We start from the raw sequence: 139641 nt of genomic DNA on the forward strand, positions 1-139641 counted from the left end.
GAAGTGAACATTCTGCTTGGAACATATAAAGGTTATTTTTAAATATCAGCAAGGTGATTTCCCCTATCAGGTTCTCCATCTAGCCAAATGACTGTATTGCTGCATTTACAGAAAAAAAATGTCAAAGCTGTTCTTCCAGCCATGTGTCTTCTTTGCCTTGGTGAACCATCCCACAGTACCGAGCGCTGGAGATGTGTCGCCAGGCCCTAAGTGCTGCCGCTGTGAAAATCTCTTGGCTCCTGCTGAGCAGCCGGGCAGTGGAGACAGTGATTTCTAGGACAACGTCAATGTTGCAGAATTCAGAAGCAAGTGTACTCTTCAGTTTTAGGTTTGAGGAGTCCTGTGAGCCCTGTGGGACCGGGAAGTCTCATAAAGCATATGGTTAGCAAATTGTGTGAATTCCAGTCTGAAACAAATGTAAAAAGAGAGGAACTGTTTTTAGCACTGTGTTTTTTTACCGTCGGCGCTTACGTTAGGATTGTGTTAGAAATAGGAACACTAAACTTTTACAGCTGGCAGCAGGTGGAGGATGATGAACAGAAGGGTTGTTCTGGATGTGCAGGGGAAAGGCGAAATGCAGGCAATGGGACTTAGAGGGTCTGCTGTTTGAATAACATAACCCTTTAGGTGCAGCCAGCAGGAACCCCCACGGGCAATCATCATTCATTTCTGCTCCCCTGAGGCTGTCACCGGCTCAGCGTGTGTCCTGCTCCCAGCCCCTCACCCTGCTGCTGTCTTGGGGGGACAGTGAAAGGGGAGGAAGGGTGGCGTTATCTTGGTGAACCAAACATCTGCCACGTCACCCTAGTCCCCCCATCCCTGGGGAGTGCCTTTCACTGAATTTAATTTCTCATCTGTGCCAGCAGGGAACAACCTCTCCACGGTACAAACCTGCACTGGACACCAGCCCTGCAGACATGCCGGCATTTGCTTGAGCCGCTTCCCCTGCCCCATCTGCAGGTTGCTAACGCGTCTCTTCCTGAGACTGGCCAACGCAGAAGTGACCCTGCGGTGCTTCCTCCTTCCTCTGCCTGGTGACGGTGTTCACTGCAGGTGTCCATATCCATGACACAGCTGCAGTCACACACGCCTCTTGATCTCCTCATATGGTATTTCGAGCCAAGTCATGGTTGTTTTTAGGAAAAGATCCCAAACTTGAGCCTTGCTTTAACCCGATGACTTACTCAAAAATGTGCCTGCAGGACGCCCCGTGTGCAGGAATCCTACTGAGCAGGTGCTGCTGTCTGGCCGGTGAGCGCCTTGGGGCACGTGGTGCGTCGGATGGTCTCACGGACTGCTCCTGCCTCAGGGGTGACACTGACACCGCCACCCAGCAGGGCCCCGATCACTTCTGGCACCTCCTGCTAACTGACGTGACCTTCTTGCTCTTAAAAGTTGGGTAAGACAGTAGAGCACTCTTGGCCCGTTTCCCAACACTATATACATAATTGGGACCACGTGGTCATTACCTTCAGCTTCCGCTTATGGGGGACAACTGTGCAAAAAAAGGGTCATTCTGGGAAGATCACGAACCACTGCCTCCCCATGGCCTGATTCAGCAGAGGCTACAAGTCACTTACCAGCATTTTTTTTATAAATGTAAGACCAAAAGTCAAAGCTAATAGAGCAGGAAGGGCCCCACTAGTGTTTATAGATCCCTAGGATAGCATGGAAAAATATCGATACAGTACACGAGATATCTGGGAAAGCATTCTCTGGCCATGGGCTGTACTGGGCACACATCAGCCAGGTGAGGGCAGAGACGCTCGCCTGGGGTTGCTGAACCCCCGTTATGTTGTTTCCCCACAGGTGTGGCCGTGCCAGTGGTGTTGATCTCAGCAGATGGCTCCTCGCTGTGCCCGTAGCTGGGGATGGAGGTTGGCAGAACCGACAGGGCTGAGGTACCGATTTCCCTGATGGTTCTAAGGCTGGAGGTGTTGGTCTACAGAAGGGGCAGGCAGGGCAGGCGAGGGGAGGGCTGGCAGGCGATGTGAGGGAGAGGTGCGATGCTGCAGGCCTGACAGTCAGCGAGGACGTGGTTGGGAGCCTCGGGGTGAGGATGAGGGGGATGGAAAACAAAGCAGATGTCGTGGTGGGTGTCTCCTGCCGCTCGCCCAGCCGGGACGCCAGCACTGCGCAGTTCCTCTGGGGGCACTTGGAGAAATCTCTGGAGCGCTGACCCTGGCCCTTGTGGCAGCTGCCAACTCTTGTTTATGTTTCCCCCCCCGGTCCGGTCTTGTGTCTGCCCGGGGTGCAGCCAGGCCAGGGGAGGAGGGTCCCAGCCTGGCCGGCAGCTCCCTCCCTGGCCGTTCCTGGGGTGATTTGGGGTTCCTTTGCTGCGGCAGTGAGGCTATGCCGGGCTGCGGAGCTGAGCGGGGTGGGAGGCGAGGAAGGGTGTGAATGTCTCGAGGCTGGGAAGGGCTTTGCAGCGAGCCCTGTCCCCGCGGGAGGGGACGCTGGCCGTGTTCAGGACGAAGGCCTTGCGGCCCTGGCTGGGGTGTGTGCCCGTGCCCCGCCCTGGCCCCCCAAGGTCTGTCCTGGTGCCGGGGGCTCCGTGCTGCCTTGGCTGTCTTGTGCCCATTGCTCAGCTTGGCGAGGGCCCCGCACTTCTCGTGGAACAGCAGCGCCTCATTGGACAGCGGCGCCCCTGGACCCGCCCACGCCACTCCTGCATAGACCTCGCCCCCTCTGGGGACACACCGCCCGGGAGGGGCCGCACCCTCCAGAGAACACCCTGTCTGGTCATTATGGCCCAGGAGAGTGGGGAAAGGCCTGCCCCGAGGTGGGACACACCCCCTGGAGAGGCCCCACCCTCCAAGACAAGCCCCACCCCTCGACCCCCCATTTATCCCCTGGTTTGGAAAAGGAAACACAGTGAAGGCTCCGCCCCTGTGCTGTGACACCCCCAGAAGAGGCCCCGCCCCTGGGAAGGGTCCACCCAGGAGGCTTTAACCCATGAGGGGTTAAGGGAGAAATGGGGCAGAAATGGGGGGGGATGGGGGTCCCCACTGCTGGTGTCTGTGTCCCCCCGACAGCGGGGGCTCCAGTGCTGGGGGGCCCTGATCAGGGGAGTCCCAATGCTGGGGGCTGTGTCACCTTGAGGGGGGGTGTATGGGGGACCCAGTTCTGGGGGGCTGCATCACCCCAGTGTTGGGGGACCCCAGTAAGGGGGGTTGGGGGACACCATGCTGGGGGCTGCATTGCCCGGATCTTGGCATTCCCAATGCAGGGGGTCCCCATGCTGGGGGGCTGCAGCACCCCCATACTGGGGCTCCCAATGCAGGGGCGGCGATGCTGGGGATCCATGTTGAGGTGTCCCTGCCCCACTTACACCCATGCACCCAGTTACCTCCTGCCCTTCCCCAGGAACCCCCAGCCCCCTGCTTCCCCAGTCCCCTCTCCAGTCCTCCCTTTCCAGTCTCCCCCAGTTCTCCCAGTTAACCCCAGCCTGCTCTTCCCCAGTCCCCCTGATACCAGGGGACTGGAACCACGGGATCATCTGTAAAACAACTCGCTAATCTATAGATAACAAAATGTACGCCTCTCAGTTTAGACCCCTAACAGTAGATAACAGGATGCTCCAGTGTCCGCAGAGTGAAAATTGTGGCTGTGAACAAGCCCAGGCCAGACTCTATTTCGGCAAAGAGCCTCCAGGAAAAGCGAGCATGCGCGGAGTAAAGGCTCATCAAACGGACACAGTGAGGAAGACTCTAATTAGCCACTAGAGACCACCAGAGGAGCACCGACTCATTTAGATCAACGGAAGTGAGCATGTGCAAAGTACTAATGCATATGTTACCTAGTTCTAGGAAAAGTATGAATATGCTCATGGCTTTGTGGAAATTTAGTGCCTATGACTGAATTGCTTTCACTCTAAGCTGTGCAGCGTTAGGAGTCGGTGCGCTCACCTCTGCGAAATTATTCACGTGTGCGCCCAGCGCTGCAATACAGAATGCCTGCTTTCTGACCCTCCAAAATGAGTCTGAGAGAGTTTCCTCGACCGCTTTTTGGGTATCAGTTGAATAGAGCACAAGTGCTCTGGGGAGGAACAGCCCCACGCACCGGTATATCCTGGGGCTGCCCAGCTGGAAAGCGGCGTTGCAGAAAAGGGGGACCTGGGGGACACCAAGTTGAACGTGAGCCAATAATGTACCGCTGCTGCAAAGAAGGGCAACGGCATCCCGGGCTGCGTCAGGAGGAGAGCTGCCGGCAGGTCAGGGGAGATGCTCCCACCCCTTCGTTCAGCGCTGGTGAGTGCTGCGAGAGCTGGAGTGCTGGGTCCAGTTCTGAGCTCCCCAGTGCGGGAGAGACATGGACAGAGAGTCCAGCAAAGGGCCACAAAGATGATGAAGGGACGGGAGCATCTCACATGAGGAAAGGTGAGAGAGCTGGGCCTGTTCAGCCTGGGGAAGGCTCAGGGGGATCCTGGCAGTGTCTGTAAATACCTACAGGGAGGGTGCAGAGAAGCCCTATTGGCTTCCAGAGTGGAAACAAAAAAGGGGTAACGAGGCATGATTGTCTTCACAGACATCAAACAAATCTGGAGAGTTAGTTTCTAAGGCAAGTCACTGGCATGTAAACAAAACGATGGATCATACCCTGAGCTGCTTCCCACCGAGGCCTGTCCGCTCTGCACTGGCTGCACCAGGTCCTGCCTCTGAAGCTGCCAGGACCATCCATCCCAACCCCCCCTTGCTGCGCTCCTGGCCCCTGGCACGTGATGGTGCTGCAGCTCCCAGCTCGGCTCCCACCCAGGGGTGCCCCGCACGCCTCCAGCTGAGCTGGGATCTCTGGGCACTGGGGCGGGCCCTTTGCTTCTGGACCATGGCTTGAAGGGAGCTGTCCTGGCTCTGGAGATGATGCTGTGTCACGGTCCCACCAAGTCCAGGTTTCTGTCAAGAGGCCTCGGCTTGGACACCCAGCACGGAGCCCAGGCTGCACTGAGCTGCCCTCCGAGCAGGGCTGGTCATCTCCCCAGCCCACAGCTGGCTGCCCCAGCGCCCCGCTAGCCAGAGGGGTCACTGGGACAGAGCTGCGGGGTAGCTCTAGGGCTGAGCTGGGTTAGCTGGGGGCAGGGGGGGTCTGGTGGGTTTGGGACAGGGTTCCAGTGTGGAGCAACCGAAGGGGATGGAGCAGCGAGAGGCTGGGAGCAGTGGCAGCAGGAGGCTGAGGAGTCCATGGGAGTGTGTGTGTGCAGGCAGGGAGTGTCTGTGTCTGTGTGTGTGTGTGTGTGCTGGTGTGCAGTCAGGGAGTGTCTGTGTGTGTGTGTGTGTGTGTGTGCGTGCTGGTGTGCAGTCAGGGAGTGTCTGTGTGTGTGTGTGTGTGTGCTGGTGTGCAGTCGGGGGTGTCTGTGTGTGTGTGTGTGTGTGTGTGTGTGCTGGTGTGCAATCAGGGAGTGTCTGTGTGTGTGTGTGTGCTGGTGTGCAGGCAGGGAGTGTCTGTGTGTGTGTGTGTGTGAGCGCTGGTGTGCAGGCAGGGAGTGTCTGTGTGTGTGTGTGTGTGTGCGCGCTGGTGTGCAGGCAGGGAGTGTCTGTGTGTGTGTGTGTGTGTGCGCGCTGGTGTGCAGTCAGGGGGTGTCTGTGTGTGTGTGTGTGTGTGTGTGTGTGTGTGTGTGTGCTGGTGTGCAGTCAGGGAGTGTCTGTGTGTGTGTGTGTGTGCTGGTGTGCAGTCAGGGGGTGTCTGTGTGTGTATGTGTGCTGGTGTGCAGGCAGGGAGTGTCTGTGTGTGTGTGTGTGCGCGCGCTGGTGTGCAGGCAGGGAGTGTCTGTGTGTGTGTGTGTGCAGTCAGGGGGCTGTGTGTTGTCCCAAAAGCGGGTTCTTTCACCCGGTGCACAATCACCCCATCAACACACTGATTGTTGCTTGCAGACAATTTTCGTTCGTATCAGCTCATGGGGCAGGGGTTGCATTAACCCCCCACCTCCCGCTGCACGAATGACCACTGGCAGAGGCGCTGTGAAACAAACACTGAAACTTTAATGAAATAAGAATGAGTTGGAGACAGGGGAGAGGGCTGGGGCTGGAGCGGGCGGCACGCTGTCCCGTGGTGTCCCTCAGGGTTCTGGCTCGCTTGGCGGGCACGTTGTTGCCATCAGGTGCTCTCCACTTGCTGCTGCCCGCCACCACGCCGTCCCTGTCCGGCTTCACCTCCCGCGAGGTTTTTGAGTGTTTTCCCACCCGTCACACCACCATCTTCCTCCTCTTGGGTGGGATGTTGTCCCGCAGGGAGGTCTCTCGTTTCTTGGCACTCCTGGCCGGGGTGGGGCGCTTGGCCCGCTTGCCCCCCGCCCGGCCCGATCCGGGCACCCCCCGGCCAGAGACAGCGCCCAAGGGCAGCGGCAGGCGGGTCAGAAGCACCCGGGGCTGCCTCCGCAGCACCTCCTCCATCAGCTGGGCTGTGTGGGCTGGGTGATTCCGGGAGGGACGTGAGCGGCTGGGCAGAGGGGTCTCCTGAGGACCCTTCAGCGCATTCTCCAGGGGCAGGCGAGTCAGAAGCACCCGGGGCTGCCTCCGCAGCACCTCCTCCATCAGCCGGGCCGTGCGGGGCGGGTGACGCCGGGAAGGACGCGAGGGGCTGGGCAGGGGACTCAGCAGCGGGATCCCCTGTGGGCTCAGCAGGTGACTGTCCGGAAGAGCCTTCAGGGGACCCTTCTGGGGTCTCTTCGCAGGACTGTCCTCGGAGCTCTCCCCCGAGCTCTCATCCGAGCTCTCCTCCGAGCTCTCCTCAGATGTCTCCGAAGGACTCGGTGGCAGCCAGGTGGGCAGTTCTGCCCCCATCCTGCCCTGCTGCCCTGTGGGGTCCTGCGAGGGGGAGGCTGGCACCCCCCAGAAGGGGTCGGCGTCCCCCAGCATCGCTGCTGACAGGTGGTCCTTGGCCCAGTTGCCCTGCATCCCGTAGCCCAAGAAGTTGGGGGCTTTGTTGGAGGAGACTGTGCTGTCGAGGCTGTCATGGACGTCGGGGAAGATGTTTTCACCGTCCACCAGCATCACCACCGCCACTTGCTCATTGTCGCAGCCGCCCTCTGCCCTGTACTCCGAGAGGTGGGGGAGCTCGTTAAGGGAGGTGCTCAAGTTGGAGACGTGGGGGACACTGGGGACGGTGTCCTTGCCATCCCCCAGCCCTGCCGCCACGGCTCGCTCCTTGGGGCAGCCGCCCTCCGTCACGTACCTGCAGAGGTCAGGGAGCTCCTTGAGGACCTCAGCAGGCAAGCTGGGGACACTGGCGGTCAAGACGGTGTCCCCACTGTCCCCTAGATGTGCCACCATCGCTCGGTCCTGGGGGCAGTCACCGTCCACCACGTACACAGAGAGGTCGGGGAGCTCATCACAGCACATGGTGCTGGTGAGGCTGTTGGGGAAATCAAGGACATCAGGGACAGTGTCCTCACTGTTCCCCACTCCCACCACCACCCGCTTCCACATACCTGGAGAGGTCGGGGAGCTCACCGAGGAGGGCCGTCAGCTCTGGGACATCGGAGAGAGCGTCCTCACTGTCCCCCAGCCTTGCCGCCACTGCCTGCTCCTTGGGGCTGCTGCCCTCCGCCACGTAGGCAGAGACGTCGGGGAGCTGCTGGAGGAAGGCAGTCACGCTGGGGCTGTCGAGGACGTCGGGGATGGTGTCCTCGCCATCCACGGTGTTAAGCCAAGCGAGGATCTGTTGGGCAGTGGTGTCCTCTGCCTCCTCAGGAAAGGCCTCCGCGAAGGCGTCCAGCCCCTGCTCGGGCAGGTCTGCGGGCTTCCCCGGGGCTGCCAGGGTGGTCACTGCTGCTGCAAAAGCAAAGCCAACCCAAGTCCAGGCCATGCAACCTTTCCTCAGCTTGGCTGTCTGCCTGTGGGCTCTGCCAGCCCCTAAACTCACCTTTGGGCTTTATGGTGGCTCTGCCAGTCAGCGGAGCCAGGGCGGGCTGGTGGGCGCTGGCAGCAGGGACGCTGTCCTCGACGGCCACTGCCTCCATGTTGGAGGCCTCCGGCAGCTTCTGGGCGCTGCCGGGCGTGTTGTGGAGCAGAGGGGGGCCCTGCACCCAGCGCTGAGCTGCGGGGTGGCAGGGTGACGGGGGGCTGGGGCGGGCAGGGACGTGCAGCAGGCAGGAGCCCGTGGGGTACAGGGGCTCCTCCTGGACCACGGTCCCCGGCCCCAGCCCCATCGGCTGGGGGGGCACCAGCGTCCTCCCCACCACCTGCTGTCCCCAGCCATGGGCAGGGGGACAGGGAGCAGCCATGGAGCAGAACTGCACCCCTGGGGGGAGCTGCACCATGGGAGGGAGCCACATGCCGGGGTGGAGCTGCACCAGCTGCCCCGGGGCCCCCATGGGCCCTGGCCCCCCCTGCCAGACACTGGCCTGGGGCAGCTGGTAGGTGATGGGGGGCAGCTGGGCAGGCTCAGAGGCCGCCGGCAGACCCGGGACAGAGCGCAGCATGTCTGCTGTGACCGGTGGCGGCGCGGCTGCAGCACTGACGCTCTGACACCCTGTCGTCGGGTGGTTTGGATCTGCCCCATTATGACATCACCCCTAACGACACCCCGTAACCGGGGACCGGCTGTGAGCCGCTCCGCAGGCAATGGGCTCCTGGACACTCCGGCCCCTCGCTCCATGGCTGCCCTCAGCCTTTGCTTACCCACAGCCCAGACGACACTGGGCCCTGTACCTACACCCTGTCGATGGCTGCTCTGAGCAAAACCAGCCTGTGACTCCCCTGCAACTTTTCAGTGTTATTTGGCCTGGTGTAAAGCTCCCCAGATGTGGGCACCAGCTGCCCTGGTACCAGCTCACGCAGGAGGAAGCCGAGGCACAGGCTGGCTAACGGCAGTGATGAAGCCGCAACTACTCTGTCCCTGCCGTATCTGCTGCCAGTTTGGAGGGGTGGAAGGCGCCACCCAGGGCACAGGAGAGGAGAGCGGGGGGACAGGGAGCCCCGTCCTGACTCCTCACTGGCTTCACTCCTGGCCAGCTGCTTTTCCTCTGTGCCAGGATGGAGAGCACAGCGGGGGCTGGGGGGCGTTGGTCCCCCAGGAGCTGTGTGGGATCCCGGGGTGTCGCTGAACAGGGGGTCTCTGCCCGCAGGTGCCTGTGGGAATTAAGAATTGGTAGTTAGCAAAATGTAAACTGGCCTTGAGGTTAGAAGAATGATTGTGGATAACTGAGGCAGCATTATGGAACACCCTGTTGGGTGAAAAACAGCAGGAAAAAGCACCACCTGCAGAGTGTGGTGAGCATGTAAGTTATAAACAGGCAAAACCTGAAGGTCAGTAGGATGTAAAAGTGAAAATGAACCTATGTAAACAGGTGGTCATAAATTGGGAGCGGGCACACAGTGCAGCAGCATTTGCTCTTGGCAATGCCCCCCCTTCAACAAACTGCGCGTCGCCCCGACCCCAGCTGGACCGAGACCAACAAATATTCATGTAATTTCCGAGCAGTGCACACCTATTTCCAGAGGATCTAATGCATCTGTTAATACATTGCACAAGTGTACTAAAATTTGGGGAAGGGTCTCTGAGGGGCTTCCATGGGGGTTTTCGGTGGTCTGTGGTGGTCCCTAGTGGTGGCTGAAGAGGTGTCTTAGTGTCCTTTCCATGAACTCTGAGGTTTTTTTCATATAAGACCTCATCTTGGCTCATTGCTCTGTCTGTAAAGTTTCTCAGCTTTCTTACCTTCAGCTCCCACAGGTGTCTGTTGGCTTCTCTGCCCTCCCCGGGATGGACCCATCACAGTGGCAAAAATTATGTCCTTGGGTGCATTCTTGTCTGAGGCCCCTTACAGCCATTAGCACCAACTGCTTGCAGGCATCAGCTACAGGCATCAACTCCCCCTTTTCTTGAGACTTTGGACTCATAAATCCAAGGTCTCAATACTTAATACCTCATTTTCATGCAGATTTGTCTACAACAACACTGAATCATAATGCAAGCTAAGATATAGATGCAGACCATTACTATTATCATTAGAAACAGATTTCTTAACCATACCCAATTCAGTAGCCATGAGGTAAGTTTGTGCCACAATTCTTCAAAGCCCCAGGACGTATCATCCTTGGTGGCCTGAGGCAGGACTTTGGTCTGTTCCCAAATTTCTGCCAAATCCGTGGAAATTCTGCCATTCTGATCTACGTATACACAACAGCTTGTGTTAATCACGGTGCAGACACCCCCTTGCGAGGCCAAGGGCCATTCGATTTTGTTACACTACCTGAGACAAACTGGACACTTCAATTTGCAACGCTTGTGTGGCGTCCATAGTTCTGTTTTCTATGTTCTCGATTATGGTGGATATATTTACAGTTGTCTTTTCCAATTCACTTACTCCAAGCCGAGAGAGAAACCATCTGACGAAACTGTGGAATGCCTAAGGACACTCTGCTATAGCACTGTGAGTCCTTCTGCTTCGTTTAAGGAGGGTCCTCGCCCATCCACTCTGTTCATGCAGCTTATTAACTGCTGTCGTGCTCGGGACTAGGGCTCCTGGTGCACACTCCTTCCCATCCTAGGGGCAGTATTTTCCGAGCTCGGTTACCGCATAGCCAGTACCATCCTGTTCCTTCTGCTCGGGGTACAGGCCACCTAACTGAGGGTTTAAATCTATGTAACAGGGCTAGATCAAATTGGCTGTCTACAGAATTCATGTAACTGTTACAGCCCTTGGCTAGTCCTACAGCTATAGTATTGTTGTTTGTGCAGTCTGGAGTTGCATCATTCAGATGACATCGCTGTATGCAAGCACAGTTATAGGATACCTGTGGTGGTTCTTCCATTTGGATTTCTTGTTGAGTAGTCATCTTAGCACTGCCCCGCTGAAAGGCTGCGCTCACTGTAATCTGTCCATAGCTCTGGCCTCCAGCAATGGTGATATCGTATAAGGGGGTACCATCAGGCGTTGGAATCCCCATGTACTTTGCTGTTCCAGTTAACAATGTGTCTGGGTTTGCCACTACAGGATGAATATCCTGGGTTATCTGATTTATTGCCCTCAGGTCCTGGACCAACCAGCAATCCTTACCATCGGCCTTTTTAACCAGCAAAATGGGGGGGGGGGGGGTGTGTGTTTTGACTCACACTCCACTAGTAACTTATACTTTAAGAATTTCTCAATTATTGGCACCAACCCCTTTCCAGCTTCTAGCTTTAGAGGACACTGTTTAATTCTTACCGGGGATGATCTTGGTTTAAGGTCAATTCTTACTGGGTCTGCTCTTTTGGATTTTCCCGGGACTCCTCCGGCCCATACAATAGGAATCACAGCACCTTCTACTCCTGCAGGTACCTGCTGTAACTCTGCTTGCCTCTGGAACATAAAGACCTGGGCATCCAAAGCTTTACTTTCAGGAACATGGATTGGGATTTTCCCTGCTGGGCGCACGTGCGCTTTGGGCAGCCGGGCCTGACTGGAGGCTGGGCGCAGGCTGCTCCCTGCAGCGCTGGAGCCTGGGGCAGCCCGGCCACCTGCCAGTCGCTGCCTGAAACCCGGGTGTCCAGGGGAGCCTTTCCCGGGGGGCAGAGGGGGTCGGGTCCCACCAGCCCCGCTCCTCCCGGCTGCGGGCGTGCAGGGGGTCGCAGCACAAGTCCTGGGGGGAGAGAGGTTGCTAAGGCCTGAGGATACAAACTCCGGCTGGAGCCGAGCTGCAGACGGACGGAGGGATGGACAAAAAATACTCTTACCATAAATGACATCTCGCCTTTTTATAAGGTCTTTTGTCTTTTTGCGCAAGACTGTTCCGCTGCAGCACTCCAACACTCTGCTTCAAACTCATGAGCATCTGTTTCTATTTCACTCTGGAGGGATACAGAATATGCATCTAGACCACAAGCACATTCAATTGCAATTCTTATTAAATTGTCTCCCTGGAATTGTGTTGCTTCTGCCGCTGCTTTTTGAATTTGTATTCCCCATGCTCACTCCCGGCTGCCCTCAGACTGGGCACACTGAAGTGGCCCCAGAGATGCACTGTTTATATACTACCTGTGATCCTTCTAGAAATGTAAAGCTGCCACTTCACTTGCCGTATTGGCTAAATCAGCAGGTCTGAAGGGCAGGAAATTGGTCCCTACTGTGCCCATTTAGTGTGGAAATTGCAAAGTAGCTGCTCCTTTAGTACAACACCAGAACCTACACGCAATTATTCACACCCTACCGTACAAGGACATTTCATGGCAAACAAGAAAAATCTGAGATCACATAAAACCCCCAAGTTCTTTGCAATGCTCATTGCTACACAGTGATTGATATCTGCATGCACACACACTGAACATAACAGATACCACGGCTAAGTTTCATTTTAATACAGCAGCTTTAAATGCTTTTTAAATCTAGACAGTCTGTGAACTGGAAAGATATTTAAAACTTTAATCACTATTACACAATACATGGAAGCCTGTAATAGACTTCTGAAAAAGGGATACAATTATTTAGCACTAATGTCTGTAATGAATGATAAGGAGCAGGAGACAAAACACATCCTTTTAAAAAAGGAACTTCAGGGAAGTCAAAGATGAAGAATCAGCCAGACGATCTTTAAAACTTATCACTGACAAGGTCTGCAGCTGCCCCTTTTGCAAAGTGCTTTTAAGGACATGGGAGTGGACAAGATCTCACGGACCCCTGAGCCCAGGACCCTCCACTGCACGCAAGCTTTGTCTTCCACCCCGACCAAACTCCTCTTCCAGCACAGTGTCTGGGAGGCTGCTTCAGGACCACGCTGCTGCAGCAGTTCAAGAGGGTCCCCAGTTCCCAGCCAAGGTTTATGCATCGCTAATTTACAACTTTTCTTGTAAAAGCACTGGTGTCTACTCACCCCCAAAAGTTCCCCTTTCTTAGTCTGTACCTCCACTAACAATTATCTCTCCTTCCACTTCCACCTTGCTCAATGAAACAGCTAAGTGATGAGCTCCAAGCCCATTGTTCTGAAGGAGGACACTAATTAGACAGTAGCAAGATTTGTAAAGGCAGATTTCTTAAACAAAGGCTTAATAACAAATGTCCTCCCATTTCCATTTGGAGAAGTATTGAAATCATCAGCCATGAAGTTCTCCTTCTGTACTCCACAAGCCAAGAACATGAAGTTCCGGTTCTCGTTAGGCCAAATCTAAAACTCTCCAGAGACAAAACGTGGGGAGAGGGATGGAGGGGATGCAAACACCACAGTTTATACCTTTCTTAAAATGTATTTCTCTTACACTGATACGATACCCTTGGCTTTTTTTGCTGGGCACTGCAGCCTGCAGTGTCACGCTGTGGGTAAAGACAACCAGTGCCCATGCTATTAGCTGTTCCCTTCCAGCTTCTGCTTTCGGCTGTGGAAAATAAGTACTGGCTGCCTAGCAGAGTCTGCACCAACCAAAAGCCATCTTCTGAGATCCATTAGCACTGCCCGCACACTGCTGAGAGGCCCTACCTATCGCTGTTAACCCATCACACCAGACCATACCACAGAGCTGTTTCAACAACAAGCCCTACAGCCAACTTTTCCTATTTTCATTTTCCTTCTTGTTTCCTATTTTAGCCTCTGCACATTCCCCTAAACGCACAAAACCACTCTCGATAACACGAACAGCCACTTACCTTCTTATAACAATTACTCCCGTTGCACTGCCTCTTGGTAAGAGCCGTTTCATAAAGAAGTACACCTTGCACTGCAAGTCGAATGGTACCTAACGAAAACGTACAAAATACACACAGCAATACTTGGAGATTCACGTCAGCTTGTTTCTTACAGCCAAAGCAACCAAACGGACCATCTGCAGGGCAGCAGGTAATTCTGCTCTAGTTCCCGTCGGTCACCTGAGAGCCAAGAAGCCTGTTCTGTTAGTGCAGACCTTGCAACGTCTACAAATTAAAATGCCATTTCAATTATACACCTGTGGCCGTGATGGTCTTTTCCAGCAGCAAAAAGCTATTTCAAAGCCTATGCTGCAATAGAGCTGTTCTTTCTTCTTGGTTTTTTTTCTCCCAGGTCTCTTTTCCCACTTTGTTGCAACAAAGATTTACGTCCAGACCATTAGTGCTAGCTTGTCGTAGAGATTTCCAGCAACCACTAGCTGCAGGCAAGTTTTAAATAGACAATTATGAAAATCTGATGTAAAACAAAGTTCACCGTTCTAGTCTTTTCAGAGGCCAGAGAACAGACAATCAGTGAAAAACTAGCTTATTGATCCCTTTTCACCATGATATTTTGAGGTTACACAGCAAGAAGGTATAAGGAAACATAAAAAGACAAAACCACACAGGAGATTGCTAGGAGCCTCTAAGCCATACCCAGTAGAAAAAAGAATGAAGCCATCTTATTAAAAGGGACTTTTTCTGTGCTTCAATAACACACCGTGTATAGCCTTTAAAGCACGTTAAAGAAAAAAATACAATCCAACAGATAAGCCTTGAGCACAGAAATCATTCTTTAGAACAAACCTGGGGAAATGCACTGGGCTGAACTTTGTGGAGATCCAGAAGGTCTGTGCTGCAAATCTTTCTGCTACAGGAACAAACACAATATTCTTACACTTACAGATCAAACTTTCAGTTCAAAATGAATCATGTTTCTCCTATGACACAGCACTAACTGTAAGGGAAGCTGTACACTGAAAATATAACAGATTTCACACAGTAACAGTTTTGATCTTTTCACATTCCAGAATGGCATATAGACATCAACACTCTGTATAAAAATCCTATCAAGTATAAATCAGACTGAAATAGAACCAAAAATGAAGTTACAGCTGAATTAAAGCTATGATAATAAATATTTACTAGATGAAAGCAAACCCTTTAGGTAGTAAAGGTAACTTTGTCACCATTTAGTTTACATCAATACGAACTAAACTAACCCAGCTGGCTAACAAAAAGTTAGACTGCCTATTTAAAATCGCATCCTTGGTAACCTGTACAACTTTCTCGTTCTTACAACACCAGGATATTACAATTCACTGAGATAGAATTTATCAAAGGTGCAAAGAACTTAAGTACTATAGTCTGTAACAAAAGGCTTTTGGGGAGTCCTGCTTCACTCTGAGGATCTCATTTCTGACTTCATCCCTCACACCACTCTGTGCCACCGCTCCCTCTTTGCTCTCCTCGGGAGAGGTCTGTCAGGGCTGATTCAACCACGGAACTTTGGCAGACGGTAACGAATGGAAATGAAAGCATCAGAGCAAGCGGATGTTTTGGGTTACAAGTACATACCAAAAACCCCACAAGAACATTTCTGCCCTCTGAAGAGTTACATTCTAAATCCCCAAGGGCTGAAAGCTCTTCCTCGGACCTCTGAGAGCCCAGCTCTGAGCTGTTCTGCTCGCTCTGCTCCCCCTCACAGCACTCCCTCATCTGCTGCCAGCCTCTGACATCATCAACACTTGCAGGTTAGAACTAACGAGAACTCCCTCAAGTATCATTAGTTATAAGGGGGAGGAAATGATTTTCAAAACCAATACCAGAAAAAAAAAACAACAGATAGAAGCTATCTGAAACCAACCTGTGACCTTACATGCAACCGCAGGCACCACGATGAGACAGATCAAAAATGAACAGCTTAGCAAGACATAAAGTTCATCACAGTTCAAAAATGAAAGAACTTATTCTGCAGTGCTCAGTTTATCAATAATATGCAACTTTATAACCAAATTCCCCTCCAGCCCTCTCACACTTCCATCAGCTTTAAGATGGCACAACCTATTAAAATACAGTGGCGTAAAATTCAGAGGTACCATATAATTCAATTACGCTCCCAAAAAAAAGGGATGGGTTTGAGCATCCTTATAAGGGTTAGTCGCCCTTCTGACAGACACAAGCAGTGGTAAGTAATTTTCAGTACAGCAATAACCATTTCACTTTATTTTCCCTATATATTGTCATAAATTACTATAAGGACAACCTAACAACTATTCAATGTCTTGAAGATGTAGGGCAAGATTCTGTACTGATGTAAACGAAAACACTCACACTAAAGTAAACTTTCTATGTCAAGCACTGTTGTTATAGAAGAAGAACAAATTTTAAAACCCACCTTGGGTCTGATGCTGCTGCATTCAGCCAGTAAACTCTTGCAGTTCTTATGGACATTCACTGCACAGTCTGAAACACACAAAAAAAGTCTTAAATTATTCTTGGGAGTTCCTAGGGAAAGAAAGAGTGACACATTGATTTTGGAAGAGATGCAGAGTAAGCTCAGGTGTTTCAGCGAGCACCCTTGTTGTGCATGTGCTGTTCTTGATTTTACACCAAATACTCAAGCGTTTTGGATAAGACTCAGAATCACTGATAATGCAATTCACACAGACACTCCTGAATGCACTAACAGTGTTCTGCCTCATCCCCGCCCAACCACAGCGCTGCTTTCCTCGTATTTGCAGAGGTTATTTCCATGCCTCACAATTCAAGATTGATACCATTCAAGGCAGCAGCAATCTATTGGGCTCCAGAGGACCAGCTGCCTTTCTGCACAGAGTATTAGTAGGGGCTGAAGGAACTACAGGAAAGTTCAAATCGCACCACAGAAGCGTCAGAGCGTCACCACCAGCAGAGCATGACCGCTTTTCCACCTTCACAAGGGAACTGTTTCCAGATACAGCAACTGCAGCAGCCCTCTCTCACCCAAAATGCATAAAACCATTAATAGCACAGTAAACTCCAGTCTCTTTTTTTCTTTACCCTAACTACTGCTTGAGAAAACAGGATGACAACTGGTAGTGTCAAATATTTTCTAGTCTTTCTGCCCACCTACAAAATAATAAAGGAGTGTCTGCTTATCTACATCCCACTGCTGTCGATAAGTTCTTTTATCCCGTTTTGGCGACAGTTTCTGGTGACCCAGATGGCACCTCGCTGAGAGAGACAGGAGGAGTCGGGGACCTGATTGGTTCCAGCCGGCACTGAGGAACTCTCTGGGATACCCATCGATCCCCGATCCATAAGGCTCTTTGCAGCATCCCCTGGAATTGGTAAGACACTTCTTATCTGGTTGGTTTGGGAAGTGCCTGTCAGACACGGCGAAAGCTGCGCAGGGTTGGACAAAGGGTACCCATTTGGTTTGGGAGCCGAGGCCTCTGCCTGTAAGACATAAGCAAAAGCTATTGCAGGGTTGGAGAAATCTGGGTATTGGAAAAACCTATATGCTATAGGTTTCTATTGACATTTGTATTTTGGTATTTAAGAAAATTGGAAAAAAATATAAAAAAAATGGTGGTGTTTGTGTGAATTGAGACATACAAATAAGTACGAAGCGAGTGCAGAGTTCGGATCCGCGGTTCTGTTACCCCGCGAGGGTGCAGCCAGAGAAGAACGAAGCGAAGACTGAGTGATTGTGTGTGTGTGAATTTTAAAATATTTTGAAATGACATCTAAACTAAACACATTTGTTCAAGAGTAAGAGCGTTAGTAATCTGGCTTTGGATGAAAAGGTACCGAAGGTTTCCCCATTAGGATGTCTGTTAACACACTGGGGAGAAATACATGATGACTTACATAAAAGTCAAATGATAGAGTATTGTAATTATTGGTGGTCTTCATATGTTTTGGAAGATCAGGAAGAGTGGCCTACCACTGGCACTTTGGAGGAGGATTTGTGAATTCTGGGAACCAAGATTTTAATGCACCCCTAGGAATAAATCAGTGTGCTTATTGCAGAAAAGGGCGGCACTGGAAACGAGAATGTCCAAGGATGAGGGGTGGTCAGCAAGAGGCAGCAAGAGTAACGATCCCAGATGAATGAAGGGGACCAGAGGGGAACCCAGCTGAACCTCTGGTTGTAATTAAGCTGGGAGAAAAAGAGGTTAAATTTTTAGTAGATACAGGAATGACATTTTCAGTATTGAATACCTGTAAAAGGAAATTGGGAATGAAAACAGCAAACATACGGGAAGCAACAGGGAAAGAAGAAAACAGCCATTTCTACAACCCCTGTATTTAAAATTTGGGAACAAAATAATTACACGTGAATTCTTGTACGTACCAGAATGTCCAATACCCTTGTTAGGAAGGGATTTGTTGTCCAAATTAAATGCACAGATTGTTTTTGAGGAAGGGGAACTCTTCCTAAGAATACCTGAGTCAAAGCCAGGAGAAATCCTGATGACACAAGAAAGAGTAAAAGAACAAGAAATTCCACAGGAAGTAGATCTAGCTGTAATCCCTACAGTATGGGAAACAGATGAACCTGGCAAATCAAAATTAGCACAACCTGTGAAAATAGAATTGAAAGAGGGTGCAAGACCAGTAAGGATTAAACAGTACCTGATTAAAACAGAAGTTAGACGGGGAATTAAGAAATGATTGACAAATTTTTGGAGTAAAAAAATCCTTGAGGAATATGAATCTAAATATAATACTCCAGTTTTACCAGTTAGGAAACCTTCGGGTGCATATAGGTTAGTACAAGATTTAAGAGCAGTGAATCAGATAGTTAAGGACATTTATTTTAGAGTAGCAAATCCATACATATTGTTGACAGCATTAAAAGACCCATCAGTGGTTTACAGTGCTTGATTCAAGGAATGCTTTCTTTTGCATGCCTCTGGAGAAGGGAAGCAGAAAATTGTTTGCCTTTGAGTAGGAAAATCCACAAACCAGACGAAAAAGAAAAAATGCAATTGACATGGACAAGGACTTAAAAAAAAAAAATAGCCTGACCAATTTTGGAAATCAGCTGACAAAGGAGCTTAAAGAATGGAAACAGGATGATCCACGGCCAAAGCCGGGACACTTCTGCAACATGCGGACGACACACTGATTGCTACAGAAGAAAGATCCACCTGCATAAAGGTAACAATAGAACTTTTAAATTCTTTTTGGACTAAACAAGTACAAGGTATCCAGAAATAGAGCCCAAATAGCCAAGCCATTGTATGAAACTCAAAAGAACTTTTCCTTCATATGGGGCCCACAACAGAAACAGGCCTTTTAAAGACTTAATATGAGCTCTAATGAGTGCACCTGCCCTGGGACTTCCAGATTTAACCAAAGATTGCCAGTTGTTTGTTTATGAAAGACAACATCTTGTACTAGGGGTGCTGACCCAGAGAATGGGAAGTTGGAAAAGACCAGCTGGACACTTTTCCAAACAGCTGGACACTGTGAGTAAAGGATGGCCTACCTGCCTTCCAGCAGTTGCTGCTACAGTGATGCTTATTCAAGAGGCCCAGGAATTGACCTTGGGAAGAACAGTAACAGTCTATGTCCCACGTACAGTGATAACTGGTTTAGAACAAAAGGGGGGACTTCGGTTGTCCCCAGGCAGAATGATGAAGTACCAGGCGGTCCTGACTGAACAAGATGATGTGGTTTTAAAAACAACTAACCTGGTAAACCCTGCAGTTTTTCTAAGTTCTACACAGGAGGAAGGGCAGCTGGAGCAGGACTGCCTGACTACCACTGAGCATGTGTCGAGAGGATCTGAAGGACACACCGCTGGAAGATCCCGACTGGCAGCTACACACAGATGGCGGCAGCTTTGTGGAACAGGGAGTTCGATACTCTGGATGTGCCGTAACAACAGACAACTAAATCATAAAGGCAAATGCATTGTCTGGCACCACTTCAGCTCAAAAGGCAGAACTCTTTGCTTTAACCCGAGCTCTTGAATTAAGTGAAAAGAAGAAAGTAAATATCTGGACTGACTCAAAGTATGCTTTTGGGGTAGTACTTGTCCATGGAGTCTTGTGGAAAGAATGAGGATTATTGTCCTCCCAGGGATCAAATATTAAAACATCAGGATGAAGTTCTGCGACTCTTGCAAGCAGTTCAGAAACCAGCTCAGGTGGCAATCATGCACTGTAAAGCACATCAGGTTGGGAATACAAAAGAAATTGGAGGAAATAACTTGGCAGATAGGGCTGCCAGAAGAGCAGCAAAAGAAACGACATTACAAATGGCATTGATTCCAACCAAGACAGTAGTTCTTTCAAGGGAGGAACCTACATATTCAGAAAAAGATGATAAATCGGGGCAATTATTGAATGCTAGGAAAAATTTAGCTGGATGGTGGGTGACACCTAATGGACAAGTAATAGTACCACCTCTTCTAACGAGAGAAATAATTCAGATAAAACATCAGGAATGTCATTGGGGCGTAGAGGCTTTGGTAACCCTTCTAAAAAGACAAGTAGTATCATCAAAATGCTAGGATTAGCCAAAATGATAATTGCAAAATGTGATGTGTGTTTGAAAAATAACCCAGCAATAAAGAAAAGGCTCCAAATAGGTAAACTCAAATCTGGAACAGAACCAGGAGACTATTAGCAAGTAGAATTTTCAGAGTTACCTCGACAAAATGGGTATCAATACATTCTGGTGGGGGTTGATACTTCTACAGGATGGCCAGAGGCCTTTCCTTGTCATACCACTCAGGCAAAAGAAGCAGTAAAATGGTTACTATGAGAAATAATCCCAAGATTTGGAGTCCCTACTGGGATCTCTTCAGACAGAGGCCCACACTTTGTTGCTGAATTAGTACAAAGTGTTTGTAAAACTCTGCAAATTACTTAAGACTTACATACACCATGGAGGCCACAATCCAGTGGAAAATTAGAAAAAAAAAATCAGACCTAAAACAGCAAATTAGCAAAATATGTCAACAAACTAATTGAAAGCGGCCTCAGACACTTCTATTGGCACTGTTGTAAATCAGGGTACAACCAGAAAGTGGCACATCAGTTAGTCCTTACGAATTACTATATGGGAAACCATCTCTGGAACCGAACCCAAATATGCATGTAAAATGAAACAAGATGTGTGTAATTATTTACCCTCCTTAGGGAAAACCCTGACTGCAATCCGAAAGGCAGTAGCGTGGAGCTGACCTCTATCCCTGGAAAATAATAAGGGAGTGTCTGCTTATCTACATCACATTGGTGTCGATACGTTCTTTTATCCCATTTTGGTGACACAATCTTCAAACAGTATTCAGAAATTTAACAAACCATAACAACAAAGAAGCCAGGGTTTTAAAATTTAAAATTTTAAAACTTACTAAGAGGAACTCATACACATATGCATATGTATGTATACACACACATACTTCTATTTATATAATATATAAAAACATATTTACAGATAAGTCATCTTAATACGATGAAGCCTGGAGGAAGTTATCAACTGCAATGGATCCCCAATGCCTTTGGTCACTCGCTCTTTATCTTCTTAAGAAGTTACAATCCTTGTAAATGAGATTCTCCAGCCACCACACCGAGGACACGGCGCAGTACCTGTGCCCGGGCACACAAATCCCCGTATAACTTCAGATGCGGTGCCTCACCTCCGTGGCTGGAGTTAGTCAGACAGCCCAACTATCATCTCTTATTTTGGGGGACAGGACTTCTGGGACTACAAGCCTCAGCTATGAAAGTCCCTCACCTCCTCCCATCGAACCCTCCGGACAGGCTCTCAGTTCACAAACCTACACCTTTCTGTTTCTCTCCCTTGACGGTTTGCACTCCTGCTCTCCTCTGTCACCCCAACTACTTGCACGGAGAAGTGGAGGCCTCCCATTGGAGTATGCCTAATATTGCCCAGATAGAATAAAGATCAAAGAAACATCTTCCTTTCATGCATTTTAAGCAGTGCACATGCTGTTTACACGATGGCAGCAAGTCCCTTAGGAACTGAACTTGCAGAACAAAGCATCTCTCTCTGATGAGAGTAGGGAACAAAAAACAAACTCAAAACTATGTCTGTTTTCATTGTCCTAGTTCCTTTCAGTCCAGCTGATTCCCCAAGCAGGTAGAAACAACTTGCAGAACTCTGGCTAAGCTGTTGGCAATCAAGCTCAATTACCAAAACATGGAGTTCGATTAACAGTGCTGCTGTGTTTAAAAGCGGAAAAAGTGTCACAAAGTGCACACAAGGAGAGCGACGAGAGCTGTAAATACTTTACCCAGTGCCTACCACACCGCTGTTGGGCCATTCTCTGGCAAGCAGAGCAAGCCTGCTCCTTGTACTTTTGTGTTCCAAATTACAGGGGAGCTCAGCGCTGCATAAGGGATCAGAAATAACCCCCAACCTCTGCTTGCTTGCTTGTTCTTCTTTAATATGCAAGCCCCAAACCTGACACAACTTCAGGCAAAACCTGGAGTCCTCAGCCAGTTATCACTAAGTGTAATGCCCCCATGCACACTGATACTAACTCCAGGCTTTGCTACTGTCAGGGCCTTGGACGGCCTGTAATTGAAGAAGATTGAGAAGCCACCACACCTACTCCTGCCCCTCAGGTACCTGAGGATTGCGAGGCCAGAAGCTTCGGAGCTTCAGGCCTTCTGACAGTAATTTGCTAAAGAGCCACTCAGTGAAATTTGTCTCCCTGTGAAAAGGGGCAGAAATATTCAGCGCACCTAACCTCCAGGGAACATGGAGATTTGTAAGGAGTAGTTAATTTTAAAGTCATTTGGGCATCAGCCACCTCATATTGAACTTGATTCTGTACCTCAGAACAAAGAATTTGTCCTTTAGACCAAGACCAGAATTTTTAAAGTTAATTTGGGGAATTTTTCTGTAAAGCTTTGCACATAGTTTTACTCACAGCTACAAGGGTGCTTTTTGTTGTTATGGTTTGTTAAATTTTGATCCTTATTACAACCTAAGGATTTGTTTTTATCAGTCAATGGTTTTTATCATAAAACAGTTGTTTTGATCATTCACCTGAAGGCCAGCTGTGCAAAGAAGTACCTGGAGGATTAATCTTCCTGTGACATCTTTCCGCCTTCCCACGTGTGCTTCCTCAAAATTCTTGCCCATCTCCTATTTTCTCCAGCAAGACTCAAAGCTTAGCAGGCTGGAAAAGCCTGACAGCTTGGGACTTGTCTCTGTCAACTGACACACACTCTGTAACATCAAAACAATTATTATTTACATATTCTTTAAGATTTTTGAAGAATTTTTTCTAGTAGACAAAACAGCAAACACAATATCCTGGCCCACAGTCCCAGGGCAGCAGCGCTCTCAGCTTAGACAGCAACAACTTCCCATCCACAGATGCAAAACAAAAAATAGCAACAGGACATTCCACACCAAGTTCTATAAAACAAACCAGGGGCACAAATAACCTGCGTTAAAACAAACAACACACAAAACCAAACCTCCCCCAAGAAAATGACACCGAAATTGATACATTTCACTCCAGCATTGGTTAAAAGCCAAAGAGCAAACCTAAAAGAGGAGAATACACTTAAAACCAGAGAGGTGGGAACTTCAGCACAGAATTAACTGCTGAAGATTCCCAGGTAAGCTGCAAAAATACAGAGGGAAAGATTTCACAACATTCATACCCTCGGTTCTGGGAGCTGCTGTGAGACTCTTCAGGCTGAGGAAAGCCAAAGCACAATTCACACAAGCGCTTAATAATCTTGAGAAAACAATTACACATGCTAAGGATACGTTATGGCTGGCACGAGAACAGAGCAAACGGAGATGAACAGGTTCACTAAATAAATGCCACTTAATCTCTACCACAGTTACTAGTGTGCATCTGTGTTGAAAGCCTAAAGACTACTCAAAAGACTACTCAAAAAAGTCTAAGAAGTCTAAAAGACTACTCAAGCTGTTAAAATAACTCGAGAGGCATACAGGCAGGTGTCACAAGGCACAATGTAATACAGAGAGCAGCTTGCCGAGAACCAGCTACCAATAAATAAAAGTACAAATCGTAACATGCGAAACAAAGAGAACCGTGGCTTGTTAAGTGCTTTGAAAATGCAGACCAATATGTGGGAGCATTGCTTCTCTAAATCTTCTACAAGGAACACAGAAAACCAGATGGGAGCATCTGTATATAATTACTCTTATATAATAATTCTTTTCAAATTCAAATTTCCAATTCAAGTCAAATGGACTTACCATTTGGCTTCCTTAGGTAACTAAGCTAAGAGAGCGTGTGATACTGCACGGGTATCCTCCAGTAAATTCAGCTGAATTTGTATGAGAGGCTCAGGAGCTGAGATTCCTGCCCCAGTGGTAAAAATCTTACATTCCTACGGGTTTCATGGAAATAGGCGGTCATAGAAAGGAGAGAAACCATGCATTCCAGCCTGCTGTAGCACAGCCCCAGAAAATGCACAGGAACGAGGGACATTATGAATGGTCTAGCCACAGAAAAAGTTTCAGTTAGATCTTTAATGTTATGAAATAGTGGAAAACATAAAACACAAAAGTATAAGGAGCCAGGTTTGGTGCTGCTGAACCATATACCGGAAGAGTTTACAAACTAAAATACCTTATAACCTTATTTTTCATTTTAAAAAAGGAACACACATATGTTTGCATCTTCTTGCTCATACCCTGTTATTCTGGCGACAAAAACAACCACCTTCTTTAGAAGGAAGCTAGACGATTTTGGGGTGAGGAGTATCAGAGGGGAAACCACATCAATCTCATTAGTTTAGGCACACTGGTAGGGATTCCTTCTCAAATTTGGCACTTAGCACTCCAAGTTGCTCTTTAAAGCTTGGCCAGAAATTCTCTCCAGCCCACAGGTTTCCTCATTTCATCTTAGGACACGCTGCTTCATTTGCATGCAACACCTCCAGGAAGCCAGACAACTCCAAACGTGTCAGTTTTACCTCAATTCACTTTGCTCCCTGTCAGTCAGATTGAACATAAATCAAAGTAAATATATAATTAAAACTAAACTTAAGGTCAGTTCCAAGTTTGGAAAAAACAAAGCTGTATGAAATCAAAAGCAACGCTAATACAGTTTAAGAACTGGAGCTCAGGGGTTGCAGCAGCAGCAGAATTTCTGAACACACCTTCTCCCCTGAAGAAAGCCCCAGGCTCAGAGCCCCGTTATTTCACCCTCCCCAGGACTCCTGCTGCAGGCAACCCCCACCCAGGTCCTCTCTCCTCCTTCTCCTTTTCCCTTCAGGTCTGACTTGGCTTCCAGCTTCCTGCTCTGTGCAAGCATTGCTCACTCATCCACAGGCCTTACACCTTCTTACAGCAGTCATGTTTCAGTAAAAATGTAACTGCACCTGTACAGAGTGGGGTTTATTCCACCAGACTTTTCTCCCCCTCTCTGTGTCTGCCTGCTGCAGCCTTTCTGTCAATCTGGACTTTTAATCCCCTACCCAAACCCCACCAGAGACACTAATACCACTTTAAATACTACATAAGATACCAGATAGGCTCACAGTCAGTTAAACTTGTGAGCTTTAGGCAGTCCCTAACTTTCCAAAGAAGCCAAAGACAACACTCTTGCATACATTATTCACACAGGTGAAAGAACTGCTAGAACAGCCCCATCCCACAGGTCCTGTCTTCACCTGACTCACATTAATTTTTGAGCCTTGCTTTTAGGAAGCTGTGCTTAAAGGTAGCAGGTTAATAGACACCTATTAGCCCTCCAACAGGTCTGACAGGTGAAAAACCGACAGCAAAACCACAGTTGACACACACCACTCCCCAGACTCACCTCTCTGACAGCGATCGCGGGCCCAGCAGCGTTCAATGAAAATGCCATTTATCACAGTAGGTGGGCGGTTGCTCTTCCCTCTCACAGCTCCTGGACACACATCTCCACACTCGTCTTTGTCATCCTTGTCGGCCACGATGTAATTACCTCCTACAGAATCTAAAATCCTTGACCAGTCGATCGTGGACAAGCAACATAATTCTTTGTTCTTCTCAACCCGCACAGCGCCTCGAGGAATGTCCATCAGGTTACAGAGGCCCATCTCCTTCAGGTGAACCATCTCAAAAATGACCAGCGCGGGGTTAAAAAACAGATGAGCTGCTCGATTCACAGTGACGTTGGGAAAAGCCCCTTTAAACTCTCCAGGCCATACATGCGAAAAAGCAGCAAGTAGTCTGTAACCATAGTCAGTTTAGGAAAGCTGAGCTCACGGAAACCTTCAGGCTTGGTTTTAAACATCAGCAATATTTGTGAGTGGCCCCCAATCACAGTGCAGCTCTCAAGCGTGTTCAGCCGGGTCAGGTTGTTGCCAACGTCCACGCTTCTGCAGACTGGAAGGCAAAGAACAATGTTATTTACTTATTTAATAAAATGTAATTGGTTTAGTTTTCTAAATACACAGTTTTGTCCAACCACACCATAATATTTAGCTTCACTCAGAATTCACGACCAGGTCCTTTGCAGCAAAGCACGCTTCAAGCGCTGAGAAATGTACTGTGGGGAACATCCCCTGGTACAGGATTACAAAATAAGACCAAAGGGGTATTTCCTAATTTTTCTGCCATCTTGAGTTTCTGGATGTTACCTCTGTCACGACAGCTGTTGTAACACCAGTTCTTAGACGTCATTTGGCGTTTACAAAAGTAAGAGATGTCCACGCAACAGAGTCTGTTTTCTTTAGATCTTGCCAGCGGCACACCTACCTCATCTCAGATCGTGCAATTAATGCCAGGGGATTCGAGGAAGTAATTTAGAATGGCTGCAGGGAGGGGAAGATCGGAAAAGAGTAATGGCTAGGAAATGGTAGTGCCGCGGAAGAGAGCAGAGCAACCTGGACATACACACGCACGAGTACAGCCCACACTCCTGCCCAGGCTTTGCTGACAGCAGTCATTTACTACACTAGCAATTTTTGCCCTAAGCATTCTTTTCAGATTAGGTGTTTTTTTGTTACTATTTCCTCAAGGTTGCGAATCTCCCTGCCTTGACTATCCAGTCAGTTTATTTAGTAGAACCAGTAACCCAAAGACCTGGCAAAGTGAACAATTACATGAAGGTGAACAGAGTAATATGAATCCAGGCACCAGCAAAAGGAAAAGACGGAAAGCACAAAATTCGAATAGGGAAATATTTTTTTTAACTCTAAGCACAGGTAAGAAATCAAGAAAGAAATTCAGGGCCCCATGCCTGTATAGCACAAAGTCCCAGTGATAACCCTTTTCAAACCAAACTTCATAGAAACACACAGCTGGACCTTGATGTTCAAGGGAGAAGCCTGTGGACAGGCAAACCTGCTTGGCAACACAACGCTGCAAAACAACCATTCCCCTGTCCTGTTCAGGGGGATGCTTTTTCAATTATTACTTTTTTTTAGACTGCAGCCACTTTAGGGATTCTCTCTTTTGCCTACAGCTGAGACAGCCCACCCCTGCCCCTCTTCCCCCTAAGAATTAAAAGCACAAGACCTTTGCTCTTTTTGTCACTGTATGTAAAGCTCACCGACTACAAAATTACCATGCCAGAGCTTCAAGAACTCACCCAGCAATAATCAGGCCTTACAAAATTGATGTGGAGACAGATGTTTGATAGTTACAATTGTCTGACTCCTCATGGTTTTACACAGACCACTGCTGTGTGGCTTAAAAATAAATTCTATGCAAATTTGCTCCACTGCCATAAAAAAAAAATAAATCTGGCAACACTAATACAGGATCTGAAGCAATGTTATTGCCCAGTGGGATTTTCTGTCACTATATCCAAGTCGTTTCATAAATTGCTTTCTGGAAGAAAAAGCTAATGCACACAGTGCCTCAGAGATCAACTTTTTGGAAGTGCGAAAGGAAATCTGATGACCAACCACCACCAGCCTCTTTGCCCCATGAAAAACCGCAGCCAGACTGGAAGTAAGCCAGAAAGCTGTCTTGCTGCACATCCCAACTGTGGGCTAAAAGAACTGGGAGAGCAACAGATTCAGTTTAAGTACTCTAAATAGTTAATTTTAAATAATCAAGGTCGGTATTTCCAAGGAAGCAAGTGTGTGACAGGGCAGGCCAGCGGTTTCTTCGTGAAAGGAGGAACAACAGAAGGGCAAATAAAACTCAAACACTGCAATTCAATGTACAAGACACCGGTGCAGCTAAAGCTGCCTGATAAATGCAAAAGCCAACATCTTCCTTCTTATCTACTGCTTGCTGAGCACACAGGCCAAACACAGCAAGCTAAGGCGGTGCCAACGGCCGTATCCCGGGATAAAGTACTACCTGGAGTAATCTGAATGTGCACAGCCGACCTTAAGGAAAGGGCAAAAAATACAGCTCAACTCTACAGACTAAGAATTACTTTCAAGAGTAAAAGCTCTAGGCTTTTATTGTGGTTTAAGGCCACAAAATGCATCTATACGTAATTACCTGAGTCTTTCATCATTTTGACTAGGATTAGGTAAATCACTAGAAATTGGCCACAAGCTGTCCCCCAGACAAGCCCTTAATCCACAGAGCTCCCCCTGCTCCAGGAGCGCAGCTAAGAAGAGGCAAGTGAAGCTTGGGAGTAAACAGCAAAGCATCTTGAAGTGTTGAATAATCCTACCAATCTACCAGAGCTGGAAGTACACAGCCACAGTCCATCAGCTGTTTGCATTTTAGAAATATTTTCATATTTGTCACCAGCTCTCATACAGAATGCGTTATTTGTCACTAGTGCTGCCAGCACAGACCAAACAGGAGGTTCTACACATCCGGGCACACCAGGATGTGACCCGAGTTATTCCAACTCTGCTGCTTTCAAAGCGGAGCAACAGCAACGTCATGAACTGGCACACTGTCTGCTGGGCTCAAGGGGTCCCAGCACTGGGGGCTCCTGCACGAGGCCTCTTCACGGAAGGCAACGGCACATGCCAACGTTAGCCTGGAATAGAAACTTAGGAGACATTTAAAGCAAATCAGGGGTTTTTTCTGAAATAAACCACTGAATAAAAGGCTAACATAATTCTAAATGTACAAAGATTTAAAGGGTTTATACAGATTTTTCCACAGTTAGAGAAAATTACACTTAAGACTTATTTTTCATGTTCTACTTCAGTTTAGTTTTTAAGTGATGAATACCACCACGGTATCTGAGCTTTTTTTAACCACCTCAGGGATCAAGGATAAGAGAAAGGAGTTAAGAATATCTGAAAGAAAATCTGCTTTTGTTGGAGTGTCTCCATGCTTTTGAGTTCTGCTCAGCAGTTTGTATCTGCTGTTCATGCAGAAGCTGCTTAAGCCACCCCATAAATTTATGGTTACCAAGACAACAAGAAGCAGTTTTAAGCAAAGCAGTAAGTGGTTTTCCACAACTTCTCTTGACAGTATTTCTTCTGCAGGGGCAGGGGAATTAATCAGCAATTCCGTATGAAGGCTACGCAGGTTTGATCCCCGAAGGAGGAGAGCAAAGTTGAGCAGTCAATTATAATGCAGACAATCTGGTCTCAAAAAAACCCACATAAATCAGCTTTCAGGAAAATCAAAACCTCAGACTGATTCTCCAGTAGTAGGCCCAAAGCTATTGCTGGTCAAACTACTGGCAAAATCTCTAAATTCCCAAATTTCAGCAGAAACAGGCTCCATGTCCAGCAGCACAGCAGTACGCTGCCAGAGAGGAAACACTCCTCCAGCCCCAGTTACCAAGCGATTCAAAGTAACTTAAAAACACCCAAAACATCATTATAGACATGTTTCATCAGACCCCCAAGAAAAAAAAGTCCCAAGGCTTGCTTTTTGAAAACAAACAACAAAATCCCAAGATGCCAAAGCCTCTTCAACAAACTACTTTGGTAACAACCTTAAAGTACCGAATGAAGCAACCAGATCTATGTCAGAGGTTGGTTTTCAAGACAGACTCTAAGCAGGGCAATAGCTGGAACTTAAGCCTTGTTTATAGTAAACCATGTGGATACCAAACCTTAAGGATTCACTGCTTCAGAGCTCTGGCCCTTTAACCATCAAGGAAGACCAGAATAACGCAGCACTGCACAGAAAGATCACAAACCATTTAAGCTATTAGGCAATCCTGCATTTTTATAGTGTTCGCTGCCTACTTGAATAAGCAAATTATTTAAGAAAAATTACACTCACTTTGGTCAAGTCAAAAGTTTGCAATTCTGTGTAAGGCTGACTTTCAGAACTGGTATTAGGAAGCTGGAAAAAGGGCTTTTGGGTGTTTCTTGGGTAACTGCTGGGAGAGGAAAACATCCTGCCAAGTGACAGGTTAGGAGAAGCTGTTAGGAGCAGCTGTAAGACAGCTTCTAGCCTACTGGGGCAATAGTTTAATAAACATTCAAAAATCTAATCGTGAAATATTAATTTTTAAACTCCAGTTCTCCACCTCAGAAAACACGACGCTTCCCACGTGCAGATCAAAGGCAGTGAAGCGACAGCGTCCCAGGACCACGGGAGGTCACTCGGGGTAAGGGACAGAGGTCGATACTAACAGACCTCGTTACTTCAGAGGGAGCAGGAACAGGTTTTACACGTCGCCAATATCAACATCATTTATATTCTGCAAGACAGTCACCCCAATATTGACCTCCAGAGAGCTTATGGGTTTCACAGACTGTTCAGAGAGACAGTTAGTGCACTACCTCTCTTTTAACACAGCAAGAGGGCACACGGAGAGCTGACAGACACAGCTGTTGCCTAGTTCTGATACAGCCCAGCCCTGCTGCACTTACTCTTTCTACTTGATACTCTTGGAAGCAAAATTTCATTCTAGACCGAGTCTCTCAGCACCAAAAATTAACACAGCGTTGAGGCGGAACAAGGGAACAGTTTCTTAATGAGTTTAGGAGCACAAAAAAATCTGTATGAGCCAGAATTAATATATAAGAAGCAAATTATTTTGAAAGGCTACTACTGCAGAAATACAAAGTGGAATTTGTCCCACCTGACGATTTCAGTAGAGAGACCTCAGCCAGAATTCTAACTCCCACCATCAGCAGCAGGCAGTGGAGTACACGTGCAGCGCCCAAATTCAGGTGAAGAGTTTAGAAGGGGAGAAGCGTACTCTAAACTCTAGTGACTGTATTGATTAGTTTTCTGCTAAGCCCAGAGCTGCTCAGTTGGTAGATGCCTAAAACTAGGGGAGGTAAATCCCACCCTAACTACCACAGCTGATGACCTGACATGCATCAGTCACGTGTGAGATTTATTTCAAGAAGTCACATTATGTTTACAGAGTGATAAAAAAAAACCAAACACAAACCTGTTTTTCTTCACAGAACAAGAAATATGGATCTTCATCTTATGCACAGGTCAGGTTTCCTTTCCTCAACCCTTGCTTCTACTCCTCTCAGTAACTTCTGAGCTCACAACTAACTTCAGTCACATGTAAAAGAGGAAGAGAGTTCTCACACATCATATTCCTAAAAGATGTATGAAAACTGGGCATGGGTTAAGGAGGAAAAACTCAGCGTCTCCAGCCAAAGGGTGCTTTAAATGTGAACTCAAACCACCCACCCAGTTTGCCTGCTGAGCCACACACACTACATGCTGCCCAGCCTCTTACCAGATACTGTCTAAAAGGAGTAAAGGGAAGAGACAGGTACAGGGCACAAGAAAAACCACGTACGGTTGGCTCAGAGACGGGGGGAATGTTGTCACTGGAGAGCAGCGTTATCCTGGGGCATGTTTGTAGAGAATGCAGGACACAAATGTGCAAGAAAGCAGACTCCGTTAGTTCCGCTGCGCAGGGAACAACCTGTTTGCTCACGCCACTATTGTCTGTGCATTCCGAGCCCCGCTGACGCCGGCCTTCGCCTTAGCGTGCTGCTCTCCACCTGCACTGCAGCGCTGTGTGAGCTCATCATGCTCAAAAATCGGAATCAAACATCAGAGTGGCTGAAAACCTTTTCAGTTAGGGACCTTGATCGTCCAAATTGTCCACAAAATACAAAGTATTTGCACTGCGTGAATGATATAAAAATATTCCACCCCAGACTTTGGTTTGACATCTTGTGCATTGCTGCTGTTTCTCCATCCATAAATTGTTGAGTATATTTTCCCACCACGTAGCAATACAGCAAAGATTAGGGGGTTAAGATCGTAAACACGCTTGCAACCCAAAAAGCCAAATATGATTTAAATAGATAAATAAATAAGAAGCTTCACTGTAGGAGTAGTAATAACATTTTCAGATTAGGAGCTGTTGGACCAGAGCTCTAGACGTATTTATTATTAGTGCTGGATGTCAACTCCCTTTTCCACGTCTCTGCTGGCGAGGGGCAGGTTTGGACTCGCTTTGCCAGCTGGAACTTACCCGCCCAGGTTAAAGCCGTACCACGGGTCTCTCTCAAGGCTTGTAATTTTAAAAACACGTATGAGGAAGAAACTGGGCGATTTTTGAAATATGCAACTTGTCCGATTGCTGGGAAAAAGGGGCTGTCTTAAGGGTACCTGCTGCTTTGTTCTCTGAGCAGCAGCCACAGCTCAAACCAGCCATCGCTGCACTGTCTGCACTGGAACTGCTATTGCCTCTGCGGAGGGAAAGCTGACAGGGGTATGGGGCTGTCTGGGGCACAGGGGATTTACGTATCCAGGCAGCTTGCCTGACATAAATACTTTTATTTAAAAACAGCTGTAAACATCATCCGAACTTAAAACCTCTAACTAGAATCATTTCCTGAGCAAGTTTGTTTGACATGACCCATCAAAACAGCTTGTAAGGCTTAAACTCGTGTCAGCCGGGATTTAACAAGCTCACACCTCCAGCACAACACCTTTACACCCGTCTGGTGTTTTACCAGACCCCGTGCAAACACCGATCCCGACCTCCGAGCTTCACCCCCCGTAACACCCGTGGATTTGAACGGCTCCCCCGAAGTGTTCCCGCGGTTAAAGACAAACCCGCAGCCCCACGCCTCGCTAAACCCGTCTGGAACTGCAGCCGGGGCTGAAAGCGGCCCAGGAGAGCAGGGCCGGGTGCCACCGCTCAGCCCCTTCCCAGCAGCAGGGCCGGGGGGGGCCGTGCCCTTCCCCACCCCTGAGCCCCGGCACCGGGCGGCACGGCCGGACCCTCCCCGCTCCCGCGAGCGACAGTCCCGGCGGGTCGGGAGGCGCCGCACGGTCAATCCTCAGGCGAAACGGCGGGAGCTGCAGCCCGGCCCGGTCCCGCCCCAGCTCCTCCCGGCCGCCGCCGAGCCCGTCCCTCCCGGCCCGCTCTGCCCCGCCTGGGCCCGAACACGCCGGCCCCGGGACGAAGGTGACCCGAGCCGCTCCCCGCGGGAGGGCCGCGGGCCCCGCTCCCGGCGCCGCAGGCCCCGGCCGAGCCGCCCCAGCCGCCGGCCCCGCGGTGCGGCCTGGCGCGGCGGCCGCCCCCCCCACGGCTACGGAGGGTCAAAGCGCGGCGGGGCCGCCCCGCGCCGCCCGCCTCGGCCCCCCCCGCCGCGGGGCCGCCGCCGCCCGGGCCCCGCCGCCCGCCTCGGCCGCGCCCCCGGCCCCGACTCACCGTTCCCGCGGCTCCAGCCGCCCCGGGCCGCCAGCACCACGGCCAGGGCCAGCGCCGCCGCCGCTCTCGGGCCCCGGCCCGCGCCGCTGGAGCCGCCGCGGCTCGGCTCGGCTCGGCGCGTCCCGGCGGGGGCGGATCGGGGCGGGCGCGGGGCGGGTCCCGGCTTCGCACCGTCGGTGAGAGCCCCGGAGAAAGGCCCCGCGGCGGCCCCTTTAGAGCGCGCGGCCCCGCCCGGCCCCGGCCCCTCCCAGCGCAGGCCGGGCTGGCGGCCCCTCCCCGGCCGGGGAACAAGGGGCTGCCCCGTCCGCGGGGAGCGGGGCCTTTCTCAGGCACCCCGAGATGTCCCCTCCCTTCACCGCCCGGCAGCGCCGGCAGCCGAGGCCACATGGCAAAGCCCGCTGCCTCTCCCCCAGGCTGCCTCGCCCTGGCTGGCTGCTGGCAGGAGGGGACAGCGGGTGGTGACAGCCTGGGGGGACAGGAGGGACATGGGCAGGGACAGGCCCGGGGGGTGACAGGACGTCAGGCGGTGATGGGCCCAGGGCTGTAGGGGGGGACGCCACAGGCCCAGGGGCTGGCGGGAGGTAATGCTGTGTGGTGAAGGCCGGGACGGTGACAGGAGGGACACCACGGGCCCAGGGGGTGGCAGGACACCAGGCAGGGACAGGCCCAGGGGGTGACAGGACAACGGGCCTGAGCCGGGGCCGCGGAGGCTGAGCTCGGGATCGGTGGCCGAGCCGGGGCCGCGGGGCCTCTCCCCATCACCCCTCTGCTGGCCCGGGCTGCCAGGAGGAGCCGGGTGGGCGCTGCCACCGCAGCCCAGCTCCATCGCTGAGGGCCCCGGGCCGGAGGCGTGGCAGGGGCGGGGGCCAGGGGCTGGCAGATACCACCTGCCGCGCACGGCGGACGCTGTCAGGAGCAGGCGTCGCCGGGCCCAGCCATGCCGTGCGTCCATGACCAGTTCTCCTCCCAGCTGCGCTACGACACGGTCACCTTCAGCGGCCTCCACATCTCCCTCAACGACCTCAAGCGCCAGATCATGGGCCGCCAGAAGCTGAAGGCGGCCACCTGCGACCTGCGGATCAGCAACGGCCAGACCGGAGAAGGTGCGTGGGGCGGCGGGCACGGGGCCTCGGGCACTGCCTGGCTGGCGGCGGCCGCAGCCTGCGGGAGCCACACTCTGCTCTCTGTGGCTTGTCCCCACGGGGCGTGAGTCAGCCTGGGGCCCGTCCCGCCGGCGTGCGGGGAACCGGGAGGGCAAGCGGCACCAGCGATTCAGTGGGGCGGGAAGGGACAGTGCGATTCGGCCACCATCGGTAGCTGTGGCCTGTGCGGGGACCTCACAGAGCCGTTCCGATCTGTTGTTAGACACGGAGCTGGGCGTAGAAGACTACGTGGTCGATGTGCAACGTCTAGTGCTTGCAAAAGCCCAGTAGCCACTTACTGGCCATCACTGGCAGTAAGACAAGTTTTGTGCTAGAAGGGAGAAGGAATCAACAACGGTGCTGGCTCCAGCGTGGTTGAACATTTCTGTTGGAGCTCTGCTTGGACAAGTGTGAAAAGTAGCCCTGTTGAGCGTGATGTCGCTGCTCAATCTGGAGATGTGGAGTCGTGGCGAGGCAGAGTGACACCGCTTCGCGGGTCTCGGTAGTTTCCAGGGCTCTGCTTAGGGGATGCCGCTGCCTGCGGGGAACAGGCTCCTGCTGGCAGATGCCGGTTTTGTCTGAGAGCTGTTAGACTAAGCTGGCAGCTGTTAAATTCAAAGCGAGCAAACAGACATTTCCAGGGACTTCAGGAATAACGCTCCAAAACTAAAAAGTTAACTTTTAAGTCTACATTGTTTGACTTCACCTTTACTAAGATTTCATCACCAAAATGAACTCAGTTAATTGAGGCGAAGGAAAAATAAATGTGTGAAAGCCAACAGGTGTCAGGTCCCTTCACAGAACTACCTCGGCAGCGCACTCCGCTGTTTGTAAACCCTCCTCCACAAATTCTCTGGCTCGGTGACCAAGCTGGTGGGCTACTTCAAGTCATACAAATATGTGCCGTGATAAGTGTCCCGTGCAAATGAGGCCTTCACTTCACCAGGTTATTGCCACTCTTCAGTTTTCAGTTGATCCGTTTAAATGTGTACTGATTGACTTTTAAGGGGAATTCATTTTTCTATCCGTCTGGTATTAGATGGCTGGAGGTCTCCTCCCTGTGCACTTCACAAACGGATTGAAAACAAGCATCTCTCTCTATATCAGGGATAGTCTGTTCAGAAGGCAGGTGTCAGTGCTTCTTTGGATTTCCTCGACCGCTTTTTGGGTATCAGTTGAATAGAGCACAAGTGCTCTGGGGAGGAACAGCCCCACGCACCGGTATATCCTGGGGCTGCCCAGCTGGAAAGCGGCGTTGCAGAAAAGGGGGACCTGGGGGACACCAAGTTGAACGTGAGCCAATAATGTACCGCTGCTGCAAAGAAGGGCAACGGCATCCCGGGCTGCGTCAGGAGGAGAGCTGCCGGCAGGTCAGGGGAGATGCTCCCACCCCTTCGTTCAGCGCTGGTGAGTGCTGCGAGAGCTGGAGTGCTGGGTCCAGTTCTGAGCTCCCCAGTGCGGGAGAGACATGGACAGAGAGTCCAGCAAAGGGCCACAAAGATGATGAAGGGACGGGAGCATCTCACATGAGGAAAGGTGAGAGAGCTGGGCCTGTTCAGCCTGGGGAAGGCTCAGGGGGATCCTGGCAGTGTCTGTAAATACCTACAGGGAGGGTGCAGAGAAGCCCTATTGGCTTCCAGAGTGGAAACAAAAAAGGGGTAACGAGGCATGATTGTCTTCACAGACATCAAACAAATCTGGAGAGTTAGTTTCTAAGGCAAGTCACTGGCATGTAAACAAAACGATGGATCATACCCTGAGCTGCTTCCCACCGAGGCCTGTCCGCTCTGCACTGGCTGCACCAGGTCCTGCCTCTGAAGCTGCCAGGACCATCCATCCCAACCCCCCCTTGCTGCGCTCCTGGCCCCTGGCACGTGATGGTGCTGCAGCTCCCAGCTCGGCTCCCACCCAGGGGTGCCCCGCACGCCTCCAGCTGAGCTGGGATCTCTGGGCACTGGGGCGGGCCCTTTGCTTCTGGACCATGGCTTGAAGGGAGCTGTCCTGGCTCTGGAGATGATGCTGTGTCACGGTCCCACCAAGTCCAGGTTTCTGTCAAGAGGCCTCGGCTTGGACACCCAGCACGGAGCCCAGGCTGCACTGAGCTGCCCTCCGAGCAGGGCTGGTCATCTCCCCAGCCCACAGCTGGCTGCCCCAGCGCCCCGCTAGCCAGAGGGGTCACTGGGACAGAGCTGCGGGGTAGCTCTAGGGCTGAGCTGGGTTAGCTGGGGGCAGGGGGGGTCTGGTGGGTTTGGGACAGGGTTCCAGTGTGGAGCAACCGAAGGGGATGGAGCAGCGAGAGGCTGGGAGCAGTGGCAGCAGGAGGCTGAGGAGTCCATGGGAGTGTGTGTGTGCAGGCAGGGAGTGTCTCTGTGTGTGTGTGTGTGTGTGTGTGTGTGTGCTGGTGTGCAGTCAGGGAGTGTCTGTGTGTGTGTGTGTGTGTGTGTGTGTGTGTGCTGGTGTGCAGGCAGGGAGTGTCTGTGTGTGTGTGTGTGTGCTGGTGTGCAGTCAGGGAGTGTCTGTGTGTGTGTGTGTGCAGTCAGGGGGCTGTGTGTTGTCCCAAAAGCGGGTTCTTTCACCCGGTGCACAATCACCCCATCAACACACTGATTGTTGCTTGCAGACAATTTTCGTTCGTATCAGCTCATGGGGCAGGGGTTGCATTAACCCCCCACCTCCCGCTGCACGAATGACCACTGGCAGAGGCGCTGTGAAACAAACACTGAAACTTTAATGAAATAAGAATGAGTTGGAGACAGGGGAGAGGGCTGGGGCTGGAGCGGGCGGCACGCTGTCCCGTGGTGTCCCTCAGGGTTCTGGCTCGCTTGGCGGGCACGTTGTTGCCATCAGGTGCTCTCCACTTGCTGCTGCCCGCCACCACGCCGTCCCTGTCCGGCTTCACCTCCCGCGAGGTTTTTGAGTGTTTTCCCACCCGTCACACCACCATCTTCCTCCTCTTGGGTGGGATGTTGTCCCGCAGGGAGGTCTCTCGTTTCTTGGCACTCCTGGCCGGGGTGGGGCGCTTGGCCCGCTTGCCCCCCGCCCGGCCCGATCCGGGCACCCCCCGGCCGGAGACAGCGCCCAAGGGCAGCGGCAGGCGGGTCAGAAGCACCCGGGGCTGCCTCCGCAGCACCTCCTCCATCAGCTGGGCTGTGTGGGCTGGGTGATTCCGGGAGGGACGTGAGCGGCTGGGCAGAGGGGTCTCCTGAGGACCCTTCAGCGCATTCTCCAGGGGCAGGCGAGTCAGAAGCACCCGGGGCTGCCTCCGCAGCACCTCCTCCATCAGCCGGGCCGTGCGGGGCGGGTGACGCCGGGAAGGACGCGAGGGGCTGGGCAGGGGACTCAGCAGCGGGATCCCCTGTGGGCTCAGCAGGTGACTGTCCGGAAGAGCCTTCAGGGGACCCTTCTGGGGTCTCTTCGCAGGACTGTCCTCGGAGCTCTCCTCCGAGCTCTCATCCGAGCTCTCCTCCGAGCTCTCCTCAGATGTCTCCGAAGGACTCGGTGGCAGCCAGGTGGGCAGTTCTGCCCCCATCCTGCCCTGCTGCCCTGTGGGGTCCTGCGAGGGGGAGGCTGGCACCCCCCAGAAGGGGTCCGCGTCCCCCAGCATCGCTGCTGACAGGTGGTCCTTGGCCCAGTTGCCCTGCATCCCGTAGCCCAAGAAGTTGGGGGCTTTGTTGGAGGAGACTGTGCTGTCGAGGCTGTCATGGACGTCGGGGAAGATGTTTTCACCGTCCACCAGCATCACCACCGCCACTTGCTCATTGTCGCAGCCGCCCTCTGCCCTGTACTCCGAGAGGTGGGGGAGCTCGTTAAGGGAGGTGCTCAAGTTGGAGACGTGGGGGACACTGGGGACGGTGTCCTTGCCATCCCCCAGCCCTGCCGCCACGGCTCGCTCCTTGGGGCAGCCGCCCTCCGTCACGTACCTGCAGAGGTCAGGGAGCTCCTTGAGGACCTCAGCAGGCAAGTTGGGGACACTGGCGGTCAAGACGGTGTCCCCACTGTCCCCTAGATGTGCCACCATCGCTCGGTCCTGGGGGCAGTCACCGTCCACCACGTACACAGAGAGGTCGGGGAGCTCATCACAGCACATGGTGCTGGTGAGGCTGTTGGGGAAATCAAGGACATCAGGGACAGTGTCCTCACTGTTCCCCACTCCCACCACCACCCGCTTCCACATACCTGGAGAGGTCGGGGAGCTCACCGAGGAGGGCCGTCAGCTCTGGGACATCGGAGAGAGCGTCCTCACTGTCCCCCAGCCTTGCCGCCACTGCCTGCTCCTTGGGGCTGCTGCCCTCCGCCACGTAGGCAGAGACGTCGGGGAGCTGCTGGAGGAAGGCAGTCACGCTGGGGCTGTCGAGGACGTCGGGGATGGTGTCCTCGCCATCCACGGTGTTAAGCCAAGCGAGGATCTGTTGGGCAGTGGTGTCCTCTGCCTCCTCAGGAAAGGCCTCCGCGAAGGCGTCCAGCCCCTGCTCGGGCAGGTCTGCGGGCTTCCCCGGGGCTGCCAGGGTGGTCACTGCTGCTGCAAAAGCAAAGCCAACCCAAGTCCAGGCCATGCAACCTTTCCTCAGCTTGGCTGTCTGCCTGTGGGCTCTGCCAGCCCCTAAACTCACCTTTGGGCTTTATGGTGGCTCTGCCAGTCAGCGGAGCCAGGGCGGGCTGGTGGGCGCTGGCAGCAGGGACGCTGTCCTCGACGGCCACTGCCTCCATGTTGGAGGCCTCCGGCAGCTTCTGGGCGCTGCCGGGCGTGTTGTGGAGCAGAGGGGGGCCCTGCACCCAGCGCTGAGCTGCGGGGTGGCAGGGTGACGGGGGGCTGGGGCGGGCAGGGACGTGCAGCAGGCAGGAGCCCGTGGGGTACAGGGGCTCCTCCTGGACCACGGTCCCCGGCCCCAGCCCCATCGGCTGGGGGGGCACCAGCGTCCTCCCCACCACCTGCTGTCCCCAGCCATGGGCAGGGGGACAGGGAGCAGCCATGGAGCAGAACTGCACCCCTGGGGGGAGCTGCACCATGGGAGGGAGCCACATGCCGGGGTGGAGCTGCACCAGCTGCCCCGGGGCCCCCATGGGCCCTGGCCCCCCCTGCCAGACACTGGCCTGGGGCAGCTGGTAGGTGATGGGGGGCAGCTGGGCAGGCTCAGAGGCCGCCGGCAGACCCGGGACAGAGCGCAGCATGTCTGCTGTGACCGGTGGCGGTGCGGCTGCAGCACTGACGCTCTGACACCCTGTCGTCGGGTGGTTTGGATCTGCCCCATTATGACATCACCCCTAACGACACCCCGTAACCGGGGACCGGCTGTGAGCCGCTCCGCAGGCAATGGGCTCCTGGACACTCCGGCCCCTCGCTCCATGGCTGCCCTCAGCCTTTGCTTACCCACAGCCCAGACGACACTGGGCCCTGTACCTACACCCTGTCGATGGCTGCTCTGAGCAAAACCAGCCTGTGACTCCCCTGCAACTTTTCAGTGTTATTTGGCCTGGTGTAAAGCTCCCCAGATGTGGGCACCAGCTGCCCTGGTACCAGCTCACGCAGGAGGAAGCCGAGGCACAGGCTGGCTAACGGCAGTGATGAAGCCGCAACTACTCTGTCCCTGCCGTATCTGCTGCCAGTTTGGAGGGGTGGAAGGCGCCACCCAGGGCACAGGAGAGGAGAGCGGGGGGACAGGGAGCCCCGTCCTGACTCCTCACTGGCTTCACTCCTGGCCAGCTGCTTTTCCTCTGTGCCAGGATGGAGAGCACAGCGGGGGCTGGGGGGCGTTGGTCCCCCAGGAGCTGTGTGGGATCCCGGGGTGTCGCTGAACAGGGGGTCTCTGCCCGCAGGTGCCTGTGGGAATTAAGAATTGGTAGTTAGCAAAATGTAAACTGGCCTTGAGGTTAGAAGAATGATTGTGGATAACTGAGGCAGCATTATGGAACACCCTGTTGGGTGAAAAACAGCAGGAAAAAGCACCACCTGCAGAGTGTGGTGAGCATGTAAGTTATAAACAGGCAAAACCTGAAGGTCAGTAGGATGTAAAAGTGAAAATGAACCTATGTAAACAGGTGGTCATAAATTGGGAGCGGGCACACAGTGCAGCAGCATTTGCTCTTGGCAATGCCCCCCCTTCAACAAACTGCGCGTCGCCCCGACCCCAGCTGGACCGAGACCAACAAATATTCATGTAATTTCCGAGCAGTGCACACCTATTTCCAGAGGATCTAATGCATCTGTTAATACATTGCACAAGTGTACTAAAATTTGGGGAAGGGTCTCTGAGGGGCTTCCATGGGGGTTTTCGGTGGTCTGTGGTGGTCCCTAGTGGTGGCTGAAGAGGTGTCTTAGTGTCCTTTCCATGAACTCTGAGGTTTTTTTCATATAAGACCTCATCTTGGCTCATTGCTCTGTCTGTAAAGTTTCTCAGCTTTCTTACCTTCAGCTCCCACAGGTGTCTGTTGGCTTCTCTGCCCTCCCCGGGATGGACCCATCACAGTGGCAAAAATTATGTCCTTGGGTGCATTCTTGTCTGAGGCCCCTTACAGCCATTAGCACCAACTGCTTGCAGGCATCAGCTACAGGCATCAACTCCCCCTTTTCTTGAGACTTTGGACTCATAAATCCAAGGTCTCAATACTTAATACCTCATTTTCATGCAGATTTGTCTACAACAACACTGAATCATAATGCAAGCTAAGATATAGATGCAGACCATTACTATTATCATTAGAAACAGATTTCTTAACCATACCCAATTCAGTAGCCATGAGGTAAGTTTGTGCCACAATTCTTCAAAGCCCCAGGACGTATCATCCTTGGTGGCCTGAGGCAGGACTTTGGTCTGTTCCCAAATTTCTGCCAAATCCGTGGAAATTCTGCCATTCTGATCTACGTATACACAACAGCTTGTGTTAATCACGGTGCAGACACCCCCTTGCGAGGCCAAGGGCCATTCGATTTTGTTACACTACCTGAGACAAACTGGACACTTCAATTTGCAACGCTTGTGTGGCGTCCATAGTTCTGTTTTCTATGTTCTCGATTATGGTGGATATATTTACAGTTGTCTTTTCCAATTCACTTACTCCAAGCCGAGAGAGAAACCATCTGACGAAACTGTGGAATGCCTAAGGACACTCTGCTATAGCACTGTGAGTCCTTCTGCTTCGTTTAAGGAGGGTCCTCGCCCATCCACTCTGTTCATGCAGCTTATTAACTGCTGTCGTGCTCGGGACTAGGGCTCCTGGTGCACACTCCTTCCCATCCTAGGGGCAGTATTTTCCGAGCTCGGTTACCGCATAGCCAGTACCATCCTGTTCCTTCTGCTCGGGGTACAGGCCACCTAACTGAGGGTTTAAATCTATGTAACAGGGCTAGATCAAATTGGCTGTCTACAGAATTCATGTAACTGTTACAGCCCTTGGCTAGTCCTACAGCTATAGTATTGTTGTTTGTGCAGTCTGGAGTTGCATCATTCAGATGACATCGCTGTATGCAAGCACAGTTATAGGATACCTGTGGTGGTTCTTCCATTTGGATTTCTTGTTGAGTAGTCATCTTAGCACTGCCCCGCTGAAAGGCTGCGCTCACTGTAATCTGTCCATAGCTCTGGCCTCCAGCAATGGTGATATCGTATAAGGGGGTACCATCAGGCGTTGGAATCCCCATGTACTTTGCTGTTCCAGTTAACAATGTGTCTGGGTTTGCCACTACAGGATGAATATCCTGGGTTATCTGATTTATTGCCCTCAGGTCCTGGACCAACCAGCAATCCTTACCATCGGCCTTTTTAACCAGCAAAATGGGGGGGGGGGGGGTGTGTGTTTTGACTCACACTCCACTAGTAACTTATACTTTAAGAATTTCTCAATTATTGGCACCAACCCCTTTCCAGCTTCTAGCTTTAGAGGACACTGTTTAATTCTTACCGGGGATGATCTTGGTTTAAGGTCAATTCTTACTGGGTCTGCTCTTTTGGATTTTCCCGGGACTCCTCCGGCCCATACAATAGGAATCACAGCACCTTCTACTCCTGCAGGTACCTGCTGTAACTCTGCTTGCCTCTGGAACATAAAGACCTGGGCATCCAAAGCTTTACTTTCAGGAACATGGATTGGGATTTTCCCTGCTGGGCGCACGTGCGCTTTGGGCAGCCGGGCCTGACTGGAGGCTGGGCGCAGGCTGCTCCCTGCAGCGCTGGAGCCTGGGGCAGCCCGGCCACCTGCCAGTCGCTGCCTGAAACCCGGGTGTCCAGGGGAGCCTTTCCCGGGGGGCAGAGGGGGTCGGGTCCCACCAGCCCCGCTCCTCCCGGCTGCGGGCGTGCAGGGGGTCGCAGCACAAGTCCTGGGGGGAGAGAGGTTGCTAAGGCCTGAGGATACAAACTCCGGCTGGAGCCGAGCTGCAGACGGACGGAGGGATGGACAAAAAATACTCTTACCATAAATGACATCTCGCCTTTTTATAAGGTCTTTTGTCTTTTTGCGCAAGACTGTTCCGCTGCAGCACTCCAACACTCTGCTTCAAACTCATGAGCATCTGTTTCTATTTCACTCTGGAGGGATACAGAATATGCATCTAGACCACAAGCACATTCAATTGCAATTCTTATTAAATTGTCTCCCTGGAATTGTGTTGCTTCTGCCGCTGCTTTTTGAATTTGTATTCCCCATGCTCACTCCCGGCTGCCCTCAGACTGGGCACACTGAAGTGGCCCCAGAGATGCACTGTTTATATACTACCTGTGATCCTTCTAGAAATGTAAAGCTGCCACTTCACTTGCCGTATTGGCTAAATCAGCAGGTCTGAAGGGCAGGAAATTGGTCCCTACTGTGCCCATTTAGTGTGGAAATTGCAAAGTAGCTGCTCCTTTAGTACAACACCAGAACCTACACGCAATTATTCACACCCTACCGTACAAGGACATTTCATGGCAAACAAGAAAAATCTGAGATCACATAAAACCCCCAAGTTCTTTGCAATGCTCATTGCTACACAGTGATTGATATCTGCATGCACACACACTGAACATAACAGATACCACGGCTAAGTTTCATTTTAATACAGCAGCTTTAAATGCTTTTTAAATCTAGACAGTCTGTGAACTGGAAAGATATTTAAAACTTTAATCACTATTACACAATACATGGAAGCCTGTAATAGACTTCTGAAAAAGGGATACAATTATTTAGCACTAATGTCTGTAATGAATGATAAGGAGCAGGAGACAAAACACATCCTTTTAAAAAAGGAACTTCAGGGAAGTCAAAGATGAAGAATCAGCCAGACGATCTTTAAAACTTATCACTGACAAGGTCTGCAGCTGCCCCTTTTGCAAAGTGCTTTTAAGGACATGGGAGTGGACAAGATCTCACGGACCCCTGAGCCCAGGACCCTCCACTGCACGCAAGCTTTGTCTTCCACCCCGACCAAACTCCTCTTCCAGCACAGTGTCTGGGAGGCTGCTTCAGGACCACGCTGCTGCAGCAGTTCAAGAGGGTCCCCAGTTCCCAGCCAAGGTTTATGCATCGCTAATTTACAACTTTTCTTGTAAAAGCACTGGTGTCTACTCACCCCCAAAAGTTCCCCTTTCTTAGTCTGTACCTCCACTAACAATTATCTCTCCTTCCACTTCCACCTTGCTCAATGAAACAGCTAAGTGATGAGCTCCAAGCCCATTGTTCTGAAGGAGGACACTAATTAGACAGTAGCAAGATTTGTAAAGGCAGATTTCTTAAACAAAGGCTTAATAACAAATGTCCTCCCATTTCCATTTGGAGAAGTATTGAAATCATCAGCCATGAAGTTCTCCTTCTGTACTCCACAAGCCAAGAACATGAAGTTCCGGTTCTCGTTAGGCCAAATCTAAAACTCTCCAGAGACAAAACGTGGGGAGAGGGATGGAGGGGATGCAAACACCACAGTTTATACCTTTCTTAAAATGTATTTCTCTTACACTGATACGATACCCTTGGCTTTTTTTGCTGGGCACTGCAGCCTGCAGTGTCACGCTGTGGGTAAAGACAACCAGTGCCCATGCTATTAGCTGTTCCCTTCCAGCTTCTGCTTTCGGCTGTGGAAAATAAGTACTGGCTGCCTAGCAGAGTCTGCACCAACCAAAAGCCATCTTCTGAGATCCATTAGCACTGCCCGCACACTGCTGAGAGGCCCTACCTATCGCTGTTAACCCATCACACCAGACCATACCACAGAGCTGTTTCAACAACAAGCCCTACAGCCAACTTTTCCTATTTTCATTTTCCTTCTTGTTTCCTATTTTAGCCTCTGCACATTCCCCTAAACGCACAAAACCACTCTCGATAACACGAACAGCCACTTACCTTCTTATAACAATTACTCCCGTTGCACTGCCTCTTGGTAAGAGCCGTTTCATAAAGAAGTACACCTTGCACTGCAAGTCGAATGGTACCTAACGAAAACGTACAAAATACACACAGCAATACTTGGAGATTCACGTCAGCTTGTTTCTTACAGCCAAAGCAACCAAACGGACCATCTGCAGGGCAGCAGGTAATTCTGCTCTAGTTCCCGTCGGTCACCTGAGAGCCAAGAAGCCTGTTCTGTTAGTGCAGACCTTGCAACGTCTACAAATTAAAATGCCATTTCAATTATACACCTGTGGCCGTGATGGTCTTTTCCAGCAGCAAAAAGCTATTTCAAAGCCTATGCTGCAATAGAGCTGTTCTTTCTTCTTGGTTTTTTTTCTCCCAGGTCTCTTTTCCCACTTTGTTGCAACAAAGATTTACGTCCAGACCATTAGTGCTAGCTTGTCGTAGAGATTTCCAGCAACCACTAGCTGCAGGCAAGTTTTAAATAGACAATTATGAAAATCTGATGTAAAACAAAGTTCACCGTTCTAGTCTTTTCAGAGGCCAGAGAACAGACAATCAGTGAAAAACTAGCTTATTGATCCCTTTTCACCATGATATTTTGAGGTTACACAGCAAGAAGGTATAAGGAAACATAAAAAGACAAAACCACACAGGAGATTGCTAGGAGCCTCTAAGCCATACCCAGTAGAAAAAAGAATGAAGCCATCTTATTAAAAGGGACTTTTTCTGTGCTTCAATAACACACCGTGTATAGCCTTTAAAGCACGTTAAAGAAAAAAATACAATCCAACAGATAAGCCTTGAGCACAGAAATCATTCTTTAGAACAAACCTGGGGAAATGCACTGGGCTGAACTTTGTGGAGATCCAGAAGGTCTGTGCTGCAAATCTTTCTGCTACAGGAACAAACACAATATTCTTACACTTACAGATCAAACTTTCAGTTCAAAATGAATCATGTTTCTCCTATGACACAGCACTAACTGTAAGGGAAGCTGTACACTGAAAATATAACAGATTTCACACAGTAACAGTTTTGATCTTTTCACATTCCAGAATGGCATATAGACATCAACACTCTGTATAAAAATCCTATCAAGTATAAATCAGACTGAAATAGAACCAAAAATGAAGTTACAGCTGAATTAAAGCTATGATAATAAATATTTACTAGATGAAAGCAAACCCTTTAGGTAGTAAAGGTAACTTTGTCACCATTTAGTTTACATCAATACGAACTAAACTAACCCAGCTGGCTAACAAAAAGTTAGACTGCCTATTTAAAATCGCATCCTTGGTAACCTGTACAACTTTCTCGTTCTTACAACACCAGGATATTACAATTCACTGAGATAGAATTTATCAAAGGTGCAAAGAACTTAAGTACTATAGTCTGTAACAAAAGGCTTTTGGGGAGTCCTGCTTCACTCTGAGGATCTCATTTCTGACTTCATCCCTCACACCACTCTGTGCCACCGCTCCCTCTTTGCTCTCCTCGGGAGAGGTCTGTCAGGGCTGATTCAACCACGGAACTTTGGCAGACGGTAACGAATGGAAATGAAAGCATCAGAGCAAGCGGATGTTTTGGGTTACAAGTACATACCAAAAACCCCACAAGAACATTTCTGCCCTCTGAAGAGTTACATTCTAAATCCCCAAGGGCTGAAAGCTCTTCCTCGGACCTCTGAGAGCCCAGCTCTGAGCTGTTCTGCTCGCTCTGCTCCCCCTCACAGCACTCCCTCATCTGCTGCCAGCCTCTGACATCATCAACACTTGCAGGTTAGAACTAACGAGAACTCCCTCAAGTATCATTAGTTATAAGGGGGAGGAAATGATTTTCAAAACCAATACCAGAAAAAAAAAACAACAGATAGAAGCTATCTGAAACCAACCTGTGACCTTACATGCAACCGCAGGCACCACGATGAGACAGATCAAAAATGAACAGCTTAGCAAGACATAAAGTTCATCACAGTTCAAAAATGAAAGAACTTATTCTGCAGTGCTCAGTTTATCAATAATATGCAACTTTATAACCAAATTCCCCTCCAGCCCTCTCACACTTCCATCAGCTTTAAGATGGCACAACCTATTAAAATACAGTGGCGTAAAATTCAGAGGTACCATATAATTCAATTACGCTCCCAAAAAAAAGGGATGGGTTTGAGCATCCTTATAAGGGTTAGTCGCCCTTCTGACAGACACAAGCAGTGGTAAGTAATTTTCAGTACAGCAATAACCATTTCACTTTATTTTCCCTATATATTGTCATAAATTACTATAAGGACAACCTAACAACTATTCAATGTCTTGAAGATGTAGGGCAAGATTCTGTACTGATGTAAACGAAAACACTCACACTAAAGTAAACTTTCTATGTCAAGCACTGTTGTTATAGAAGAAGAACAAATTTTAAAACCCACCTTGGGTCTGATGCTGCTGCATTCAGCCAGTAAACTCTTGCAGTTCTTATGGACATTCACTGCACAGTCTGAAACACACAAAAAAAGTCTTAAATTATTCTTGGGAGTTCCTAGGGAAAGAAAGAGTGACACATTGATTTTGGAAGAGATGCAGAGTAAGCTCAGGTGTTTCAGCGAGCACCCTTGTTGTGCATGTGCTGTTCTTGATTTTACACCAAATACTCAAGCGTTTTGGATAAGACTCAGAATCACTGATAATGCAATTCACACAGACACTCCTGAATGCACTAACAGTGTTCTGCCTCATCCCCGCCCAACCACAGCGCTGCTTTCCTCGTATTTGCAGAGGTTATTTCCATGCCTCACAATTCAAGATTGATACCATTCAAGGCAGCAGCAATCTATTGGGCTCCAGAGGACCAGCTGCCTTTCTGCACAGAGTATTAGTAGGGGCTGAAGGAACTACAGGAAAGTTCAAATCGCACCACAGAAGCGTCAGAGCGTCACCACCAGCAGAGCATGACCGCTTTTCCACCTTCACAAGGGAACTGTTTCCAGATACAGCAACTGCAGCAGCCCTCTCTCACCCAAAATGCATAAAACCATTAATAGCACAGTAAACTCCAGTCTCTTTTTTTCTTTACCCTAACTACTGCTTGAGAAAACAGGATGACAACTGGTAGTGTCAAATATTTTCTAGTCTTTCTGCCCACCTACAAAATAATAAAGGAGTGTCTGCTTATCTACATCCCACTGCTGTCGATAAGTTCTTTTATCCCGTTTTGGCGACAGTTTCTGGTGACCCAGATGGCACCTCGCTGAGAGAGACAGGAGGAGTCGGGGACCTGATTGGTTCCAGCCGGCACTGAGGAACTCTCTGGGATACCCATCGATCCCCGATCCATAAGGCTCTTTGCAGCATCCCCTGGAATTGGTAAGACACTTCTTATCTGGTTGGTTTGGGAAGTGCCTGTCAGACACGGCGAAAGCTGCGCAGGGTTGGACAAAGGGTACCCATTTGGTTTGGGAGCCGAGGCCTCTGCCTGTAAGACATAAGCAAAAGCTATTGCAGGGTTGGAGAAATCTGGGTATTGGAAAAACCTATATGCTATAGGTTTCTATTGACATTTGTATTTTGGTATTTAAGAAAATTGGAAAAAAATATAAAAAAAATGGTGGTGTTTGTGTGAATTGAGACATACAAATAAGTACGAAGCGAGTGCAGAGTTCGGATCCGCGGTTCTGTTACCCCGCGAGGGTGCAGCCAGAGAAGAACGAAGCGAAGACTGAGTGATTGTGTGTGTGTGAATTTTAAAATATTTTGAAATGACATCTAAACTAAACACATTTGTTCAAGAGTAAGAGCGTTAGTAATCTGGCTTTGGATGAAAAGGTACCGAAGGTTTCCCCATTAGGATGTCTGTTAACACACTGGGGAGAAATACATGATGACTTACATAAAAGTCAAATGATAGAGTATTGTAATTATTGGTGGTCTTCATATGTTTTGGAAGATCAGGAAGAGTGGCCTACCACTGGCACTTTGGAGGAGGATTTGTGAATTCTGGGAACCAAGATTTTAATGCACCCCTAGGAATAAATCAGTGTGCTTATTGCAGAAAAGGGCGGCACTGGAAACGAGAATGTCCAAGGATGAGGGGTGGTCAGCAAGAGGCAGCAAGAGTAACGATCCCAGATGAATGAAGGGGACCAGAGGGGAACCCAGCTGAACCTCTGGTTGTAATTAAGCTGGGAGAAAAAGAGGTTAAATTTTTAGTAGATACAGGAATGACATTTTCAGTATTGAATACCTGTAAAAGGAAATTGGGAATGAAAACAGCAAACATACGGGAAGCAACAGGGAAAGAAGAAAACAGCCATTTCTACAACCCCTGTATTTAAAATTTGGGAACAAAATAATTACACGTGAATTCTTGTACGTACCAGAATGTCCAATACCCTTGTTAGGAAGGGATTTGTTGTCCAAATTAAATGCACAGATTGTTTTTGAGGAAGGGGAACTCTTCCTAAGAATACCTGAGTCAAAGCCAGGAGAAATCCTGATGACACAAGAAAGAGTAAAAGAACAAGAAATTCCACAGGAAGTAGATCTAGCTGTAATCCCTACAGTATGGGAAACAGATGAACCTGGCAAATCAAAATTAGCACAACCTGTGAAAATAGAATTGAAAGAGGGTGCAAGACCAGTAAGGATTAAACAGTACCTGATTAAAACAGAAGTTAGACGGGGAATTAAGAAATGATTGACAAATTTTTGGAGTAAAAAAATCCTTGAGGAATATGAATCTAAATATAATACTCCAGTTTTACCAGTTAGGAAACCTTCGGGTGCATATAGGTTAGTACAAGATTTAAGAGCAGTGAATCAGATAGTTAAGGACATTTATTTTAGAGTAGCAAATCCATACATATTGTTGACAGCATTAAAAGACCCATCAGTGGTTTACAGTGCTTGATTCAAGGAATGCTTTCTTTTGCATGCCTCTGGAGAAGGGAAGCAGAAAATTGTTTGCCTTTGAGTAGGAAAATCCACAAACCAGACGAAAAAGAAAAAATGCAATTGACATGGACAAGGACTTAAAAAAAAAAAATAGCCTGACCAATTTTGGAAATCAGCTGACAAAGGAGCTTAAAGAATGGAAACAGGATGATCCACGGCCAAAGCCGGGACACTTCTGCAACATGCGGACGACACACTGATTGCTACAGAAGAAAGATCCACCTGCATAAAGGTAACAATAGAACTTTTAAATTCTTTTTGGACTAAACAAGTACAAGGTATCCAGAAATAGAGCCCAAATAGCCAAGCCATTGTATGAAACTCAAAAGAACTTTTCCTTCATATGGGGCCCACAACAGAAACAGGCCTTTTAAAGACTTAATATGAGCTCTAATGAGTGCACCTGCCCTGGGACTTCCAGATTTAACCAAAGATTGCCAGTTGTTTGTTTATGAAAGACAACATCTTGTACTAGGGGTGCTGACCCAGAGAATGGGAAGTTGGAAAAGACCAGCTGGACACTTTTCCAAACAGCTGGACACTGTGAGTAAAGGATGGCCTACCTGCCTTCCAGCAGTTGCTGCTACAGTGATGCTTATTCAAGAGGCCCAGGAATTGACCTTGGGAAGAACAGTAACAGTCTATGTCCCACGTACAGTGATAACTGGTTTAGAACAAAAGGGGGGACTTCGGTTGTCCCCAGGCAGAATGATGAAGTACCAGGCGGTCCTGACTGAACAAGATGATGTGGTTTTAAAAACAACTAACCTGGTAAACCCTGCAGTTTTTCTAAGTTCTACACAGGAGGAAGGGCAGCTGGAGCAGGACTGCCTGACTACCACTGAGCATGTGTCGAGAGGATCTGAAGGACACACCGCTGGAAGATCCCGACTGGCAGCTACACACAGATGGCGGCAGCTTTGTGGAACAGGGAGTTCGATACTCTGGATGTGCCGTAACAACAGACAACTAAATCATAAAGGCAAATGCATTGTCTGGCACCACTTCAGCTCAAAAGGCAGAACTCTTTGCTTTAACCCGAGCTCTTGAATTAAGTGAAAAGAAGAAAGTAAATATCTGGACTGACTCAAAGTATGCTTTTGGGGTAGTACTTGTCCATGGAGTCTTGTGGAAAGAATGAGGATTATTGTCCTCCCAGGGATCAAATATTAAAACATCAGGATGAAGTTCTGCGACTCTTGCAAGCAGTTCAGAAACCAGCTCAGGTGGCAATCATGCACTGTAAAGCACATCAGGTTGGGAATACAAAAGAAATTGGAGGAAATAACTTGGCAGATAGGGCTGCCAGAAGAGCAGCAAAAGAAACGACATTACAAATGGCATTGATTCCAACCAAGACAGTAGTTCTTTCAAGGGAGGAACCTACATATTCAGAAAAAGATGATAAATCGGGGCAATTATTGAATGCTAGGAAAAATTTAGCTGGATGGTGGGTGACACCTAATGGACAAGTAATAGTACCACCTCTTCTAACGAGAGAAATAATTCAGATAAAACATCAGGAATGTCATTGGGGCGTAGAGGCTTTGGTAACCCTTCTAAAAAGACAAGTAGTATCATCAAAATGCTAGGATTAGCCAAAATGATAATTGCAAAATGTGATGTGTGTTTGAAAAATAACCCAGCAATAAAGAAAAGGCTCCAAATAGGTAAACTCAAATCTGGAACAGAACCAGGAGACTATTAGCAAGTAGAATTTTCAGAGTTACCTCGACAAAATGGGTATCAATACATTCTGGTGGGGGTTGATACTTCTACAGGATGGCCAGAGGCCTTTCCTTGTCATACCACTCAGGCAAAAGAAGCAGTAAAATGGTTACTATGAGAAATAATCCCAAGATTTGGAGTCCCTACTGGGATCTCTTCAGACAGAGGCCCACACTTTGTTGCTGAATTAGTACAAAGTGTTTGTAAAACTCTGCAAATTACTTAAGACTTACATACACCATGGAGGCCACAATCCAGTGGAAAATTAGAAAAAAAAAATCAGACCTAAAACAGCAAATTAGCAAAATATGTCAACAAACTAATTGAAAGCGGCCTCAGACACTTCTATTGGCACTGTTGTAAATCAGGGTACAACCAGAAAGTGGCACATCAGTTAGTCCTTACGAATTACTATATGGGAAACCATCTCTGGAACCGAACCCAAATATGCATGTAAAATGAAACAAGATGTGTGTAATTATTTACCCTCCTTAGGGAAAACCCTGACTGCAATCCGAAAGGCAGTAGCGTGGAGCTGACCTCTATCCCTGGAAAATAATAAGGGAGTGTCTGCTTATCTACATCACATTGGTGTCGATACGTTCTTTTATCCCATTTTGGTGACACAATCTTCAAACAGTATTCAGAAATTTAACAAACCATAACAACAAAGAAGCCAGGGTTTTAAAATTTAAAATTTTAAAACTTACTAAGAGGAACTCATACACATATGCATATGTATGTATACACACACATACTTCTATTTATATAATATATAAAAACATATTTACAGATAAGTCATCTTAATACGATGAAGCCTGGAGGAAGTTATCAACTGCAATGGATCCCCAATGCCTTTGGTCACTCGCTCTTTATCTTCTTAAGAAGTTACAATCCTTGTAAATGAGATTCTCCAGCCACCACACCGAGGACACGGCGCAGTACCTGTGCCCGGGCACACAAATCCCCGTATAACTTCAGATGCGGTGCCTCACCTCCGTGGCTGGAGTTAGTCAGACAGCCCAACTATCATCTCTTATTTTGGGGGACAGGACTTCTGGGACTACAAGCCTCAGCTATGAAAGTCCCTCACCTCCTCCCATCGAACCCTCCGGACAGGCTCTCAGTTCACAAACCTACACCTTTCTGTTTCTCTCCCTTGACGGTTTGCACTCCTGCTCTCCTCTGTCACCCCAACTACTTGCACGGAGAAGTGGAGGCCTCCCATTGGAGTATGCCTAATATTGCCCAGATAGAATAAAGATCAAAGAAACATCTTCCTTTCATGCATTTTAAGCAGTGCACATGCTGTTTACACGATGGCAGCAAGTCCCTTAGGAACTGAACTTGCAGAACAAAGCATCTCTCTCTGATGAGAGTAGGGAACAAAAAACAAACTCAAAACTATGTCTGTTTTCATTGTCCTAGTTCCTTTCAGTCCAGCTGATTCCCCAAGCAGGTAGAAACAACTTGCAGAACTCTGGCTAAGCTGTTGGCAATCAAGCTCAATTACCAAAACATGGAGTTCGATTAACAGTGCTGCTGTGTTTAAAAGCGGAAAAAGTGTCACAAAGTGCACACAAGGAGAGCGACGAGAGCTGTAAATACTTTACCCAGTGCCTACCACACCGCTGTTGGGCCATTCTCTGGCAAGCAGAGCAAGCCTGCTCCTTGTACTTTTGTGTTCCAAATTACAGGGGAGCTCAGCGCTGCATAAGGGATCAGAAATAACCCCCAACCTCTGCTTGCTTGCTTGTTCTTCTTTAATATGCAAGCCCCAAACCTGACACAACTTCAGGCAAAACCTGGAGTCCTCAGCCAGTTATCACTAAGTGTAATGCCCCCATGCACACTGATACTAACTCCAGGCTTTGCTACTGTCAGGGCCTTGGACGGCCTGTAATTGAAGAAGATTGAGAAGCCACCACACCTACTCCTGCCCCTCAGGTACCTGAGGATTGCGAGGCCAGAAGCTTCGGAGCTTCAGGCCTTCTGACAGTAATTTGCTAAAGAGCCACTCAGTGAAATTTGTCTCCCTGTGAAAAGGGGCAGAAATATTCAGCGCACCTAACCTCCAGGGAACATGGAGATTTGTAAGGAGTAGTTAATTTTAAAGTCATTTGGGCATCAGCCACCTCATATTGAACTTGATTCTGTACCTCAGAACAAAGAATTTGTCCTTTAGACCAAGACCAGAATTTTTAAAGTTAATTTGGGGAATTTTTCTGTAAAGCTTTGCACATAGTTTTACTCACAGCTACAAGGGTGCTTTTTGTTGTTATGGTTTGTTAAATTTTGATCCTTATTACAACCTAAGGATTTGTTTTTATCAGTCAATGGTTTTTATCATAAAACAGTTGTTTTGATCATTCACCTGAAGGCCAGCTGTGCAAAGAAGTACCTGGAGGATTAATCTTCCTGTGACATCTTTCCGCCTTCCCACGTGTGCTTCCTCAAAATTCTTGCCCATCTCCTATTTTCTCCAGCAAGACTCAAAGCTTAGCAGGCTGGAAAAGCCTGACAGCTTGGGACTTGTCTCTGTCAACTGACACACACTCTGTAACATCAAAACAATTATTATTTACATATTCTTTAAGATTTTTGAAGAATTTTTTCTAGTAGACAAAACAGCAAACACAATATCCTGGCCCACAGTCCCAGGGCAGCAGCGCTCTCAGCTTAGACAGCAACAACTTCCCATCCACAGATGCAAAACAAAAAATAGCAACAGGACATTCCACACCAAGTTCTATAAAACAAACCAGGGGCACAAATAACCTGCGTTAAAACAAACAACACACAAAACCAAACCTCCCCCAAGAAAATGACACCGAAATTGATACATTTCACTCCAGCATTGGTTAAAAGCCAAAGAGCAAACCTAAAAGAGGAGAATACACTTAAAACCAGAGAGGTGGGAACTTCAGCACAGAATTAACTGCTGAAGATTCCCAGGTAAGCTGCAAAAATACAGAGGGAAAGATTTCACAACATTCATACCCTCGGTTCTGGGAGCTGCTGTGAGACTCTTCAGGCTGAGGAAAGCCAAAGCACAATTCACACAAGCGCTTAATAATCTTGAGAAAACAATTACACATGCTAAGGATACGTTATGGCTGGCACGAGAACAGAGCAAACGGAGATGAACAGGTTCACTAAATAAATGCCACTTAATCTCTACCACAGTTACTAGTGTGCATCTGTGTTGAAAGCCTAAAGACTACTCAAAAGACTACTCAAAAAAGTCTAAGAAGTCTAAAAGACTACTCAAGCTGTTAAAATAACTCGAGAGGCATACAGGCAGGTGTCACAAGGCACAATGTAATACAGAGAGCAGCTTGCCGAGAACCAGCTACCAATAAATAAAAGTACAAATCGTAACATGCGAAACAAAGAGAACCGTGGCTTGTTAAGTGCTTTGAAAATGCAGACCAATATGTGGGAGCATTGCTTCTCTAAATCTTCTACAAGGAACACAGAAAACCAGATGGGAGCATCTGTATATAATTACTCTTATATAATAATTCTTTTCAAATTCAAATTTCCAATTCAAGTCAAATGGACTTACCATTTGGCTTCCTTAGGTAACTAAGCTAAGAGAGCGTGTGATACTGCACGGGTATCCTCCAGTAAATTCAGCTGAATTTGTATGAGAGGCTCAGGAGCTGAGATTCCTGCCCCAGTGGTAAAAATCTTACATTCCTACGGGTTTCATGGAAATAGGCGGTCATAGAAAGGAGAGAAACCATGCATTCCAGCCTGCTGTAGCACAGCCCCAGAAAATGCACAGGAACGAGGGACATTATGAATGGTCTAGCCACAGAAAAAGTTTCAGTTAGATCTTTAATGTTATGAAATAGTGGAAAACATAAAACACAAAAGTATAAGGAGCCAGGTTTGGTGCTGCTGAACCATATACCGGAAGAGTTTACAAACTAAAATACCTTATAACCTTATTTTTCATTTTAAAAAAGGAACACACATATGTTTGCATCTTCTTGCTCATACCCTGTTATTCTGGCGACAAAAACAACCACCTTCTTTAGAAGGAAGCTAGACGATTTTGGGGTGAGGAGTATCAGAGGGGAAACCACATCAATCTCATTAGTTTAGGCACACTGGTAGGGATTCCTTCTCAAATTTGGCACTTAGCACTCCAAGTTGCTCTTTAAAGCTTGGCCAGAAATTCTCTCCAGCCCACAGGTTTCCTCATTTCATCTTAGGACACGCTGCTTCATTTGCATGCAACACCTCCAGGAAGCCAGACAACTCCAAACGTGTCAGTTTTACCTCAATTCACTTTGCTCCCTGTCAGTCAGATTGAACATAAATCAAAGTAAATATATAATTAAAACTAAACTTAAGGTCAGTTCCAAGTTTGGAAAAAACAAAGCTGTATGAAATCAAAAGCAACGCTAATACAGTTTAAGAACTGGAGCTCAGGGGTTGCAGCAGCAGCAGAATTTCTGAACACACCTTCTCCCCTGAAGAAAGCCCCAGGCTCAGAGCCCCGTTATTTCACCCTCCCCAGGACTCCTGCTGCAGGCAACCCCCACCCAGGTCCTCTCTCCTCCTTCTCCTTTTCCCTTCAGGTCTGACTTGGCTTCCAGCTTCCTGCTCTGTGCAAGCATTGCTCACTCATCCACAGGCCTTACACCTTCTTACAGCAGTCATGTTTCAGTAAAAATGTAACTGCACCTGTACAGAGTGGGGTTTATTCCACCAGACTTTTCTCCCCCTCTCTGTGTCTGCCTGCTGCAGCCTTTCTGTCAATCTGGACTTTTAATCCCCTACCCAAACCCCACCAGAGACACTAATACCACTTTAAATACTACATAAGATACCAGATAGGCTCACAGTCAGTTAAACTTGTGAGCTTTAGGCAGTCCCTAACTTTCCAAAGAAGCCAAAGACAACACTCTTGCATACATTATTCACACAGGTGAAAGAACTGCTAGAACAGCCCCATCCCACAGGTCCTGTCTTCACCTGACTCACATTAATTTTTGAGCCTTGCTTTTAGGAAGCTGTGCTTAAAGGTAGCAGGTTAATAGACACCTATTAGCCCTCCAACAGGTCTGACAGGTGAAAAACCGACAGCAAAACCACAGTTGACACACACCACTCCCCAGACTCACCTCTCTGACAGCGATCGCGGGCCCAGCAGCGTTCAATGAAAATGCCATTTATCACAGTAGGTGGGCGGTTGCTCTTCCCTCTCACAGCTCCTGGACACACATCTCCACACTCGTCTTTGTCATCCTTGTCGGCCACGATGTAATTACCTCCTACAGAATCTAAAATCCTTGACCAGTCGATCGTGGACAAGCAACATAATTCTTTGTTCTTCTCAACCCGCACAGCGCCTCGAGGAATGTCCATCAGGTTACAGAGGCCCATCTCCTTCAGGTGAACCATCTCAAAAATGACCAGCGCGGGGTTAAAAAACAGATGAGCTGCTCGATTCACAGTGACGTTGGGAAAAGCCCCTTTAAACTCTCCAGGCCATACATGCGAAAAAGCAGCAAGTAGTCTGTAACCATAGTCAGTTTAGGAAAGCTGAGCTCACGGAAACCTTCAGGCTTGGTTTTAAACATCAGCAATATTTGTGAGTGGCCCCCAATCACAGTGCAGCTCTCAAGCGTGTTCAGCCGGGTCAGGTTGTTGCCAACGTCCACGCTTCTGCAGACTGGAAGGCAAAGAACAATGTTATTTACTTATTTAATAAAATGTAATTGGTTTAGTTTTCTAAATACACAGTTTTGTCCAACCACACCATAATATTTAGCTTCACTCAGAATTCACGACCAGGTCCTTTGCAGCAAAGCACGCTTCAAGCGCTGAGAAATGTACTGTGGGGAACATCCCCTGGTACAGGATTACAAAATAAGACCAAAGGGGTATTTCCTAATTTTTCTGCCATCTTGAGTTTCTGGATGTTACCTCTGTCACGACAGCTGTTGTAACACCAGTTCTTAGACGTCATTTGGCGTTTACAAAAGTAAGAGATGTCCACGCAACAGAGTCTGTTTTCTTTAGATCTTGCCAGCGGCACACCTACCTCATCTCAGATCGTGCAATTAATGCCAGGGGATTCGAGGAAGTAATTTAGAATGGCTGCAGGGAGGGGAAGATCGGAAAAGAGTAATGGCTAGGAAATGGTAGTGCCGCGGAAGAGAGCAGAGCAACCTGGACATACACACGCACGAGTACAGCCCACACTCCTGCCCAGGCTTTGCTGACAGCAGTCATTTACTACACTAGCAATTTTTGCCCTAAGCATTCTTTTCAGATTAGGTGTTTTTTTGTTACTATTTCCTCAAGGTTGCGAATCTCCCTGCCTTGACTATCCAGTCAGTTTATTTAGTAGAACCAGTAACCCAAAGACCTGGCAAAGTGAACAATTACATGAAGGTGAACAGAGTAATATGAATCCAGGCACCAGCAAAAGGAAAAGACGGAAAGCACAAAATTCGAATAGGGAAATATTTTTTTTAACTCTAAGCACAGGTAAGAAATCAAGAAAGAAATTCAGGGCCCCATGCCTGTATAGCACAAAGTCCCAGTGATAACCCTTTTCAAACCAAACTTCATAGAAACACACAGCTGGACCTTGATGTTCAAGGGAGAAGCCTGTGGACAGGCAAACCTGCTTGGCAACACAACGCTGCAAAACAACCATTCCCCTGTCCTGTTCAGGGGGATGCTTTTTCAATTATTACTTTTTTTTAGACTGCAGCCACTTTAGGGATTCTCTCTTTTGCCTACAGCTGAGACAGCCCACCCCTGCCCCTCTTCCCCCTAAGAATTAAAAGCACAAGACCTTTGCTCTTTTTGTCACTGTATGTAAAGCTCACCGACTACAAAATTACCATGCCAGAGCTTCAAGAACTCACCCAGCAATAATCAGGCCTTACAAAATTGATGTGGAGACAGATGTTTGATAGTTACAATTGTCTGACTCCTCATGGTTTTACACAGACCACTGCTGTGTGGCTTAAAAATAAATTCTATGCAAATTTGCTCCACTGCCATAAAAAAAAAATAAATCTGGCAACACTAATACAGGATCTGAAGCAATGTTATTGCCCAGTGGGATTTTCTGTCACTATATCCAAGTCGTTTCATAAATTGCTTTCTGGAAGAAAAAGCTAATGCACACAGTGCCTCAGAGATCAACTTTTTGGAAGTGCGAAAGGAAATCTGATGACCAACCACCACCAGCCTCTTTGCCCCATGAAAAACCGCAGCCAGACTGGAAGTAAGCCAGAAAGCTGTCTTGCTGCACATCCCAACTGTGGGCTAAAAGAACTGGGAGAGCAACAGATTCAGTTTAAGTACTCTAAATAGTTAATTTTAAATAATCAAGGTCGGTATTTCCAAGGAAGCAAGTGTGTGACAGGGCAGGCCAGCGGTTTCTTCGTGAAAGGAGGAACAACAGAAGGGCAAATAAAACTCAAACACTGCAATTCAATGTACAAGACACCGGTGCAGCTAAAGCTGCCTGATAAATGCAAAAGCCAACATCTTCCTTCTTATCTACTGCTTGCTGAGCACACAGGCCAAACACAGCAAGCTAAGGCGGTGCCAACGGCCGTATCCCGGGATAAAGTACTACCTGGAGTAATCTGAATGTGCACAGCCGACCTTAAGGAAAGGGCAAAAAATACAGCTCAACTCTACAGACTAAGAATTACTTTCAAGAGTAAAAGCTCTAGGCTTTTATTGTGGTTTAAGGCCACAAAATGCATCTATACGTAATTACCTGAGTCTTTCATCATTTTGACTAGGATTAGGTAAATCACTAGAAATTGGCCACAAGCTGTCCCCCAGACAAGCCCTTAATCCACAGAGCTCCCCCTGCTCCAGGAGCGCAGCTAAGAAGAGGCAAGTGAAGCTTGGGAGTAAACAGCAAAGCATCTTGAAGTGTTGAATAATCCTACCAATCTACCAGAGCTGGAAGTACACAGCCACAGTCCATCAGCTGTTTGCATTTTAGAAATATTTTCATATTTGTCACCAGCTCTCATACAGAATGCGTTATTTGTCACTAGTGCTGCCAGCACAGACCAAACAGGAGGTTCTACACATCCGGGCACACCAGGATGTGACCCGAGTTATTCCAACTCTGCTGCTTTCAAAGCGGAGCAACAGCAACGTCATGAACTGGCACACTGTCTGCTGGGCTCAAGGGGTCCCAGCACTGGGGGCTCCTGCACGAGGCCTCTTCACGGAAGGCAACGGCACATGCCAACGTTAGCCTGGAATAGAAACTTAGGAGACATTTAAAGCAAATCAGGGGTTTTTTCTGAAATAAACCACTGAATAAAAGGCTAACATAATTCTAAATGTACAAAGATTTAAAGGGTTTATACAGATTTTTCCACAGTTAGAGAAAATTACACTTAAGACTTATTTTTCATGTTCTACTTCAGTTTAGTTTTTAAGTGATGAATACCACCACGGTATCTGAGCTTTTTTTAACCACCTCAGGGATCAAGGATAAGAGAAAGGAGTTAAGAATATCTGAAAGAAAATCTGCTTTTGTTGGAGTGTCTCCATGCTTTTGAGTTCTGCTCAGCAGTTTGTATCTGCTGTTCATGCAGAAGCTGCTTAAGCCACCCCATAAATTTATGGTTACCAAGACAACAAGAAGCAGTTTTAAGCAAAGCAGTAAGTGGTTTTCCACAACTTCTCTTGACAGTATTTCTTCTGCAGGGGCAGGGGAATTAATCAGCAATTCCGTATGAAGGCTACGCAGGTTTGATCCCCGAAGGAGGAGAGCAAAGTTGAGCAGTCAATTATAATGCAGACAATCTGGTCTCAAAAAAACCCACATAAATCAGCTTTCAGGAAAATCAAAACCTCAGACTGATTCTCCAGTAGTAGGCCCAAAGCTATTGCTGGTCAAACTACTGGCAAAATCTCTAAATTCCCAAATTTCAGCAGAAACAGGCTCCATGTCCAGCAGCACAGCAGTACGCTGCCAGAGAGGAAACACTCCTCCAGCCCCAGTTACCAAGCGATTCAAAGTAACTTAAAAACACCCAAAACATCATTATAGACATGTTTCATCAGACCCCCAAGAAAAAAAAGTCCCAAGGCTTGCTTTTTGAAAACAAACAACAAAATCCCAAGATGCCAAAGCCTCTTCAACAAACTACTTTGGTAACAACCTTAAAGTACCGAATGAAGCAACCAGATCTATGTCAGAGGTTGGTTTTCAAGACAGACTCTAAGCAGGGCAATAGCTGGAACTTAAGCCTTGTTTATAGTAAACCATGTGGATACCAAACCTTAAGGATTCACTGCTTCAGAGCTCTGGCCCTTTAACCATCAAGGAAGACCAGAATAACGCAGCACTGCACAGAAAGATCACAAACCATTTAAGCTATTAGGCAATCCTGCATTTTTATAGTGTTCGCTGCCTACTTGAATAAGCAAATTATTTAAGAAAAATTACACTCACTTTGGTCAAGTCAAAAGTTTGCAATTCTGTGTAAGGCTGACTTTCAGAACTGGTATTAGGAAGCTGGAAAAAGGGCTTTTGGGTGTTTCTTGGGTAACTGCTGGGAGAGGAAAACATCCTGCCAAGTGACAGGTTAGGAGAAGCTGTTAGGAGCAGCTGTAAGACAGCTTCTAGCCTACTGGGGCAATAGTTTAATAAACATTCAAAAATCTAATCGTGAAATATTAATTTTTAAACTCCAGTTCTCCACCTCAGAAAACACGACGCTTCCCACGTGCAGATCAAAGGCAGTGAAGCGACAGCGTCCCAGGACCACGGGAGGTCACTCGGGGTAAGGGACAGAGGTCGATACTAACAGACCTCGTTACTTCAGAGGGAGCAGGAACAGGTTTTACACGTCGCCAATATCAACATCATTTATATTCTGCAAGACAGTCACCCCAATATTGACCTCCAGAGAGCTTATGGGTTTCACAGACTGTTCAGAGAGACAGTTAGTGCACTACCTCTCTTTTAACACAGCAAGAGGGCACACGGAGAGCTGACAGACACAGCTGTTGCCTAGTTCTGATACAGCCCAGCCCTGCTGCACTTACTCTTTCTACTTGATACTCTTGGAAGCAAAATTTCATTCTAGACCGAGTCTCTCAGCACCAAAAATTAACACAGCGTTGAGGCGGAACAAGGGAACAGTTTCTTAATGAGTTTAGGAGCACAAAAAAATCTGTATGAGCCAGAATTAATATATAAGAAGCAAATTATTTTGAAAGGCTACTACTGCAGAAATACAAAGTGGAATTTGTCCCACCTGACGATTTCAGTAGAGAGACCTCAGCCAGAATTCTAACTCCCACCATCAGCAGCAGGCAGTGGAGTACACGTGCAGCGCCCAAATTCAGGTGAAGAGTTTAGAAGGGGAGAAGCGTACTCTAAACTCTAGTGACTGTATTGATTAGTTTTCTGCTAAGCCCAGAGCTGCTCAGTTGGTAGATGCCTAAAACTAGGGGAGGTAAATCCCACCCTAACTACCACAGCTGATGACCTGACATGCATCAGTCACGTGTGAGATTTATTTCAAGAAGTCACATTATGTTTACAGAGTGATAAAAAAAAACCAAACACAAACCTGTTTTTCTTCACAGAACAAGAAATATGGATCTTCATCTTATGCACAGGTCAGGTTTCCTTTCCTCAACCCTTGCTTCTACTCCTCTCAGTAACTTCTGAGCTCACAACTAACTTCAGTCACATGTAAAAGAGGAAGAGAGTTCTCACACATCATATTCCTAAAAGATGTATGAAAACTGGGCATGGGTTAAGGAGGAAAAACTCAGCGTCTCCAGCCAAAGGGTGCTTTAAATGTGAACTCAAACCACCCACCCAGTTTGCCTGCTGAGCCACACACACTACATGCTGCCCAGCCTCTTACCAGATACTGTCTAAAAGGAGTAAAGGGAAGAGACAGGTACAGGGCACAAGAAAAACCACGTACGGTTGGCTCAGAGACGGGGGGAATGTTGTCACTGGAGAGCAGCGTTATCCTGGGGCATGTTTGTAGAGAATGCAGGACACAAATGTGCAAGAAAGCAGACTCCGTTAGTTCCGCTGCGCAGGGAACAACCTGTTTGCTCACGCCACTATTGTCTGTGCATTCCGAGCCCCGCTGACGCCGGCCTTCGCCTTAGCGTGCTGCTCTCCACCTGCACTGCAGCGCTGTGTGAGCTCATCATGCTCAAAAATCGGAATCAAACATCAGAGTGGCTGAAAACCTTTTCAGTTAGGGACCTTGATCGTCCAAATTGTCCACAAAATACAAAGTATTTGCACTGCGTGAATGATATAAAAATATTCCACCCCAGACTTTGGTTTGACATCTTGTGCATTGCTGCTGTTTCTCCATCCATAAATTGTTGAGTATATTTTCCCACCACGTAGCAATACAGCAAAGATTAGGGGGTTAAGATCGTAAACACGCTTGCAACCCAAAAAGCCAAATATGATTTAAATAGATAAATAAATAAGAAGCTTCACTGTAGGAGTAGTAATAACATTTTCAGATTAGGAGCTGTTGGACCAGAGCTCTAGACGTATTTATTATTAGTGCTGGATGTCAACTCCCTTTTCCACGTCTCTGCTGGCGAGGGGCAGGTTTGGACTCGCTTTGCCAGCTGGAACTTACCCGCCCAGGTTAAAGCCGTACCACGGGTCTCTCTCAAGGCTTGTAATTTTAAAAACACGTATGAGGAAGAAACTGGGCGATTTTTGAAATATGCAACTTGTCCGATTGCTGGGAAAAAGGGGCTGTCTTAAGGGTACCTGCTGCTTTGTTCTCTGAGCAGCAGCCACAGCTCAAACCAGCCATCGCTGCACTGTCTGCACTGGAACTGCTATTGCCTCTGCGGAGGGAAAGCTGACAGGGGTATGGGGCTGTCTGGGGCACAGGGGATTTACGTATCCAGGCAGCTTGCCTGACATAAATACTTTTATTTAAAAACAGCTGTAAACATCATCCGAACTTAAAACCTCTAACTAGAATCATTTCCTGAGCAAGTTTGTTTGACATGACCCATCAAAACAGCTTGTAAGGCTTAAACTCGTGTCAGCCGGGATTTAACAAGCTCACACCTCCAGCACAACACCTTTACACCCGTCTGGTGTTTTACCAGACCCCGTGCAAACACCGATCCCGACCTCCGAGCTTCACCCCCCGTAACACCCGTGGATTTGAACGGCTCCCCCGAAGTGTTCCCGCGGTTAAAGACAAACCCGCAGCCCCACGCCTCGCTAAACCCGTCTGGAACTGCAGCCGGGGCTGAAAGCGGCCCAGGAGAGCAGGGCCGGGTGCCACCGCTCAGCCCCTTCCCAGCAGCAGGGCCGGGGGGGGCCGTGCCCTTCCCCACCCCTGAGCCCCGGCACCGGGCGGCACGGCCGGACCCTCCCCGCTCCCGCGAGCGACAGTCCCGGCGGGTCGGGAGGCGCCGCACGGTCAATCCTCAGGCGAAACGGCGGGAGCTGCAGCCCGGCCCGGTCCCGCCCCAGCTCCTCCCGGCCGCCGCCGAGCCCGTCCCTCCCGGCCCGCTCTGCCCCGCCTGGGCCCGAACACGCCGGCCCCGGGACGAAGGTGACCCGAGCCGCTCCCCGCGGGAGGGCCGCGGGCCCCGCTCCCGGCGCCGCAGGCCCCGGCCGAGCCGCCCCAGCCGCCGGCCCCGCGGTGCGGCCTGGCGCGGCGGCCGCCCCCCCCACGGCTACGGAGGGTCAAAGCGCGGCGGGGCCGCCCCGCGCCGCCCGCCTCGGCCCCCCCCGCCGCGGGGCCGCCGCCGCCCGGGCCCCGCCGCCCGCCTCGGCCGCGCCCCCGGCCCCGACTCACCGTTCCCGCGGCTCCAGCCGCCCCGGGCCGCCAGCACCACGGCCAGGGCCAGCGCCGCCGCCGCTCTCGGGCCCCGGCCCGCGCCGCTGGAGCCGCCGCGGCTCGGCTCGGCTCGGCGCGTCCCGGCGGGGGCGGATCGGGGCGGGCGCGGGGCGGGTCCCGGCTTCGCACCGTCGGTGAGAGCCCCGGAGAAAGGCCCCGCGGCGGCCCCTTTAGAGCGCGCGGCCCCGCCCGGCCCCGGCCCCTCCCAGCGCAGGCCGGGCTGGCGGCCCCTCCCCGGCCGGGGAACAAGGGGCTGCCCCGTCCGCGGGGAGCGGGGCCTTTCTCAGGCACCCCGAGATGTCCCCTCCCTTCACCGCCCGGCAGCGCCGGCAGCCGAGGCCACATGGCAAAGCCCGCTGCCTCTCCCCCAGGCTGCCTCGCCCTGGCTGGCTGCTGGCAGGAGGGGACAGCGGGTGGTGACAGCCTGGGGGGACAGGAGGGACATGGGCAGGGACAGGCCCGGGGGGTGACAGGACGTCAGGCGGTGATGGGCCCAGGGCTGTAGGGGGGGACGCCACAGGCCCAGGGGCTGGCGGGAGGTAATGCTGTGTGGTGAAGGCCGGGACGGTGACAGGAGGGACACCACGGGCCCAGGGGGTGGCAGGACACCAGGCAGGGACAGGCCCAGGGGGTGACAGGACAACGGGCCTGAGCCGGGGCCGCGGAGGCTGAGCTCGGGATCGGTGGCCGAGCCGGGGCCGCGGGGCCTCTCCCCATCACCCCTCTGCTGGCCCGGGCTGCCAGGAGGAGCCGGGTGGGCGCTGCCACCGCAGCCCAGCTCCATCGCTGAGGGCCCCGGGCCGGAGGCGTGGCAGGGGCGGGGGCCAGGGGCTGGCAGATACCACCTGCCGCGCACGGCGGACGCTGTCAGGAGCAGGCGTCGCCGGGCCCAGCCATGCCGTGCGTCCATGACCAGTTCTCCTCCCAGCTGCGCTACGACACGGTCACCTTCAGCGGCCTCCACATCTCCCTCAACGACCTCAAGCGCCAGATCATGGGCCGCCAGAAGCTGAAGGCGGCCACCTGCGACCTGCGGATCAGCAACGGCCAGACCGGAGAAGGTGCGTGGGGCGGCGGGCACGGGGCCTCGGGCACTGCCTGGCTGGCGGCGGCCGCAGCCTGCGGGAGCCACACTCTGCTCTCTGTGGCTTGTCCCCACGGGGCGTGAGTCAGCCTGGGGCCCGTCCCGCCGGCGTGCGGGGAACCGGGAGGGCAAGCGGCACCAGCGATTCAGTGGGGCGGGAAGGGACAGTGCGATTCGGCCACCATCGGTAGCTGTGGCCTGTGCGGGGACCTCACAGAGCCGTTCCGATCTGTTGTTAGACACGGAGCTGGGCGTAGAAGACTACGTGGTCGATGTGCAACGTCTAGTGCTTGCAAAAGCCCAGTAGCCACTTACTGGCCATCACTGGCAGTAAGACAAGTTTTGTGCTAGAAGGGAGAAGGAATCAACAACGGTGCTGGCTCCAGCGTGGTTGAACATTTCTGTTGGAGCTCTGCTTGGACAAGTGTGAAAAGTAGCCCTGTTGAGCGTGATGTCGCTGCTCAATCTGGAGATGTGGAGTCGTGGCGAGGCAGAGTGACACCGCTTCGCGGGTCTCGGTAGTTTCCAGGGCTCTGCTTAGGGGATGCCGCTGCCTGCGGGGAACAGGCTCCTGCTGGCAGATGCCGGTTTTGTCTGAGAGCTGTTAGACTAAGCTGGCAGCTGTTAAATTCAAAGCGAGCAAACAGACATTTCCAGGGACTTCAGGAATAACGCTCCAAAACTAAAAAGTTAACTTTTAAGTCTACATTGTTTGACTTCACCTTTACTAAGATTTCATCACCAAAATGAACTCAGTTAATTGAGGCGAAGGAAAAATAAATGTGTGAAAGCCAACAGGTGTCAGGTCCCTTCACAGAACTACCTCGGCAGCGCACTCCGCTGTTTGTAAACCCTCCTCCACAAATTCTCTGGCTCGGTGACCAAGCTGGTGGGCTACTTCAAGTCATACAAATATGTGCCGTGATAAGTGTCCCGTGCAAATGAGGCCTTCACTTCACCAGGTTATTGCCACTCTTCAGTTTTCAGTTGATCCGTTTAAATGTGTACTGATTGACTTTTAAGGGGAATTCATTTTTCTATCCGTCTGGTATTAGATGGCTGGAGGTCTCCTCCCTGTGCACTTCACAAACGGATTGAAAACAAGCATCTCTCTCTATATCAGGGATAGTCTGTTCAGAAGGCAGGTGTCAGTGCTTCTTTGGATTTCCTCGACCGCTTTTTGGGTATCAGTTGAATAGAGCACAAGTGCTCTGGGGAGGAACAGCCCCACGCACCGGTATATCCTGGGGCTGCCCAGCTGGAAAGCGGCGTTGCAGAAAAGGGGGACCTGGGGGACACCAAGTTGAACGTGAGCCAATAATGTACCGCTGCTGCAAAGAAGGGCAACGGCATCCCGGGCTGCGTCAGGAGGAGAGCTGCCGGCAGGTCAGGGGAGATGCTCCCACCCCTTCGTTCAGCGCTGGTGAGTGCTGCGAGAGCTGGAGTGCTGGGTCCAGTTCTGAGCTCCCCAGTGCGGGAGAGACATGGACAGAGAGTCCAGCAAAGGGCCACAAAGATGATGAAGGGACGGGAGCATCTCACATGAGGAAAGGTGAGAGAGCTGGGCCTGTTCAGCCTGGGGAAGGCTCAGGGGGATCCTGGCAGTGTCTGTAAATACCTACAGGGAGGGTGCAGAGAAGCCCTATTGGCTTCCAGAGTGGAAACAAAAAAGGGGTAACGAGGCATGATTGTCTTCACAGACATCAAACAAATCTGGAGAGTTAGTTTCTAAGGCAAGTCACTGGCATGTAAACAAAACGATGGATCATACCCTGAGCTGCTTCCCACCGAGGCCTGTCCGCTCTGCACTGGCTGCACCAGGTCCTGCCTCTGAAGCTGCCAGGACCATCCATCCCAACCCCCCCTTGCTGCGCTCCTGGCCCCTGGCACGTGATGGTGCTGCAGCTCCCAGCTCGGCTCCCACCCAGGGGTGCCCCGCACGCCTCCAGCTGAGCTGGGATCTCTGGGCACTGGGGCGGGCCCTTTGCTTCTGGACCATGGCTTGAAGGGAGCTGTCCTGGCTCTGGAGATGATGCTGTGTCACGGTCCCACCAAGTCCAGGTTTCTGTCAAGAGGCCTCGGCTTGGACACCCAGCACGGAGCCCAGGCTGCACTGAGCTGCCCTCCGAGCAGGGCTGGTCATCTCCCCAGCCCACAGCTGGCTGCCCCAGCGCCCCGCTAGCCAGAGGGGTCACTGGGACAGAGCTGCGGGGTAGCTCTAGGGCTGAGCTGGGTTAGCTGGGGGCAGGGGGGGTCTGGTGGGTTTGGGACAGGGTTCCAGTGTGGAGCAACCGAAGGGGATGGAGCAGCGAGAGGCTGGGAGCAGTGGCAGCAGGAGGCTGAGGAGTCCATGGGAGTGTGTGTGTGCAGGCAGGGAGTGTCTCTGTGTGTGTGTGTGTGTGTGTGTGTGTGTGCTGGTGTGCAGTCAGGGAGTGTCTGTGTGTGTGTGTGTGTGTGTGTGTGTGTGTGCTGGTGTGCAGGCAGGGAGTGTCTGTGTGTGTGTGTGTGTGCTGGTGTGCAGTCAGGGAGTGTCTGTGTGTGTGTGTGTGCAGTCAGGGGGCTGTGTGTTGTCCCAAAAGCGGGTTCTTTCACCCGGTGCACAATCACCCCATCAACACACTGATTGTTGCTTGCAGACAATTTTCGTTCGTATCAGCTCATGGGGCAGGGGTTGCATTAACCCCCCACCTCCCGCTGCACGAATGACCACTGGCAGAGGCGCTGTGAAACAAACACTGAAACTTTAATGAAATAAGAATGAGTTGGAGACAGGGGAGAGGGCTGGGGCTGGAGCGGGCGGCACGCTGTCCCGTGGTGTCCCTCAGGGTTCTGGCTCGCTTGGCGGGCACGTTGTTGCCATCAGGTGCTCTCCACTTGCTGCTGCCCGCCACCACGCCGTCCCTGTCCGGCTTCACCTCCCGCGAGGTTTTTGAGTGTTTTCCCACCCGTCACACCACCATCTTCCTCCTCTTGGGTGGGATGTTGTCCCGCAGGGAGGTCTCTCGTTTCTTGGCACTCCTGGCCGGGGTGGGGCGCTTGGCCCGCTTGCCCCCCGCCCGGCCCGATCCGGGCACCCCCCGGCCGGAGACAGCGCCCAAGGGCAGCGGCAGGCGGGTCAGAAGCACCCGGGGCTGCCTCCGCAGCACCTCCTCCATCAGCTGGGCTGTGTGGGCTGGGTGATTCCGGGAGGGACGTGAGCGGCTGGGCAGAGGGGTCTCCTGAGGACCCTTCAGCGCATTCTCCAGGGGCAGGCGAGTCAGAAGCACCCGGGGCTGCCTCCGCAGCACCTCCTCCATCAGCCGGGCCGTGCGGGGCGGGTGACGCCGGGAAGGACGCGAGGGGCTGGGCAGGGGACTCAGCAGCGGGATCCCCTGTGGGCTCAGCAGGTGACTGTCCGGAAGAGCCTTCAGGGGACCCTTCTGGGGTCTCTTCGCAGGACTGTCCTCGGAGCTCTCCTCCGAGCTCTCATCCGAGCTCTCCTCCGAGCTCTCCTCAGATGTCTCCGAAGGACTCGGTGGCAGCCAGGTGGGCAGTTCTGCCCCCATCCTGCCCTGCTGCCCTGTGGGGTCCTGCGAGGGGGAGGCTGGCACCCCCCAGAAGGGGTCCGCGTCCCCCAGCATCGCTGCTGACAGGTGGTCCTTGGCCCAGTTGCCCTGCATCCCGTAGCCCAAGAAGTTGGGGGCTTTGTTGGAGGAGACTGTGCTGTCGAGGCTGTCATGGACGTCGGGGAAGATGTTTTCACCGTCCACCAGCATCACCACCGCCACTTGCTCATTGTCGCAGCCGCCCTCTGCCCTGTACTCCGAGAGGTGGGGGAGCTCGTTAAGGGAGGTGCTCAAGTTGGAGACGTGGGGGACACTGGGGACGGTGTCCTTGCCATCCCCCAGCCCTGCCGCCACGGCTCGCTCCTTGGGGCAGCCGCCCTCCGTCACGTACCTGCAGAGGTCAGGGAGCTCCTTGAGGACCTCAGCAGGCAAGTTGGGGACACTGGCGGTCAAGACGGTGTCCCCACTGTCCCCTAGATGTGCCACCATCGCTCGGTCCTGGGGGCAGTCACCGTCCACCACGTACACAGAGAGGTCGGGGAGCTCATCACAGCACATGGTGCTGGTGAGGCTGTTGGGGAAATCAAGGACATCAGGGACAGTGTCCTCACTGTTCCCCACTCCCACCACCACCCGCTTCCACATACCTGGAGAGGTCGGGGAGCTCACCGAGGAGGGCCGTCAGCTCTGGGACATCGGAGAGAGCGTCCTCACTGTCCCCCAGCCTTGCCGCCACTGCCTGCTCCTTGGGGCTGCTGCCCTCCGCCACGTAGGCAGAGACGTCGGGGAGCTGCTGGAGGAAGGCAGTCACGCTGGGGCTGTCGAGGACGTCGGGGATGGTGTCCTCGCCATCCACGGTGTTAAGCCAAGCGAGGATCTGTTGGGCAGTGGTGTCCTCTGCCTCCTCAGGAAAGGCCTCCGCGAAGGCGTCCAGCCCCTGCTCGGGCAGGTCTGCGGGCTTCCCCGGGGCTGCCAGGGTGGTCACTGCTGCTGCAAAAGCAAAGCCAACCCAAGTCCAGGCCATGCAACCTTTCCTCAGCTTGGCTGTCTGCCTGTGGGCTCTGCCAGCCCCTAAACTCACCTTTGGGCTTTATGGTGGCTCTGCCAGTCAGCGGAGCCAGGGCGGGCTGGTGGGCGCTGGCAGCAGGGACGCTGTCCTCGACGGCCACTGCCTCCATGTTGGAGGCCTCCGGCAGCTTCTGGGCGCTGCCGGGCGTGTTGTGGAGCAGAGGGGGGCCCTGCACCCAGCGCTGAGCTGCGGGGTGGCAGGGTGACGGGGGGCTGGGGCGGGCAGGGACGTGCAGCAGGCAGGAGCCCGTGGGGTACAGGGGCTCCTCCTGGACCACGGCCCCTGGCCCCAGCCCCATCGGCTGGGGGGGCACCAGCGTCCTCCCCACCACCTGCTGTCCCCAGCCATGGGCAGGGGGACAGGGAGCAGCCATGGAGCAGAACTGCACCCCTGGGGGGAGCTGCACCATGGGAGGGAGCCACATGCCGGGGTGGAGCTGCACCAGCTGCCCCGGGGCCCCCATGGGCCCTGGCCCCCCCTGCCAGACACTGGCCTGGGGCAGCTGGTAGGTGATGGGGGGCAGCTGGGCAGGCTCAGAGGCCGCCGGCAGACCCGGGACAGAGCGCAGCATGTCTGCTGTGACCGGTGGCGGCGCGGCTGCAGCACTGACGCTCTGACACCCTGTCGTCGGGTGGTTTGGATCTGCCCCATTATGACATCACCCCTAACGACACCCCGTAACCGGGGACCGGCTGTGAGCCGCTCCGCAGGCAATGGGCTCCTGGACACTCCGGCCCCTCGCTCCATGGCTGCCCTCAGCCTTTGCTTACCCACAGCCCAGACGACACTGGGCCCTGTACCTACACCCTGTCGATGGCTGCTCTGAGCAAAACCAGCCTGTGACTCCCCTGCAACTTTTCAGTGTTATTTGGCCTGGTGTAAAGCTCCCCAGATGTGGGCACCAGCTGCCCTGGTACCAGCTCACGCAGGAGGAAGCCGAGGCACAGGCTGGCTAACGGCAGTGATGAAGCCGCAACTACTCTGTCCCTGCCGTATCTGCTGCCAGTTTGGAGGGGTGGAAGGCGCCACCCAGGGCACAGGAGAGGAGAGCGGGGGGACAGGGAGCCCCGTCCTGACTCCTCACTGGCTTCACTCCTGGCCAGCTGCTTTTCCTCTGTGCCAGGATGGAGAGCACAGCGGGGGCTGGGGGGCGTTGGTCCCCCAGGAGCTGTGTGGGATCCCGGGGTGTCGCTGAACAGGGGGTCTCTGCCCGCAGGTGCCTGTGGGAATTAAGAATTGGTAGTTAGCAAAATGTAAACTGGCCTTGAGGTTAGAAGAATGATTGTGGATAACTGAGTTTAACATTCCTGGGGTGATTTGAGGTTCTTTTGCTGCGGCAGTGAGGTGATGCCGGGCTGCGGAGCAGAGCGGGGTGGGAGGCGAGGAAGGGCGTGAACGTCTCGAAGCTGGGAAGGGCTTTGCAGCGAGCCCTGTCCCCATGGGAGGGGACGCTGGCCGTGTTCAGGATGAAGGCCTTGCGGCCCTGGCTGGGGTGTGTGCCCGTGCCCTCCCTGGCCCCCCAAGGTGTGTCCTGGTGCCAGGGGCTCCGTGCTGCTTTCTGCGTGGGGCCGTGTCCGTGAGTCCTGCAGGGAGCTGTTTGTCCTGGCTGCCCCGCCAAAGGGCTCCTTGCCCCGGGGAATGGGCCGGGGGAGTCCCCCCTCCCCCCCACCACCATTGCCTGCCCCGCTGGTGGTGACTCGGCCCTGAGGGCGGCTGAGTGCCCTTCAGGGCTCACCGGCTCTGATTTGGGGCTCAGTGGGGCTGTTGCACCGTTGGGTGCCGTTTCCCAATGCCCCCTGCGCTGCCTCCCCCTCCCACACAGACACAGAGAGGTTTTGAAGAAAACAAATTTTAATTGCAATAAACAACAGAGAATGTCCCATCAAAACTACTCTAATACCCTCCCTCCCCCCAAATACATGAACATCCCCACCCACGCCCCAAACACCCCACCCTTGAGCCCCCACCCCCCAAATACAATAACATACCCCCCCAATACACCACCCTCCTCCCGCACCCCCAAGATACCCCACTCTCATCACCCACTGCCCCGTTCCCTACATCAATCTTTACTCCCCCCTGCCCCCCCCCGGGCTGACTGCAAGTGCCCTGCGCTTGCTGGGGGGTGGTGACAGGGTGCTCTGCCCCCGCTTCCAGTCCCGCTTCTCTGGCACGGCCGGCTGGGACGGGGGCGGCTCCATCCCCGCATCCCCCCACGGCTCCTGGGCCTCCAGCCCCATCAGAAAGTCCTCCAGGCCCAGGACGGTGTCGATGGTGTTGTCGAGGCCAAGCAGCTCATCGGGCAGCAAAAGCGAGGGGGAGTCACAGGGGGGGATGGCTGCGCAGGTGTCAGCCAGGTCCCCAGGCATGGGGCTGCTGCTGGCACCGTCCTGGCTGAGCCCCACCGAGTCCAGCGACCAACCAAAGAGGCTCAGGGCCTCTTGGAGCAGCATCTCATCGCTGAGACTGAGATCTTCTGGTGTGCCCCCAAGGTCTTCATTGTGGGGGACAGCAGCGGGGCTGGTGGGGACGTCACTGCCCGGGGGGTTGTTGCTGCCTGGGACTGGCCCCATGGGGGTGGCCGCGCCGGAGATGTTGTTTTCCGGTTGCCCCTGGACGTCCTCGTAGGTGGGGATGGACGTCGACAGCACTGGGGAGCCTGGGGCCATCGCTCTCCCCTCTTCTCTGGTGACTCCACTGTCCCCAGGCATGGGGCCGCTGCTGGGACCATCCTGGCTGACACCCACCGCATCCAGGGAGTGACTGAAGAGCCTGAGGGCCTCTTGCTGAAGCATGTCTTCAGTCACAACCAGGTCGTCCGTGGCATCCCCAGGGCCTTGGTTGTAGGGGTCAGCACCGGCTGCTGGGGGGACGTCGCTGCCTGGGGCGATGTCAGTGCCCAGGGGTGCCCCTGCAGAGGTGGCCGTGCTGTCGATGTTGAAGGGAGCAGACAGCCCCTCGATGTGCCCGTAGCTGGGGATGGAGGTGGATGGTGGTGGCATGTTGGTCCACTCGTAGCCAAAGAGTCGGGGGTCAAAATGGCAGCCACACGGAGCCCTCAGCAGCCCTGTGTAGGTGAGAGGGAGCTGTGCTGGGCAAGGGGGACCCTCTGGGGGCACCCACCGAGCCGGCCCCCATCCCCAACATCCCCCGGCTCCGCGCCACGCACGTGGGGAGCTCGTGGCCAGGGCGATGCCTGCGGGATGAGCTGCTGTGCCAAAGGGACGGGCTCAGAAATCGGGGACGAGTCTGGCTTCTCCGAGGTGAAAAGGGGAGAGATGGTGCCAAGTATGTGGTAAATTCTCTGGCCGTGGGCTGTACTGGGCACACATCAGCCAGGTGAGGGCAGGGACGCTCGCCCAGGCTTGCCAAACCCCCGTGCGAAAACTGCCTGGGGAGGGGGCACGGGAGTGATGGGGACTCTGGGGTGCCCGTGGTCGGGGGTGCTGAAGGTGCGGAAGGTGCCGGGGTGGTGGAGCAGAGAGGGGTGCCATACCTTGTGGAGGGGCCTGGGGGGCGTGGGGTGCCCCCCTCGCCGGGGGTGCCCAGGCTGTGGGGAAGGGCTGCTCCTGCCCGGGCAGTGGGCACAGGTTGGCTGAGCCTGGAAGAGAGACGGGAGCCATGGCCGGCGCTCACCTCCGCTCTGGCCCCCAAGAGCGTCCCCGGGCTGCAGGGGTCGGGGTCGGGGTCGGTGCCTACCTTGGTGGGAGAAGATTTCGGGGAGCAGAGAGAGCCGCAGGAACCGGGGCCCTGGGGGGTCCCAGGAGCCGCGCAGAGACACCCACCCTGGTGGCAGCACCATGGTTTGTGGTGGGTGTTGGTTGCTAAGGACTCTCTGGGGTGTCCCGGGACGGAATGTTGGGGGTCCCCAGGTTACGCCCCGCCCCCAGCAACCTCCCCAGCTCCTCCTGGGGAGGGAAAGGGTTAAAAGGGGCCTGTGGGTGCAGGTGCCTTGGACTGGAAGCCTTGGTCCGTTGCCAGAGCTGAGACAGCCTTGGGATCAGGGGGACTTGGTGGCAGGAGCCCCACACCTGGAGTGCTGGGCTGGAGGGGGCAGGTGGGGCAGGAGGGGCAGGCAGGGCAGGCGAAGGGAGGGCTGGCAGGCGATGTGAGGGAGAGGTGCGATGCTGCAGGCCTGACAGTCAGCGAGGACGTGGTTGGGAGCCTCGGGGTGAGGATGAGGGGGATGGAAAACAAAGCAGATGTCGTGGTGGGTGTCTCCTGCCGCTCGCCCAGCCGGGACGCCAGCACTGCGCAGTTCCTCTGGGGGCACTTGGAGAAATCTCTGGAGCGCTGACCCTGGCCCTTGTGGCAGCTGCCAACTCTTGTTTATGTTTCCCCCCCCGGTCCGGTCTTGTGTCTGCCCGGGGTGCAGCCAGGCCAGGGGAGGAGGGTCCCAGCCTGGCCGGCAGCTCCCTCCCTGGCCGTTCCTGGGGTGATTTGGGGTTCCTTTGCTGCGGCAGTGAGGCGATGCCGGGCTGCGGAGCTGAGCGGGGTGGGAGGCGAGGAAGGGTGTGAACGTCTCGAGGCTGGGAAGGGCTTTGCAGCGAGCCCTGTCCCCGCGGGAGGGGACGCTGGCCGTGTTCAGGACGAAGGCCTTGCGGCCCTGGCTGGGGTGTGTGCCCGTGCCCCGCCCTGGCCCCCCAAGGTCTGTCCTGGTGCCGGGGGCTCCGTGCTGCCTTGGCTGTCTTGTGCCCATTGCTCAGCTTGGCGAGGGCCCCGCACTTCTCGTGGAACAGCAGCGCCTCATTGGACAGCGGCGCCCCTGGACCCGCCCACGCCACTCCTGCATAGGCCTCGCCCCCTCTGGCGACACACCCCCCGGGAGGGGCCGCACCCTCCAGAGAACACCCTGTCTGGTCATTATGGCCCAGGAGAGTGGGGAAAGGCCTGCCCCGAGGTGGGACACACCCCCTGGAGAGGCCCCACCCTCCAAGACAAGCCCCACCCCTCGACCCCCCATTTATCCCCTGGTTTGGAAAAGGAAACACAGTGAAGGCTCCGCCCCTGTGCTGTGACACCCCCAGAAGAGGCCCCGCCCCTGGGAAGGGTCCACCCAGGAGGCTTTAACCCATGAGGGGTTAAGGGAGAAATGGGGCAGAAATGGGGGGGGATGGGGGTCCCCACTGCTGGTGTCTGTGTCCCCCCGACAGCGGGGGCTCCAGTGCTGGGGGGCCCTGATCAGGGGAGTCCCAATGCTGGGGGCTGTGTCACCTTGAGGGGGGGTGTATGGGGGACCCAGTTCTGGGGGGCTGCATCACCCCAGTGTTGGGGGACCCCAGTAAGGGGGGTTGGGGGACACCATGCTGGGGGCTGCATTGCCCGGATCTTGGCATTCCCAATGCAGGGGGTCCCCATGCTGGGGGGCTGCAGCACCCCCATACTGGGGCTCCCAATGCAGGGGCGGCGATGCTGGGGATCCATGTTGAGGTGTCCCTGCCCCACTTACACCCATGCACCCAGTTACCTCCTGCCCTTCCCCAGGAACCCCCAGCCCCCTGCTTCCCCAGTCCCCTCTCCAGTCCTCCCTTTCCAGTCTCCCCCAGTTCTCCCAGTTAACCCCAGCCTGCTCTTCCCCAGTCCCCCTGATACCAGGGGACTGGAACCACGGGATCATCTGTAAAACAACTCGCTAATCTATAGATAACAAAATGTACGCCTCTCAGTTTAGACCCCTAACAGTAGATAACAGGATGCTCCAGTGTCCGCAGAGTGAAAATTGTGGCTGTGAACAAGCCCAGGCCAGACTCTATTTCAGCAAAGAGCCTCCAGGAAAAGCGAGCATGCGCGGAGTAAAGGCTCATCAAACGGACACAGTGAGGAAGACTCTAATTAGCCACTAGAGACCACCAGAGGAGCACCGACTCATTTAGATCAACGGAAGTGAGCATGTGCAAAGTACTAATGCATATGTTACCTAGTTCTAGGAAAAGTATGAATATGCTCATGGCTTTGTGGAAATTTAGTGCCTATGACTGAATTGCTTTCACTCTAAGCTGTGCAGCGTTAGGAGTCGGTGCGCTCACCTCTGCGAAATTATTCACGTGTGCGCCCAGCGCTGCAATACAGAATGCCTGCTTTCTGACCCTCCAAAATGAGTCTGAGAGAGTTTCCTCGACCGCTTTTTGGGTATCAGTTGAATAGAGCACAAGTGCTCTGGGGAGGAACAGCCCCACGCACCGGTATATCCTGGGGCTGCCCAGCTGGAAAGCGGTGTTGCAGAAAAGGGGGACCTGGGGGACACCAAGTTGAACGTGAGCCAATAATGTACCGCTGCTGCAAAGAAGGGCAACGGCATCCCGGGCTGCGTCAGGAGGAGAGCTGCCGGCAGGTCAGGGGAGATGCTCCCACCCCTTCGTTCAGCGCTGGTGAGTGCTGCGAGAGCTGGAGTGCTGGGTCCAGTTCTGAGCTCCCCAGTGCGGGAGAGACATGGACAGAGAGTCCAGCAAAGGGCCACAAAGATGATGAAGGGACGGGAGCATCTCACATGAGGAAAGGTGAGAGAGCTGGGCCTGTTCAGCCTGGGGAAGGCTCAGGGGGATCCTGGCAGTGTCTGTAAATACCTACAGGGAGGGTGCAGAGAAGCCCTATTGGCTTCCAGAGTGGAAACAAAAAAGGGGTAACGAGGCATGATTGTCTTCACAGACATCAAACAAATCTGGAGAGTTAGTTTCTAAGGCAAGTCACTGGCATGTAAACAAAACGATGGATCATACCCTGAGCTGCTTCCCACCGAGGCCTGTCCGCTCTGCACTGGCTGCACCAGGTCCTGCCTCTGAAGCTGCCAGGACCATCCATCCCAACCCCCCCTTGCTGCGCTCCTGGCCCCTGGCACGTGATGGTGCTGCAGCTCCCAGCTCGGCTCCCACCCAGGGGTGCCCCGCACGCCTCCAGCTGAGCTGGGATCTCTGGGCACTGGGGCGGGCCCTTTGCTTCTGGACCATGGCTTGAAGGGAGCTGTCCTGGCTCTGGAGATGATGCTGTGTCACGGTCCCACCAAGTCCAGGTTTCTGTCAAGAGGCCTCGGCTTGGACACCCAGCACGGAGCCCAGGCTGCACTGAGCTGCCCTCCGAGCAGGGCTGGTCATCTCCCCAGCCCACAGCTGGCTGCCCCAGCGCCCCGCTAGCCAGAGGGGTCACTGGGACAGAGCTGCGGGGTAGCTCTAGGGCTGAGCTGGGTTAGCTGGGGGCAGGGGGGGTCTGGTGGGTTTGGGACAGGGTTCCAGTGTGGAGCAACCGAAGGGGATGGAGCAGCGAGAGGCTGGGAGCAGTGGCAGCAGGAGGCTGAGGAGTCCATGGGAGTGTGTGTGTGCAGTCAGGGAGTGTCTGTGTGTGTGTGTGTGTGTGTGTGTGTGTGCTGGTGTGCAGTCAGGGAGTGTCTGTGTGTGTGTGTGTGTGTGTGTGTGTGCTGGTGTGCAGTCAGGGAGTGTCTGTGTGTGTGTGTGTGCGCGCGCTGGTGTGCAGGCAGGGAGTGTCTGTGTGTGTGTGTGTGTGCTGGTGTGCAGTCAGGGAGTGTCTGTGTGTGTGTGTGTGCAGTCAGGGGGCTGTGTGTTGTCCCAAAAGCGGGTTCTTTCACCCGGTGCACAATCACCCCATCAACACACTGATTGTTGCTTGCAGACAATTTTCGTTCGTATCAGCTCATGGGGCAGGGGTTGCATTAACCCCCCACCTCCCGCTGCACGAATGACCACTGGCAGAGGCGCTGTGAAACAAACACTGAAACTTTAATGAAATAAGAATGAGTTGGAGACAGGGGAGAGGGCTGGGGCTGGAGCGGGCGGCACGCTGTCCCGTGGTGTCCCTCAGGGTTCTGGCTCGCTTGGCGGGCACGTTGTTGCCATCAGGTGCTCTCCACTTGCTGCTGCCCGCCACCACGCCGTCCCTGTCCGGCTTCACCTCCCGCGAGGTTTTTGAGTGTTTTCCCACCCGTCACACCACCATCTTCCTCCTCTTGGGTGGGATGTTGTCCCGCAGGGAGGTCTCTCGTTTCTTGGCACTCCTGGCCGGGGTGGGGCGCTTGGCCCGCTTGCCCCCCGCCCGGCCCGATCCAGGCACCCCCCGGCCAGAGACAGCGCCCAAGGGCAGCGGCAGGCGGGTCAGAAGCACCCGGGGCTGCCTCCGCAGCACCTCCTCCATCAGCTGGGCTGTGTGGGCTGGGTGATTCCGGGAGGGACGTGAGCGGCTGGGCAGAGGGGTCTCCTGAGGACCCTTCAGCGCATTCTCCAGGGGCAGGCGAGTCAGAAGCACCCGGGGCTGCCTCCGCAGCACCTCCTCCATCAGCTGGGCTGTGTGGGCTGGGTGATTCCGGGAGGGACGTGAGCGGCTGGGCAGAGGGGTCTCCTGAGGACCCTTCAGCGCATTCTCCAGGGGCAGGCGAGTCAGAAGCACCCGGGGCTGCCTCCGCAGCACCTCCTCCATCAGCCGGGCCGTGCGGGGCGGGTGACGCCGGGAAGGACGCGAGGGGCTGGGCAGGGGACTCAGCAGCGGGATCCCCTGTGGGCTCAGCAGGTGACTGTCCGGAAGAGCCTTCAGGGGACCCTTCTGGGGTCTCTTCGCAGGACTGTCCTCGGAGCTCTCCCCCGAGCTCTCATCCGAGCTCTCCTCCGAGCTCTCCTCAGATGTCTCCGAAGGACTCGGTGGCAGCCAGGTGGGCAGTTCTGCCCCCATCCTGCCCTGCTGCCCTGTGGGGTCCTGCGAGGGGGAGGCTGGCACCCCCCAGAAGGGGTCGGCGTCCCCCAGCATCGCTGCTGACAGGTGGTCCTTGGCCCAGTTGCCCTGCATCCCGTAGCCCAAGAAGTTGGGGGCTTTGTTGGAGGAGACTGTGCTGTCGAGGCTGTCATGGACGTCGGGGAAGATGTTTTCACCGTCCACCAGCATCACCACCGCCACTTGCTCATTGTCGCAGCCGCCCTCTGCCCTGTACTCCGAGAGGTGGGGGAGCTCGTTAAGGGAGGTGCTCAAGTTGGAGACGTGGGGGACACTGGGGACGGTGTCCTTGCCATCCCCCAGCCCTGCCGCCACGGCTCGCTCCTTGGGGCAGCCGCCCTCCGTCACGTACCTGCAGAGGTCAGGGAGCTCCTTGAGGACCTCAGCAGGCAAGCTGGGGACACTGGCGGTCAAGACGGTGTCCCCACTGTCCCCTAGATGTGCCACCATCGCTCGGTCCTGGGGGCAGTCACCGTCCACCACGTACACAGAGAGGTCGGGGAGCTCATCACAGCACATGGTGCTGGTGAGGCTGTTGGGGAAATCAAGGACATCAGGGACAGTGTCCTCACTGTTCCCCACTCCCACCACCACCCGCTTCCACATACCTGGAGAGGTCGGGGAGCTCACCGAGGAGGGCCGTCAGCTCTGGGACATCGGAGAGAGCGTCCTCACTGTCCCCCAGCCTTGCCGCCACTGCCTGCTCCTTGGGGCTGCTGCCCTCCGCCACGTAGGCAGAGACGTCGGGGAGCTGCTGGAGGAAGGCAGTCACGCTGGGGCTGTCGAGGACGTCGGGGATGGTGTCCTCGCCATCCACGGTGTTAAGCCAAGCGAGGATCTGTTGGGCAGTGGTGTCCTCTGCCTCCTCAGGAAAGGCCTCCGCGAAGGCGTCCAGCCCCTGCTCGGGCAGGTCTGCGGGCTTCCCCGGGGCTGCCAGGGTGGTCACTGCTGCTGCAAAAGCAAAGCCAACCCAAGTCCAGGCCATGCAACCTTTCCTCAGCTTGGCTGTCTGCCTGTGGGCTCTGCCAGCCCCTAAACTCACCTTTGGGCTTTATGGTGGCTCTGCCAGTCAGCGGAGCCAGGGCGGGCTGGTGGGCGCTGGCAGCAGGGACGCTGTCCTCGACGGCCACTGCCTCCATGTTGGAGGCCTCCGGCAGCTTCTGGGCGCTGCCGGGCGTGTTGTGGAGCAGAGGGGGGCCCTGCACCCAGCGCTGAGCTGCGGGGTGGCAGGGTGACGGGGGGCTGGGGCGGGCAGGGACGTGCAGCAGGCAGGAGCCCGTGGGGTACAGGGGCTCCTCCTGGACCACGGCCCCTGGCCCCAGCCCCATCGGCTGGGGGGGCACCAGCGTCCTCCCCACCACCTGCTGTCCCCAGCCATGGGCAGGGGGACAGGGAGCAGCCATGGAGCAGAACTGCACCCCTGGGGGGAGCTGCACCATGGGAGGGAGCCACATGCCGGGGTGGAGCTGCACCAGCTGCCCCGGGGCCCCCATGGGCCCTGGCCCCCCCTGCCAGACACTGGCCTGGGGCAGCTGGTAGGTGATGGGGGGCAGCTGGGCAGGCTCAGAGGCCGCCGGCAGACCCGGGACAGAGCGCAGCATGTCTGCTGTGACCGGTGGCGGCGCGGCTGCAGCACTGACGCTCTGACACCCTGTCGTCGGGTGGTTTGGATCTGCCCCATTATGACATCACCCCTAACGACACCCCGTAACCGGGGACCGGCTGTGAGCCGCTCCGCAGGCAATGGGCTCCTGGACACTCCGGCCCCTCGCTCCATGGCTGCCCTCAGCCTTTGCTTACCCACAGCCCAGACGACACTGGGCCCTGTACCTACACCCTGTCGATGGCTGCTCTGAGCAAAACCAGCCTGTGACTCCCCTGCAACTTTTCAGTGTTATTTGGCCTGGTGTAAAGCTCCCCAGATGTGGGCACCAGCTGCCCTGGTACCAGCTCACGCAGGAGGAAGCCGAGGCACAGGCTGGCTAACGGCAGTGATGAAGCCGCAACTACTCTGTCCCTGCCGTATCTGCTGCCAGTTTGGAGGGGTGGAAGGCGCCACCCAGGGCACAGGAGAGGAGAGCGGGGGGACAGGGAGCCCCGTCCTGACTCCTCACTGGCTTCACTCCTGGCCAGCTGCTTTTCCTCTGTGCCAGGATGGAGAGCACAGCGGGGGCTGGGGGGCGTTGGTCCCCCAGGAGCTGTGTGGGATCCCGGGGTGTCGCTGAACAGGGGGTCTCTGCCCGCAGGTGCCTGTGGGAATTAAGAATTGGTAGTTAGCAAAATGTAAACTGGCCTTGAGGTTAGAAGAATGATTGTGGATAACTGAGTTTAACATTCCTGGGGTGATTTGAGGTTCTTTTGCTGCGGCAGTGAGGTGATGCCGGGCTGCGGAGCAGAGCGGGGTGGGAGGCGAGGAAGGGCGTGAACGTCTCGAAGCTGGGAAGGGCTTTGCAGCGAGCCCTGTCCCCATGGGAGGGGACGCTGGCCGTGTTCAGGATGAAGGCCTTGCGGCCCTGGCTGGGGTGTGTGCCCGTGCCCTCCCTGGCCCCCCAAGGTGTGTCCTGGTGCCAGGGGCTCCGTGCTGCTTTCTGCGTGGGGCCGTGTCCGTGAGTCCTGCAGGGAGCTGTCTGTCCTGGCTGCCCCGCCAAAGGGCTCCTTGCCCCGGGGAATGGGCCGGGGGAGTCCCCCCTCCCCCCCACCACCATTGCCTGCCCCGCTGGTGGTGACTCGGCCCTGAGGGCGGCTGAGTGCCCTTCAGGGCTCACCGGCTCTGATTTGGGGCTCAGTGGGGCTGTTGCACCGTTGGGTGCCGTTTCCCAATGCCCCCTGCGCTGCCTCCCCCTCCCACACAGACACAGAGAGGTTTTGAAGAAAACAAATTTTAATTGCAATAAACAACAGAGAATGTCCCATCAAAACTACTCTAATACCCTCCCTCCCCCCAAATACATGAACATCCCCACCCACGCCCCAAACACCCCACCCTTGAGCCCCCACCCCCCAAATACAATAACATACCCCCCCAATACACCACCCTCCTCCCGCACCCCCAAGATACCCCACTCTCATCACCCACTGCCCCGTTCCCTACATCAATCTTTACTCCCCCCTGCCCCCCCCCGGGCTGACTGCAAGTGCCCTGCGCTTGCTGGGGGGCGGTGACAGGGTGCTCTGCCCCCGCTTCCAGTCCCGCTTCTCTGGCACGGCCGGCTGGGACGGGGGCGGCTCCATCCCCGCATCCCCCCACGGCTCCTGGGCCTCCAGCCCCATCAGAAAGTCCTCCAGGCCCAGGACGGTGTCGATGGTGTTGTCGAGGCCAAGCAGCTCATCGGGCAGCAAAAGCGAGGGGGAGTCACAGGGGGGGATGGCTGCGCAGGTGTCAGCCAGGTCCCCAGGCATGGGGCTGCTGCTGGCACCGTCCTGGCTGAGCCCCACCGAGTCCAGCGACCAACCAAAGAGGCTCAGGGCCTCTTGGAGCAGCATCTCATCGCTGAGACTGAGATCTTCTGGTGTGCCCCCAAGGTCTTCATTGTGGGGGACAGCAGCGGGGCTGGTGGGGACGTCACTGCCCGGGGGGATGTTGCTGCCTGGGACTGGCCCCATGGGGGTGGCCGCACCGGAGATGTTGTTTTCCGGTTGCCCCTGGACGTCCTCGTAGGTGGGGATGGACGTCGACAGCACTGGGGAGCCTGGGGCCATCGCTCTCCCCTCTTCTCTGGTGACTCCACTGTCCCCAGGCATGGGGCCGCTGCTGGGACCATCCTGGCTGACACCCACCGCATCCAGGGAGTGACTGAAGAGCCTGAGGGCCTCTTGCTGAAGCATGTCTTCAGTCACAACCAGGTCGTCCGTGGCATCCCCAGGGCCTTGGTTGTAGGGGTCAGCACCGGCTGCTGGGGGGACGTCGCTGCCTGGGGCGATGTCAGTGCCCAGGGGTGCCCCTGCAGAGGTGGCCGTGCTGTCGATGTTGAAGGGAGCAGACAGCCCCTCGATGTGCCCGTAGCTGGGGATGGAGGTGGATGGTGGTGGCATGTTGGTCCACTCGTAGCCAAAGAGTCGGGGGTCAAAACGGCAGCCACACGGAGCCCTCAGCAGCCCTGTGTAGGTGAGAGGGAGCTGTGCTGGGCAAGGGGGACCCTCTGGGGGCACCCACCGAGCCGGCCCCCATCCCCAACATCCCCCGGCTCCGCGCCACGCACGTGGGGAGCTCGTGGCCAGGGCGATGCCTGCGGGATGAGCTGCTGTGCCAAAGGGACGGGCTCAGAAATCGGGGACGAGTCTGGCTTCTCCGAGGTGAAAAGGGGAGAGATGGTGCCAAGTATGTGGTAAATTCTCTGGCCGTGGGCTGTACTGGGCACACATCAGCCAGGTGAGGGCAGGGACGCTCGCCCAGGCTTGCCAAACCCCCGTGCGAAAACTGCCTGGGGAGGGGGCACGGGAGTGATGGGGACTCTGGGGTGCCCGTGGTCGGGGGTGCTGAAGGTGCGGAAGGTGCCGGGGTGGTGGAGCAGAGAGGGGTGCCATACCTTGTGGAGGGGCCTGGGGGGCGTGGGGTGCCCCCCTCGCCGGGGGTGCCCAGGCTGTGGGGAAGGGCTGCTCCTGCCCGGGCAGTGGGCACAGGTTGGCTGAGCCTGGAAGAGAGACGGGAGCCATGGCCGGCGCTCACCTCCGCTCTGGCCCCCAAGAGCGTCCCCGGGCTGCAGGGGTCGGGGTCGGGGTCGGTGCCTACCTTGGTGGGAGAAGATTTCGGGGAGCAGAGAGAGCCGCAGGAACCGGGGCCCTGGGGGGTCCCAGGAGCCGCGCAGAGACACCCACCCTGGTGGCAGCACCATGGTTTGTGGTGGGTGTTGGTTGCTAAGGACTCTCTGGGGTGTCCCGGGACGGAATGCTGGGGGTCCCCAGGTTACGCCCCGCCCCCAGCAACCTCCCCAGCTCCTCCTGGGGAGGGAAAGGGTTAAAAGGGGCCTGTGGGTGCAGGTGCCTTGGACTGGAAGCCTTGGTCCGTTGCCAGAGCTGAGACAGCCTTGGGATCAGGGGGACTTGGTGGCAGGAGCCCCACACCTGGAGTGCTGGGCTGGAGGGGGCAGGTGGGGCAGGAGGGGCAGGCAGGGCAGGCGAGGGGAGGGCTGGCAGGCGATGTGAGGGAGAGGTGCGATGCTGCAGGCCTGACAGTCAGCGAGGACGTGGTTGGGAGCCTCGGGGTGAGGATGAGGGGGATGGAAAACAAAGCAGATGTCGTGGTGGGTGTCTCCTGCCGCTCGCCCAGCCGGGACGCCAGCACTGCGCAGTTCCTCTGGGGGCACTTGGAGAAATCTCTGGAGCGCTGACCCTGGCCCTTGTGGCAGCTGCCAACTCTTGTTTATGTTTCCCCCCCCGGTCCGGTCTTGTGTCTGCCCGGGGTGCAGCCAGGCCAGGGGAGGAGGGTCCCAGCCTGGCTGGCAGCTCCCTCCCTGGCCGTTCCTGGGGTGATTTGGGGTTCCTTTGCTGCGGCAGTGAGGCGATGCCGGGCTGCGGAGCTGAGCGGGGTGGGAGGCGAGGAAGGGTGTGAACGTCTCGAGGCTGGGAAGGGCTTTGCAGCGAGCCCTGTCCCCGCGGGAGGGGACGCTGGCCGTGTTCAGGACGAAGGCCTTGCGGCCCTGGCTGGGGTGTGTGCCCGTGCCCTCCCTGGCCCCCCAAGGTCTGTCCTGGTGCCGGGGGCTCCGTGCTGCCTTGGCTGTCTTGTGCCCATTGCTCAGCTTGGCGAGGGCCCCGCATTTCTCGTGGAACAGCAGCGCCTCATTGGACAGCGGCGCCCCTGGACCCGCCCACGCCACTCCTGCATAGGCCTCGCCCCCTCTGGCGACACACCCCCCGGGAGGGGCCGCACCCTCCAGAGAACACCCTGTCTGGTCATTATGGCCCAGGAGAGTGGGGAAAGGCCTGCCCCGAGGTGGGACACACCCCCTGGAGAGGCCCCACCCTCCAAGACAAGCCCCACCCCTCGACCCCCCATTTATCCCCTGGTTTGGAAAAGGAAACACAGTGAAGGCTCCGCCCCTGTGCTGTGACACCCCCAGAAGAGGCCCCGCCCCTGGGAAGGGTCCACCCAGGAGGCTTTAACCCATGAGGGGTTAAGGGAGAAATGGGGCAGAAATGGGGGGGGATGGGGGTCCCCACTGCTGGTGTCTGTGTCCCCCCGACAGCGGGGGCTCCAGTGCTGGGGGGCCCTGATCAGGGGAGTCCCAATGCTGGGGGCTGTGTCACCTTGAGGGGGGGTGTATGGGGGACCCAGTTCTGGGGGGCTGCATCACCCCAGTGTTGGGGGACCCCAGTAAGGGGGGTTGGGGGACACCATGCTGGGGGCTGCATTGCCCGGATCTTGGCATTCCCAATGCAGGGGGTCCCCATGCTGGGGGGCTGCAGCACCCCCATACTGGGGCTCCCAATGCAGGGGCGGCGATGCTGGGGATCCATGTTGAGGTGTCCCTGCCCCACTTACACCCATGCACCCAGTTACCTCCTGCCCTTCCCCAGGAACCCCCAGCCCCCTGCTTCCCCAGTCCCCTCTCCAGTCCTCCCTTTCCAGTCTCCCCCAGTTCTCCCAGTTAACCCCAGCCTGCTCTTCCCCAGTCCCCCTGATACCAGGGGACTGGAACCACGGGATCATCTGTAAAACAACTCGCTAATCTATAGATAACAAAATGTACGCCTCTCAGTTTAGACCCCTAACAGTAGATAACAGGATGCTCCAGTGTCCGCAGAGTGAAAATTGTGGCTGTGAACAAGCCCAGGCCAGACTCTATTTCGGCAAAGAGCCTCCAGGAAAAGCGAGCATGCGCGGAGTAAAGGCTCATCAAACGGACACAGTGAGGAAGACTCTAATTAGCCACTAGAGACCACCAGAGGAGCACCGACTCATTTAGATCAACGGAAGTGAGCATGTGCAAAGTACTAATGCATATGTTACCTAGTTCTAGGAAAAGTATGAATATGCTCATGGCTTTGTGGAAATTTAGTGCCTATGACTGAATTGCTTTCACTCTAAGCTGTGCAGCGTTAGGAGTCGGTGCGCTCACCTCTGCGAAATTATTCACGTGTGCGCCCAGCGCTGCAATACAGAATGCCTGCTTTCTGACCCTCCAAAATGAGTCTGAGAGAGTTTCCTCGACCGCTTTTTGGGTATCAGTTGAATAGAGCACAAGTGCTCTGGGGAGGAACAGCCCCACGCACCGGTATATCCTGGGGCTGCCCAGCTGGAAAGCGGCGTTGCAGAAAAGGGGGACCTGGGGGACACCAAGTTGAACGTGAGCCAATAATGTACCGCTGCTGCAAAGAAGGGCAACGGCATCCCGGGCTGCGTCAGGAGGAGAGCTGCCGGCAGGTCAGGGGAGATGCTCCCACCCCTTCGTTCAGCGCTGGTGAGTGCTGCGAGAGCTGGAGTGCTGGGTCCAGTTCTGAGCTCCCCAGTGCGGGAGAGACATGGACAGAGAGTCCAGCAAAGGGCCACAAAGATGATGAAGGGACGGGAGCATCTCACATGAGGAAAGGTGAGAGAGCTGGGCCTGTTCAGCCTGGGGAAGGCTCAGGGGGATCCTGGCAGTGTCTGTAAATACCTACAGGGAGGGTGCAGAGAAGCCCTATTGGCTTCCAGAGTGGAAACAAAAAAGGGGTAACGAGGCATGATTGTCTTCACAGACATCAAACAAATCTGGAGAGTTAGTTTCTAAGGCAAGTCACTGGCATGTAAACAAAACGATGGATCATACCCTGAGCTGCTTCCCACCGAGGCCTGTCCGCTCTGCACTGGCTGCACCAGGTCCTGCCTCTGAAGCTGCCAGGACCATCCATCCCAACCCCCCCTTGCTGCGCTCCTGGCCCCTGGCACGTGATGGTGCTGCAGCTCCCAGCTCGGCTCCCACCCAGGGGTGCCCCGCACGCCTCCAGCTGAGCTGGGATCTCTGGGCACTGGGGCGGGCCCTTTGCTTCTGGACCATGGCTTGAAGGGAGCTGTCCTGGCTCTGGAGATGATGCTGTGTCACGGTCCCACCAAGTCCAGGTTTCTGTCAAGAGGCCTCGGCTTGGACACCCAGCACGGAGCCCAGGCTGCACTGAGCTGCCCTCCGAGCAGGGCTGGTCATCTCCCCAGCCCACAGCTGGCTGCCCCAGCGCCCCGCTAGCCAGAGGGGTCACTGGGACAGAGCTGCGGGGTAGCTCTAGGGCTGAGCTGGGTTAGCTGGGGGCAGGGGGGGTCTGGTGGGTTTGGGACAGGGTTCCAGTGTGGAGCAACCGAAGGGGATGGAGCAGCGAGAGGCTGGCAGCAGTGGCAGCAGGAGGCTGAGGAGTCCATGGGAGTGTGTGTGTGCAGGCAGGGAGTGTCTGTGTGTGTGTGTGTGTGTGTGTGTGCTGGTGTGCAGTCAGGGAGTGTCTGTGTGTGTGTGTGTGTGTGCTGGTGTGCAGTCAGGGAGTGTCTTTGTGTGTGTGTGTGTGTGCTGGTGTGCAGTCAGGGAGTGTCTGTGTGTGTGTGTGTGTGTGTGTGTGTGCTGGTGTGCAGGCAGGGAGTGTCTGTGTGTGTGTGTGCTGGTGTGCAGTCAGGGAGTGTCTGTGTGTGTGTGTGTGTGTGTGTGTGTGTGTGTGTGTGCTGGTGTGCAGTCAGGGAGTGTCTCTGTGTGTGTGTGTGTGTGTGTGTGTGCTGGTGTGCAGGCAGGGAGTGTCTGTGTGTGTGTGTGTGTGTGTGTGTGCTGGTGTGCAGTCAGGGAGTGTCTGTGTGTGTGTGTGCTGGTGTGCAGTCAGGGAGTGTCTGTGTGTGTGTGTGTGTGTGCTGGTGTGCAGTCAGGGAGTGTCTGTGTGTGTGTGTGCTGGTGTGCAGTCAGGGAGTGTCTGTGTGTGTGTGTGCGCTGGTGTGCAGTCAGGGAGTGTGTGTGTGTGTGCGCTGGTGTGCAGTCAGGGAGTGTGTGTGTGTGTGTGTTTGCTGGTGTGCAGTCAGGGAGTGTGTGTGTGTGTGTGTGCTGGTGTGCAGTCAGGGAGTGTGTGTGTGTGTTTGCTGGTGTGCAGTCAGGGAGTGTCTGTGTGTGTGTGTGTGTGCTGGTGTGCAGTCAGGGAGTGTCTGTGTGTGTGTGTGTGCTGGTGTGCAGGCAGGGAGTGTCTGTGTGTGTGTGTGTGCAGTCAGGGGGCTGTGTGTTGTCCCAAAAGCGGGTTCTTTCACCCGGTGCACAATCACCCCATCAACACACTGATTGTTGCTTGCAGACAATTTTCGTTCGTATCAGCTCATGGGGCAGGGGCTGCATTAACCCCCCACCTCCCGCTGCACGAATGACCACTGGCAGAGGCGCTGTGAAACAAACACTGAAACTTTAATGAAATAAGAATGAGTTGGAGACAGGGGAGAGGGCTGGGGCTGGAGCGGGCGGCACGCTGTCCCGTGGTGTCCCCCAGGGTTCTGGCTCGCTTGGCGTCCACGTTGTTGCCATCAGGTGCTCTCCACTTGCTGCTGCCCGCCACCACGCCGTCCCTGTCCGGCTTCACCTCCCGCGAGGTTTTTGAGTGTTTTCCCACCCGTCACACCACCATCTTCCTCCTCTTGGGTGGGATGTTTTCCCGCAGGGAGGTCTCTCGTTTCTTGGCACTCCTGGCCGGGGTGGGGCGCTTGGCCCGCTTGCCCCCCGCCCGGCCCGATCCGGGCACCCCCCGGCCGGAGACAGCGCCCAAGGGCAGCGGCAGGCGGGTCAGAAGCACCCGGGGCTGCCTCCGCAGCACCTCCTCCATCAGCTGGGCTGTGTGGGCTGGGTGATTCCGGGAGGGACGTGAGCGGCTGGGCAGAGGGGTCTCCTGAGGACCCTTCAGCGCATTCTCCAGGGGCAGGCGAGTCAGAAGCACCCGGGGCTGCCTCCGCAGCACCTCCTCCATCAGCCGGGCCGTGCGGGGCGGGTGACGCCGGGAAGGACGCGAGGGGCTGGGCAGGGGACTCAGCAGCGGGATCCCCTGTGGGCTCAGCAGGTGACTGTCCGGAAGAGCCTTCAGGGGACCCTTCTGGGGTCTCTTCGCAGGACTGTCCTCGGAGCTCTCCTCCGAGCTCTCCTCCGAGCTCTCCTCCGAGCTCTCCTCAGATGTCTCCGAAGGACTCGGTGGCAGCCAGGTGGGCAGTTCTGCCCCCATCCTGCCCTGCTGCCCTGTGGGGTCCTGCGAGGGGGAGGCTGGCACCCCCCAGAAGGGGTCCGCGTCCCCCAGCATCGCTGCTGACAGGTGGTCCTTGGCCCAGTTGCCCTGCATCCCGTAGCCCAAGAAGTTGGGGGCTTTGTTGGAGGAGACTGTGCTGTCGAGGCTGTCATGGACGTCGGGGAAGATGTTTTCACCGTCCACCAGCATCACCACCGCCACTTGCTCATTGTCGCAGCCGCCCTCTGCCCTGTACTCCGAGAGGTGGGGGAGCTCGTTAAGGGAGGTGCTCAAGTTGGAGACGTGGGGGACACTGGGGACGGTGTCCTTGCCATCCCCCAGCCCTGCCGCCACGGCTCGCTCCTTGGGGCAGCCGCCCTCCGTCACGTACCTGCAGAGGTCAGGGAGCTCCTTGAGGACCTCAGCAGGCAAGTTGGGGACACTGGCGGTCAAGACGGTGTCCCCACTGTCCCCTAGATGTGCCACCATCGCTCGGTCCTGGGGGCAGTCACCGTCCACCACGTACACAGAGAGGTCGGGGAGCTCATCACAGCACATGGTGCTGGTGAGGCTGTTGGGGAAATCAAGGACATCAGGGACAGTGTCCTCACTGTTCCCCACTCCCACCACCACCCGCTTCCACATACCTGGAGAGGTCGGGGAGCTCACCGAGGAGGGCCGTCAGCTCTGGGACATCGGAGAGAGCGTCCTCACTGTCCCCCAGCCTTGCCGCCACTGCCTGCTCCTTGGGGCTGCTGCCCTCCGCCACGTAGGCAGAGACGTCGGGGAGCTGCTGGAGGAAGGCAGTCACGCTGGGGCTGTCGAGGACGTCAGGGATGGTGTCCTCGCCATCCACGGTGTTAAGCCAAGCGAGGATCTGTTGGGCAGTGGTGTCCTCTGCCTCCTCAGGAAAGGCCTCCGCGAAGGCGTCCAGCCCCTGCTCGGGCAGGTCTGCGGGCTTCCCCGGGGCTGCCAGGGTGGTCACTGCTGCTGCAAAAGCAAAGCCAACCCAAGTCCAGGCCATGCAACCTTTCCTCAGCTTGGCTGTCTGCCTGTGGGCTCTGCCAGCCCCTAAACTCACCTTTGGGCTTTATGGTGGCTCTGCCAGTCAGCGGAGCCAGGGCGGGCTGGTGGGCGCTGGCAGCAGGGACGCTGTCCTCGACGGCCACTGCCTCCATGTTGGAGGCCTCCGGCAGCTTCTGGGCGCTGCCGGGCGTGTTGTGGAGCAGAGGGGGGCCCTGCACCCAGCGCTGAGCTGCGGGGTGGCAGGGTGACGGGGGGCTGGGGCGGGCAGGGACGTGCAGCAGGCAGGAGCCCGTGGGGTACAGGGGCTCCTCCTGGACCACGGTCCCCGGCCCCAGCCCCATCGGCTGGGGGGGCACCAGCGTCCTCCCCACCACCTGCTGTCCCCAGCCATGGGCAGGGGGACAGGGAGCAGCCATGGAGCAGAACTGCACCCCTGGGGGGAGCTGCACCATGGGAGGGAGCCACATGCCGGGGTGGAGCTGCACCAGCTGCCCCGGGGCCCCCATGGGCCCTGGCCCCCCCTGCCAGACACTGGCCTGGGGCAGCTGGTAGGTGATGGGGGGCAGCTGGGCAGGCTCAGAGGCCGCCGGCAGACCCGGGACAGAGCGCAGCATGTCTGCTGTGACCGGTGGCGGCGCGGCTGCAGCACTGACGCTCTGACACCCTGTCGTCGGGTGGTTTGGATCTGCCCCATTATGACATCACCCCTAACGACACCCCGTAACCGGGGACCGACTGTGAGCCGCTCCGCAGGCAATGGGCTCCTGGACACTCCGGCCCCTCGCTCCATGGCTGCCCTCAGCCTTTGCTTACCCACAGCCCAGACGACACTGGGCCCTGTACCTACACCCTGTCGATGGCTGCTCTGAGCAAAACCAGCCTGTGACTCCCCTGCAACTTTTCAGTGTTATTTGGCCTGGTGTAAAGCTCCCCAGATGTGGGCACCAGCTGCCCTGGTACCAGCTCACGCAGGAGGAAGCCGAGGCACAGGCTGGCTAACGGCAGTGATGAAGCCGCAACTACTCTGTCCCTGCCGTATCTGCTGCCAGTTTGGAGGGGTGGAAGGCGCCACCCAGGGCACAGGAGAGGAGAGCGGGGGGACAGGGAGCCCCGTCCTGACTCCTCACTGGCTTCACTCCTGGCCAGCTGCTTTTCCTCTGTGCCAGGATGGAGAGCACAGCGGGGGCTGGGGGGCGTTGGTCCCCCAGGAGCTGTGTGGGATCCCGGGGTGTCGCTGAACAGGGGGTCTCTGCCCGCAGGTGCCTGTGGGAATTAAGAATTGGTAGTTAGCAAAATGTAAACTGGCCTTGAGGTTAGAAGAATGATTGTGGATAACTGAGGCAGCATTATGGAACACCCTGTTGGGTGAAAAACAGCAGGAAAAAGCACCACCTGCAGAGTGTGGTGAGCATGTAAGTTATAAACAGGCAAAACCTGAAGGTCAGTAGGATGTAAAAGTGAAAATGAACCTATGTAAACAGGTGGTCATAAATTGGGAGCGGGCACACAGTGCAGCAGCATTTGCTCTTGGCAATGCCCCCCCTTCAACAAACTGCGCGTCGCCCCGACCCCAGCTGGACCGAGACCAACAAATATTCATGTAATTTCCGAGCAGTGCACACCTATTTCCAGAGGATCTAATGCATCTGTTAATACATTGCACAAGTGTACTAAAATTTGGGGAAGGGTCTCTGAGGGGCTTCCATGGGGGTTTTCGGTGGTCTGTGGTGGTCCCTAGTGGTGGCTGAAGAGGTGTCTTAGTGTCCTTTCCATGAACTCTGAGGTTTTTTTCATATAAGACCTCATCTTGGCTCATTGCTCTGTCTGTAAAGTTTCTCAGCTTTCTTACCTTCAGCTCCCACAGGTGTCTGTTGGCTTCTCTGCCCTCCCCGGGATGGACCCATCACAGTGGCAAAAATTATGTCCTTGGGTGCATTCTTGTCTGAGGCCCCTTACAGCCATTAGCACCAACTGCTTGCAGGCATCAGCTACAGGCATCAACTCCCCCTTTTCTTGAGACTTTGGACTCATAAATCCAAGGTCTCAATACTTAATACCTCATTTTCATGCAGATTTGTCTACAACAACACTGAATCATAATGCAAGCTAAGATATAGATGCAGACCATTACTATTATCATTAGAAACAGATTTCTTAACCATACCCAATTCAGTAGCCATGAGGTAAGTTTGTGCCACAATTCTTCAAAGCCCCAGGACGTATCATCCTTGGTGGCCTGAGGCAGGACTTTGGTCTGTTCCCAAATTTCTGCCAAATCCGTGGAAATTCTGCCATTCTGATCTACGTATACACAACAGCTTGTGTTAATCACGGTGCAGACACCCCCTTGCGAGGCCAAGGGCCATTCGATTTTGTTACACTACCTGAGACAAACTGGACACTTCAATTTGCAACGCTTGTGTGGCGTCCATAGTTCTGTTTTCTATGTTCTCGATTATGGTGGATATATTTACAGTTGTCTTTTCCAATTCACTTACTCCAAGCCGAGAGAGAAACCATCTGACGAAACTGTGGAATGCCTAAGGACACTCTGCTATAGCACTGTGAGTCCTTCTGCTTCGTTTAAGGAGGGTCCTCGCCCATCCACTCTGTTCATGCAGCTTATTAACTGCTGTCGTGCTCGGGACTAGGGCTCCTGGTGCACACTCCTTCCCATCCTAGGGGCAGTATTTTCCGAGCTCGGTTACCGCATAGCCAGTACCATCCTGTTCCTTCTGCTCGGGGTACAGGCCACCTAACTGAGGGTTTAAATCTATGTAACAGGGCTAGATCAAATTGGCTGTCTACAGAATTCATGTAACTGTTACAGCCCTTGGCTAGTCCTACAGCTATAGTATTGTTGTTTGTGCAGTCTGGAGTTGCATCATTCAGATGACATCGCTGTATGCAAGCACAGTTATAGGATACCTGTGGTGGTTCTTCCATTTGGATTTCTTGTTGAGTAGTCATCTTAGCACTGCCCCGCTGAAAGGCTGCGCTCACTGTAATCTGTCCATAGCTCTGGCCTCCAGCAATGGTGATATCGTATAAGGGGGTACCATCAGGCGTTGGAATCCCCATGTACTTTGCTGTTCCAGTTAACAATGTGTCTGGGTTTGCCACTACAGGATGAATATCCTGGGTTATCTGATTTATTGCCCTCAGGTCCTGGACCAACCAGCAATCCTTACCATCGGCCTTTTTAACCAGCAAAATGGGGGGGGGGGGGGTGTGTGTTTTGACTCACACTCCACTAGTAACTTATACTTTAAGAATTTCTCAATTATTGGCACCAACCCCTTTCCAGCTTCTAGCTTTAGAGGACACTGTTTAATTCTTACCGGGGATGATCTTGGTTTAAGGTCAATTCTTACTGGGTCTGCTCTTTTGGATTTTCCCGGGACTCCTCCGGCCCATACAATAGGAATCACAGCACCTTCTACTCCTGCAGGTACCTGCTGTAACTCTGCTTGCCTCTGGAACATAAAGACCTGGGCATCCAAAGCTTTACTTTCAGGAACATGGATTGGGATTTTCCCTGCTGGGCGCACGTGCGCTTTGGGCAGCCGGGCCTGACTGGAGGCTGGGCGCAGGCTGCTCCCTGCAGCGCTGGAGCCTGGGGCAGCCCGGCCACCTGCCAGTCGCTGCCTGAAACCCGGGTGTCCAGGGGAGCCTTTCCCGGGGGGCAGAGGGGGTCGGGTCCCACCAGCCCCGCTCCTCCCGGCTGCGGGCGTGCAGGGGGTCGCAGCACAAGTCCTGGGGGGAGAGAGGTTGCTAAGGCCTGAGGATACAAACTCCGGCTGGAGCCGAGCTGCAGACGGACGGAGGGATGGACAAAAAATACTCTTACCATAAATGACATCTCGCCTTTTTATAAGGTCTTTTGTCTTTTTGCGCAAGACTGTTCCGCTGCAGCACTCCAACACTCTGCTTCAAACTCATGAGCATCTGTTTCTATTTCACTCTGGAGGGATACAGAATATGCATCTAGACCACAAGCACATTCAATTGCAATTCTTATTAAATTGTCTCCCTGGAATTGTGTTGCTTCTGCCGCTGCTTTTTGAATTTGTATTCCCCATGCTCACTCCCGGCTGCCCTCAGACTGGGCACACTGAAGTGGCCCCAGAGATGCACTGTTTATATACTACCTGTGATCCTTCTAGAAATGTAAAGCTGCCACTTCACTTGCCGTATTGGCTAAATCAGCAGGTCTGAAGGGCAGGAAATTGGTCCCTACTGTGCCCATTTAGTGTGGAAATTGCAAAGTAGCTGCTCCTTTAGTACAACACCAGAACCTACACGCAATTATTCACACCCTACCGTACAAGGACATTTCATGGCAAACAAGAAAAATCTGAGATCACATAAAACCCCCAAGTTCTTTGCAATGCTCATTGCTACACAGTGATTGATATCTGCATGCACACACACTGAACATAACAGATACCACGGCTAAGTTTCATTTTAATACAGCAGCTTTAAATGCTTTTTAAATCTAGACAGTCTGTGAACTGGAAAGATATTTAAAACTTTAATCACTATTACACAATACATGGAAGCCTGTAATAGACTTCTGAAAAAGGGATACAATTATTTAGCACTAATGTCTGTAATGAATGATAAGGAGCAGGAGACAAAACACATCCTTTTAAAAAAGGAACTTCAGGGAAGTCAAAGATGAAGAATCAGCCAGACGATCTTTAAAACTTATCACTGACAAGGTCTGCAGCTGCCCCTTTTGCAAAGTGCTTTTAAGGACATGGGAGTGGACAAGATCTCACGGACCCCTGAGCCCAGGACCCTCCACTGCACGCAAGCTTTGTCTTCCACCCCGACCAAACTCCTCTTCCAGCACAGTGTCTGGGAGGCTGCTTCAGGACCACGCTGCTGCAGCAGTTCAAGAGGGTCCCCAGTTCCCAGCCAAGGTTTATGCATCGCTAATTTACAACTTTTCTTGTAAAAGCACTGGTGTCTACTCACCCCCAAAAGTTCCCCTTTCTTAGTCTGTACCTCCACTAACAATTATCTCTCCTTCCACTTCCACCTTGCTCAATGAAACAGCTAAGTGATGAGCTCCAAGCCCATTGTTCTGAAGGAGGACACTAATTAGACAGTAGCAAGATTTGTAAAGGCAGATTTCTTAAACAAAGGCTTAATAACAAATGTCCTCCCATTTCCATTTGGAGAAGTATTGAAATCATCAGCCATGAAGTTCTCCTTCTGTACTCCACAAGCCAAGAACATGAAGTTCCGGTTCTCGTTAGGCCAAATCTAAAACTCTCCAGAGACAAAACGTGGGGAGAGGGATGGAGGGGATGCAAACACCACAGTTTATACCTTTCTTAAAATGTATTTCTCTTACACTGATACGATACCCTTGGCTTTTTTTGCTGGGCACTGCAGCCTGCAGTGTCACGCTGTGGGTAAAGACAACCAGTGCCCATGCTATTAGCTGTTCCCTTCCAGCTTCTGCTTTCGGCTGTGGAAAATAAGTACTGGCTGCCTAGCAGAGTCTGCACCAACCAAAAGCCATCTTCTGAGATCCATTAGCACTGCCCGCACACTGCTGAGAGGCCCTACCTATCGCTGTTAACCCATCACACCAGACCATACCACAGAGCTGTTTCAACAACAAGCCCTACAGCCAACTTTTCCTATTTTCATTTTCCTTCTTGTTTCCTATTTTAGCCTCTGCACATTCCCCTAAACGCACAAAACCACTCTCGATAACACGAACAGCCACTTACCTTCTTATAACAATTACTCCCGTTGCACTGCCTCTTGGTAAGAGCCGTTTCATAAAGAAGTACACCTTGCACTGCAAGTCGAATGGTACCTAACGAAAACGTACAAAATACACACAGCAATACTTGGAGATTCACGTCAGCTTGTTTCTTACAGCCAAAGCAACCAAACGGACCATCTGCAGGGCAGCAGGTAATTCTGCTCTAGTTCCCGTCGGTCACCTGAGAGCCAAGAAGCCTGTTCTGTTAGTGCAGACCTTGCAACGTCTACAAATTAAAATGCCATTTCAATTATACACCTGTGGCCGTGATGGTCTTTTCCAGCAGCAAAAAGCTATTTCAAAGCCTATGCTGCAATAGAGCTGTTCTTTCTTCTTGGTTTTTTTTCTCCCAGGTCTCTTTTCCCACTTTGTTGCAACAAAGATTTACGTCCAGACCATTAGTGCTAGCTTGTCGTAGAGATTTCCAGCAACCACTAGCTGCAGGCAAGTTTTAAATAGACAATTATGAAAATCTGATGTAAAACAAAGTTCACCGTTCTAGTCTTTTCAGAGGCCAGAGAACAGACAATCAGTGAAAAACTAGCTTATTGATCCCTTTTCACCATGATATTTTGAGGTTACACAGCAAGAAGGTATAAGGAAACATAAAAAGACAAAACCACACAGGAGATTGCTAGGAGCCTCTAAGCCATACCCAGTAGAAAAAAGAATGAAGCCATCTTATTAAAAGGGACTTTTTCTGTGCTTCAATAACACACCGTGTATAGCCTTTAAAGCACGTTAAAGAAAAAAATACAATCCAACAGATAAGCCTTGAGCACAGAAATCATTCTTTAGAACAAACCTGGGGAAATGCACTGGGCTGAACTTTGTGGAGATCCAGAAGGTCTGTGCTGCAAATCTTTCTGCTACAGGAACAAACACAATATTCTTACACTTACAGATCAAACTTTCAGTTCAAAATGAATCATGTTTCTCCTATGACACAGCACTAACTGTAAGGGAAGCTGTACACTGAAAATATAACAGATTTCACACAGTAACAGTTTTGATCTTTTCACATTCCAGAATGGCATATAGACATCAACACTCTGTATAAAAATCCTATCAAGTATAAATCAGACTGAAATAGAACCAAAAATGAAGTTACAGCTGAATTAAAGCTATGATAATAAATATTTACTAGATGAAAGCAAACCCTTTAGGTAGTAAAGGTAACTTTGTCACCATTTAGTTTACATCAATACGAACTAAACTAACCCAGCTGGCTAACAAAAAGTTAGACTGCCTATTTAAAATCGCATCCTTGGTAACCTGTACAACTTTCTCGTTCTTACAACACCAGGATATTACAATTCACTGAGATAGAATTTATCAAAGGTGCAAAGAACTTAAGTACTATAGTCTGTAACAAAAGGCTTTTGGGGAGTCCTGCTTCACTCTGAGGATCTCATTTCTGACTTCATCCCTCACACCACTCTGTGCCACCGCTCCCTCTTTGCTCTCCTCGGGAGAGGTCTGTCAGGGCTGATTCAACCACGGAACTTTGGCAGACGGTAACGAATGGAAATGAAAGCATCAGAGCAAGCGGATGTTTTGGGTTACAAGTACATACCAAAAACCCCACAAGAACATTTCTGCCCTCTGAAGAGTTACATTCTAAATCCCCAAGGGCTGAAAGCTCTTCCTCGGACCTCTGAGAGCCCAGCTCTGAGCTGTTCTGCTCGCTCTGCTCCCCCTCACAGCACTCCCTCATCTGCTGCCAGCCTCTGACATCATCAACACTTGCAGGTTAGAACTAACGAGAACTCCCTCAAGTATCATTAGTTATAAGGGGGAGGAAATGATTTTCAAAACCAATACCAGAAAAAAAAAACAACAGATAGAAGCTATCTGAAACCAACCTGTGACCTTACATGCAACCGCAGGCACCACGATGAGACAGATCAAAAATGAACAGCTTAGCAAGACATAAAGTTCATCACAGTTCAAAAATGAAAGAACTTATTCTGCAGTGCTCAGTTTATCAATAATATGCAACTTTATAACCAAATTCCCCTCCAGCCCTCTCACACTTCCATCAGCTTTAAGATGGCACAACCTATTAAAATACAGTGGCGTAAAATTCAGAGGTACCATATAATTCAATTACGCTCCCAAAAAAAAGGGATGGGTTTGAGCATCCTTATAAGGGTTAGTCGCCCTTCTGACAGACACAAGCAGTGGTAAGTAATTTTCAGTACAGCAATAACCATTTCACTTTATTTTCCCTATATATTGTCATAAATTACTATAAGGACAACCTAACAACTATTCAATGTCTTGAAGATGTAGGGCAAGATTCTGTACTGATGTAAACGAAAACACTCACACTAAAGTAAACTTTCTATGTCAAGCACTGTTGTTATAGAAGAAGAACAAATTTTAAAACCCACCTTGGGTCTGATGCTGCTGCATTCAGCCAGTAAACTCTTGCAGTTCTTATGGACATTCACTGCACAGTCTGAAACACACAAAAAAAGTCTTAAATTATTCTTGGGAGTTCCTAGGGAAAGAAAGAGTGACACATTGATTTTGGAAGAGATGCAGAGTAAGCTCAGGTGTTTCAGCGAGCACCCTTGTTGTGCATGTGCTGTTCTTGATTTTACACCAAATACTCAAGCGTTTTGGATAAGACTCAGAATCACTGATAATGCAATTCACACAGACACTCCTGAATGCACTAACAGTGTTCTGCCTCATCCCCGCCCAACCACAGCGCTGCTTTCCTCGTATTTGCAGAGGTTATTTCCATGCCTCACAATTCAAGATTGATACCATTCAAGGCAGCAGCAATCTATTGGGCTCCAGAGGACCAGCTGCCTTTCTGCACAGAGTATTAGTAGGGGCTGAAGGAACTACAGGAAAGTTCAAATCGCACCACAGAAGCGTCAGAGCGTCACCACCAGCAGAGCATGACCGCTTTTCCACCTTCACAAGGGAACTGTTTCCAGATACAGCAACTGCAGCAGCCCTCTCTCACCCAAAATGCATAAAACCATTAATAGCACAGTAAACTCCAGTCTCTTTTTTTCTTTACCCTAACTACTGCTTGAGAAAACAGGATGACAACTGGTAGTGTCAAATATTTTCTAGTCTTTCTGCCCACCTACAAAATAATAAAGGAGTGTCTGCTTATCTACATCCCACTGCTGTCGATAAGTTCTTTTATCCCGTTTTGGCGACAGTTTCTGGTGACCCAGATGGCACCTCGCTGAGAGAGACAGGAGGAGTCGGGGACCTGATTGGTTCCAGCCGGCACTGAGGAACTCTCTGGGATACCCATCGATCCCCGATCCATAAGGCTCTTTGCAGCATCCCCTGGAATTGGTAAGACACTTCTTATCTGGTTGGTTTGGGAAGTGCCTGTCAGACACGGCGAAAGCTGCGCAGGGTTGGACAAAGGGTACCCATTTGGTTTGGGAGCCGAGGCCTCTGCCTGTAAGACATAAGCAAAAGCTATTGCAGGGTTGGAGAAATCTGGGTATTGGAAAAACCTATATGCTATAGGTTTCTATTGACATTTGTATTTTGGTATTTAAGAAAATTGGAAAAAAATATAAAAAAAATGGTGGTGTTTGTGTGAATTGAGACATACAAATAAGTACGAAGCGAGTGCAGAGTTCGGATCCGCGGTTCTGTTACCCCGCGAGGGTGCAGCCAGAGAAGAACGAAGCGAAGACTGAGTGATTGTGTGTGTGTGAATTTTAAAATATTTTGAAATGACATCTAAACTAAACACATTTGTTCAAGAGTAAGAGCGTTAGTAATCTGGCTTTGGATGAAAAGGTACCGAAGGTTTCCCCATTAGGATGTCTGTTAACACACTGGGGAGAAATACATGATGACTTACATAAAAGTCAAATGATAGAGTATTGTAATTATTGGTGGTCTTCATATGTTTTGGAAGATCAGGAAGAGTGGCCTACCACTGGCACTTTGGAGGAGGATTTGTGAATTCTGGGAACCAAGATTTTAATGCACCCCTAGGAATAAATCAGTGTGCTTATTGCAGAAAAGGGCGGCACTGGAAACGAGAATGTCCAAGGATGAGGGGTGGTCAGCAAGAGGCAGCAAGAGTAACGATCCCAGATGAATGAAGGGGACCAGAGGGGAACCCAGCTGAACCTCTGGTTGTAATTAAGCTGGGAGAAAAAGAGGTTAAATTTTTAGTAGATACAGGAATGACATTTTCAGTATTGAATACCTGTAAAAGGAAATTGGGAATGAAAACAGCAAACATACGGGAAGCAACAGGGAAAGAAGAAAACAGCCATTTCTACAACCCCTGTATTTAAAATTTGGGAACAAAATAATTACACGTGAATTCTTGTACGTACCAGAATGTCCAATACCCTTGTTAGGAAGGGATTTGTTGTCCAAATTAAATGCACAGATTGTTTTTGAGGAAGGGGAACTCTTCCTAAGAATACCTGAGTCAAAGCCAGGAGAAATCCTGATGACACAAGAAAGAGTAAAAGAACAAGAAATTCCACAGGAAGTAGATCTAGCTGTAATCCCTACAGTATGGGAAACAGATGAACCTGGCAAATCAAAATTAGCACAACCTGTGAAAATAGAATTGAAAGAGGGTGCAAGACCAGTAAGGATTAAACAGTACCTGATTAAAACAGAAGTTAGACGGGGAATTAAGAAATGATTGACAAATTTTTGGAGTAAAAAAATCCTTGAGGAATATGAATCTAAATATAATACTCCAGTTTTACCAGTTAGGAAACCTTCGGGTGCATATAGGTTAGTACAAGATTTAAGAGCAGTGAATCAGATAGTTAAGGACATTTATTTTAGAGTAGCAAATCCATACATATTGTTGACAGCATTAAAAGACCCATCAGTGGTTTACAGTGCTTGATTCAAGGAATGCTTTCTTTTGCATGCCTCTGGAGAAGGGAAGCAGAAAATTGTTTGCCTTTGAGTAGGAAAATCCACAAACCAGACGAAAAAGAAAAAATGCAATTGACATGGACAAGGACTTAAAAAAAAAAAATAGCCTGACCAATTTTGGAAATCAGCTGACAAAGGAGCTTAAAGAATGGAAACAGGATGATCCACGGCCAAAGCCGGGACACTTCTGCAACATGCGGACGACACACTGATTGCTACAGAAGAAAGATCCACCTGCATAAAGGTAACAATAGAACTTTTAAATTCTTTTTGGACTAAACAAGTACAAGGTATCCAGAAATAGAGCCCAAATAGCCAAGCCATTGTATGAAACTCAAAAGAACTTTTCCTTCATATGGGGCCCACAACAGAAACAGGCCTTTTAAAGACTTAATATGAGCTCTAATGAGTGCACCTGCCCTGGGACTTCCAGATTTAACCAAAGATTGCCAGTTGTTTGTTTATGAAAGACAACATCTTGTACTAGGGGTGCTGACCCAGAGAATGGGAAGTTGGAAAAGACCAGCTGGACACTTTTCCAAACAGCTGGACACTGTGAGTAAAGGATGGCCTACCTGCCTTCCAGCAGTTGCTGCTACAGTGATGCTTATTCAAGAGGCCCAGGAATTGACCTTGGGAAGAACAGTAACAGTCTATGTCCCACGTACAGTGATAACTGGTTTAGAACAAAAGGGGGGACTTCGGTTGTCCCCAGGCAGAATGATGAAGTACCAGGCGGTCCTGACTGAACAAGATGATGTGGTTTTAAAAACAACTAACCTGGTAAACCCTGCAGTTTTTCTAAGTTCTACACAGGAGGAAGGGCAGCTGGAGCAGGACTGCCTGACTACCACTGAGCATGTGTCGAGAGGATCTGAAGGACACACCGCTGGAAGATCCCGACTGGCAGCTACACACAGATGGCGGCAGCTTTGTGGAACAGGGAGTTCGATACTCTGGATGTGCCGTAACAACAGACAACTAAATCATAAAGGCAAATGCATTGTCTGGCACCACTTCAGCTCAAAAGGCAGAACTCTTTGCTTTAACCCGAGCTCTTGAATTAAGTGAAAAGAAGAAAGTAAATATCTGGACTGACTCAAAGTATGCTTTTGGGGTAGTACTTGTCCATGGAGTCTTGTGGAAAGAATGAGGATTATTGTCCTCCCAGGGATCAAATATTAAAACATCAGGATGAAGTTCTGCGACTCTTGCAAGCAGTTCAGAAACCAGCTCAGGTGGCAATCATGCACTGTAAAGCACATCAGGTTGGGAATACAAAAGAAATTGGAGGAAATAACTTGGCAGATAGGGCTGCCAGAAGAGCAGCAAAAGAAACGACATTACAAATGGCATTGATTCCAACCAAGACAGTAGTTCTTTCAAGGGAGGAACCTACATATTCAGAAAAAGATGATAAATCGGGGCAATTATTGAATGCTAGGAAAAATTTAGCTGGATGGTGGGTGACACCTAATGGACAAGTAATAGTACCACCTCTTCTAACGAGAGAAATAATTCAGATAAAACATCAGGAATGTCATTGGGGCGTAGAGGCTTTGGTAACCCTTCTAAAAAGACAAGTAGTATCATCAAAATGCTAGGATTAGCCAAAATGATAATTGCAAAATGTGATGTGTGTTTGAAAAATAACCCAGCAATAAAGAAAAGGCTCCAAATAGGTAAACTCAAATCTGGAACAGAACCAGGAGACTATTAGCAAGTAGAATTTTCAGAGTTACCTCGACAAAATGGGTATCAATACATTCTGGTGGGGGTTGATACTTCTACAGGATGGCCAGAGGCCTTTCCTTGTCATACCACTCAGGCAAAAGAAGCAGTAAAATGGTTACTATGAGAAATAATCCCAAGATTTGGAGTCCCGACTGGGATCTCTTCAGACAGAGGCCCACACTTTGTTGCTGAATTAGTACAAAGTGTTTGTAAAACTCTGCAAATTACTTAAGACTTACATACACCATGGAGGCCACAATCCAGTGGAAAATTAGAAAAAAAAAAATCAGACCTAAAACAGCAAATTAGCAAAATATGTCAACAAACTAATTGAAAGCGGCCTCAGACACTTCTATTGGCACTGTTGTAAATCAGGGTACAACCAGAAAGTGGCACATCAGTTAGTCCTTACGAATTACTATATGGGAAACCATCTCTGGAACCGAACCCAAATATGCATGTAAAATGAAACAAGATGTGTGTAATTATTTACCCTCCTTAGGGAAAACCCTGACTGCAATCCGAAAGGCAGTAGCGTGGAGCTGACCTCTATCCCTGGAAAATAATAAGGGAGTGTCTGCTTATCTACATCACATTGGTGTCGATACGTTCTTTTATCCCATTTTGGTGACACAATCTTCAAACAGTATTCAGAAATTTAACAAACCATAACAACAAAGAAGCCAGGGTTTTAAAATTTAAAATTTTAAAACTTACTAAGAGGAACTCATACACATATGCATATGTATGTATACACACACATACTTCTATTTATATAATATATAAAAACATATTTACAGATAAGTCATCTTAATACGATGAAGCCTGGAGGAAGTTATCAACTGCAATGGATCCCCAATGCCTTTGGTCACTCGCTCTTTATCTTCTTAAGAAGTTACAATCCTTGTAAATGAGATTCTCCAGCCACCACACCGAGGACACGGCGCAGTACCTGTGCCCGGGCACACAAATCCCCGTATAACTTCAGATGCGGTGCCTCACCTCCGTGGCTGGAGTTAGTCAGACAGCCCAACTATCATCTCTTATTTTGGGGGACAGGACTTCTGGGACTACAAGCCTCAGCTATGAAAGTCCCTCACCTCCTCCCATCGAACCCTCCGGACAGGCTCTCAGTTCACAAACCTACACCTTTCTGTTTCTCTCCCTTGACGGTTTGCACTCCTGCTCTCCTCTGTCACCCCAACTACTTGCACGGAGAAGTGGAGGCCTCCCATTGGAGTATGCCTAATATTGCCCAGATAGAATAAAGATCAAAGAAACATCTTCCTTTCATGCATTTTAAGCAGTGCACATGCTGTTTACACGATGGCAGCAAGTCCCTTAGGAACTGAACTTGCAGAACAAAGCATCTCTCTCTGATGAGAGTAGGGAACAAAAAACAAACTCAAAACTATGTCTGTTTTCATTGTCCTAGTTCCTTTCAGTCCAGCTGATTCCCCAAGCAGGTAGAAACAACTTGCAGAACTCTGGCTAAGCTGTTGGCAATCAAGCTCAATTACCAAAACATGGAGTTCGATTAACAGTGCTGCTGTGTTTAAAAGCGGAAAAAGTGTCACAAAGTGCACACAAGGAGAGCGACGAGAGCTGTAAATACTTTACCCAGTGCCTACCACACCGCTGTTGGGCCATTCTCTGGCAAGCAGAGCAAGCCTGCTCCTTGTACTTTTGTGTTCCAAATTACAGGGGAGCTCAGCGCTGCATAAGGGATCAGAAATAACCCCCAACCTCTGCTTGCTTGCTTGTTCTTCTTTAATATGCAAGCCCCAAACCTGACACAACTTCAGGCAAAACCTGGAGTCCTCAGCCAGTTATCACTAAGTGTAATGCCCCCATGCACACTGATACTAACTCCAGGCTTTGCTACTGTCAGGGCCTTGGACGGCCTGTAATTGAAGAAGATTGAGAAGCCACCACACCTACTCCTGCCCCTCAGGTACCTGAGGATTGCGAGGCCAGAAGCTTCGGAGCTTCAGGCCTTCTGACAGTAATTTGCTAAAGAGCCACTCAGTGAAATTTGTCTCCCTGTGAAAAGGGGCAGAAATATTCAGCGCACCTAACCTCCAGGGAACATGGAGATTTGTAAGGAGTAGTTAATTTTAAAGTCATTTGGGCATCAGCCACCTCATATTGAACTTGATTCTGTACCTCAGAACAAAGAATTTGTCCTTTAGACCAAGACCAGAATTTTTAAAGTTAATTTGGGGAATTTTTCTGTAAAGCTTTGCACATAGTTTTACTCACAGCTACAAGGGTGCTTTTTGTTGTTATGGTTTGTTAAATTTTGATCCTTATTACAACCTAAGGATTTGTTTTTATCAGTCAATGGTTTTTATCATAAAACAGTTGTTTTGATCATTCACCTGAAGGCCAGCTGTGCAAAGAAGTACCTGGAGGATTAATCTTCCTGTGACATCTTTCCGCCTTCCCACGTGTGCTTCCTCAAAATTCTTGCCCATCTCCTATTTTCTCCAGCAAGACTCAAAGCTTAGCAGGCTGGAAAAGCCTGACAGCTTGGGACTTGTCTCTGTCAACTGACACACACTCTGTAACATCAAAACAATTATTATTTACATATTCTTTAAGATTTTTGAAGAATTTTTTCTAGTAGACAAAACAGCAAACACAATATCCTGGCCCACAGTCCCAGGGCAGCAGCGCTCTCAGCTTAGACAGCAACAACTTCCCATCCACAGATGCAAAACAAAAAATAGCAACAGGACATTCCACACCAAGTTCTATAAAACAAACCAGGGGCACAAATAACCTGCGTTAAAACAAACAACACACAAAACCAAACCTCCCCCAAGAAAATGACACCGAAATTGATACATTTCACTCCAGCATTGGTTAAAAGCCAAAGAGCAAACCTAAAAGAGGAGAATACACTTAAAACCAGAGAGGTGGGAACTTCAGCACAGAATTAACTGCTGAAGATTCCCAGGTAAGCTGCAAAAATACAGAGGGAAAGATTTCACAACATTCATACCCTCGGTTCTGGGAGCTGCTGTGAGACTCTTCAGGCTGAGGAAAGCCAAAGCACAATTCACACAAGCGCTTAATAATCTTGAGAAAACAATTACACATGCTAAGGATACGTTATGGCTGGCACGAGAACAGAGCAAACGGAGATGAACAGGTTCACTAAATAAATGCCACTTAATCTCTACCACAGTTACTAGTGTGCATCTGTGTTGAAAGCCTAAAGACTACTCAAAAGACTACTCAAAAAAGTCTAAGAAGTCTAAAAGACTACTCAAGCTGTTAAAATAACTCGAGAGGCATACAGGCAGGTGTCACAAGGCACAATGTAATACAGAGAGCAGCTTGCCGAGAACCAGCTACCAATAAATAAAAGTACAAATCGTAACATGCGAAACAAAGAGAACCGTGGCTTGTTAAGTGCTTTGAAAATGCAGACCAATATGTGGGAGCATTGCTTCTCTAAATCTTCTACAAGGAACACAGAAAACCAGATGGGAGCATCTGTATATAATTACTCTTATATAATAATTCTTTTCAAATTCAAATTTCCAATTCAAGTCAAATGGACTTACCATTTGGCTTCCTTAGGTAACTAAGCTAAGAGAGCGTGTGATACTGCACGGGTATCCTCCAGTAAATTCAGCTGAATTTGTATGAGAGGCTCAGGAGCTGAGATTCCTGCCCCAGTGGTAAAAATCTTACATTCCTACGGGTTTCATGGAAATAGGCGGTCATAGAAAGGAGAGAAACCATGCATTCCAGCCTGCTGTAGCACAGCCCCAGAAAATGCACAGGAACGAGGGACATTATGAATGGTCTAGCCACAGAAAAAGTTTCAGTTAGATCTTTAATGTTATGAAATAGTGGAAAACATAAAACACAAAAGTATAAGGAGCCAGGTTTGGTGCTGCTGAACCATATACCGGAAGAGTTTACAAACTAAAATACCTTATAACCTTATTTTTCATTTTAAAAAAGGAACACACATATGTTTGCATCTTCTTGCTCATACCCTGTTATTCTGGCGACAAAAACAACCACCTTCTTTAGAAGGAAGCTAGACGATTTTGGGGTGAGGAGTATCAGAGGGGAAACCACATCAATCTCATTAGTTTAGGCACACTGGTAGGGATTCCTTCTCAAATTTGGCACTTAGCACTCCAAGTTGCTCTTTAAAGCTTGGCCAGAAATTCTCTCCAGCCCACAGGTTTCCTCATTTCATCTTAGGACACGCTGCTTCATTTGCACGCAACACCTCCAGGAAGCCAGACAACTCCAAACGTGTCAGTTTTACCTCAATTCACTTTGCTCCCTGTCAGTCAGATTGAACATAAATCAAAGTAAATATATAATTAAAACTAAACTTAAGGTCAGTTCCAAGTTTGGAAAAAACAAAGCTGTATGAAATCAAAAGCAACGCTAATACAGTTTAAGAACTGGAGCTCAGGGGTTGCAGCAGCAGCAGAATTTCTGAACACACCTTCTCCCCTGAAGAAAGCCCCAGGCTCAGAGCCCCGTTATTTCACCCTCCCCAGGACTCCTGCTGCAGGCAACCCCCACCCAGGTCCTCTCTCCTCCTTCTCCTTTTCCCTTCAGGTCTGACTTGGCTTCCAGCTTCCTGCTCTGTGCAAGCGTTGCTCACTCATCCACAGGCCTTACACCTTCTTACAGCAGTCATGTTTCAGTAAAAATGTAACTGCACCTGTACAGAGTGGGGTTTATTCCACCAGACTTTTCTCCCCCTCTCTGTGTCTGCCTGCTGCAGCCTTTCTGTCAATCTGGACTTTTAATCCCCTACCCAAACCCCACCAGAGACACTAATACCACTTTAAATACTACATAAGATACCAGATAGGCTCACAGTCAGTTAAACTTGTGAGCTTTAGGCAGTCCCTAACTTTCCAAAGAAGCCAAAGACAACACTCTTGCATACATTATTCACACAGGTGAAAGAACTGCTAGAACAGCCCCATCCCACAGGTCCTGTCTTCACCTGACTCACATTAATTTTTGAGCCTTGCTTTTAGGAAGCTGTGCTTAAAGGTAGCAGGTTAATAGACACCTATTAGCCCTCCAACAGGTCTGACAGGTGAAAAACCGACAGCAAAACCACAGTTGACACACACCACTCCCCAGACTCACCTCTCTGACAGCGATCGCGGGCCCAGCAGCGTTCAATGAAAATGCCATTTATCACAGTAGGTGGGCGGTTGCTCTTCCCTCTCACAGCTCCTGGACACACATCTCCACACTCGTCTTTGTCATCCTTGTCGGCCACGATGTAATTACCTCCTACAGAATCTAAAATCCTTGACCAGTCGATCGTGGACAAGCAACATAATTCTTTGTTCTTCTCAACCCGCACAGCGCCTCGAGGAATGTCCATCAGGTCACAGAGGCCCATCTCCTTCAGGTGAACCATCTCAAAAATGACCAGCGCGGGGTTAAAAAACAGATGAGCTGCTCGATTCACAGTGACGTTGGGAAAAGCCCCTTTAAACTCTCCAGGCCATACATGCGAAAAAGCAGCAAGTAGTCTGTAACCATAGTCAGTTTAGGAAAGCTGAGCTCACGGAAACCTTCAGGCTTGGTTTTAAACATCAGCAATATTTGTGAGTGGCCCCCAATCACAGTGCAGCTCTCAAGCGTGTTCAGCCGGGTCAGGTTGTTGCCAACGTCCACGCTTCTGCAGACTGGAAGGCAAAGAACAATGTTATTTACTTATTTAATAAAATGTAATTGGTTTAGTTTTCTAAATACACAGTTTTGTCCAACCACACCATAATATTTAGCTTCACTCAGAATTCACGACCAGGTCCTTTGCAGCAAAGCACGCTTCAAGCGCTGAGAAATGTACTGTGGGGAACATCCCCTGGTACAGGATTACAAAATAAGACCAAAGGGGTATTTCCTAATTTTTCTGCCATCTTGAGTTTCTGGATGTTACCTCTGTCACGACAGCTGTTGTAACACCAGTTCTTAGACGTCATTTGGCGTTTACAAAAGTAAGAGATGTCCACGCAACAGAGTCTGTTTTCTTTAGATCTTGCCAGCGGCACACCTACCTCATCTCAGATCGTGCAATTAATGCCAGGGGATTCGAGGAAGTAATTTAGAATGGCTGCAGGGAGGGGAAGATCGGAAAAGAGTAATGGCTAGGAAATGGTAGTGCCGCGGAAGAGAGCAGAGCAACCTGGACATACACACGCACGAGTACAGCCCACACTCCTGCCCAGGCTTTGCTGACAGCAGTCATTTACTACACTAGCAATTTTTGCCCTAAGCATTCTTTTCAGATTAGGTGTTTTTTTGTTACTATTTCCTCAAGGTTGCGAATCTCCCTGCCTTGACTATCCAGTCAGTTTATTTAGTAGAACCAGTAACCCAAAGACCTGGCAAAGTGAACAATTACATGAAGGTGAACAGAGTAATATGAATCCAGGCACCAGCAAAAGGAAAAGACGGAAAGCACAAAATTCGAATAGGGAAATATTTTTTTTAACTCTAAGCACAGGTAAGAAATCAAGAAAGAAATTCAGGGCCCCATGCCTGTATAGCACAAAGTCCCAGTGATAACCCTTTTCAAACCAAACTTCATAGAAACACACAGCTGGACCTTGATGTTCAAGGGAGAAGCCTGTGGACAGGCAAACCTGCTTGGCAACACAACGCTGCAAAACAACCATTCCCCTGTCCTGTTCAGGGGGATGCTTTTTCAATTATTACTTTTTTTTAGACTGCAGCCACTTTAGGGATTCTCTCTTTTGCCTACAGCTGAGACAGCCCACCCCTGCCCCTCTTCCCCCTAAGAATTAAAAGCACAAGACCTTTGCTCTTTTTGTCACTGTATGTAAAGCTCACCGACTACAAAATTACCATGCCAGAGCTTCAAGAACTCACCCAGCAATAATCAGGCCTTACAAAATTGATGTGGAGACAGATGTTTGATAGTTACAATTGTCTGACTCCTCATGGTTTTACACAGACCACTGCTGTGTGGCTTAAAAATAAATTCTATGCAAATTTGCTCCACTGCCATAAAAAAAAAATAAATCTGGCAACACTAATACAGGATCTGAAGCAATGTTATTGCCCAGTGGGATTTTCTGTCACTATATCCAAGTCGTTTCATAAATTGCTTTCTGGAAGAAAAAGCTAATGCACACAGTGCCTCAGAGATCAACTTTTTGGAAGTGCGAAAGGAAATCTGATGACCAACCACCACCAGCCTCTTTGCCCCATGAAAAACCGCAGCCAGACTGGAAGTAAGCCAGAAAGCTGTCTTGCTGCACATCCCAACTGTGGGCTAAAAGAACTGGGAGAGCAACAGATTCAGTTTAAGTACTCTAAATAGTTAATTTTAAATAATCAAGGTCGGTATTTCCAAGGAAGCAAGTGTGTGACAGGGCAGGCCAGCGGTTTCTTCGTGAAAGGAGGAACAACAGAAGGGCAAATAAAACTCAAACACTGCAATTCAATGTACAAGACACCGGTGCAGCTAAAGCTGCCTGATAAATGCAAAAGCCAACATCTTCCTTCTTATCTACTGCTTGCTGAGCACACAGGCCAAACACAGCAAGCTAAGGCGGTGCCAACGGCCGTATCCCGGGATAAAGTACTACCTGGAGTAATCTGAATGTGCACAGCCGACCTTAAGGAAAGGGCAAAAAATACAGCTCAACTCTACAGACTAAGAATTACTTTCAAGAGTAAAAGCTCTAGGCTTTTATTGTGGTTTAAGGCCACAAAATGCATCTATACGTAATTACCTGAGTCTTTCATCATTTTGACTAGGATTAGGTAAATCACTAGAAATTGGCCACAAGCTGTCCCCCAGACAAGCCCTTAATCCACAGAGCTCCCCCTGCTCCAGGAGCGCAGCTAAGAAGAGGCAAGTGAAGCTTGGGAGTAAACAGCAAAGCATCTTGAAGTGTTGAATAATCCTACCAATCTACCAGAGCTGGAAGTACACAGCCACAGTCCATCAGCTGTTTGCATTTTAGAAATATTTTCATATTTGTCACCAGCTCTCATACAGAATGCGTTATTTGTCACTAGTGCTGCCAGCACAGACCAAACAGGAGGTTCTACACATCCGGGCACACCAGGATGTGACCCGAGTTATTCCAACTCTGCTGCTTTCAAAGCGGAGCAACAGCAACGTCATGAACTGGCACACTGTCTGCTGGGCTCAAGGGGTCCCAGCACTGGGGGCTCCTGCACGAGGCCTCTTCACGGAAGGCAACGGCACATGCCAACGTTAGCCTGGAATAGAAACTTAGGAGACATTTAAAGCAAATCAGGGGTTTTTTCTGAAATAAACCACTGAATAAAAGGCTAACATAATTCTAAATGTACAAAGATTTAAAGGGTTTATACAGATTTTTCCACAGTTAGAGAAAATTACACTTAAGACTTATTTTTCATGTTCTACTTCAGTTTAGTTTTTAAGTGATGAATACCACCACGGTATCTGAGCTTTTTTTAACCACCTCAGGGATCAAGGATAAGAGAAAGGAGTTAAGAATATCTGAAAGAAAATCTGCTTTTGTTGGAGTGTCTCCATGCTTTTGAGTTCTGCTCAGCAGTTTGTATCTGCTGTTCATGCAGAAGCTGCTTAAGCCACCCCATAAATTTATGGTTACCAAGACAACAAGAAGCAGTTTTAAGCAAAGCAGTAAGTGGTTTTCCACAACTTCTCTTGACAGTATTTCTTCTGCAGGGGCAGGGGAATTAATCAGCAATTCCGTATGAAGGCTACGCAGGTTTGATCCCCGAAGGAGGAGAGCAAAGTTGAGCAGTCAATTATAATGCAGACAATCTGGTCTCAAAAAAACCCACATAAATCAGCTTTCAGGAAAATCAAAACCTCAGACTGATTCTCCAGTAGTAGGCCCAAAGCTATTGCTGGTCAAACTACTGGCAAAATCTCTAAATTCCCAAATTTCAGCAGAAACAGGCTCCATGTCCAGCAGCACAGCAGTACGCTGCCAGAGAGGAAACACTCCTCCAGCCCCAGTTACCAAGCGATTCAAAGTAACTTAAAAACACCCAAAACATCATTATAGACATGTTTCATCAGACCCCCAAGAAAAAAAAGTCCCAAGGCTTGCTTTTTGAAAACAAACAACAAAATCCCAAGATGCCAAAGCCTCTTCAACAAACTACTTTGGTAACAACCTTAAAGTACCGAATGAAGCAACCAGATCTATGTCAGAGGTTGGTTTTCAAGACAGACTCTAAGCAGGGCAATAGCTGGAACTTAAGCCTTGTTTATAGTAAACCATGTGGATACCAAACCTTAAGGATTCACTGCTTCAGAGCTCTGGCCCTTTAACCATCAAGGAAGACCAGAATAACGCAGCACTGCACAGAAAGATCACAAACCATTTAAGCTATTAGGCAATCCTGCATTTTTATAGTGTTCGCTGCCTACTTGAATAAGCAAATTATTTAAGAAAAATTACACTCACTTTGGTCAAGTCAAAAGTTTGCAATTCTGTGTAAGGCTGACTTTCAGAACTGGTATTAGGAAGCTGGAAAAAGGGCTTTTGGGTGTTTCTTGGGTAACTGCTGGGAGAGGAAAACATCCTGCCAAGTGACAGGTTAGGAGAAGCTGTTAGGAGCAGCTGTAAGACAGCTTCTAGCCTACTGGGGCAATAGTTTAATAAACATTCAAAAATCTAATCGTGAAATATTAATTTTTAAACTCCAGTTCTCCACCTCAGAAAACACGACGCTTCCCACGTGCAGATCAAAGGCAGTGAAGCGACAGCGTCCCAGGACCACGGGAGGTCACTCGGGGTAAGGGACAGAGGTCGATACTAACAGACCTCGTTACTTCAGAGGGAGCAGGAACAGGTTTTACACGTCGCCAATATCAACATCATTTATATTCTGCAAGACAGTCACCCCAATATTGACCTCCAGAGAGCTTATGGGTTTCACAGACTGTTCAGAGAGACAGTTAGTGCACTACCTCTCTTTTAACACAGCAAGAGGGCACACGGAGAGCTGACAGACACAGCTGTTGCCTAGTTCTGATACAGCCCAGCCCTGCTGCACTTACTCTTTCTACTTGATACTCTTGGAAGCAAAATTTCATTCTAGACCGAGTCTCTCAGCACCAAAAATTAACACAGCGTTGAGGCGGAACAAGGGAACAGTTTCTTAATGAGTTTAGGAGCACAAAAAAATCTGTATGAGCCAGAATTAATATATAAGAAGCAAATTATTTTGAAAGGCTACTACTGCAGAAATACAAAGTGGAATTTGTCCCACCTGACGATTTCAGTAGAGAGACCTCAGCCAGAATTCTAACTCCCACCATCAGCAGCAGGCAGTGGAGTACACGTGCAGCGCCCAAATTCAGGTGAAGAGTTTAGAAGGGGAGAAGCGTACTCTAAACTCTAGTGACTGTATTGATTAGTTTTCTGCTAAGCCCAGAGCTGCTCAGTTGGTAGATGCCTAAAACTAGGGGAGGTAAATCCCACCCTAACTACCACAGCTGATGACCTGACATGCATCAGTCACGTGTGAGATTTATTTCAAGAAGTCACATTATGTTTACAGAGTGATAAAAAAAAACCAAACACAAACCTGTTTTTCTTCACAGAACAAGAAATATGGATCTTCATCTTATGCACAGGTCAGGTTTCCTTTCCTCAACCCTTGCTTCTACTCCTCTCAGTAACTTCTGAGCTCACAACTAACTTCAGTCACATGTAAAAGAGGAAGAGAGTTCTCACACATCATATTCCTAAAAGATGTATGAAAACTGGGCATGGGTTAAGGAGGAAAAACTCAGCGTCTCCAGCCAAAGGGTGCTTTAAATGTGAACTCAAACCACCCACCCAGTTTGCCTGCTGAGCCACACACACTACATGCTGCCCAGCCTCTTACCAGATACTGTCTAAAAGGAGTAAAGGGAAGAGACAGGTACAGGGCACAAGAAAAACCACGTACGGTTGGCTCAGAGACGGGGGGAATGTTGTCACTGGAGAGCAGCGTTATCCTGGGGCATGTTTGTAGAGAATGCAGGACACAAATGTGCAAGAAAGCAGACTCCGTTAGTTCCGCTGCGCAGGGAACAACCTGTTTGCTCACGCCACTATTGTCTGTGCATTCCGAGCCCCGCTGACGCCGGCCTTCGCCTTAGCGTGCTGCTCTCCACCTGCACTGCAGCGCTGTGTGAGCTCATCATGCTCAAAAATCGGAATCAAACATCAGAGTGGCTGAAAACCTTTTCAGTTAGGGACCTTGATCGTCCAAATTGTCCACAAAATACAAAGTATTTGCACTGCGTGAATGATATAAAAATATTCCACCCCAGACTTTGGTTTGACATCTTGTGCATTGCTGCTGTTTCTCCATCCATAAATTGTTGAGTATATTTTCCCACCACGTAGCAATACAGCAAAGATTAGGGGGTTAAGATCGTAAACACGCTTGCAACCCAAAAAGCCAAATATGATTTAAATAGATAAATAAATAAGAAGCTTCACTGTAGGAGTAGTAATAACATTTTCAGATTAGGAGCTGTTGGACCAGAGCTCTAGACGTATTTATTATTAGTGCTGGATGTCAACTCCCTTTTCCACGTCTCTGCTGGCGAGGGGCAGGTTTGGACTCGCTTTGCCAGCTGGAACTTACCCGCCCAGGTTAAAGCCGTACCACGGGTCTCTCTCAAGGCTTGTAATTTTAAAAACACGTATGAGGAAGAAACTGGGCGATTTTTGAAATATGCAACTTGTCCGATTGCTGGGAAAAAGGGGCTGTCTTAAGGGTACCTGCTGCTTTGTTCTCTGAGCAGCAGCCACAGCTCAAACCAGCCATCGCTGCACTGTCTGCACTGGAACTGCTATTGCCTCTGCGGAGGGAAAGCTGACAGGGGTATGGGGCTGTCTGGGGCACAGGGGATTTACGTATCCAGGCAGCTTGCCTGACATAAATACTTTTATTTAAAAACAGCTGTAAACATCATCCGAACTTAAAACCTCTAACTAGAATCATTTCCTGAGCAAGTTTGTTTGACATGACCCATCAAAACAGCTTGTAAGGCTTAAACTCGTGTCAGCCGGGATTTAACAAGCTCACACCTCCAGCACAACACCTTTACACCCGTCTGGTGTTTTACCAGACCCCGTGCAAACACCGATCCCGACCTCCGAGCTTCACCCCCCGTAACACCCGTGGATTTGAACGGCTCCCCCGAAGTGTTCCCGCGGTTAAAGACAAACCCGCAGCCCCACGCCTCGCTAAACCCGTCTGGAACTGCAGCCGGGGCTGAAAGCGGCCCAGGAGAGCAGGGCCGGGTGCCACCGCTCAGCCCCTTCCCAGCAGCAGGGCCGGGGGGGGCCGTGCCCTTCCCCACCCCTGAGCCCCGGCACCGGGCGGCACGGCCGGACCCTCCCCGCTCCCGCGAGCGACAGTCCCGGCGGGTCGGGAGGCGCCGCACGGTCAATCCTCAGGCGAAACGGCGGGAGCTGCAGCCCGGCCCGGTCCCGCCCCAGCTCCTCCCGGCCGCCGCCGAGCCCGTCCCTCCCGGCCCGCTCTGCCCCGCCTGGGCCCGAACACGCCGGCCCCGGGACGAAGGTGACCCGAGCCGCTCCCCGCGGGAGGGCCGCGGGCCCCGCTCCCGGCGCCGCAGGCCCCGGCCGAGCCGCCCCAGCCGCCGGCCCCGCGGTGCGGCCTGGCGCGGCGGCCGCCCCCCCCACGGCTACGGAGGGTCAAAGCGCGGCGGGGCCGCCCCGCGCCGCCCGCCTCGGCCCCCCCCGCCGCGGGGCCGCCGCCGCCCGGGCCCCGCCGCCCGCCTCGGCCGCGCCCCCGGCCCCGACTCACCGTTCCCGCGGCTCCAGCCGCCCCGGGCCGCCAGCACCACGGCCAGGGCCAGCGCCGCCGCCGCTCTCGGGCCCCGGCCCGCGCCGCTGGAGCCGCCGCGGCTCGGCTCGGCTCGGCTCGGCTCGGCTCGGCGCGTCCCGGCGGGGGCGGATCGGGGCGGGCGCGGGGCGGGTCCCGGCTTCGCACCGTCGGTGAGAGCCCCGGAGAAAGGCCCCGCGGCGGCCCCTTTAGAGCGCGCGGCCCCGCCCGGCCCCGGCCCCTCCCAGCGCAGGCCGGGCTGGCGGCCCCTCCCCGGCCGGGGAACAAGGGGCTGCCCCGTCCGCGGGGAGCGGGGCCTTTCTCAGGCACCCCGAGATGTCCCCTCCCTTCACCGCCCGGCAGCGCCGGCAGCCGAGGCCACATGGCAAAGCCCGCTGCCTCTCCCCCAGGCTGCCTCGCCCTGGCTGGCTGCTGGCAGGAGGGGACAGCGGGTGGTGACAGCCTGGGGGGACAGGAGGGACATGGGCAGGGACAGGCCCGGGGGGTGACAGGACGTCAGGCGGTGATGGGCCCAGGGCTGTAGGGGGGGACGCCACAGGCCCAGGGGCTGGCGGGAGGTAATGCTGTGTGGTGAAGGCCGGGACGGTGACAGGAGGGACACCACGGGCCCAGGGGGTGGCAGGACACCAGGCAGGGACAGGCCCAGGGGGTGACAGGACAACGGGCCTGAGCCGGGGCCGCGGAGGCTGAGCTCGGGATCGGTGGCCGAGCCGGGGCCGCGGGGCCTCTCCCCATCACCCCTCTGCTGGCCCGGGCTGCCAGGAGGAGCCGGGTGGGCGCTGCCACCGCAGCCCAGCTCCATCGCTGAGGGCCCCGGGCCGGAGGCGTGGCAGGGGCGGGGGCCAGGGGCTGGCAGATACCACCTGCCGCGCACGGCGGACGCTGTCAGGAGCAGGCGTCGCCGGGCCCAGCCATGCCGTGCGTCCATGACCAGTTCTCCTCCCAGCTGCGCTACGACACGGTCACCTTCAGCGGCCTCCACATCTCCCTCAACGACCTCAAGCGCCAGATCATGGGCCGCCAGAAGCTGAAGGCGGCCACCTGCGACCTGCGGATCAGCAACGGCCAGACCGGAGAAGGTGCGTGGGGCGGCGGGCACGGGGCCTCGGGCACTGCCTGGCTGGCGGCGGCCGCAGCCTGCGGGAGCCACACTCTGCTCTCTGTGGCTTGTCCCCACGGGGCGTGAGTCAGCCTGGGGCCCGTCCCGCCGGCGTGCGGGGAACCGGGAGGGCAAGCGGCACCAGCGATTCAGTGGGGCGGGAAGGGACAGTGCGATTCGGCCACCATCGGTAGCTGTGGCCTGTGCGGGGACCTCACAGAGCCGTTCCGATCTGTTGTTAGACACGGAGCTGGGCGTAGAAGACTACGTGGTCGATGTGCAACGTCTAGTGCTTGCAAAAGCCCAGTAGCCACTTACTGGCCATCACTGGCAGTAAGACAAGTTTTGTGCTAGAAGGGAGAAGGAATCAACAACGGTGCTGGCTCCAGCGTGGTTGAACATTTCTGTTGGAGCTCTGCTTGGACAAGTGTGAAAAGTAGCCCTGTTGAGCGTGATGTCGCTGCTCAATCTGGAGATGTGGAGTCGTGGCGAGGCAGAGTGACACCGCTTCGCGGGTCTCGGTAGTTTCCAGGGCTCTGCTTAGGGGATGCCGCTGCCTGCGGGGAACGGCTCCTGCTGGCAGATGCCGGTTTTGTCTGAGAGCTGTTAGACTAAGCTGGCAGCTGTTAAATTCAAAGCGAGCAAACAGACATTTCCAGGGACTTCAGGAATAACGCTCCAAAACTAAAAAGTTAACTTTTAAGTCTACATTGTTTGACTTCACCTTTACTAAGATTTCATCACCAAAATGAACTCAGTTAATTGAGGCGAAGGAAAAATAAATGTGTGAAAGCCAACAGGTGTCAGGTCCCTTCACAGAACTACCTCGGCAGCGCACTCCGCTGTTTGTAAACCCTCCTCCACAAATTCTCTGGCTCGGTGACCAAGCTGGTGGGCTACTTCAAGTCATACAAATATGTACCGTGATAAGTGTCCCGTGCAAATGAGGCCTTCACTTCACCAGGTTATTGCCACTCTTCAGTTTTCAGTTGATCCGTTTAAATGTGTACTGATTGACTTTTAAGGGGAATTCATTTTTCTATCCGTCTGGTATTAGATGGCTGGAGGTCTCCTCCCTGTGCACTTCACAAACGGATTGAAAACAAGCATCTCTCTCTATATCAGGGATAGTCTGTTCAGAAGGCAGGTGTCAGTGCTTCTTTGGATTTCCTCGACCGCTTTTTGGGTATCAGTTGAATAGAGCACAAGTGCTCTGGGGAGGAACAGCCCCACGCACCGGTATATCCTGGGGCTGCCCAGCTGGAAAGCGGCGTTGCAGAAAAGGGGGACCTGGGGGACACCAAGTTGAACGTGAGCCAATAATGTACCGCTGCTGCAAAGAAGGGCAACGGCATCCCGGGCTGCGTCAGGAGGAGAGCTGCCGGCAGGTCAGGGGAGATGCTCCCACCCCTTCGTTCAGCGCTGGTGAGTGCTGCGAGAGCTGGAGTGCTGGGTCCAGTTCTGAGCTCCCCAGTGCGGGAGAGACATGGACAGAGAGTCCAGCAAAGGGCCACAAAGATGATGAAGGGACGGGAGCATCTCACATGAGGAAAGGTGAGAGAGCTGGGCCTGTTCAGCCTGGGGAAGGCTCAGGGGGATCCTGGCAGTGTCTGTAAATACCTACAGGGAGGGTGCAGAGAAGCCCTATTGGCTTCCAGAGTGGAAACAAAAAAGGGGTAACGAGGCATGATTGTCTTCACAGACATCAAACAAATCTGGAGAGTTAGTTTCTAAGGCAAGTCACTGGCATGTAAACAAAACGATGGATCATACCCTGAGCTGCTTCCCACCGAGGCCTGTCCGCTCTGCACTGGCTGCACCAGGTCCTGCCTCTGAAGCTGCCAGGACCATCCATCCCAACCCCCCCTTGCTGCGCTCCTGGCCCCTGGCACGTGATGGTGCTGCAGCTCCCAGCTCGGCTCCCACCCAGGGGTGCCCCGCACGCCTCCAGCTGAGCTGGGATCTCTGGGCACTGGGGCGGGCCCTTTGCTTCTGGACCATGGCTTGAAGGGAGCTGTCCTGGCTCTGGAGATGATGCTGTGTCACGGTCCCACCAAGTCCAGGTTTCTGTCAAGAGGCCTCGGCTTGGACACCCAGCACGGAGCCCAGGCTGCACTGAGCTGCCCTCCGAGCAGGGCTGGTCATCTCCCCAGCCCACAGCTGGCTGCCCCAGCGCCCCGCTAGCCAGAGGGGTCACTGGGACAGAGCTGCGGGGTAGCTCTAGGGCTGAGCTGGGTTAGCTGGGGGCAGGGGGGGTCTGGTGGGTTTGGGACAGGGTTCCAGTGTGGAGCAACCGAAGGGGATGGAGCAGCGAGAGGCTGGGAGCAGTGGCAGCAGGAGGCTGAGGAGTCCATGGGGGTGTGTGTGTGCAGGCAGGGAGTGTCTGTGTCTGTGTGTGTGTGTGTGTGCTGGTGTGCAGTCAGGGAGTGTCTGTGTGTGTGTGTGTGTGTGTGTGCGTGCTGGTGTGCAGTCAGGGAGTGTCTGTGTGTGTGTGTGTGTGCTGGTGTGCAGGCAGGGAGTGTGTGTGTGTGTGTGCTGGTGTGCAGTCAGGGAGTGTCTGTGTGTGTGTGTGTGCAGTCAGGGGGCTGTGTGTTGTCCCAAAAGCGGGTTCTTTCACCCGGTGCACAATCACCCCATCAACACACTGATTGTTGCTTGCAGACAATTTTCGTTCGTATCAGCTCATGGGGCAGGGGTTGCATTAACCCCCCACCTCCCGCTGCACGAATGACCACTGGCAGAGGCGCTGTGAAACAAACACTGAAACTTTAATGAAATAAGAATGAGTTGGAGACAGGGGAGAGGGCTGGGGCTGGAGCGGGCGGCACGCTGTCCCGTGGTGTCCCTCAGGGTTCTGGCTCGCTTGGCGGGCACGTTGTTGCCATCAGGTGCTCTCCACTTGCTGCTGCCCGCCACCACGCCGTCCCTGTCCGGCTTCACCTCCCGCGAGGTTTTTGAGTGTTTTCCCACCCGTCACACCACCATCTTCCTCCTCTTGGGTGGGATGTTGTCCCGCAGGGAGGTCTCTCGTTTCTTGGCACTCCTGGCCGGGGTGGGGCGCTTGACCCGCTTGCCCCCCGCCCGGCCCGATCCGGGCACCCCCCGGCCGGAGACAGCGCCCAAGGGCAGCGGCAGGCGGGTCAGAAGCACCCGGGGCTGCCTCCGCAGCACCTCCTCCATCAGCTGGGCTGTGTGGGCTGGGTGATTCCGGGAGGGACGTGAGCGGCTGGGCAGAGGGGTCTCCTGAGGACCCTTCAGCGCATTCTCCAGGGGCAGGCGAGTCAGAAGCACCCGGGGCTGCCTCCGCAGCACCTCCTCCATCAGCCGGGCCGTGCGGGGCGGGTGACGCCGGGAAGGACGCGAGGGGCTGGGCAGGGGACTCAGCAGCGGGATCCCCTGTGGGCTCAGCAGGTGACTGTCCGGAAGAGCCTTCAGGGGACCCTTCTGGGGTCTCTTCGCAGGACTGTCCTCGGAGCTCTCCTCCGAGCTCTCATCTGAGCTCTCCTCCGAGCTCTCCTCAGATGTCTCCGAAGGACTCGGTGGCAGCCAGGTGGGCAGTTCTGCCCCCATCCTGCCCTGCTGCCCTGTGGGGTCCTGCGAGGGGGAGGCTGGCACCCCCCAGAAGGGGTCCGCGTCCCCCAGCATCGCTGCTGACAGGTGGTCCTTGGCCCAGTTGCCCTGCATCCCGTAGCCCAAGAAGTTGGGGGCTTTGTTGGAGGAGACTGTGCTGTCGAGGCTGTCAGGGACGTCGGGGAAGATGTTTTCACCGTCCACCAGCATCACCACCGCCACTTGCTCATTGTCGCAGCCGCCCTCTGCCCTGTACTCCGAGAGGTGGGGGAGCTCGTTAAGGGAGGTGCTCAAGTTGGAGACGTGGGGGACACTGGGGACGGTGTCCTTGCCATCCCCCAGCCCTGCCGCCACGGCTCGCTCCTTGGGGCAGCCGCCCTCCGTCACGTACCTGCAGAGGTCAGGGAGCTCCTTGAGGACCTCAGCAGGCAAGCTGGGGACACTGGCGGTCAAGACGGTGTCCCCACTGTCCCCTAGATGTGCCACCATCGCTCGGTCCTGGGGGCAGTCACCGTCCACCACGTACACAGAGAGGTCGGGGAGCTCATCACAGCACATGGTGCTGGTGAGGCTGTTGGGGAAATCAAGGACATCAGGGACAGTGTCCTCACTGTTCCCCACTCCCACCACCACCCGCTTCCACATACCTGGAGAGGTCGGGGAGCTCACCGAGGAGGGCCGTCAGCTCTGGGACATCGGAGAGAGCGTCCTCACTGTCCCCCAGCCTTGCCGCCACTGCCTGCTCCTTGGGGCTGCTGCCCTCCGCCACGTAGGCAGAGACGTCGGGGAGCTGCTGGAGGAAGGCAGTCACGCTGGGGCTGTCGAGGACGTCGGGGATGGTGTCCTCGCCATCCACGGTGTTAAGCCAAGCGAGGATCTGTTGGGCAGTGGTGTCCTCTGCCTCCTCAGGAAAGGCCTCCGCGAAGGCGTCCAGCCCCTGCTCGGGCAGGTCTGCGGGCTTCCCCGGGGCTGCCAGGGTGGTCACTGCTGCTGCAAAAGCAAAGCCAACCCAAGTCCAGGCCATGCAACCTTTCCTCAGCTTGGCTGTCTGCCTGTGGGCTCTGCCAGCCCCTAAACTCACCTTTGGGCTTTATGGTGGCTCTGCCAGTCAGCGGAGCCAGGGCGGGCTGGTGGGCGCTGGCAGCAGGGACGCTGTCCTCGACGGCCACTGCCTCCATGTTGGAGGCCTCCGGCAGCTTCTGGGCGCTGCCGGGCGTGTTGTGGAGCAGAGGGGGGCCCTGCACCCAGCGCTGAGCTGCGGGGTGGCAGGGTGACGGGGGGCTGGGGCGGGCAGGGACGTGCAGCAGGCAGGAGCCCGTGGAGTACAGGGGCTCCTCCTGGACCACGGCCCCTGGCCCCAGCCCCATCGGCTGGGGGGGCACCAGCGTCCTCCCCACCACCTGCTGTCCCCAGCCATGGGCAGGGGGACAGGGAGCAGCCATGGAGCAGAACTGCACCCCTGGGGGGAGCTGCACCATGGGAGGGAGCCACATGCCGGGGTGGAGCTGCACCAGCTGCCCCGGGGCCCCCATGGGCCCTGGCCCCCCCTGCCAGACACTGGCCTGGGGCAGCTGGTAGGTGATGGGGGGCAGCTGGGCAGGCTCAGAGGCCGCCGGCAGACCCGGGACAGAGCGCAGCATGTCTGCTGTGACCGGTGGCGGCGCGGCTGCAGCACTGACGCTCTGACACCCTGTCGTCGGGTGGTTTGGATCTGCCCCATTATGACATCACCCCTAACGACACCCCGTAACCGGGGACCGACTGTGAGCCGCTCCGCAGGCAATGGGCTCCTGGACACTCCGGCCCCTCGCTCCATGGCTGCCCTCAGCCTTTGCTTACCCACAGCCCAGACGACACTGGGCCCTGTACCTACACCCTGTCGATGGCTGCTCTGAGCAAAACCAGCCTGTGACTCCCCTGCAACTTTTCAGTGTTATTTGGCCTGGTGTAAAGCTCCCCAGATGTGGGCACCAGCTGCCCTGGTACCAGCTCACGCAGGAGGAAGCCGAGGCACAGGCTGGCTAACGGCAGTGATGAAGCCGCAACTACTCTGTCCCTGCTGTATCTGCTGCCAGTTTGGAGGGGTGGAAGGCGCCACCCAGGGCACAGGAGAGGAGAGCGGGGGGACAGGGAGCCCCGTCCTGACTCCTCACTGGCTTCACTCCTGGCCAGCTGCTTTTCCTCTGTGCCAGGATGGAGAGCACAGCGGGGGCTGGGGGGCGTTGGTCCCCCAGGAGCTGTGTGGGATCCCGGGGTGTCGCTGAACAGGGGGTCTCTGCCCGCAGGTGCCTGTGGGAATTAAGAATTGGTAGTTAGCAAAATGTAAACTGGCCTTGAGGTTAGAAGAATGATTGTGGATAACTGAGTTTAACATTCCTGGGGTGATTTGAGGTTCTTTTGCTGCGGCAGTGAGGTGATGCCGGGCTGCGGAGCAGAGCGGGGTGGGAGGCGAGGAAGGGCGTGAACGTCTCGAAGCTGGGAAGGGCTTTGCAGCGAGCCCTGTCCCCATGGGAGGGGACGCTGGCCGTGTTCAGGATGAAGGCCTTGCGGCCCTGGCTGGGGTGTGTGCCCGTGCCCTCCCTGGCCCCCCAAGGTGTGTCCTGGTGCCAGGGGCTCCGTGCTGCTTTCTGCGTGGGGCCGTGTCCGTGAGTCCTGCAGGGAGCTGTCTGTCCTGGCTGCCCCGCCAAAGGGCTCCTTGCCCCGGGGAATGGGCCGGGGGAGTCCCCCCTCCCCCCCACCACCATTGCCTGCCCCGCTGGTGGTGACTCGGCCCTGAGGGCGGCTGAGTGCCCTTCAGGGCTCACCGGCTCTGATTTGGGGCTCAGTGGGGCTGTTGCACCGTTGGGTGCCGTTTCCCAATGCCCCCTGCGCTGCCTCCCCCTCCCACACAGACACAGAGAGGTTTTGAAGAAAACAAATTTTAATTGCAATAAACAACAGAGAATGTCCCATCAAAACTACTCTAATACCCTCCCTCCCCCCAAATACATGAACATCCCCACCCACGCCCCAAACACCCCACCCTTGAGCCCCCACCCCCCAAATACAATAACATACCCCCCCAATACACCACCCTCCTCCCGCACCCCCAAGATACCCCACTCTCATCACCCACTGCCCCGTTCCCTACATCAATCTTTACTCCCCCCTGCCCCCCCTGGGCTGACTGCAAGTGCCCTGTGCTTGCTGGGGGGCGGTGACAGGGTGCTCTGCCCCCGCTTCCAGTCCCGCTTCTCTGGCACGGCCGGCTGGGACGGGGGCGGCTCCATCCCCGCATCCCCCCACGGCTCCTGGGCCTCCAGCCCCATCAGAAAGTCCTCCAGGCCCAGGACGGTGTCGATGGTGTTGTCGAGGCCAAGCAGCTCATCGGGCAGCAAAAGCGAGGGGGAGTCACAGGGGGGGATGGCTGCGCAGGTGTCAGCCAGGTCCCCAGGCATGGGGCTGCTGCTGGCACCGTCCTGGCTGAGCCCCACCGAGTCCAGCAACCAACCAAAGAGGCTCAGGGCCTCTTGGAGCAGCATCTCATCGCTGAGACTGAGATCTTCTGGTGTGCCCCCAAGGTCTTCATTGTGGGGGACAGCAGCGGGGCTGGTGGGGACGTCACTGCCCGGGGGGATGTTGCTGCCTGGGACTGGCCCCATGGGGGTGGCCGCACCGGAGATGTTGTTTTCCGGTTGCCCCTGGACATCCTCGTAGGTGGGGATGGACGTCGACAGCACTGGGGAGCCTGGGGCCATCGCTCTCCCCTCTTCTCTGGTGACTCCACTGTCCCCAGGCATGGGGCCGCTGCTGGGACCATCCTGGCTGACACCCACCGCATCCAGGGAGTGACTGAAGAGCCTGAGGGCCTCTTGCTGAAACATGTCTTCAGTCACAACCAGGTCGTCCGTGGCATCCCCAGGGCCTTGGTTGTAGGGGTCAGCACCGGCTGCTGGGGGGACGTCGCTGCCTGGGGCGATGTCAGTGCCCAGGGGTGCCCCTGCAGAGGTGGCCGTGCTGTCGATGTTGAAGGGAGCAGACAGCCCCTCGATGTGCCCGTAGCTGGGGATGGAGGTGGATGGTGGTGGCATGTTGGTCCACTCGTAGCCAAAGAGTCGGGGGTCAAAACGGCAGCCACACGGAGCCCTCAGCAGCCCTGTGTAGGTGAGAGGGAGCTGTGCTGGGCAAGGGGGACCCTCTGGGGGCACCCACCGAGCCGGCCCCCATCCCCAACATCCCCCGGCTCCGCGCCACGCACGTGGGGAGCTCGTGGCCAGGGCGATGCCTGCGGGATGAGCTGCTGTGCCAAAGGGACGGGCTCAGAAATCGGGGACGAGTCTGGCTTCTCCGAGGTGAAAAGGGGAGAGATGGTGCCAAGTATGTGGTAAATTCTCTGGCCGTGGGCTGTACTGGGCACACATCAGCCAGGTGAGGGCAGGGACGCTCGCCCAGGCTTGCCAAACCCCCGTGCGAAAACTGCCTGGGGAGGGGGCACGGGAGTGATGGGGACTCTGGGGTGCCCGTGGTCGGGGGTGCTGAAGGTGCGGAAGGTGCCGGGGTGGTGGAGCAGAGAGGGGTGCCATACCTTGTGGAGGGGCCTGGGGGGCGTGGGGTGCCCCCCTCGCCGGGGGTGCCCAGGCTGTGGGGAAGGGCTGCTCCTGCCCGGGCAGTGGGCACAGGTTGGCTGAGCCTGGAAGAGAGACGGGAGCCATGGCCGGCGCTCACCTCCGCTCTGGCCCCCAAGAGCGTCCCCGGGCTGCAGGGGTCGGGGTCGGGGTCGGTGCCTACCTTGGTGGGAGAAGATTTCGGGGAGCAGAGAGAGCCGCAGGAACCGGGGCCCTGGGGGGTCCCAGGAGCCGCGCAGAGACACCCACCCTGGTGGCAGCACCATGGTTTGTGGTGGGTGTTGGTTGCTAAGGACTCTCTGGGGTGTCCCGGGACGGAATGTTGGGGGTCCCCAGGTTACGCCCCGCCCCCAGCAACCTCCCCAGCTCCTCCTGGGGAGGGAAAGGGTTAAAAGGGGCCTGTGGGTGCAGGTGCCTTGGACTGGAAGCCTTGGTCCGTTGCCAGAGCTGAGACAGCCTTGGGATCAGGGGGACTTGGTGGCAGGAGCCCCACACCTGGAGTGCTGGGCTGGAGGGGGCAGGTGGGGCAGGAGGGGCAGGCAGGGCAGGCGAGGGGAGGGCTGGCAGGCGATGTGAGGGAGAGGTGCGATGCTGCAGGCCTGACAGTCAGCGAGGACGTGGTTGGGAGCCTCGGGGTGAGGATGAGGGGGATGGAAAACAAAGCAGATGTCGTGGTGGGTGTCTCCTGCCGCTCGCCCAGCCGGGACGCCAGCACTGCGCAGTTCCTCTGGGGGCACTTGGAGAAATCTCTGGAGCGCTGACCCTGGCCCTTGTGGCAGCTGCCAACTCTTGTTTATGTTTCCCCCCCCGGTCCGGTCTTGTGTCTGCCCGGGGTGCAGCCAGGCCAGGGGAGGAGGGTCCCAGCCTGGCCGGCAGCTCCCTCCCTGGCCGTTCCTGGGGTGATTTGGGGTTCCTTTGCTGCGGCAGTGAGGCGATGCCGGGCTGCGGAGCTGAGCGGGGTGGGAGGCGAGGAAGGGTGTGAACGTCTCGAGGCTGGGAAGGGCTTTGCAGCGAGCCCTGTCCCCGCGGGAGGGGACGCTGGCCGTGTTCAGGACGAAGGCCTTGCGGCCCTGGCTGGGGTGTGTGCCCGTGCCCTCCCTGGCCCCCCAAGGTCTGTCCTGGTGCCGGGGGCTCCGTGCTGCCTTGGCTGTCTTGTGCCCATTGCTCAGCTTGGCGAGGGCCCCGCATTTCTCGTGGAACAGCAGCGCCTCATTGGACAGCGGCGCCCCTGGACCCGCCCACGCCACTCCTGCATAGGCCTCGCCCCCTCTGGCGACACACCCCCCGGGAGGGGCCGCACCCTCCAGAGAACACCCTGTCTGGTCATTATGGCCCAGGAGAGTGGGGAAAGGCCTGCCCCGAGGTGGGACACACCCCCTGGAGAGGCCCCACCCTCCAAGACAAGCCCCACCCCTCGACCCCCCATTTATCCCCTGGTTTGGAAAAGGAAACACAGTGAAGGCTCCGCCCCTGTGCTGTGACACCCCCAGAAGAGGCCCCGCCCCTGGGAAGGGTCCACCCAGGAGGCTTTAACCCATGAGGGGTTAAGGGAGAAATGGGGCAGAAATGGGGGGGGATGGGGGTCCCCACTGCTGGTGTCTGTGTCCCCCCGACAGCGGGGGCTCCAGTGCTGGGGGGCCCTGATCAGGGGAGTCCCAATGCTGGGGGCTGTGTCACCTTGAGGGGGGGTGTATGGGGGACCCAGTTCTGGGGGGCTGCATCACCCCAGTGTTGGGGGACCCCAGTAAGGGGGGTTGGGGGACACCATGCTGGGGGCTGCATTGCCCGGATCTTGGCATTCCCAATGCAGGGGGTCCCCATGCTGGGGGGCTGCAGCACCCCCATACTGGGGCTCCCAATGCAGGGGCGGCGATGCTGGGGATCCATGTTGAGGTGTCCCTGCCCCACTTACACCCATGCACCCAGTTACCTCCTGCCCTTCCCCAGGAACCCCCAGCCCCCTGCTTCCCCAGTCCCCTCTCCAGTCCTCCCTTTCCAGTCTCCCCCAGTTCTCCCAGTTAACCCCAGCCTGCTCTTCCCCAGTCCCCCTGATACCAGGGGACTGGAACCACGGGATCATCTGTAAAACAACTCGCTAATCTATAGATAACAAAATGTACGCCTCTCAGTTTAGACCCCTAACAGTAGATAACAGGATGCTCCAGTGTCCGCAGAGTGAAAATTGTGGCTGTGAACAAGCCCAGGCCAGACTCTATTTCGGCAAAGAGCCTCCAGGAAAAGCGAGCATGCGCGGAGTAAAGGCTCATCAAACGGACACAGTGAGGAAGACTCTAATTAGCCACTAGAGACCACCAGAGGAGCACCGACTCATTTAGATCAACGGAAGTGAGCATGTGCAAAGTACTAATGCATATGTTACCTAGTTCTAGGAAAAGTATGAATATGCTCATGGCTTTGTGGAAATTTAGTGCCTATGACTGAATTGCTTTCACTCTAAGCTGTGCAGCGTTAGGAGTCGGTGCGCTCACCTCTGCGAAATTATTCACGTGTGCGCCCAGCGCTGCAATACAGAATGCCTGCTTTCTGACCCTCCAAAATGAGTCTGAGAGAGTTTCCTCGACCGCTTTTTGGGTATCAGTTGAATAGAGCACAAGTGCTCTGGGGAGGAACAGCCCCACGCACCGGTATATCCTGGGGCTGCCCAGCTGGAAAGCGGCGTTGCAGAAAAGGGGGACCTGGGGGACACCAAGTTGAACGTGAGCCAATAATGTACCGCTGCTGCAAAGAAGGGCAACGGCATCCCGGGCTGCGTCAGGAGGAGAGCTGCCGGCAGGTCAGGGGAGATGCTCCCACCCCTTCGTTCAGCGCTGGTGAGTGCTGCGAGAGCTGGAGTGCTGGGTCCAGTTCTGAGCTCCCCAGTGCGGGAGAGACATGGACAGAGAGTCCAGCAAAGGGCCACAAAGATGATGAAGGGACGGGAGCATCTCACATGAGGAAAGGTGAGAGAGCTGGGCCTGTTCAGCCTGGGGAAGGCTCAGGGGGATCCTGGCAGTGTCTGTAAATACCTACAGGGAGGGTGCAGAGAAGCCCTATTGGCTTCCAGAGTGGAAACAAAAAAGGGGTAACGAGGCATGATTGTCTTCACAGACATCAAACAAATCTGGAGAGTTAGTTTCTAAGGCAAGTCACTGGCATGTAAACAAAACGATGGATCATACCCTGAGCTGCTTCCCACCGAGGCCTGTCCGCTCTGCACTGGCTGCACCAGGTCCTGCCTCTGAAGCTGCCAGGACCATCCATCCCAACCCCCCCTTGCTGCGCTCCTGGCCCCTGGCACGTGATGGTGCTGCAGCTCCCAGCTCGGCTCCCACCCAGGGGTGCCCCGCACGCCTCCAGCTGAGCTGGGATCTCTGGGCACTGGGGCGGGCCCTTTGCTTCTGGACCATGGCTTGAAGGGAGCTGTCCTGGCTCTGGAGATGATGCTGTGTCACGGTCCCACCAAGTCCAGGTTTCTGTCAAGAGGCCTCGGCTTGGACACCCAGCACGGAGCCCAGGCTGCACTGAGCTGCCCTCCGAGCAGGGCTGGTCATCTCCCCAGCCCACAGCTGGCTGCCCCAGCGCCCCGCTAGCCAGAGGGGTCACTGGGACAGAGCTGCGGGGTAGCTCTAGGGCTGAGCTGGGTTAGCTGGGGGCAGGGGGGGTCTGGTGGGTTTGGGACAGGGTTCCAGTGTGGAGCAACCGAAGGGGATGGAGCAGCGAGAGGCTGGGAGCAGTGGCAGCAGGAGGCTGAGGAGTCCATGGGAGTGTGTGTGTGTAGGCAGGGAGTGTCTGTGTGTGTGTGTGTGTGTGTGTGTGTGTGTGCTGGTGTGCAGTCAGGGAGTGTCTGTGTGTGTGTGTGTGTGCTGGTGTGCAGTCAGGGGGTGTCTGTGTGTGTATGTGTGCTGGTGTGCAGTCAGGGAGTGTCTGTGTGTGTGTGTGCGTGTGTGTGTGCTGGTGTGCAGGCAGGGAGTGTCTGTGTGTGTGTGTGTGAGCGCTGGTGTGCAGGCAGGGAGTGTCTGTGTGTGTGTGTGTGTGTGTGTGTGCGCGCGCGCTGGTGTGCAGTCAGGGGGTGTCTGTGTGTGTGTGTGTGTGTGTGTGTGTGTGTGTGCGTGCTGGTGTGCAGTCAGGGAGTGTCTGTGTGTGTGTGTGTGTGCTGGTGTGCAGTCAGGGGGTGTCTGTGTGTGTATGTGTGCTGGTGTGCAGGCAGGGAGTGTCTGTGTGTGTGTGCTGGTGTGCAGTCAGGGAGTGTCTGTGTGTGTGTGTGTGCGCGCGCTGGTGTGCAGGCAGGGAGTGTCTGTGTGTGTGTGTGTGTGTGCTGGTGTGCAGTCAGGGAGTGTCTGTGTGTGTGTGTGTGTGCAGTCAGGGGGCTGTGTGTTGTCCCAAAAGCGGGTTCTTTCACCCGGTGCACAATCACCCCATCAACACACTGATTGTTGCTTGCAGACAATTTTCGTTCGTATCAGCTCATGGGGCAGGGGCTGCATTAACCCCCCACCTCCCGCTGCACGAATGACCACTGGCAGAGGCGCTGTGAAACAAACACTGAAACTTTAATGAAATAAGAATGAGTTGGAGACAGGGGAGAGGGCTGGGGCTGGAGCGGGCGGCACGCTGTCCCGTGGTGTCCCTCAGGGTTCTGGCTCGCTTGGCGGGCACGTTGTTGCCATCAGGTGCTCTCCACTTGCTGCTGCCCGCCACCACGCCGTCCCTGTCCGGCTTCACCTCCCGCGAGGTTTTTGAGTGTTTTCCCACCCGTCACACCACCATCTTCCTCCTCTTGGGTGGGATGTTGTCCCGCAGGGAGGTCTCTCGTTTCTTGGCACTCCTGGCCGGGGTGGGGCGCTTGACCCGCTTGCCCCCCGCCCGGCCCGATCCGGGCACCCCCCGGCCGGAGACAGCGCCCAAGGGCAGCGGCAGGCGGGTCAGAAGCACCCGGGGCTGCCTCCGCAGCACCTCCTCCATCAGCTGGGCTGTGTGGGCTGGGTGATTCCGGGAGGGACGTGAGCGGCTGGGCAGAGGGGTCTCCTGAGGACCCTTCAGCGCATTCTCCAGGGGCAGGCGAGTCAGAAGCACCCGGGGCTGCCTCCGCAGCACCTCCTCCATCAGCCGGGCCGTGCGGGGCGGGTGACGCCGGGAAGGACGCGAGGGGCTGGGCAGGGGACTCAGCAGCGGGATCCCCTGTGGGCTCAGCAGGTGACTGTCCGGAAGAGCCTTCAGGGGACCCTTCTGGGGTCTCTTCGCAGGACTGTCCTCGGAGCTCTCCTCCGAGCTCTCATCTGAGCTCTCCTCCGAGCTCTCCTCAGATGTCTCCGAAGGACTCGGTGGCAGCCAGGTGGGCAGTTCTGCCCCCATCCTGCCCTGCTGCCCTGTGGGGTCCTGCGAGGGGGAGGCTGGCACCCCCCAGAAGGGGTCCGCGTCCCCCAGCATCGCTGCTGACAGGTGGTCCTTGGCCCAGTTGCCCTGCATCCCGTAGCCCAAGAAGTTGGGGGCTTTGTTGGAGGAGACTGTGCTGTCGAGGCTGTCAGGGACGTCGGGGAAGATGTTTTCACCGTCCACCAGCATCACCACCGCCACTTGCTCATTGTCGCAGCCGCCCTCTGCCCTGTACTCCGAGAGGTGGGGGAGCTCGTTAAGGGAGGTGCTCAAGTTGGAGACGTGGGGGACACTGGGGACGGTGTCCTTGCCATCCCCCAGCCCTGCCGCCACGGCTCGCTCCTTGGGGCAGCCGCCCTCCGTCACGTACCTGCAGAGGTCAGGGAGCTCCTTGAGGACCTCAGCAGGCAAGTTGGGGACACTGGCGGTCAAGACGGTGTCCCCACTGTCCCCTAGATGTGCCACCATCGCTCGGTCCTGGGGGCAGTCACCGTCCACCACGTACACAGAGAGGTCGGGGAGCTCATCACAGCACATGGTGCTGGTGAGGCTGTTGGGGAAATCAAGGACATCAGGGACAGTGTCCTCACTGTTCCCCACTCCCACCACCACCCGCTTCCACATACCTGGAGAGGTCGGGGAGCTCACCGAGGAGGGCCGTCAGCTCTGGGACATCGGAGAGAGCGTCCTCACTGTCCCCCAGCCTTGCCGCCACTGCCTGCTCCTTGGGGCTGCTGCCCTCCGCCACGTAGGCAGAGACGTCGGGGAGCTGCTGGAGGAAGGCAGTCACGCTGGGGCTGTCGAGGACGTCGGGGATGGTGTCCTCGCCATCCACGGTGTTAAGCCAAGCGAGGATCTGTTGGGCAGTGGTGTCCTCTGCCTCCTCAGGAAAGGCCTCCGCGAAGGCGTCCAGCCCCTGCTCGGGCAGGTCTGCGGGCTTCCCCGGGGCTGCCAGGGTGGTCACTGCTGCTGCAAAAGCAAAGCCAACCCAAGTCCAGGCCATGCAACCTTTCCTCAGCTTGGCTGTCTGCCTGTGGGCTCTGCCAGCCCCTAAACTCACCTTTGGGCTTTATGGTGGCTCTGCCAGTCAGCGGAGCCAGGGCGGGCTGGTGGGCGCTGGCAGCAGGGACGCTGTCCTCGACGGCCACTGCCTCCATGTTGGAGGCCTCCGGCAGCTTCTGGGCGCTGCCGGGCGTGTTGTGGAGCAGAGGGGGGCCCTGCACCCAGCGCTGAGCTGCGGGGTGGCAGGGTGACGGGGGGCTGGGGCGGGCAGGGACGTGCAGCAGGCAGGAGCCCGTGGGGTACAGGGGCTCCTCCTGGACCACGGTCCCCGGCCCCAGCCCCATCGGCTGGGGGGGCACCAGCGTCCTCCCCACCACCTGCTGTCCCCAGCCATGGGCAGGGGGACAGGGAGCAGCCATGGAGCAGAACTGCACCCCTGGGGGGAGCTGCACCATGGGAGGGAGCCACATGCCGGGGTGGAGCTGCACCAGCTGCCCCGGGGCCCCCATGGGCCCTGGCCCCCCCTGCCAGACACTGGCCTGGGGCAGCTGGTAGGTGATGGGGGGCAGCTGGGCAGGCTCAGAGGCCGCCGGCAGACCCGGGACAGAGCGCAGCATGTCTGCTGTGACCGGTGGCGGCGCGGCTGCAGCACTGACGCTCTGACACCCTGTCGTCGGGTGGTTTGGATCTGCCCCATTATGACATCACCCCTAACGACACCCCGTAACCGGGGACCGGCTGTGAGCCGCTCCGCAGGCAATGGGCTCCTGGACACTCCGGCCCCTCGCTCCATGGCTGCCCTCAGCCTTTGCTTACCCACAGCCCAGACGACACTGGGCCCTGTACCTACACCCTGTCGATGGCTGCTCTGAGCAAAACCAGCCTGTGACTCCCCTGCAACTTTTCAGTGTTATTTGGCCTGGTGTAAAGCTCCCCAGATGTGGGCACCAGCTGCCCTGGTACCAGCTCACGCAGGAGGAAGCCGAGGCACAGGCTGGCTAACGGCAGTGATGAAGCCGCAACTACTCTGTCCCTGCCGTATCTGCTGCCAGTTTGGAGGGGTGGAAGGCGCCACCCAGGGCACAGGAGAGGAGAGCGGGGGGACAGGGAGCCCCGTCCTGACTCCTCACTGGCTTCACTCCTGGCCAGCTGCTTTTCCTCTGTGCCAGGATGGAGAGCACAGCGGGGGCTGGGGGGCGTTGGTCCCCCAGGAGCTGTGTGGGATCCCGGGGTGTCGCTGAACAGGGGGTCTCTGCCCGCAGGTGCCTGTGGGAATTAAGAATTGGTAGTTAGCAAAATGTAAACTGGCCTTGAGGTTAGAAGAATGATTGTGGATAACTGAGTTTAACATTCCTGGGGTGATTTGAGGTTCTTTTGCTGCGGCAGTGAGGTGATGCCGGGCTGCGGAGCAGAGCGGGGTGGGAGGCGAGGAAGGGCGTGAACGTCTCGAAGCTGGGAAGGGCTTTGCAGCGAGCCCTGTCCCCATGGGAGGGGACGCTGGCCGTGTTCAGGATGAAGGCCTTGCGGCCCTGGCTGGGGTGTGTGCCCGTGCCCTCCCTGGCCCCCCAAGGTGTGTCCTGGTGCCAGGGGCTCCGTGCTGCTTTCTGCGTGGGGCCGTGTCCGTGAGTCCTGCAGGGAGCTGTCTGTCCTGGCTGCCCCGCCAAAGGGCTCCTTGCCCCGGGGAATGGGCCGGGGGAGTCCCCCCTCCCCCCCACCACCATTGCCTGCCCCGCTGGTGGTGACTCGGCCCTGAGGGCGGCTGAGTGCCCTTCAGGGCTCACCGGCTCTGATTTGGGGCTCAGTGGGGCTGTTGCACCATTGGGTGCCGTTTCCCAATGCCCCCTGCGCTGCCTCCCCCTCCCACACAGACACAGAGAGGTTTTGAAGAAAACAAATTTTAATTGCAATAAACAACAGAGAATGTCCCATCAAAACTACTCTAATACCCTCCCTCCCCCCAAATACATGAACATCCCCACCCACGCCCCAAACACCCCACCCTTGAGCCCCCACCCCCCAAATACAATAACATACCCCCCCAATACACCACCCTCCTCCCGCACCCCCAAGATACCCCACTCTCATCACCCACTGCCCCGTTCCCTACATCAATCTTTACTCCCCCCTGCCCCCCCCGGGCTGACTGCAAGTGCCCTGCGCTTGCTGGGGGGCGGTGACAGGGTGCTCTGCCCCCGCTTCCAGTCCCGCTTCTCTGGCACGGCCGGCTGGGACGGGGGCGGCTCCATCCCCGCATCCCCCCACGGCTCCTGGGCCTCCAGCCCCATCAGAAAGTCCTCCAGGCCCAGGACGGTGTCGATGGTGTTGTCGAGGCCAAGCAGCTCATCGGGCAGCAAAAGCGAGGGGGAGTCACAGGGGGGGATGGCTGCGCAGGTGTCAGCCAGGTCCCCAGGCATGGGGCTGCTGCTGGCACCGTCCTGGCTGAGCCCCACCGAGTCCAGCGACCAACCAAAGAGGCTCAGGGCCTCTTGGAGCAGCATCTCATCGCTGAGACTGAGATCTTCTGGTGTGCCCCCAAGGTCTTCATTGTGGGGGACAGCAGCGGGGCTGGTGGGGACGTCACTGCCCGGGGGGATGTTGCTGCCTGGGACTGGCCCCATGGGGGTGGCCGCACCGGAGATGTTGTTTTCCGGTTGCCCCTGGACATCCTCGTAGGTGGGGATGGACGTCGACAGCACTGGGGAGCCTGGGGCCATCGCTCTCCCCTCTTCTCTGGTGACTCCACTGTCCCCAGGCATGGGGCCGCTGCTGGGACCATCCTGGCTGACACCCACCGCATCCAGGGAGTGACTGAAGAGCCTGAGGGCCTCTTGCTGAAACATGTCTTCAGTCACAACCAGGTCGTCCGTGGCATCCCCAGGGCCTTGGTTGTAGGGGTCAGCACCGGCTGCTGGGGGGACGTCGCTGCCTGGGGCGATGTCAGTGCCCAGGGGTGCCCCTGCAGAGGTGGCCGTGCTGTCGATGTTGAAGGGAGCAGACAGCCCCTCGATGTGCCCGTAGCTGGGGATGGAGGTGGATGGTGGTGGCATGTTGGTCCACTCGTAGCCAAAGAGTCGGGGGTCAAAACGGCAGCCACACGGAGCCCTCAGCAGCCCTGTGTAGGTGAGAGGGAGCTGTGCTGGGCAAGGGGGACCCTCTGGGGGCACCCACCGAGCCGGCCCCCATCCCCAACATCCCCCGGCTCCGCGCCACGCACGTGGGGAGCTCGTGGCCAGGGCGATGCCTGCGGGATGAGCTGCTGTGCCAAAGGGACGGGCTCAGAAATCGGGGACGAGTCTGGCTTCTCCGAGGTGAAAAGGGGAGAGATGGTGCCAAGTATGTGGTAAATTCTCTGGCCGTGGGCTGTACTGGGCACACATCAGCCAGGTGAGGGCAGGGACGCTCGCCCAGGCTTGCCAAACCCCCGTGCGAAAACTGCCTGGGGAGGGGGCACGGGAGTGATGGGGACTCTGGGGTGCCCGTGGTCGGGGGTGCTGAAGGTGCGGAAGGTGCCGGGGTGGTGGAGCAGAGAGGGGTGCCATACCTTGTGGAGGGGCCTGGGGGGCGTGGGGTGCCCCCCTCGCCGGGGGTGCCCAGGCTGTGGGGAAGGGCTGCTCCTGCCCGGGCAGTGGGCACAGGTTGGCTGAGCCTGGAAGAGAGACGGGAGCCATGGCCGGCGCTCACCTCCGCTCTGGCCCCCAAGAGCGTCCCCGGGCTGCAGGGGTCGGGGTCGGGGTCGGTGCCTACCTTGGTGGGAGAAGATTTCGGGGAGCAGAGAGAGCCGCAGGAACCGGGGCCCTGGGGGGTCCCAGGAGCCGCGCAGAGACACCCACCCTGGTGGCAGCACCATGGTTTGTGGTGGGTGTTGGTTGCTAAGGACTCTCTGGGGTGTCCCGGGACGGAATGTTGGGGGTCCCCAGGTTACGCCCCGCCCCCAGCAACCTCCCCAGCTCCTCCTGGGGAGGGAAAGGGTTAAAAGGGGCCTGTGGGTGCAGGTGCCTTGGACTGGAAGCCTTGGTCCGTTGCCAGAGCTGAGACAGCCTTGGGATCAGGGGGACTTGGTGGCAGGAGCCCCACACCTGGAGTGCTGGGCTGGAGGGGGCAGGTGGGGCAGGAGGGGCAGGCAGGGCAGGCGAGGGGAGGGCTGGCAGGCGATGTGAGGGAGAGGTGCGATGCTGCAGGCCTGACAGTCAGCGAGGACGTGGTTGGGAGCCTCGGGGTGAGGATGAGGGGGATGGAAAACAAAGCAGATGTCGTGGTGGGTGTCTCCTGCCGCTCGCCCAGCCGGGACGCCAGCACTGCGCAGTTCCTCTGGGGGCACTTGGAGAAATCTCTGGAGCGCTGACCCTGGCCCTTGTGGCAGCTGCCAACTCTTGTTTATGTTTCCCCCCCCGGTCCGGTCTTGTGTCTGCCCGGGGTGCAGCCAGGCCAGGGGAGGAGGGTCCCAGCCTGGCCGGCAGCTCCCTCCCTGGCCGTTCCTGGGGTGATTTGGGGTTCCTTTGCTGCAGCAGTGAGGCGATGCCGGGCTGCGGAGCTGAGCGGGGTGGGAGGCGAGGAAGGGTGTGAACGTCTCGAGGCTGGGAAGGGCTTTGCAGCGAGCCCTGTCCCCGCGGGAGGGGACGCTGGCCGTGTTCAGGACGAAGGCCTTGCGGCCCTGGCTGGGGTGTGTGCCCGTGCCCCGCCCTGGCCCCCCAAGGTCTGTCCTGGTGCCGGGGGCTCCGTGCTGCCTTGGCTGTCTTGTGCCCATTGCTCAGCTTGGCGAGGGCCCCGCACTTCTCGTGGAACAGCAGCGCCTCATTGGACAGCGGCGCCCCTGGACCCGCCCACGCCACTCCTGCATAGGCCTCGCCCCCTCTGGCGACACACCCCCCGGGAGGGGCCGCACCCTCCAGAGAACACCCTGTCTGGTCATTATGGCCCAGGAGAGTGGGGAAAGGCCTGCCCCGAGGTGGGACACACCCCCTGGAGAGGCCCCACCCTCCAAGACAAGCCCCACCCCTCGACCCCCCATTTATCCCCTGGTTTGGAAAAGGAAACACAGTGAAGGCTCCGCCCCTGTGCTGTGACACCCCCAGAAGAGGCCCCGCCCCTGGGAAGGGTCCACCCAGGAGGCTTTAACCCATGAGGGGTTAAGGGAGAAATGGGGCAGAAATGGGGGGGGATGGGGGTCCCCACTGCTGGTGTCTGTGTCCCCCCGACAGCGGGGGCTCCAGTGCTGGGGGGCCCTGATCAGGGGAGTCCCAATGCTGGGGGCTGTGTCACCTTGAGGGGGGGTGTATGGGGGACCCAGTTCTGGGGGGCTGCATCACCCCAGTGTTGGGGGACCCCAGTAAGGGGGGTTGGGGGACACCATGCTGGGGGCTGCATTGCCCGGATCTTGGCATTCCCAATGCAGGGGGTCCCCATGCTGGGGGGCTGCAGCACCCCCATACTGGGGCTCCCAATGCAGGGGCGGCGATGCTGGGGATCCATGTTGAGGTGTCCCTGCCCCACTTACACCCATGCACCCAGTTACCTCCTGCCCTTCCCCAGGAACCCCCAGCCCCCTGCTTCCCCAGTCCCCTCTCCAGTCCTCCCTTTCCAGTCTCCCCCAGTTCTCCCAGTTAACCCCAGCCTGCTCTTCCCCAGTCCCCCTGATACCAGGGGACTGGAACCACGGGATCATCTGTAAAACAACTCGCTAATCTATAGATAACAAAATGTACGCCTCTCAGTTTAGACCCCTAACAGTAGATAACAGGATGCTCCAGTGTCCGCAGAGTGAAAATTGTGGCTGTGAACAAGCCCAGGCCAGACTCTATTTCGGCAAAGAGCCTCCAGGAAAAGCGAGCATGCGCGGAGTAAAGGCTCATCAAACGGACACGGTGAGGAAGACTCTAATTAGCCACTAGAGACCACCAGAGGAGCACCGACTCATTTAGATCAACGGAAGTGAGCATGTGCAAAGTACTAATGCATATGTTACCTAGTTCTAGGAAAAGTATGAATATGCTCATGGCTTTGTGGAAATTTAGTGCCTATGACTGAATTGCTTTCACTCTAAGCTGTGCAGCGTTAGGAGTCGGTGCGCTCACCTCTGCGAAATTATTCACGTGTGCGCCCAGCGCTGCAATACAGAATGCCTGCTTTCTGACCCTCCAAAATGAGTCTGAGAGAGTTTCCTCGACCGCTTTTTGGGTATCAGTTGAATAGAGCACAAGTGCTCCGGGGAGGAACAGCCCCACGCACCGGTATATCCTGGGGCTGCCCAGCTGGAAAGCGGCGTTGCAGAAAAGGGGGACCTGGGGGACACCAAGTTGAACGTGAGCCAATAATGTACCGCTGCTGCAAAGAAGGGCAACGGCATCCCGGGCTGCGTCAGGAGGAGAGCTGCCGGCAGGTCAGGGGAGATGCTCCCACCCCTTCGTTCAGCGCTGGTGAGTGCTGCGAGAGCTGGAGTGCTGGGTCCAGTTCTGAGCTCCCCAGTGCGGGAGAGACATGGACAGAGAGTCCAGCAAAGGGCCACAAAGATGATGAAGGGACGGGAGCATCTCACATGAGGAAAGGTGAGAGAGCTGGGCCTGTTCAGCCTGGGGAAGGCTCAGGGGGATCCTGGCAGTGTCTGTAAATACCTACAGGGAGGGTGCAGAGAAGCCCTATTGGCTTCCAGAGTGGAAACAAAAAAGGGGTAACGAGGCATGATTGTCTTCACAGACATCAAACAAATCTGGAGAGTTAGTTTCTAAGGCAAGTCACTGGCATGTAAACAAAACGATGGATCATACCCTGAGCTGCTTCCCACCGAGGCCTGTCCGCTCTGCACTGGCTGCACCAGGTCCTGCCTCTGAAGCTGCCAGGACCATCCATCCCAACCCCCCCTTGCTGCGCTCCTGGCCCCTGGCACGTGATGGTGCTGCAGCTCCCAGCTCGGCTCCCACCCAGGGGTGCCCCGCACGCCTCCAGCTGAGCTGGGATCTCTGGGCACTGGGGCGGGCCCTTTGCTTCTGGACCATGGCTTGAAGGGAGCTGTCCTGGCTCTGGAGATGATGCTGTGTCACGGTCCCACCAAGTCCAGGTTTCTGTCAAGAGGCCTCGGCTTGGACACCCAGCACGGAGCCCAGGCTGCACTGAGCTGCCCTCCGAGCAGGGCTGGTCATCTCCCCAGCCCACAGCTGGCTGCCCCAGCGCCCCGCTAGCCAGAGGGGTCACTGGGACAGAGCTGCGGGGTAGCTCTAGGGCTGAGCTGGGTTAGCTGGGGGCAGGGGGGGTCTGGTGGGTTTGGGACAGGGTTCCAGTGTGGAGCAACCGAAGGGGATGGAGCAGCGAGAGGCTGGGAGCAGTGGCAGCAGGAGGCTGAGGAGTCCATGGGGGGGTGTGTGCTGGTGTGCAGTCAGGGAGTGTCTGTGTGTGTGTGTGCTGGTGTGCAGTCAGGGAGTGTCTGTGTGTGTGTGTGTGTGTGTGCTGGTTTGCAGTCAGGGAGTGTGTGTGTGTGTGTGTGTGTGTGTGTGTGCTGGTGTGCAGTCAGGGAGTGTCTCTGTGTGTGTGTGTGTGCGCGCTGGTGTGCAGTCAGGGAGTGTCTGTGTGTGTGTGTGTGCTGGTGTGCAGTCAGGGAGTGTCTGTGTGTGTGTGTGCGTGTGTGTGTGCTGGTGTGCAGGCAGGGAGTGTCTGTGTGTGTGTGTGTGAGCGCTGGTGTGCAGGCAGGGAGTGTCTGTGTGTGTGTGTGTGTGTGTGTGCGCGCGCGCTGGTGTGCAGTCAGGGGGTGTCTGTGTGTGTGTGTGTGTGTGTGTGTGTGTGTGTGTGTGTGCTGGTGTGCAGTCAGGGAGTGTCTGTGTGTGTGTGTGTGTGCTGGTGTGCAGTCAGGGGGTGTCTGTGTGTGTATGTGTGCTGGTGTGCAGTCAGGGAGTGTCTGTGTGTGTGTGTGCGTGTGTGTGTGCTGGTGTGCAGGCAGGGAGTGTCTGTGTGTGTGTGTGTGAGCGCTGGTGTGCAGGCAGGGAGTGTCTGTGTGTGTGTGTGTGTGTGTGTGTGTGTGTGTGTGTGTGCTGGTGTGCAGTCAGGGAGTGTCTGTGTGTGTGTGTGTGTGCTGGTGTGCAGTCAGGGGGTGTCTGTGTGTGTATGTGTGCTGGTGTGCAGTCAGGGAGTGTCTGTGTGTGTGTGTGCGTGTGTGTGTGCTGGTGTGCAGGCAGGGAGTGTCTGTGTGTGTGTGTGTGAGCGCTGGTGTGCAGGCAGGGAGTGTCTGTGTGTGTGTGTGTGTGTGTGTGTGCGCGCGCGCTGGTGTGCAGTCAGGGTGTGTGTGTGTGTGTGTGTGTGTGTGTGTGTGTGTGTGTGCTGGTGTGCAGTCAGGGAGTGTCTGTGTGTGTGTGTGTGTGCTGGTGTGCAGTCAGGGGGTGTCTGTGTGTGTATGTGTGCTGGTGTGCAGGCAGGGAGTGTCTGTGTGTGTGTGCTGGTGTGCAGTCAGGGAGTGTCTGTGTGTGTGTGTGTGCGCGCGCTGGTGTGCAGGCAGGGAGTGTCTGTGTGTGTGTGTGTGTGTGCTGGTGTGCAGTCAGGGAGTGTCTGTGTGTGTGTGTGTGTGCAGTCAGGGGGCTGTGTGTTGTCCCAAAAGCGGGTTCTTTCACCCGGTGCACAATCACCCCATCAACACACTGATTGTTGCTTGCAGACAATTTTCGTTCGTATCAGCTCATGGGGCAGGGGCTGCATTAACCCCCCACCTCCCGCTGCACGAATGACCACTGGCAGAGGCGCTGTGAAACAAACACTGAAACTTTAATGAAATAAGAATGAGTTGGAGACAGGGGAGAGGGCTGGGGCTGGAGCGGGCGGCACGCTGTCCCGTGGTGTCCCTCAGGGTTCTGGCTCGCTTGGCGGGCACGTTGTTGCCATCAGGTGCTCTCCACTTGCTGCTGCCCGCCACCACGCCGTCCCTGTCCGGCTTCACCTCCCGCGAGGTTTTTGAGTGTTTTCCCACCCGTCACACCACCATCTTCCTCCTCTTGGGTGGGATGTTGTCCCGCAGGGAGGTCTCTCGTTTCTTGGCACTCCTGGCCGGGGTGGGGCGCTTGACC

The 139641-nt window shown here is 53.6% G+C and overlaps 6 protein-coding genes across 6 annotated transcripts; all 6 read right to left on the minus strand.

The window, feature by feature from the left end:
* Positions 1-2350: 2350 nt before the first annotated feature.
* On the minus strand, positions 2351-10917 carry LOC141949926 (uncharacterized). Its single transcript, XM_074884092.1, has 8 exons — positions 9967-10917; positions 7858-9065; positions 7424-7766; positions 7168-7347; positions 6537-7026; positions 4063-4115; positions 2608-2688; positions 2351-2492 (listed from the first exon to the last, which is right to left on the minus strand). Exons 2-8 carry the CDS (start codon positions 8414-8416, stop codon positions 2351-2353), a joined length of 1848 nt encoding a protein of 615 aa, XP_074740193.1. The 5' UTR covers positions 8417-9065; positions 9967-10917.
* Positions 10918-11658: 741 nt separating this feature from the next.
* Positions 11659-33897, minus strand: LOC141949927 (uncharacterized). The gene is given in 8 exon segments (XM_074884093.1): positions 11659-11766; positions 13553-13641; positions 14396-14459; positions 15987-16054; positions 25374-25724; positions 25727-25924; positions 33072-33281; positions 33495-33897. Coding segments are annotated over 8 exon segments (1476 nt in total). The 3' UTR covers positions 11659-11673.
* Positions 33898-34734: 837 nt separating this feature from the next.
* On the minus strand, positions 34735-41883 carry LOC141949928 (uncharacterized). Its single transcript, XM_074884094.1, has 7 exons — positions 40933-41883; positions 38824-40031; positions 38390-38732; positions 38163-38313; positions 37503-38015; positions 35433-35485; positions 34735-34768 (listed from the first exon to the last, which is right to left on the minus strand). Exons 2-7 carry the CDS (start codon positions 39380-39382, stop codon positions 34735-34737), a joined length of 1653 nt encoding a protein of 550 aa, XP_074740195.1. The 5' UTR covers positions 39383-40031; positions 40933-41883.
* A 741-nt stretch (positions 41884-42624) lies between these two features.
* LOC141949929 (uncharacterized) lies at positions 42625-64863 on the minus strand. Its single transcript, XM_074884095.1, is given in 8 exon segments — positions 42625-42732; positions 44519-44607; positions 45362-45425; positions 46953-47020; positions 56340-56690; positions 56693-56890; positions 64038-64247; positions 64461-64863. Coding segments are annotated over 8 exon segments (1476 nt in total). The 3' UTR covers positions 42625-42639.
* A 28639-nt stretch (positions 64864-93502) lies between these two features.
* LOC141949930 (uncharacterized) lies at positions 93503-115757 on the minus strand. The gene is given in 8 exon segments (XM_074884096.1): positions 93503-93610; positions 95397-95485; positions 96240-96303; positions 97831-97898; positions 107219-107569; positions 107572-107769; positions 114917-115141; positions 115355-115757. Coding segments are annotated over 8 exon segments (1491 nt in total). The 3' UTR covers positions 93503-93517.
* A 3476-nt stretch (positions 115758-119233) lies between these two features.
* On the minus strand, positions 119234-120991 carry LOC141949931 (uncharacterized). The gene is made up of 4 exons (XM_074884097.1): positions 120706-120991; positions 120272-120614; positions 119385-120195; positions 119234-119251 (listed from the first exon to the last, which is right to left on the minus strand). Exons 1-4 carry the CDS (start codon positions 120989-120991, stop codon positions 119234-119236), a joined length of 1458 nt encoding a protein of 485 aa, XP_074740198.1.
* Between the last annotated feature and the right edge of the window lie 18650 nt (positions 120992-139641).

This window comes from Strix uralensis, chromosome 14 (assembly GCF_047716275.1).
Source record: "Strix uralensis isolate ZFMK-TIS-50842 chromosome 14, bStrUra1, whole genome shotgun sequence".
Classification (NCBI taxonomy): Eukaryota; Metazoa; Chordata; class Aves; order Strigiformes; family Strigidae; genus Strix; species Strix uralensis.

What these genes read in the sequence shown, in the direction of transcription:
- LOC141949926 (XM_074884092.1), bottom strand. Translation starts at nt 8,416, where the DNA reads ATGCTGCGCTCTGTCCCGGGTCTGCCGGCGGCCTCTGAGCCTGCCCAG. An exon ending in GAGCTCCCTGACCTCTGCAG is followed by an intron (nt 7,027 to 7,167) that starts GTACGTGACGGA and finishes CTCGGAGTACAG; the next exon opens with GGCAGAGGGCGGCTGCGACA. An exon ending in GCGCTGCTGTTCCACGAGAA is followed by an intron (nt 2,493 to 2,607) that starts GTGCGGGGCCCT and finishes CACACACCCCAG; the next exon opens with CCAGGGCCGCAAGGCCTTCG.
- LOC141949928 (XM_074884094.1), bottom strand. Translation starts at nt 39,382, where the DNA reads ATGCTGCGCTCTGTCCCGGGTCTGCCGGCGGCCTCTGAGCCTGCCCAG. An exon ending in GAGCTCCCCGACCTCTCCAG is followed by an intron (nt 38,314 to 38,389) that starts GTATGTGGAAGC and finishes TTTCCCCAACAG; the next exon opens with CCTCACCAGCACCATGTGCT. An exon ending in GGCAGCCCCAGGATATACCG is followed by an intron (nt 34,769 to 35,432) that starts GTGCGTGGGGCT and finishes ATCTGCCAGCAG; the next exon opens with GAGCCTGTTCCCCGCAGGCA.
- LOC141949931 (XM_074884097.1), bottom strand. Translation starts at nt 120,991, where the DNA reads ATGGGGCTGGGGCCAGGGGCCGTGGTCCAGGAGGAGCCCCTGTACTCC. An exon ending in AGCCACCATAAAGCCCAAAG is followed by an intron (nt 120,615 to 120,705) that starts GTGAGTTTAGGG and finishes TTGCTTTTGCAG; the next exon opens with CAGCAGTGACCACCCTGGCA. An exon ending in GAGCTCCCCGACCTCTCCAG is followed by an intron (nt 120,196 to 120,271) that starts GTATGTGGAAGC and finishes TTTCCCCAACAG; the next exon opens with CCTCACCAGCACCATGTGCT.